We start from the raw sequence: 144,179 nt of genomic DNA on the forward strand, positions 1-144,179 counted from the left end.
AGACATAAGGCTGTATCTTCGCAACACTTTATCATATTCAGTCATGTCATCACAAGCATGACCTGAGGCAACATGCAATGTTTTGGCACAGTGCCACCTACTGGTCTGGAGATACAAATAATGGCTATTTTTGCTTATAACTTCTGAACTGTTTGTCCAAAAATCATAAATGTGGTCTCGTTACGAAATTCTGTATGGGTCATCAGCACGATGCCTTGAAGGAGCCTTAGAAGTTCCGGACCAGCGCCACCTAATGGAGAAAAATTATTTATATCATTATTATTATAACTTTGGATGTGGTTGACTTATTTTCACAGGAGTCATCTCCTTAGAGTCCTGAATCCTTGCCGAGTCCAGCAATACCAAACATGCCAAGTTTCGCCTTATGATTTGCACAGCATGGTGATTTAGTGCTTAAAAAAACTTTTGCTTATATCTTCGAAACCGTTAGTCCGATCAAGACGAAACCACCATAGTAAATTCGCAATCATAGTTTGTTAACTATATGCTGATGCCCAAATGTCAAAATTTTGATAGTAAGTGGCAAAAAAAATCCTATCGAAGTCATCCATTGGTCATTTTTTATGTTCTAATACATATAAATGTATTTAACTCCAAAACAAAATGAGATATTTTCACCAAATTTGACACACACGTATGGGCTCACTCTGAGGACACATTGTGCCTCTTGGTGGCGCTATTATTGAACAAAACATGAAATTGCATTAACTAAAATACAGTATTATCATAAAAAATGCTATATTTTATGAATGCATTGGTATACCATTACGAAACTCAGTATGTGCCATTGGCACCATGCTCTGAAGGTACTCAAAGGTTTCGAGACAGCGCCTCCTTGTGGTCAAATGTTAAAATTAAATTTTAAAAAATGCTGATAGCTTTTGACAAATATAACCTATTGTCATGACTCTGGTCTTAATAGATTCCTTGGGTCATGCCGAGAACATAGATAACAATGTTGCCATAGTTGTCCAAGCTTGCTGTCCGCCATTTTGATCTTCTTTAAAAACTACTTTGAAACTACTTTTTCAAAGTCCTCCTAGACTGTTAGTCCGATTTTCACCAAATTTGAGTCAGATCACCTTCAGACCACCTTCTGACCAAACCGATTTCATAAAGTGAGCAACAAATTTGAGGCATGTTGCCAAAATGACTCTGAAGCTGTATCTCTGCACTGCTTTGCCCTATTGACACCAAACTTTGCATGTTTCATTGTCACCTTAATCTGACCACACCACATCAGTTTGGTCAAACAGCGACAACAATTGGTTGACTGTGATAAACCTTTCAATCATATTTCTAATGACCATGTTTATGATTTTTCAGCCAATTTGCCTAAAATCATCTTAAATGTCATTACTTGCTTGTTGCAGCTGGTCTGACACTCGCAGCCATGTTGGCATGGCTTATCGTGCTCTTTGTATTATATTGTAGTTATATTATGTTATATATTATAGTTATAGTTAGAATTATAAATACATTTGTAAAGCACATTTTTTATTGCACTGAATTTATTCTGATTGACAAAAATATATTGTGTCCATACAGGATGATTTATATGACTGTATTAAAATGCTATTTAAAACAAAGGTTAGAAAACATTTTATTTTCATTTTCTATATGCAAAATATTTTAATTTTGTGGTGAAATATGATCTTGTATGATTCACTCATTTTTTTTATTTGATTCACTCATTTAGGCAAGGTTTTGTTTATTCTCTGTTTAATCATCAAAACTGTCTACTAATATCAGATTCACTTGTGTTTGTTATCTATACTGTATGCTATTTTGTTTTCAGTTGTATGTTCATGTTATGTGTGTGTGGATTTGTTACCTGTTCAAGGTTTTGTGTGTTTGCGTGTGCATATGTTTAGTTGAGATTATCTGTTTGAGGTATCTAAGGTGATGCCTGCTCTCCAGGTCCCGTCACCATGGCAACGGCTCAGATGAGTCCGGCCCAGACAGCGGATGGGGGTTAAGGATGTGCGTGTGTGTGTGTGTGTGTGTGTGTGTGTGTGTGTGTGTGTGTGTGTGCGCTGTTGATGGTTTGTACACGGAAGCAGGTTTAACGGTGATTGTGTGTTGTGTTGGTTTTGGTAAGATTGACCTTTATGTCATTGTGCTTGATGCCAGTTAAATTGAACACTGATGATATGAAAAGTGATTTTGTGAAGACAGATAATCAGGGAAAAAAAACCACAGTAACCTCAGGTTATGACAATGAAATTGTACTCAAGAAGTCACGCACTAGGATAATATATCGCTTGTTATTTCTCTCTGTCTCTGTTAATGCAGATGGAAACAGGTGTAGAGGCTTGGACTTGACCTCAGTCCCCCCACTGAGTCAGAGTAAACACCTTTTTACTCCAATTACAATCACGATTCACTGCTTGTGTGTCTTTGCTGTTTTCTTGCTAGGCAATTAGAATTAAAACGATGTAAACATTTTTTAACATGTGTTTTACATTAATCTAATTTAAATGTGAGCGTGTATATCATTAATTCGGTGTAGATAGAAAAATGGCTGATCATCTTCAAAACAGCATTCATAACACATTTCTTAGTATTAGCCAGTATTCTGATGGTGTGGTTGAAGCGCTTTGTTTTCTGTGAAATGTTTTTCATGTGGATATTTGTGTCATACCAGGAAAATGTGTGAGCGGTGTGACTTTAAACATTATATTTGATAAAATGCTGTTATATTATACTAGAAATGTGTCCTGAATGTGAGCAATAGAGCTTCTGTGAAAGCAGTTGTGTAAAAAAAAAAAAGGTAGTTGAGAAAAAAAAATATTTTTGTGACTGGTATCTAGGTGATGAATTCAGCACTTTCAGAACATTTTTCTTTTTTGAAACAGGCTCAAGTTCTATTTAATTGAAATGTCACCTGGATCACCAGGTCAATCATCTTAATTAGCAGATGGACCAGACGTCAGACGTGTGTGTGTTTGTGTGTGTGAGAGAGAGAGAGCGAGAGAGTACAGGTTTGGCTGTACTTGTAAGGGCCGTTTTTTAACTTATAAATTTCGTAAAACCTGTCAAACTTACCTGTGAGGACATTTGAAGGACATCCCCACTATTTGAAAGGCCTGTAGTTTGTTTTACTTTATAAGAATTTGACAGTCTAATAAATTTCACTTATTCTAACGTTATTTTAATTTTTATTGCATGACTTACTTCATAAGTAAAAGCAAATGGACTAAACATTCCTAACTTGACTCAATCTCAACTTCAACTTCAACTTCAAACCAACAACCTTAGCAGCCTTACCCTTAACCTGTGCTTTATTCCAGACTAACCACAGCCACAAAACCAGCGCCCCTCCTTAATCTTTACCTCAACATAAAACCTCCTTCATAACTTTAGTTTGAACCTCAAATTCGACCTTGTCTCAACCTGAACTATCACGTTACTGATTGTTGCTTGCTTATCATGCTGTTTACAAGAATATCTTTTTTAGCACAATCTGTCACTTTAATGTACTGTCACAGTGCTATTCTATACTGTACGTATGCTGTATATACAGTCAAACCAAAATGTATTCAGACACCTTGAACATTTCATTCATTAATACAGTTTATTCACTATAGTTTAAAAAAAATGTAAATAAAATATGACAAGATCTCAGAGTTAAACTGTGTCAGAAAAAATATAATCTCAATTATGTCAGATAACACTTAAGCAAAACATGGTCAGGTCAAAGTGTCTGAATAATTTTTGGTTCCAAATTTTTATCAGTTTTACTGGTAGTCCACTGTATGAAGAATTTTTGGGTATAATATATCACAGTTTACTTTATTTTGCTATCCTTACGTACAGTGGGTACGGAAAGTATTCAGACCCCCTTACATTTTTCACTCTTTGTTATATTGCAGCCATTTGCTAAAATCATTTAAGTTAATTTTTTACCTCATTAATGTACACACAGCACCCCATATTGACAGAAAAACACAGAATTGTTGACATTTTTGCAGATTTTTAAAAAAAGTAAAACTGAAATATCACATGGTCCTAAGTATTCAGACCCTTTGCTCAGTATTTAGTAGAAGCACCCTTTTGATCTAATACAGCCTTTTTGGGAAAGATGCAACAAGTTTTTCACACCTGGATTTGGGGATCCTCTGCTATTCCTCCTTGCAGATCCTCTCCACTTCTGTCAGGTTGGTTGGTAAACATTGGTGGACAGCCAGTTTTAGGTCTCTCCAGAGATGCTCAATTGGGTTTAAGTCGGGGCTCTGGCTGGGCCATTCAAGAACAGTCACGGAGTTGTTGTGAAGCCACTCCTTCGTTATTTTAGCTGTGTGCTTAGGGTCATTGTCTTGTTGGAAGGTAAACCTTCGGCCCAGTCTGAGGTCCTGAGCACTCTGGAGAAGGTTTTCGTCCAGGATATCCCTGTACTTGGCCGCATTCATCTTTCCCTCGATTGCAACCAGTCGTCCTGTCCCTGCAGCTGAAAAACACCCCCACAGCATGATGCTGCCACCACCATGCTTCACTGTTGGGACTGTATTGGACAGGTGATGAGCAGTGCCTGGTTTTCTCCACACATACCGCTTAGAATTAAGGTCAAAAAGTTCTATCTTGGTCTCATCAGATGAGAGAATATTATTTCTCACCATCTTGGCAAACTTCATGCAGGCTTTCATGTGTCTTGCACTGAGGAGAGGCTTCCGTCGGGCCACTCTGCCATAAAGTCCCGACTGGTGGAGGCCTGCAGTGATGGTTGACTTTCTACAGCTTTCTCCCATCTCCCGACTGCATCTCTGGAGCTCAGCCACAGTGATCTTTGGGTTCTTCTTCACCTCTCTCACCAAGGCTCTTCTCCCCCGATAGCTCAGATTGGCCGGACGGCCAGCTCTAGGAAGGGTTCTGGTCGTCCCAAACATCATCCATTTAAGGATTATGGAGGCCACTGTGCTCTTAGGAACCTTAAGTGCAGCAGAAATTTTTTTGTAACCTTGGCCAGATCTGTGCCTTGCCACAATTCTGTCTCTGAGCTCTTCAGGCAGTTCCTTTGACCACATGATTCTCATTTGCTCTAACATGCACTGTGAGCTGTAAGGTCTTATATAGACAGGTGTGTGGCTTTCCTAATCAAGTCCAATCAGTATAATCAAACACAGCTGGACTCAAATGAAGGTGTAGAACCATCTCAAGGATGATCAGAAGAAATGGACAGCACCTGAGTTAAATATATGAGTGTCACAGCAAATGGTCTGAATACTTAGGACCATGTGATATTTCAGTTTTTCTTTTTTAATAAATCTGCAAAAATGTCAACAATTCTGTGTTTTTCTGTCAATATGGGGTGCTGTGTGTACATTAATGAGGGAAAAAAAATGAACTTAAATGATTTTAGCAAATGGCTGCAATATAACAAAGAGTGAAAAATTTAAGGGGGTCTGAATACTTTCCGTACCCACTGTATATAAATGAACTATAGTGTCCTGCACACACTAGTAAAAATATATCAAAAATAGCAAAAATGTCTGAATATATATATATATATATAATGTACACACACTTTTTTTAAATAAAACTTTTATTCAGCAAAGACATATTCAACTAACCAAAAGACATTAAAGACATTTATAATGTTACAAAAGATTTCTATTTAAAAAAAAAAAAAAAAAAGGCTGTTTTTTCTAAATTTCTATTTATTAAAGAATCCTTAAATGTTTCCCGGTTTCCACAAAAATATTAAGCAGCACAACTTTTTTTTTTTTTAACATTGATGATAATTAATTTTTTTCTTGAGCAACAAATCGGCATATTAGAATGATTTCTGAAGGATCTTGTGACAAAATGAACATAAAAAAAACATTTTGCAATATATTCAAATAGAAAAAAACTTATTTTAAATTGTAAAATTAAATTGTATTTTACACTATTACTGATATAACTGTATTTTCAATTAAATAAATGGGTGAGCATGAGATACTTCTTTCAAAAACATTTAAAAAATCTTACCATCCAAAAATTTGTCTGTACTGCTGCTGTACTGCAGTCTGAGCCTTGTCACAAGCATTCAGTGCCCAGTGAACCCTGCATAAGCTGCGCAAATGACAAATAAAAATAAACTTGACTTGATTTAACTCAGCCTCAAAACAACCTTCAGCCTTAATTTAAACCTCAACCATAAATCATGTATAATAATAATGTCTGTATATACTTGTAATACTGTATAATAATGACTATATAATTATAATCATTAATCTTGATTAGATTTGACTCAGTTCAAAAAATAAAATGTGTTTACAAGTTCATGGAGCAAGCATCGTCCTGGTATAAATTTTAAAGCTACTCATTAATTGGAATGAAACACAAGCTGTTTGAATCACTTTCATGATCCTTTGTCCCCTCAATGTCCGTTTTCTTGTAATTGCATGGAAAAGAGAAACTAGTACATCATTCATAACTTCTCTTTTTGTGTTCCACGGAAGAAAGAAAGTCATACAGGTTTGGAACAACATGAGGGTGAGTAAATGATGAAAGATTTTTTTTAACTATCCCTTTAACATTGTGCAGCACTGCCCTCTTGTGATTATTTGAGTTGACAGGCTCTCTGATGGCATCGCTTGGTAGTCATCTAGTTTGTTGTATATTTTTGTGAGTTTAATGATATTACTATAATGATGTGATTTCTGATTATCACTGATACTATTGAAACATTTACCCCAAACGTTTTTAACCCCAGCTCAATCATGAAAGTTTGCAAAGTTGTTTTTGTGTGAGTGTAAGTGCCTAAACAGTGAACTTTCCTCAGGACCCCTAAGGTTCAAAAATCCCCCAGTCACTAAGACTTTGAACCACACTGAAATCCCTCTCACTCCTCAGGTGGTTTATCCCCGTTGTGTGTGACCGTGTGTATTTGTGTGTCTGTGTGTGTAAATGTGTTTTGGAGCCAGATGACAAAAGGAGAGTTTGAACGTGGCATGAAACCGGAAAGAGGTCCACAAAGAGCGAGTGACAGAGAGATGGGGACAAAACCTTCTGGAGGAGAGGGGAGGGGCTGAGCCTTTGATCTGTTTGCTTTCTGAAAGAGGAGGAACAGAATCACAGGAGCAAGACGAAAAGAAAGAGAAAGAGAATGCGAGAGAGAGAGAGAGAGAGAGAGAGAGACAGTGAGGGGTGAGGGAGATGGAGCGAAACAGGGAGAGAGACTGGAGCAGATTGTAATTCCTCCACTGGTGGAGCAGATGGGGGGGGGGTATATTCAGGAGCAAGAGAAGTGGCTGTAAATGCTGGAGGAGGAGGAGGAGGAGGAGGAGGAGGGGGAAGGTTGGAAAGAGAGAGAACTGGGAAAGTAGAGGTAGAAGGGTGAGGGTGGGAGAGAAAGGGGGAATCTGAGGAATTTCCAAATGAAAGGAGAAGGTTTTTCTTTTAATGCGATTAAAGTTTTCCATCTCACTGCATCTCCTGCAGACAGTTCGACTCCAGGAGCAACATCCCTCAAGAGTGTGAGACAGAGTTTGTGTGTGTTTCTGTGTGTTTGATTCTGTGAACTTGGTGGCTTTGGATGTGACAAATGTGGGTGGAGTTTGGAAAGTGTTTGCGAGTGAGCAAATGTACCACAAAATTAATTTCAACTTGTCCCTCCTTTTTTAGGTTACAGTGTGGCACTTCCAAAGGAAGGGAATGAGGCCAATCTGTAAATGTTAAGGTACTCACTTTTTTAGTATAGTCACAAGATGTAAAAAATATGTGTGTTAACATGATTATTTATTGTGGAAAAAATGCTTAATAACCCTTTCTGTGTAAAGTTATATCCAATTTTACAACTTTGTTGCCATGATAATACCATTAAAAAAAAAAAAAAACCCTAAACTGACTGTACAAATAATTAAAATAGTTTGTAACTATATTTGAAGGAGTCTCTTATGCACATCAAGGCTGCATTTATTTAATCAAAAAATACAGTAAAACAGTCAAATTGTTAAATACTATTACAATTTAAAATAACTGTTTTCTATTTTAATATATTTTAAAATGTAATTTATTCCTGTGATGGCAAAGCTGAATTTTCAGTCACATGAAATCATTCTAATGTGCAGTGTTGGGGAAAGTTACTTTTAAAAGTAATGCATTACAATATTGCGTTACTCCCTAAAAAAAAGTAACTAATTACGTTACTTATGATAAGTAATATGTTACATTACTTTTGTGTTACTTCTTCTCATCTGGGCTGGGATTGCTTGTTTGATTTTTAATAACAACAAAAAAAAAGTCTGTTTTTGGCAAGTGTTAAGTCCCTTTCACACCAAAAGTGAAATGAATGCATATTTACACCTGTACAGTAGAGGGCGCAGCTCAAACAAACCTTTCAGCTGTGCTGCCATTCTGGATTAAAGAAGAATAGGATACAGGAGAAGAAAGTTCAACACTCTTCTAAATATAATCTGAAGTAATTTGTGCTTATTAGTATGGTTGAATTAGATCACTGAAGATCAGCAGCAAAGATATTGGTTAATAAATGAGATTAAAAACATAAAGTATATTTTGGTAATTTAATATATTTAATTATTACAGGTTTTCATAAAATTCTGAGATTGCATTTCAAAGTTTTTATTCATTTTGAGGAATACTGAATGTTTTCATGCAATTTTATGCATGTTCACATTTAGTCTAGAACTACAATAACCGTCATGTTTAACCATCATCACAGCCCACACAACACCTCTGCACTTTATTTCTCTCAACATGGGACAGAACTGTCAGTCAATAAATGTGAAAAAGTAACTAAGATATTTTGTTGTAAATTGAAAAAGTAATGTGTTACTTCACTAGTTACTTAAAGTAATCTGATTACATAACTCAAGTTACTTGTAATGCGTTACCCCCAACACTGTTAATGTGCTGATTTGGTGCTTAAGAAACATTTCTTATCAATGTTGTCCTGCTTAATTTTTGTGGAAACCATGATATGATATACAGTACAGTCCAAATGTTTGGAACCACTAAGATTTTTAATGTTTTTAAAAGAAGTTTCGTCTGCTCACCAAGGCTACATTTATTACATTATACATTTACAATTAAAAATACAGTAAAAACAGTAATATTGTGAAATATTATTACAATTTAAAATAACTGTGTACTATTTAAATATATTTGACAAAGTAATTTATTCCTGTGATGCAAAGCTGAATTTTCAGCATCGTTACTCCAGTCTTCAGTGTCACATGATCCTTCAGAAATCATTCTAATATGCTGATTTGCTGCTCAATAAACATTTATGATTATTTTCAATGTTGAAAACAGTTGTGTACTTTTTTTTTTTCAGGATTCCTTGATGAATAGAAAGTTCAAAAGAACAGCATTTATCTGAAATACAAAGCTTCTGTAGCATTATACACTACCGTTCAAAAGTTTGGGGTCAGTAAGAATTTTTATTTTTATTTTTTTGAAAAGAAATTAAAGAAATTAATACTTTTATTCAGCAAGGATGCATTAAATCAATCAAAAGTGGCAGTAAAGACATTTATAATGTTACAAAAGATTAGATTTCAGATAAACACTATTCTTTTGAACTTTCTATTCATCAAATAATCCTGAAAAAAAATATTGTACACAAATATTTTGTACAATTGTACACATTAAATGTTTCTTGAGCAGCAGATCAGCATATTAGAATGATTTCTGAAGGATCATGTGACACTGAAGACTGGAGTAATGATGCTGAAAATTCAGCTTTGCCATCACAGGAATAAATTACTTTGTGAAATATATTCAAATAGAAAACAGTTATTTTAAATTGTAATAATTCACAATATTACTGTTTTTTACTGTATTTTTAATTAAATAAATGTAGCCTTGGTGAGCAGACGAAACTTCTTTTAAAAACATTAAAAATCTTAGTGGTTCCAAACTTTTGGACTGTACTGTATATGATATGAAATATGCATCCTTGATAAATAAAATAATTTTTTAAATAATTTCTTGAAAAAAAAAAAAAAAAAATCTTACTGACTCATTAAACATTTAAACTGCAGTGGATGCTTTTAAATACTCACAATAACCTCAATCCTCAAGAAAACGAGGGACAAATTGAAATTATATTTTGTTGTTATCAACATTATGCCACAAAAGCTGTTAAAGCCATTAAAGGAATGTTCCAGGTTCTAAGGGACGGAACAGAACAGCACACTTTATTCCACTCTGTTGAATTCTAAATGTACTAAATGTGTTCATCTGAACCAGCATTCTTCCATCCACAGATATCAAGAAACCTTCATCCGTGAATTCATCCATGTGTGCTGTCCTCTGTGACTCATGAACCTCAGTTTAGGTTTGTGTGGGTACAGAAATGGCCTTTCGATTTAAGGGTCTCTATATGTGTTCTCTACATTTGCGTCTGCTTTGTGGGAGTGTGTAGAGATTCTGGTCTCATTCAGGAAGATCAATTTGAGGATGTCCTTGTGTTTACTGGGGTCATGTAGGTGTTTGCCATATGTAGCAGGTTTTGGATTTAAACAGAAGATTTTGAGCTGTGATAAAGAGAATTTATGCGATTCCTCAAAAAGCACGGCTCCCATTTCATCGAACAAATTATTTCATCTTGCACCTCAAAAGAACTTCACAAAATGCCTCAACAATTACCTCACAGCCCCAAACTAATTTCTCCTCTTTGTTATGGCAACACGGGGGTTTTTCAGCTCTGAAGGGACCACTAAGAACGCTCTCTCTCTCTCTTTCAAACTCACTCACTTAAACACACACCCAGCAGGATTCTCCTCCCAGCATGCACTTCTGTGTGCAAACACATTCCCTTAGCCGCTGACCCCCGGCCCAGCTGTTACTATGGCAACCAGAGCCCCTCTCCATGACGACTGCTACCACCTCCCCATGGCTCAGCCCAGGCCAGGGATCTCCAGGTGACCAGTCCCGCTTTTTCTCTTTTTCTTTCCTTTTCATTTGTTTTCACTTTTTTGTTTTTTGTTCCGCTGTTTTTTCCCACTGGTCATCCGTCCCCTCACTTTTTTTCCGTCCTCGTTTCGTATGTTTCTCTCTTTCTTGCGCTTTCTTCTTGTCACGTTTAATTCAAATTTTTACAAGATTATGGTAGCACAATTTTAGGTAGTAACTGCTTTTGCCAACTTTTCAGATTAGAAGAATTAATTAGCAAAATATGTAAAGTATCCAGAAACAAACAGTGGTAAAACTCTCAGAGCGGTATATGAATTACACACTTGCATTTGTTTAATCAAAAATACAGTAAAAACAGTAATATTGTGAAATATTACAATTTAATATAACTGTTTCTATTTTAATGTTTTCAAATGTAATTTATTCCTGTGATGGCAAAGCTGAATTTTCAGCATCATTACTCCATTCTTCAGCGTCACATGATCCTTCAGAAATCGTTCTAATATGCTGATTTGCTGCTCAAGAAATATTTATTATTATTATCAATGTTAAAAACAGTTGTGCGGCTTAATATTTTTGTGTAAACAGTGATACATTTTCTTTTTCAGGATTCTTTAATGAATAGAAAGTTCAAAAGAACAGCATTTATTTGAAATATTTGAATCTTTTGTAACATTTTCAAGATCTGTACTGTCACTTTTGATCAAATGAATGCATGTTCTTTCAAAAAAAAAAAAATCGTACTGACCCCAAACTTTTAAACATGCGTGTATCATGCATGGTTGCATCATCACAGATGTTCTTAAAGGCAATTTTTGTATGTAGGAAGACAATAGCATAGAAAATTCAATAAGCAACTCATATATGATCAGCATAGGAATTGTCTTCTGCTCATTACACTGAATAGAATTAGCAAAGTCTCTAATATTGGTTGAGTGTCTTTAATTGGGTTGCAGAATTTCATAAACCTAATCATAAACTTCTCTGCTGATACTATAGTGGTAGATTTCAGCCCCTGAGCAGCTATTAGCGACTAATAACATGCACACACAGGCAAACACATCTGCTTAATTGTACACAACCTGCTAACATCACCACAATGGTTAGAAAGTACTTAACAGATGCGTTTCGTCCAATCAATAACTCTCTAGTGCCTGGACACCCGTAGCTGACCTTGAATACTTCACCTACGACTTGCAAGATTAACGCTGGTTTTATAGATTAGAAAAATGGTTGTTTTAGAGCAGGTTTGCAATTCCTTGCTTTTCTCAATGCACTATATTGTGTTGTTTTTAGTTTGGCATCATAATTTGATTTTTTTAATAAGCGCCTTAGGCTCCAACAGACTTGTTCCAGTAGTTCTTCCAGCGAGCATCAGAACTGGCTGAAGGTTAGGTGTTGAGGTTTATTATGTTCTCCTCAGCCCTCAGCCAAACTACAGTTTTCTGTTATTAAAATTTCAAGCTTCATTTAAGTTCCTCAAAGTTCAGTATTCGAATGAACATAAAGGAAAAAAAAAACAAAATTCAACGTAGACCACTGCCACACTTACTGCCTACTCCTCTCTGTCTTTTACTGTCTCCTGGCATGTTCTGACCTTTCTCCCAAAAGACCAACAGAATGAGTGTGTGTTTGAGTGTGGTTGATTGGGAAATAGAGATATTTACCGCATTCCATCTCCCTGCTGTAACCATGACAACCTCTCAGCGGGAAGAGCTGCCTGTCTCACGCAAAAACACACGCACATACTGGCTAACACACCCACATGCACACACACCGCTACCCGATAACCTGGACATAGAGAGTGGGAGAGAGATGTACATAGATGACAGTAGCCTAAGGCCTCGAAAGGTATTGATTACCTCTCACCGTTCAACTGTTATTTTTCCAGCAGTATAACTACCACTGTGTACTTATTGTTGCTTCATGCCCCTGTTAATGTTATTAACAGTTTCTGTGGACACTTTAACAGATTGCTGCTGCCGTCGTAAGCTTCGGCAACACTTTTTTCAGTAGGTGAATTGGCAATGAAGCTTCCTTTAATTGAAGAGTGAGACAGAAGGAGAGTGAGAGAAAGAAGGAAATTATCCTGGAGGGGACCGTTAAGGTATCCTAATGGAAGTCCAGAACGAAGAGTCTCCACAGAGACGTATCCTGACCATTTTCAGATCTCAAAGGGTGGGGATAATTTGCAATGCATTGTGTAGAAAGACGAGGCATGCATGAACCGACAGCGACAAACTTTAGTCGCAATTAGGGCTGCAACGATTAATCGCGATTAATCGTTTGCAAAATAAAAGTCTGTGTTTACGTAATATATATGTGTGTGTTCTGCGTATAATAATTATGTATATATAAATACACACACATACAGGTATAAAGTTTAGAAATATATGCATGTATTATAAATATATATATTTATATATTACATATAAACAAATATTTTATATATAAATATAACATTTTTCTTAAATATATACATGAATGTGTGTGTATTTATATATACATAATTATTATACACAGAACACACACATATATATTATGTAAACACAGACTTTTATTTTGCAAACGATTAATCGCGATTAATCGTTGCAGCCCTAGTCGCAATGAAACAAAAGTTGTGGCAGATTTGTTATGCTGTATTGCAATGAACATCCGATTTAAACGGTTTATTGAAAAAGTCGATTGTGGAGTGGTGGGGTTTATTTCATTCAGATGAGATAAATCTGTCATTTCACCAGAACATTGAGTTATGACATTTTGATTAAAAAGGCCAAAAAATTAACAGTACATATGCATGATTGATTTACAATAAGATCAATAAGACACATTTGCAAAATAGGGTTCATTTCATTTTCTTGCCAACTTTAAATGTTTCTCATTTTCAATTTCATTTTTTATCCAATTTCAAATGAGCTTAATTAGCATATATAAATAATTTAAATAATATGCACATGCATATAGGTCATATGTAGCACAGTAAATAAATCTCTCACGCATACATTTTTGATTAAGTTGTAAGCAAATAATTGTTAAAAATGAAGAGAGATTAAAAGTTATTTTTTTTATAAACAAGAAATAAGAAAAAGATTGTGACAATGTAAAACACAACAACTTTATACATACATTCAGACATGTTAAGAATATATCTGACTTTAGTTTTGTCCACTGGCTCTCTGTTGTTGTGATCAAGCTGGAATTTTCTCTCAAAATCTTAATTTTTCTGGATTTGGTAGTGCCATAAAATCTGGTGCTATTTGTTGAAATTTTGTGAAGTAGACAGGTTGAGTGCCCTGATATTGATCACAGTGCAGCAGGAAGTGTCCTTCTGTTTCCATCTTACTCTGAGAGCACATGAACACAGTCTAAGTTCTCATGTCTGTCTGTGCCGTCCTCTCTCTATAGCCAGACAGGGATTAATTACTCGGTCTGTATTTGGTTAGTGTCTTTCTCACTTTATGCTCTTTCACACAGCTCAGGTATTCTGCTGGTTTGTAATGTCTTTTCAGGTGTAAATAGAGTTCCATCTTCTGTTGTAATTTAGTGGCATCTTTCCAATAGGCAATGTAATTTTGTTTCGTAATTGTATAATTTGGTTGTGCCAGATTGTGCTGTGCTCGTTTGGATGTAGTTTCAGCAGCAGCTGTGAAAGAGCACTCCTGTGCATGTTCTGCTCCTGTCACTGCAGGGCTTGAGCCTGGTATGAGCTCGGATCACTTCATTTTAGGTGCTTATAGAATTTCAGAGCTCTTTTTTTTTTTTTTTTGAATACTGATTAATAAGCTATTGTCCTAATTCAGCTCTGCACGAGTTGTTTGGTGTTGCTCTGTTTACTTTTAGGATGCTTTTACAAATTTGGGTACGCAGTTTTGATTTCCTCTTTTTCTCGTTTAGAAAACTCTTGGGGTTTTAGGGGTCCATATCTCACTGCCATATAGTGCAATGGGCCAGGTTTGAACTGGAATTTCATATTGAATTGTATTTTTATTCATGTAAAGACTCTCATAGACTTCTGAAAATGATGTACTTTCTTATCTCATATAAGTGTACATCATTCCAAAATTTTTTAAAGGTGCCCAAGAATGCTTTTTCACAAGATGTAATATAAGTCTAAGGTGTCCCCTGAATGTGTCTGTGAAGTTTCAGCTCAAAATACCCCATAGATTTTTTTTAAATAAATTTTTTTAACTGCCTATTTTGGGGCATCATTTTTTCAGCGCGCCACCCCTTTAATTTGCGTGCTCCCTGCCACACGAGCTCTCGATTATATTACAGCACATTTACAAAGTTCACACAGCTAATATAACCCTCAAATGGATCTTTACAAGATGTTCATCATGCATGCTGTATGCATGCTTTGAATTATGTGAGTAAAGTATTTATTTGGATGTTTATATTTGATTCTCTATGAGTTTGAGGCTATATACTCTGTGGCTAACGGCTAATGCTACACTGTTGGAGAGATTTATATGAATGAGAATATGAGAATGAAGTTGTGTTTATGAATTATACAGACTGCAAGTGTTTAAAAATGAAAATAGCGACGGCTCTTGTCTCCGTGAATTCAGTAAGAAACGATGGTAACTTTAACCACATTTAACAGTACATTAGCAAAATGCTAACAAACCATTTAGAAAGACAATTTACAAATATCACTAAAAATATCATGTTATCATGGATCATGTCAGTTATTATTGCTCCATCTGCCATTTTCGCTGTTCTTGCTTGCTTACCTAGTCTGTTGATTCACCTGTGCAGATCCAGACGTTACTGGCTGCCCTTGTCTAATGCCTTTCATAATGTTGGGAACATGGGCTGGCATATGCAAATATTGGGGCGTACACCCCGACTGTTACATAACAGTCGGTGTTATGTTGAGATCCGCGTGTTTTCCGGAAGTCTTTTAAACAAATGAGATTTACATAAGAAAGAGAAAGCAATGGAGTTTGAAACTCACTGTATGTCATTTCCATGTACTGAACTCTTGTTATTCAACTATGCCAAGGTAAATTCAATTTTTGAACCTAGGGCACCTTTAACTTTAAGGAATAGTTTTTTAGTTTTAGTAAATTTGGAGGCAATCAGTTGACTCAATTTTTAAGTTAAGAAATTCAAAGTTTAAGTAAGCAGAACTGGCAGATTTTTATTTTAAAAATCTGCCTAATTTTTTTTTATCTTAACTTAAAATGTTTGAGTTATTCATAGATTTAACTTAAATTTTCCATGTAACTAACATTTTTATTAGTGTAAACTTATCTAGTTAATGTAAACAATAGCATGGTATAACACTTGCTGAATGAGTGCAGAAATATAAAGCATTTAACGTACCTCCTCTTAAACCAAGCCGCATACACCACTTGTCATCATGGTAACTCTCCAAAAACCCACATTAACAGAAACTCTTTAGTATAACAAAACATTAATCACTACTAAATCTTCCACTTAACATTAATCTTGCGCAAAAAACAAACAAAAAACATGATATAACACTCACTTAATTTTAGCATTTACTCTCCCTTTCGAGTGCCATGGGCAAAGCATGCTGGGACATAGAAATACCAGCCCGGTTTCAATTAAACTTAAGTTCATCTAAATTAAAAGAAATAAGTTAAAAAAACTCAAAACAATGAAACAGTTCAGTTTACTTGAAATATATCAGTTCTGTGAGCTTGAAAGAAAAAAAGTGCTAAATACTCATAAAAGTTAATTTGACTGAACTAATTTGTTTAATTTAAGTTTGTCCTACTCAAACCAATTAATTATTTTGAGCGTTAGGGTTTACAATGTTTTGTACAAATTAATATGAAATCAGCAACTCATAATCACCAACTTACAATAATGGTTGGTATGATTTAACAACCCTGTATACTGTTGCTGAAAAATCAAGATGTACCGAGAAATCATATTATACATGACATGCGGAAGAAAAAAAAATGGTATTGTGGCAACAAATTAAAAAAATTCTTTCCCACTACATTTCATGCCCATGTTTTAATAATTTTTTGCACGTTTTACTAATTCATTCCCTCATTTTAATTTTGTTAAATTGAGGCTGAGGGAACAGATTAGTACAATGTGGCCATGATTTAACTAAAACGATGGAATGAATTTTATGACGTCACAAATAAAAATAAAAATTTCTTTCGCATATCATATGTGGGGCTCCATACAAAACGATATATCTTGATTTTTCTGCAACAGTACATGATTGTTGGCCAAATCGCGTCGTCGATATCTTGTTCTTCCTTCCACATGTCAAGCTCAGGGCTCCGTACGTTTGCTATCGGATCGAATTCTAACCCTACTGAGCTCACCACAACCTTGAACAGGAATAGCAATGTCTATTGCTTCTATTGGTCCGAGTAGAGGAGACTACTTTCCCAACATTTCTGGATAAAAAGATAAGAAACAGAGATTTCACCCTTGAGTGAATGAGGGGATGGTCTTATGAACTCAACCCTGACAGAAAACCTCTGACAGAAATCTACAGCAGCCATTACTAACAGTCATGCTCCTCTCACTAAATAAACGCACAATGGTTACTTTCATCCATATAGAACTTTATGAGTGATTACTAAAACATAAAAAAGCTGATTTAAAATTGAAAGCACCGAAAATAGTGTTTAGATGTGTGCGTGTGTGTGTGTGTGTGTATGTGGGAGGGGTTGCAGAGCTCTGTCAGAAGCTCTCTTCCGCAGGCTGTCATGATCAAAGAGCAGTTGGACCCCCTATCAGACTCGCACCTCATGCTCACGCATACACACAAGCCACATCACACTGCACACACACACACATACTACCGTACACAATTTACCCATATCACAAGAGATCTACACTTAAAATTACGTAAATAAATCACATCACAGTCACTAATTAAAGTGTAAGTGTGAGTATGTTGTGTAGTCGTGTGCGGTTGTGCTCTCATTTACTACTGGCACTGGTCTAGCTGCTGATTCAGTGGTTCTAAAACTGTGAGTAGATGCTTATTTCAGCTGTGCGTGTGTTTGTGTGTTTGTGTTTGAGCGAGTGTGTTTCAGGTGCCATGCGTGTCTGTTCCCTAGTGTGTGCGTGCATGTGTGCCCATGTGTGGCGGTCTGTTCATTGTTAGGTAAATCCCAGTTGATTATGCAGTTCATTGTGTCGTTGTGCTGGTGCGGCGTCCAGAGAGCTGAGCGTGGAATTCTGACGGGGAGCCTCGCTGCAGACCAGATGACTCTCATGATTTTCCTGTCCCTCTTTTTGTTCCAACGGCCGACGCTGCTGTTCGCACAATCCCTCCGACTAATCGCACATGCAGGTGTGCCCAACTTTCCGCTGTGAAACTCAGGTAGTGTTATCCACAAGAGAAGTCACACTCCTCTGCTTGGTAAACCGACAGATACCAAATTACTGGTCAGCACTCTGTAAACACGGCTATTACTGAGCCTCGTCCGTCTTTCCACTCAATTGCTTCCACTTGCATTTCTTCAGGTTTGTTTGAACACTCACAAATGATTCAAACACCTGCATTCTTTGGCAGAATGAATTCAGGGTCTTTCAAGCATGAAACATCTTAAACTGTTCTCACTATTATCCTTAAAGAGATGCACAATTGTGTCTCGGCTCCTTTTATCCAAGTCTTTACAAGTGTGTCTTGGCTGGATCAGTGTGTGTGATATTTCACATAGATATCACAGAGATAACCTAAATAAATAAACAATATTATAGTATCTTATAATTGTGATTTTATATCTCACAATTTGACCTTACAATTTCAAATTTTAGACTTTAAAATTCACAATTACCTGTTTTATTTTTCATACTCGAGGCTGCTTTACCAAACTGAATGTTCATTAAAAGTTAGCACTTGCACAAATTACACATTTACTCCTAATCCAGGTGTTCTAACTTCTTCACAATTATCCTAAAGTATTAAGATTTGTTGTGCATTTTGGGATTATTATAAAAAGGAGTCATATTTATCCTCATTGCAGGGCTTTTTGAATTGCTGATAATGAAGAATGGCTTTGAATCTGTATAAAACATGTTTGAACAACAATATGTTGATCCAACTATAGCCTAACAGAGTTGTCTAAACAAAGAGTTTCATATTGGAGAATATTTCTGATTTGTTTAGTGTTTGTGAGCTCCTAGCATACATTGTGGTTTGAATAATTATGCAGTTAGTGTTAGAATTATTTTTCGCAGTTTCCAGACTTTATGCTGTTGTTGTTATTTTTGTTGCCATTGTTGCAGGGATAGTTCACCCCAAAATGAAAAATCTGTCATTTACCCACACTCATGTTGTTCCAAACATGCGACTTTTCATTCTTCTGGAGCATAAAAGATATTTAGACTTTTGAGAGATGTCTTTTTTCTGTCCGTACAGTGGAAGTCAATGGACACCAAAACTGTTTGGTTACCAACATTCTTCTTTTATCTTCAGTACACTTTACAATAAGGTCTCATTTGTGAACATTAGTTAATGTATTAACTAACATTACCTAACTATGAGCAATGCATTTGTAACAGCATTTATTATTGTTTGTTAACATTAGTCAAATACACACCTGTTCATAGTTCAAAGTATTAACTAATGTTAACAAATACAACTTTTGATTTTAATAATGTAGCTATAAGATTAATAAATGCAACTATTGTTCACTCTAATGTTAATAAATGAAACCTTATTGTAAAGTGTTCCCATATCATCTTATATCTTCTTTTGTGTTCTGCAGAAGAAAGAAACGGTGAGAATGACAGAATTTTCTTTCTTTTTTTTTGTTTTTGTTTGTTCATTACAAGATGTTTTCTTCATAGGCAAAGATTGTGGAGTTTACTTCATTCAAAACATATCTAATAATTATTACTAAAATATGTGGTGTTAATTGAGCATAATAAATTCAGTTAAATTTAGAAGTTAGTTCGTTAGGATTCCTAATAATAATTCTTTTTTCTTTCTTTTTTTTTAACAATCTGGCACTCAAGCGCAGATTTTGTATGCCCTCTAAGACCACAAGACCACTCACTTAAAAAAAAAAAAAAAAAAAAAAAACCTTCAGGTTTAGCCCAATTGGCAGTGGAAGTAAAGGCAGCCTCTTCCTGCCTCTGTGCCAACATAATTATTTTTTTACGGGCACAATGCAAAACAACAAAAACAACATGCAGCCGACGGAAGAAGAGTTACATCATTTGACATTTGCCTCGAATGGCTAATCTATCGCCTGAAGAAGAAAAACCCTCTGCCTCCAAAAAACGCCTTCGACCCCATCTTTCTCCCTCTCCGTTCCACCGTGATGTGCCCCGTTCGGCTCGGGGGGGACAGCAGTGGAGGGTCAAGGGGAGAGAGGGCGCGAGGAAACGCTGTGGAATGTGCTGGAGAAGAGAAGGGGGGCAGTGAACCCTCCAAATGGCTGTGGAAGGTTTTTTTTCTTCTTCTTCTCTCCGTAGACACTTGGAGCTGTCTTTTGTCTCAAGGGTCTGAGTCTACAGTGTGTTGTTAGGACAACCAACAGGAACGGACGCCCGACAAAGTATAAAAAGGGGAACCACACACACATAGATTGGAGAGAGAGTAAAGAGGGAGGGAGAAACACAGAGCAAGTGCAGGATGTCCTGGTGAGTTGTTCATTAGAATGAAGGAGCAAGATGAAGGAAGAGTAGCCACACACATATTTTACTGCTCTCCCACTCCAATGTCTCTCGTGTACTATTAGAGGCAGAAAGAAACTGCTTTTTTGGCGGTATTTGAAAAGAGGGTTAAAAAAGGCCCTATTCAGCGGCCGCAGCCCTTTATTAACACGCGCGCTTCTCTAACAGATGAGGGGGGAAAATCCCCCCGCGCGCACGGAGGTTGGTCTCGTGCTCAGGTATGATGTCCTTTCTGTTCTCGCTGCTCCACTGCCATTGGTCGTCCGGGCTACAGGGGAGGGGGCCTGTCCGCTCCCCCACCCCTCCTCGCGGCGGCCCCCTCGCCTCTGTCTGCGCGAGAGTGAATGGAGGGGCGCACAGCTGCACAACGCTGCTCAAACTCCGACCGGCTGGCTGACTGACTGACTGACTAACGCTGCTGTGCCCCGTGAAACCGGGACTCTGATTGGGCGAGGCGACATCCACCTGCTGGCTCACAGTCGCTAATACCGATACCTATTCATGATCATCCGAATGAGGCACTGGAGCTGGAAACACGGGCATTTGGGTCGGGATGACATGTTCCGATCCATGCTTTGGAATGAGGAATGCCGTTCCGCTAACTTTTCACCTTAGCCGCTGCTATATCGCAGACTTCTCTCCTCCGGAGTCTGGAGCAGCCGGACAGACTTTCGCCGTTCATCATCTCTCTCTCCTGTCAGACTGCTGCGCCATGGCTCCTCTCATCCGGTCACTGATATTATCGATCAAGGGCTTTTCTGTCTATCTCTGTCTGACTCACTTATCTCTTACAGGGCAAAACTCGTGTAAAATGAGGCTACGTCGAACTGTTAAAACAGAAAAGGAGGTATAGTATGGCACGCAAATTTAACATTTATGCCGTAAAAATAACTAGTAGCCTATTTTTTATTTTATTTAGCTTACTAGTTATCTATAATAGGCAGTACTGTCTTCTATTAAATATGACTAATTTCACTTTTCGTTAGATGGGCTACTAACCTACACATTCTGATAGTGACTAAATCTGTTAAATTAGTCTCTAGTAATTATTCCTTTGGTATTAGTCAACCCAAATAGTGCCAAGTACTATTCCATTGTCATTTTTAAGAAATTACACATTTTTTTTTTTTGTAGGTATTTGAAACCTATGAGGATCTGTTGTTCATATATTAACTATTCTTTTCCAACTAGTGTGTAATTCAATTGATGATGGTGCCTATTCCAGTTTTATAGTTTTACCTATTCGTTATGTTCTAGTAGTATTTTTAGTTACTACTATCCCTATCTAGTCCAGTTTTACAAAAACCTAAAATACTATTACCAATATCTATTCCAGTTATTACTAGCAGCATTTCAGTCTTACTAGTAATGTTTTATTAGCATTACATTTAAAGTCAATTAGTTTTATTAATAATATTTAGGCTAATTAGCCTAGGTAAAAATCAACTGTAACAAATTTTTTAAATCATGAATAAATGTTAATATGGCTTGCCATAGTAGCCTATCAGCCTATGTAGTGAACAGTAATGTTGCAAGAATGTCACACGGACGTTTCCAGTCATTTCATCATCATGCGTTGGTCATCCTAATGTCATGTATGACATGGTGACGATTTGCGCTGCTAGTTTTTACGCACCGAACCGCGCGTCAGATGCTGGAGAACATGGCTCGACCTTCACAAAGATTTATAGTTTTGCTTAACCTGTTATTTTACCAGTTTTTTTTTTCTATGCAGAGAGTCTGGTCGGTTTGTGCTCCTCCTGTTGCGCGTGCACGGATGGAGAGAAAATACTCGCCAGCGTTTTCACATTTTTACTCTCAGACATCGCAATGACTGGACAACAGGTGCATGTGCCGGCGATCCGTGTTATAGCTGCTTAAGGTGTGTATTGATGCCATCGACCTTAAAAGGCATCGATTTCGCTGCAATGAGGGAAATGTGAATTATTTCATTCACAAAAAAAAAAATAAAAAATGTGGTTTGTTCTCACACTTTAGCGTGGACATTTTAGCTCCAGCGGGTAAAATCTAGCGCTATTTTTTTAAAGTTTAGGGATATGACGTTATTTTTGTCAATGCTGTATCGGAAAGATTGTCCTGTAATGGTCACAACGGTAGTGGTGACGACTATTGCAGTGCGATTTAAGAGCAAACTTGTAATACCGGACACCTCCACTGGATGTCGCGCTTCAACATAAAACCAAGGAATCACGTTTTCTGTGTATTGGCATAAAAAATAGATGGAATTACTGTGTGTAAATGTCTGAAAGAGATATCTTTCGTTGCTCTTTGCCCCGTATGGCTTTTTATTCCTATCTGAGAATGCTCAGGACTCATATAGGGATGGAAGCCATGCAGGGCTGGGGGACTGTGTCGTCATTGAGTATTGGTGCCAAATACCACTCTTTCTATGCCAATCATGGGAGACATACACCTGTCCTGGCATCGGTCCGGGCACAGATGCCCATTGAGTCTGGCTGGCTGCAGGGAGAATATCTGATATCTGAAGTCCACAGACGGTTCTCTGAAGTCTCTCTCTCTCTCTCTCTCTCTCTCACACACACACACACACACACACACACACACACACACACACACACACACTGGCTGGACATCTGCTGCCAAGTGATGCTAAAACAGCTGTTCATTTGCATCAGCACCATCAGGTACATACACATAGACGTACACACACACACAAAGTCAGGCCCAAATGTTAATGAACTTGACTGAATGAGGTTAATGTCCTATATAATGCAAACAGCAGCAATTTTGAATTTAAATAAACAGAATTTTATATTATTAACACCTGTTTCTATGGCAAGCTATTATCACACCACATCATAAATATGATCATCTGTATGATTCCTGTGATTGAAACAGCACACACTGATTAGTTCATCACAGATCAAATCTTCCTAAGCTTAATGGAAAACGTTCAAATAATAAAATAATAACTGTACAGTTGTCTATGTGTTTTTATTTATTGATCAATAAAACGGGATTGTGGTTATTAAAAAACACTATCCTAGTGCTAAACACAGCGGTTACCCACCTAGACCATGAACAGGACCATATTGTCATCAAGCTAGAAAATATTAATGCTATGATGATTAAAGGGATAGTTAGCCCAAAAAAATGAAAAATTAGAATTGTTTCGAACCTGTATAAAATTCTTTCTTATGCTGAACACTTAAAAAAAAAAAAAAAATGGATGAAAAATAAAAATACTATGGATGTCAATGGGGTCCATCAACTGTTTGGTTACAGACGTTCTTCAAAATATCTTATTTTGTGTTCAGCAGAAGAAAGAAATTCATACAGGTTTGGAACAACTTGAGGGTTAATAAATGATGCCAAAATTTTATTTTTTTGGGTGAACTATCTCTTAAACACCTTGATAACGAAAAAAGAAGTTTGTGCAACATCCCCTCCTAGCGTTTAGATCACCACATTACAATGATACAACGTTAGTAGAGGCGGATGTGACGTATTTTCGGATCTCCTGCAAGCAAAGTGCATGCTTTCGGTGTTATGAAAGGTGGGAGGTGATTGTGTTGAGTAACAGTGGTCTTCAGGTTACATTACACAATTTGACGTGTAACGCAAGTCTGTCTCTCTTCCTCTGAATGCGTGTTTCATTTGTCCTGAAACAGTCCGCGAACAGCGACAGCAAATGGCAAAGAGAAAAGAGACACAGCAGAAAACGGACACAAAGAAACCGAAGCAGATTGCAAAGAACAAACCGGCATCCAAAACACAAAAAAACAAAGGTATCTGTATATAGAGATATATCTGCGCTTCATAAAAATGTACTTTGTCTCAAAACTATTCGCCGAGTAAGTTAGTTAAAAGGCAGCATTGCAGTTGCACAGTTAAATGAATGAACTGTGATAGTTGAATTTAGTGCACGGTTGATGCAGACAGCTGCAGTATGCAGGTGTACAGCCATTCTCGCTCGAGTTCTCTTGCGTTGCTTGTTTTTAACGGATGCATTTCAAATTAAGCCCTTCTTCTTGTCATTTGATTTAATGTGTCACCAATATATGAGTGTGGGCGTGTCCAATATACATATTTGGGATTATGTGTCTGTTTTGAGTGCTTTTTGGTATTTAGAAAGCAGAATGTGAGAGTAAAAATTTCCAATTTCTGTGTAAAACAACAACAAACAAAACAAAAAAACAGAACAGACTGAAATGTCAACCTGTCAATCAAGTACATCCAATATCCTGAATGATGATGATCTGCTTTCTGCTCTCTAATACATCTTTGTTCTGTTCTTGTCCTGTTTGTCTGTTTCAGAAAATGGTATGCTGGACGAAAAGAACCGCAAAAACTCTCGTGTGTCCAAAAAGGTCAAAGATGCCTCTGACGAGAGGACAAGCAAGTACTTCCAGGACAGTAAAGTTAAAACAGAAGAGCCAGAGGACATGAGTGACCACAGTGAGGAGATGAGCCCCATGTTTAAAGAGCACTCATCACCATCGAAACAAGTCAAAGAAGAAGAGGAAGAGAGTGAAGATGAGGAGGACTGGGAGGAAGTGGAAGGTACATAGTCTCATTTTGTGAATCACTTATGTTTATGTATTTCAGTATCAGTAAGTGTTCTAAGCTGGTGTGTTTTTCAGCATACCATGTTTTGAACTGTGTGCTTTATCAGAAATGGCAGAACCGCTGGGTCCTGTGGACACGGCAGAACTGGCAGTCGTGTCAAAGCCTGTGGAGATTGAGATCGAGACTCCAGACATGGCTCGCAAGAGGCAGAGGAAGTGAGTGTGTGAGAGATAGAGTTTAATAATTGGCAGATTGCTAAGTGATGAAATTCTTTTGTGTGGTAAATGTCTACAAGATAGTTGCAGTCACGTTCATAAAAGGAGCTGTGATGGTCAGAAAGATTAAAAGGAAAATCCTAAACACCATGACAACTGTTTCCAGGGAGAAAAGGAAAGAAGAGTTTGAAACGTATCTGCGTCGAATGATGAAACGATTTAACAAGGAATTGCTGGTGGATACCCACAAGGTATGTGTGTGTGTGTTTAGTCTTTTTTCCAACTAAATATACACGTACTATTTGAAAATCTTATGCACATCAAGGTCATGATTTATTTCAAATATTAAATTTTTTTTTTCTGTTTTAATATTTAAATGTAATATATTCCTGTGATGGCAAAGCTGAATTTTTAGCAGCCATTCCTCCAGTCTTCATTGTCACATGATGCTTAATATTTTGTGGAAACCGTGATTCTTTGATGAATAGAAAGTTTGAAAGGGCAGTATTTATTTGAAATAAATCTTTTGTAACATTATAAATGTCTTTATTTTGGATCCTTGCTGAATAAAGTATTTTCTTTCTGAAAAAATCTTACTGATCCCACTTTTTTGAATAATATATTAAATATAATGTAATATAATTAGGGCTGTCAAGCGATTTACATTTTTTTATAAAAATCAAATTAATCATAAATTAATCACATATCAAATTTGGCTCAGAAATTACCACAAAAAGATGATTTAAAGTCATTATTGTGTTAAATGAGAAAATCATCAAATAGACATTACAAAAAATAGTTTTAAAAATAAATATTTTATTTGATTCAACTTATAATTTATTACACAGAAGCTGCTTCTGAATTGGTATTTAGATAGATTTACAGACCAAAACAGTTTGGTTACCAACATTCTAAAAAATATCTTTTATGTTCTGTAAAAGAAAGTTACACATGTTTGAAACGACACAAGGGTGAGTAAACGTAAATAATAGAATTTAATGGGCAAACTCTTCCCGAAATATGAAATGATACTCTAAATAAGAAACTAAAACTTCCAGTAGGTGCAGTAAATGTCCAAATAAGTAAGTGATTGAGTCATTCATTCGATTCGTTCAAACAGCTGATTCATTCAGGAATGAAGTAAATAAGTGTGTTTGATCTGAGGCGCCGCTGCGCAGACCGATCGGTGTATGACGTCAAAGTACTGCAAGAGCGATTTGAAAGCATACAGAGCCATTTGCTCTCTAATCGCTCTCGCGGTACTTTGATGTCATACACTGAACGGTCTGCGCAGCGCCACTTCAAGTCGAACACACCTAATGGCTCTCTTTATGAATGGGCAATTGAATCAGTAGTTTACCCGATTGATTCCTTCAAAAGCGGATTAATTCAGAAACGAAACACTGCTGTGAGATGAACAAAAGTTTGCTCTGGCTTTATAGATAATGTTTTCTTTGGAAAAATTGACAATATTGTGTGTAAAATATATCACAACATTAACTTATTCATTAAACTGTTGTAAAAATCAATATCACATTTGCACTTGTGCTATTCGTGATTAAAAACTGCACTTGTGTGATATTGCGCTTGTTACTTGTGTGACATTGGTATTGCTTACCAACTAATTGCTAACTAATGCTATATCATATAGGCCTATATATGAGACAAAAATTCAGACAGGGGCACTTTTGCCCTGATATCTTGAATTGTAGGCCATTCTAACTGCATTCTATAGGCTACATCACCAATCAACTGTATGAAATGTAAGATGAACTACACGGGTCTGGGGCAGGGCGGGTGCGATAGATGCTTTAAATTATTTTAACACATTATTTTTCTATTACTGATTAATTAAAATAACATGTTAAATCGACAGCTCTAAACATAATATAATATAATAAAAGTTTATTGCAATAATATGTAGTAGTAATGTATAATATGAACTCACATTATTAGTTTTTTGGCTTTTTTAATTACTTGTATTGTACTGGTGTATGATTTCTTATTTACTCTGTCAAACAGGTTCATTTGCTTTGCTTATTGGCTGGCGGTTTGTTTCGAAACAGACTCGCCTGTGAGCCTGACCTGTTGGCTGTTGCCTTGTCAATACTGCCTGCACACTTTACTACAGTTGCTATAAAACGGATAAACACTGGCTTCCTGGAGGGGCTTCTCAAATGGTAAGCCTGATTTGCCTTCTTGGAGGGAGTATTACACTTAGTCATTTAAAGGTGCCCTAGAATCAAAAATTGAATTTATCTTGTCATAGTTAAATAACAAGAGTTCAGTACATGGAAAAGACATACGTTGAGTTTCAAACTCCATTGCTTCCTCCTTCTTATATAAATCTCATTTGTTTAAAAGACCTCCGGAAAACAGGCAAATCTCAACATAACACAGACTGTTACGTAACAGTCGGGATCATTAATATGTACACCTCCAATATTTGCATATGCCAGCTCATGTTCAAGGCATTAGACAAGGGCAGCCAGTATTAACGTCTGGATCTATGCACAGCTGAATCATCAGACTAGGTAAGCAAGCAAGGACAATAGCAAAATGGCAGATGGAGCAATAATAACTGACATGATCCATGATTACATGATATTTTTAGTGATATTTGTAAACTGTCTTTCTAAATGTTTCGTTAGCATGTTGCTAATGTACTGTTAAATGTGGTTAAAGTTACCATCGTTTATTACTGTATTTGTGGAGACAAGAGCCGTTGCTATTTTCCTTTTTAAACACTTGCAGTCTGTATAATGCATAAACACAACTTCATTCTTTGTAAATCTCTCCAACAGTGTAGCATTAGCCGTTAGCCACAGAGCATATAGCCTCAAACTCATTCAGAATCAAATGTAATACATCCAAATAAATACTATACTCACATGATCCGATGCATGCATGCAGTATACATGACAAACATCTTGTAAAGATCCATTTGAGGGTTATATTAGCTGTGTGAACTTTGTAAATGCACTGTATTATCGTTGAGAGTTCGGGGGGGCAGGGAGCGCGCGATTTAAAGGGGCCGCGCAGCCTGAATCGGTGCATAGTTAATGATGCCCCAAAATAGGCAGTTAAAAAAATTAATTTAAAAAAATCTATGGGGTATTTTGAGCTGAAACTTCACAGACACATTCAGGGGACACCTTAGACTTATATTACATCTTTTGAAAAGACGTTCTACAGCACCTTTAAAGGCATATTACACCCAAAAATCATTTACTTACCCTCATGTTATTCCAAACTTGTATGACTTTCTTTCTTTTGTTGAACATAAAAGAAGATATTTTGAGAAATGCCTCAGTATTTGTCCTTACAATGGAAGTCAGTAGGCTCAAATGTTGTTTGGTTTCCATCATTTTTAAAAATATCTTATTTTGTGTTCCAAAGAAGAAAAAGTCGTACAGGTTTGAACTATATGAGTGTGAGTGTAAACACAAACTTTTATGTTAGATGTGATTAATCACGATTAATCAATTTGACAGAACTACTATCCGATCATATAAAGACCAGGTCTAAATGCCCTCCGAAACGCTTTTTAGATAGATTTAAATCCGATCACTCAAACCACTTCAGGAGGTGGTCTGAAGCACATTCAAATCAAACTGGACAAGTGTAAATGCAACTGATTGTTGCAACCACATATGTAAATTTTACTCCTCCCAAAATGTTAAAAAATAAATGTGGTAGAGCGTTATAGGCTATGTGACATGTTATAGCCAGATATGACAACACGTATCGCTGCAGATGAGTTGCTGAGTATCTCTTCAGCAAGCCAAAGTGCAAACTGCTGCAAATGAAACTGAAAGTGAGTCGCAGATGCTCAACACACAATAATGTTCATTAAAAGTAGTGAGACTAAATTATCGTACCATTGCTGATGCTGCTCTTTCCTGTTGTGGTCTCTGATCTTGAAATTAGCAGATGATAAATAAAATGCAGCTCATATCTGTTGCTTTTGTTGACGTAAACTCTGGAATCGAAGATCGGATTTATATTCATTTTGCTGAGACACATTTATGTAGCCAAGCGTAAATGGAAACAAATCGGACAGATATCCAATCAGTAAAAACACATGAAGTGACCAGGTGTAAACAACAGGCCCTTAAAAAATCAGACTGCTATCTGATTTTATATACACAATTTACATTTAGCCACAAAAATGTGCCTCTGCAGAAGACGCAAATTTGATCAACTATTCCTGTGCTATATGCAAATGTTGTATCAATAATCTCTGACTGTGTTGTGTGTTGTAAACTAATCATTTTTGTTGTGTGACCCCCTCCCAGGTTTCAAGTGACATTCACATTAAACCCCACCTTACCTGAGGAGAAGGGAGTGGAGTTGAGGATGGTGCTGGAAAAACGAATTGGCTGTTTATCGGCAAGGGACCATGAGGAGATGACCTATGTGAGAGAGATCTTACTTACCTTGACCTCATAGCAGATTAATTATGCAAAAAACATGTATATAAGATACAAGGTACATTACTGTTCAAAAGTTTGGGGTTGGTAAGGTTTTTTTTTTTTTTTTTTTGAAAAAAGCCAGTTATGCTCACCAAGGCTGCATTTATTTGATTAAAATACAGTAAAAACAATAATATTGTTAAATATTATTACAATTTAAAATAAATTGCTTTCTATTTTAATTTGTTTCAAGATATCATTTAATCCTGTCATGGCCAGTCTTCAGTGTCACATGATCCTTCAGAAATCATTCTAATATGCTGATTTGGTGGTCAAGAAACATTTCTTATTATAATCAATGTTGAAAACAGTTGTGCTGCTTCATATTTTTGCTGAATAAAAGTTTTCATTTCCTTTAAAAGTCTTGCTGACCCCAAACTTTGAATGGTAGTGTTTTGGGGTTTAACTGAGTTTGGTTCTGATCTGTGATGTCACTTTCTGTAGCTGTTCTTATTGGTCCTGCGGTCATTGCGCCTCTACTGTCGTTTGGTGCTGTCCTTGCAACCTCTTCCTTTGAAGCCACCACCTGCTACCAAGGTGACATTTTTGGATTCTTATTTCTTTTGCTTGTTAAAATTCCCTCTTTGTTTTTTAATAGACTGAGCATTTTTTCTTGCTTTTAGAGCAAGACCACACCTACCAAGAGCTCTCCAGAGAAAGATCAATCAGAGAAACCCTCCCCAAATCTTAAGATATCCCCTGGATCCAAACGCCCATCATCAACTGCTGCAGTAAAAGAGCAAAGAGGTGGAAAGAGAAAGAAAAAGAAAGAGGAAGCAGTAGAGAAAGAGGCAGCAGGGGGCCTGAAACCCAAAAACAGCAGAAGAAGAAGTGTAGCTTCAAAAGTGTCATACAAAGAAGTCAGCAGTGAGGAGGAGGAGGAGGAGCAGCAGAGTGATGAGGAGTTTCAGCCACCCAATGAGGATGACAGTGAAGACTCCGACGTGCCCATGAAAGTATGCAGAAAGTTTAAAGGTGGGGCTTCTCGGAGGTCGAGCAAGGTCAAACAGGAGGAGAGAAGTGAAGAGGAGGAGGAGGAGGAGGAGGAAGAAGAAGAAGAAGAAGAGGAGGAAGAGAAAGAGGTGAAGAAACAAAGACGTAAAAGAAAAGAGGGAAAAGGGGCGGATGAGTGGTTGGAGGTTTATTTGGAAAGTATCGGGAGGTGGGTGTGTGTTGATGTGGACCAAGGAGTCGGCCAACTGCAGCTCTGCTCCGATCAGGCGACTCAACCGATCACTTACGTGGTGGGCGTGGATGACGAGGGATACCTGAAAGATCTTAGCAGCAGGTATGACCCCACGTGGCTGACGTCATCACGGCGGCGGCGCGTCGACTCTGAATGGTGGGAAGAGACTATGGAGATCTTCAAGTCTCCAGATACTGAACGAGGACAGAAGGAGGATCAGGAGGTACGTTTGCACTCTTACTTAGATTTGTGATCAAAAGTTTGTGGTCAGTATGTTGTTGTTTTTTTAATTCAGTAAGATTGCATTAAATTGAACAAAAGATTTCTATTTCAGATAAATTCTGTTCTTTTGAAATTTCTAATAAAAAAAATCCTAAAAAAAAAGGTGTATCAGTTTCCAAGAAAAAACAAAAAACAAAAAAAAAACTTTTTTTAACATCGATTATAATAAGAAATGTTTCTTGAGCACCAAATCAGCATATTAGAATAATTTCTGAAGGATCATGTGACACTGAAGACTGGAGTAATAAAACTGTTATTTTTAAATTGTCATACTATTTCATAATATTACTATTTTACTGTATTATTGATCAAATTAATGCAGCCTTGGTATGGAAGTAAAATAATGCCATATGTTTTTGAAACAAAAAGCACACCTTTTAGATTTTTTATATTTAATACAATAAACAAATAAAAAAATATTGCTAATTTTTAACTACTGCATGAGCTTATATTTATTTTAATATCAAATTATGTATAAATATTACTAACCCTAACTACAGTCAGCATGAGTTCACACATGCACAATTTACAGACTGTAATTCATTCTCTTCAAATACTAGAGCTTTAAATTATGGTATATTTTGTGTATGAGCATACAGTAGGCTAAGTGAAATATATAACGATATTTACATTTTATTCACTATCAAGAATCTATAAGGTGTGCATCAAACCTGAAACCTACATGAACACTGTAGTTGGTTTGCTATTGAAGTTAGAAATGTTATGTGTGACTTTACAGACGGTCCCTAAATTTGCGAATATCGACTGTCCAATGTTAAGACAACTTTATGCCAGTATTTCACTGGGAAACGATTAGCATCAAACTTTGTGCATTACGTCCATATTCTGAGTCAACCTGCTTGCCTGTAGCCTATATACTATAGTAGGCTATAGGTGCGAACGGTGGTCTTTTATATCACTGTATTTAGTATATAAAGATAAGTTAAGCGTTCCATATGTCCCGACGGCAGGAGAATCCTGGAGTATGACGTATTGAGGGAAACCCCAGTACTGCAGCACAGCCGCGATATAAAGTTAAGGAAAGTTATATGTCTACCTCAGATTTAACGTTTGAATTGTCCATCAGCATCGGAGAATAACGTTATAATCTTGTTCACTGTAGAGAAAGCTGCTTACATGTAGGCTACACAGGGAAAGTAACAGTGAAGACATTGAATTAAATGTAAACACAACTTTTGTGTCTTTATCAGCTTTTCTGCTTATATACTGTCCCTGATAATCATCACACATGCACTTACCGCTTGCTCCGTTAATGTAAATCCGTTTTAATGAATTAAATTAATGTCTTGCTCTAACTGTTGCTCTGCTCTTCATCGACACGCGCTTGCACCACCTGCTGGTGAGGTCGACTAACAGCAGATGGAGATTATGCTTGGTACTCTACTGCTTTTCCTGCAGTTCCCGGATGTGAAATGTTGAAATTTGAACCACTGAATTTGTGGACGCCAATTTGTGGACACTTTTTGTTTCAAAAACATATGTCATTATTTTACTTCCATACGTTGGTGAGCATGAGACTTCTTCAAAATCTTACCGCTCCCAAACTTTTGAATGGTAGTGTACGCTCTAACATGCCTACATCACATGTGACGTGCATTAAGACTCACCTGTGTTCCTCATCATCAGATGCAGGCAAAGTTACTGGACAAGCCATTGCCGACATCCATCTCAGAATATAAGAACCATCCACTGTACGCGCTAAAGAGGCACCTGCTTAAATACGAGGCCCTCTACCCCCCTACAGCCGCTGTCCTGGGGTACTGCAGAGGAGAACCAGTTTATTCACGGTAAACCCCATATATTTTGTATGCTACAAGTGAATGTAGGTATAACAACATTATAATGCACAACATTAATATTCCTTTTGTAAATCTGCTTTAGAAAAAAGCATACTATTTGAATTATTAAATATATTTATGCAGATAAACCACTGTTATGACCAATAACCAGTAAATGGCTGATATTAAACCAAAGACTTTAGATAGATATGCAAAGATGGTGCCCTCATATTACTTAATAAGTCCTGCCTTCTAAATAAATGAGCCAATTGGTAAAGTCATTGCATCACTGCAGCTGCCATTAGAAGCTCTGGGTGCTAGAACATGTGCATTGGCTGGTCTAGCCTGAAAAAAAAGCTCTTTTAACACTATTTGATCATAAGAAATAACATCTACTGTTCATGTCAGATTTTGTTGCTGATTTGAAATGTTATTTAAATGTAAGTTCAGCAAGCAGTTTTTGAGTTTTCAGGATTTCCCAATTCAAGTAGACAGGACTTGGGCTGCTTCCGAAATCGCATACTCTCTTAAATAGGTACTTATTTTGAGTAAGTAATTACTTCACGACTGCTAAAAAAGTATGTTCTGTATAGTATGAATGTGTGTAGTATGAATGTAATCCGGACGTGCTACTACATTCCCCATGTTGTCATCATCATGTGACCTACCAGCATCACTTGTGTCCCTTCACTGCCATATGCACACTTCAGAAGCTCGCTGGAAGTAGTAGGTCATCCAGTTATTTTTTGCTTACACTAATTTTTGCTTACTGTGAATTTAAACACATTTTTTTTTGCATAGTATATACTTTATAGTATGGAATAATGCGATTTCGGATACAGCCTTGATCTCGGATGCCCAAAATATCTGCCGGAGGTGTTGGCCACCGAGTGAAATGACTTTCCTTTATTTCAGATTTATTTTAATGACCAAATACTATTTATATAGTTTGTTTTAGTTAACAATAACACTTTAAGTGAACATCAGATGAGAGCAAAGGTGATCTAAGTCTATACACACATTCTTTTCTATTTTTGTTGCCATATTTCCTGTTTCCCCACATCTGAGACACTACAACAAATAGAAATTGATAATGGTGTTTATTTATTTTCAGAGACTGTGTGCAGACGCTCCATTCTAGAGATACCTGGCTAAAGGAAGCAAGAACAGTTCGACTAGGAGAAGAGCCATACAAGGTCTGTTCTGATCATGATTTAATATGTTCTTGTTTTTAAAGCTAATTTAATATTAAGTGCTTTCTGTCAGATGGTGGTTGGTTTTTCCAACCGTTCTCGTAAAGCCAGGATGATGTCCGAGCAGAAAGGTGTCAAAGATCTGGCTCTTTTTGGAGTCTGGCAAACTGAAGAGTACCAGCCTCCGATCGCCGTTGATGGCAAAGTGAGTTTGAATAATTTTTTTTTTATAAAGTTTAAGAACATAATTGCTTAAGATATACTGATCTGTTCTTTGCTGGAGATCTAATCTGAATTTGTGTGTTTCAGGTACCACGTAATGAGTTCGGGAATGTGTACATGTTTAAGTCGTGCATGTTACCAGTAGGATGTGTTCACGTGCATTTGCCAAATCTGCACAGAGTGGCTCGAAAACTGAACATAGACTGTGCTGCAGCAGTGACTGGTTTTGATTACCATTGTGGATTTGCACATGCAGTGTAAGTTTGTGTTTGTAACATGTCCCAACCAGGCGAAATATGATAAAAGCTGTCTCTCTTCCATGTAAATGTTTTGTCCTATCCAGCCACAGCTGAGCGACAGAACACTTGGACATTTTGTCACTCATTTGGTTTCTGTTTATGCTGAATATTGATTATCTTATCCTCTCTACTTAACCGTCAGTCTCACACATGTACTGTGTTTGCAATGAATTTGGGCAATATTAGAGTGTGCATGGATCTGCATTTAGATTATCTGGTTACCTTTGAGATACTCATTTCAATATGCTATGTTTTGGGACACGCAGTAGGCGAATTGTAATGCAGCGCTGATTAGCTGTGATTGTGTTTGTTTCACAGCAGTTTTGCATTCAATGTGGAAATGTTTCACATCTGGTTAGGACACATCTGTAAGAAATGGGCAGTTCTTGTTCCATTCATTTAATACATGGTAAAAGAATAAAAATATAATATGAATACATTTTGTGTCTGTCTGTATGATACATATAATACATATAAATGTATGCATGTATTTTTTGTACAATCTGATTTGATTGAATTAATGTGTTTCAGTAACGATGGCTATATTGTCTGTGAAGAACACCAAGAAATCCTGAAAGCAGCCTGGGAAAATGAGCAAGATATTCAGCAGAAGAAAGAACAAGAGGTATGTTGATCATAGATCTTGGTCTTTCACAACAGCATCCCCATCTAAAGCACTCGATTGATTTTGAGGTGAAAAAGTTGTGTTTTGTAAAAAATTATGCTGACATCACTGTTTGAATCTTTTAACAGAAACGTGAGAAGCGTGCAGTTGCTAACTGGACCCTGCTGGTCAAAGGCCTGTTGATAAAAGAGAGGCTAAAGCGTCGCTATGGGCAACAGGGGCTTGCATCAGGAATGGGGCTTAAGCAAGGGAAAGAAGGTGGGGCCGAAGGACTGTCCTCAGATGAGGAAGAGGGCGGGGCTCAGTCAGCCCCACCCTCTCTGGCTAGTTCATGGCCACAAAACAGGCAAGAGGAACAAGAAGAAAAGATTGTAAGGCGTGTAACTAAACGAGAGAAACGTGGAGAGCAGAAACACCTCTTCCCTTTTGAAAAAGTGTAACTTAATCGGCCCTTTATTACCTTTCTTGTCTTCCTTTTAAATGTTTTTTTTTCTGCATTTAAAAGCATATATCATCTCTAACTTTACTATCCCCAACCTTTTTATAATTACAGTAAGGTGGATATGCAGGGGGATTTTGAAGGTGTCAAGCATTTGTTTATGTTTAGTCATCTTTTCTGTCTCTGCATTTCTTTTTCTATCAAAATACATATTTTTATAGAACATGCTGTTAAAAAAAAACATGCAAATAAACATTGTTTGTTGCAGCTTTTTGTGTCTGTGAATGAGTTGCGAACAAGTCTGAGCATTGTGTAGAGTCTTTAACTCTTTGTAGGTGCCACCCGCTGAACTGGTTGTGCACAGAATAGTACTTTTGGCTGATAATTGGAAAAGCAAATTTCATTTGGAAGTATCTTTCCAACTGGTTATATGGTTAATTATATAATTAATGTTTTAGCAGCATATTATCATTTTTAAACTGTCTTGATCAAACTCATTTAGTGGATACTATTGAATATGCATGTTAACACAATTCTTAAAGACATCTTGAAATTGCAGGACTTTTCTTTCATGTGTTGATGTATTTCCAAGTGAAACAGGTTTGACTGAAATCAAATAGCATGCTACTATAATACTCATACTATTTCTGCCATATAAAGATATTGCAGTAATCAAGTGATATGGTAGTGTGCTATTCTGAATTCAGACTTTGAGCTGGACATGTCAAGTGTGTATCCCTTTTTTGTAATAAAAAAGCAATAAGGCATTAGTTACAGTACATCACAGCCATGAAACATCCCCAACTGTCTCTAAGAGTACCTTTTGGAAGCCAAGAGTATCCCATCATTCATCATGTTCAGGAACTTCAATGTAAGTTAAATTCATTAGATACATATTATTTAGTAGTAAATGTAAAGTGTTGCCCTTTTTTTCTCGGTGGAGAGATGAGTGTGTATTTTGTAAATGTTTGCAACTGCTGTTTACTACTAAAAAGACATTTAAATTGTTATTTTAAAGTGGAAAATACTGAAAATGTGTACAAAGATTGCAAGTGTGAGTACTGGGACAGACCCATTGACTTTAAATGCATATGTGCATATAAGTTTATTTTGTGAACTACAACCGTACACTAGGCATGTATTAAAACTGTTTTAGTGTATCTTTAATGTTAACAAAGCAGCTAGGCGCTTTTAATGAGGGCACATTTCTGTTCTCCTTTGTACTTACAAGCACGTTGCACGTTGTAAATCAGGTTTCTTGTTTTGTTGACCTACATTTGCATTAGCGCACGCGTGTGTGTTTGACTGCAAGTATGTATGTCAGTTTTTAGTACTTGAGCTCGTGTGTCTCGTGGCCCCTCCTCAGTAACAGTCTGTTCACTGTGGAAAACAGCCTCACTCTCACTCGGACACGGAAGTGACGACGCTCTAGAATCCCCCCGTACTTCCGATCTTCAGCTCTGCTGAGACTCATCTAAGCGAACGGATCGGCTCTCTGTCCCAAAATCTCTCTTCAGCCAGCATCGAGTCGCGACCCGACGCGGTCCGGCAGGTGAGTAAAGTCAGTATGTTGGGAACGACGGGGGTCTGTAACCGTTCAGAGCAGCGGCTTTATCGAGCGAACCAAAATGGCCTTGTTTACATACGAATCCCCGAGCTGGAGTGTGCGCTGGCGGATGATTGCGAATAAAGCCGTTAAAACGACATTAAACGATCCGTGCATTCGCCTATACGAGTTTAATGGGACTATATGCACTTTAAACTGCGGGATATGTGTATTGAAACAATAAATATTTAGAAGGATACTGCGGGAGAGAGGGACTCTGCGCATCGATCGCGCTGCTGTATATATGTGCATTGCTGATCTAGAGTAGCAACAGCTGGTGCGGCCCGATTCATATGGAGTAAACAAAGCAGATCCCGTACTGTCCGTACCGTGAGTTTGCAGTATTTGCTCATCCCCCACCCGACACCTACGCACTTAAACCATGATCCCTAACTCAGCTGAGTGTGATATTATACGTGCCATTCAGAGTCGCTCGCTATTTATAGCCCCGGGTGGAATGTGAAGGATAGACAGTGTCCGCGCGTGTGGGACCGGGCCAGGTCGTCCCATGACTGTGGGGTTCCAACCAATCCGGTACCGAACCGGACGGCTGCAGCCGCTCACCGACCCCGTGCTCACGTTGAGTTGAATGTGCAGATTGTTTATTCAGTTGGAATCGGTGACTGTCGTCACATCAGCAGGCGCGCGTACGCACGCAGAGCTCTGATCTCTGTGATCATCAGACGCGCGGGCACGCGGCCTCCCCTGCTCCTTCTGTCCGGTTGGACTGTCAGTACACCGTGTAATCCGTTAAAACGAAGCACTAAGCCGCTCTGCATGTGAGTTTATGATTGTCTTACGCTCAAAGAGATGCTTGGCGACTTTTAATACTGAGACAAACAAATATATACAACCTTCAGATATTTTCCAAGGTGTTCTGATCTGTAAATATTGGAGCAGCTCCTTGACCAGTGGTTCAAGCTTAGCGAGTGTCATTGAAGTTGAGTACACTAGCAAGGCCACTATCACCATTTAAATTTTGTCTGTGCTCTTGGAAATAAACTACTAATCCAATGTTTGGACACAACTACCCACTCATTTTAGTGTGCAACAGACTTGAAGTAAAAAAAAAAAATCCCATTTATTTTTTCTTGAGGGGAAATCATTTAAAATTATATCCTATTAATCGATAGTACATGCTTTTGTTAAAGCTGTTAGTATGCTTTATTTCAACTTATTTTATTTATAAATGTTTAACTGTGGAATTCCTGGTGAAAAACTACATTGCCCATGATTCTGCAGAGAAATATCCAGCAATCAGAGATTTGCAACAAGCACCAAAAGGACACTTTAGCACCCACCTACTCCTATAAAGCATTGCAAATGATGTAGAGTCCGTTTCTGCTTCCAAACTACTTTAATATGTGTATGCAAAATATGTATATCTTTAAATCAGAGTATTTTATATTTATGTATATCGTTTTTAATTTGATTGTCATTTGCAGTGCTTCATGGGATTGTAGTTCTTTTCTTCATTAAAGCCTTTTAAGTACACAGTCTTATACTTTTGTCTTTTTGTCCAATTTACTGCTTCAAAAAAAGTTTGTAATGTTGTTATTCACTTTGTAGCTGGTTTGTTTGATTCATAGCTTATAACTCTTTAACGAAGACTTTTTAAAAATCCCTATGGGAATAATGAATGGGAAAAACTTCTTGATCCAAGGCTGCTGAAAAAGTGGGCGGCCACTGCTGCACTCTATAGAGTGGTGGAACTATGACGTCACTTCGTAGGCCAGTCGGCAGTTTGCATCACGCTGGTTCCCTCAAAAAAAAAAAAAGATTTTCCCATAGGTTTTTGCATTATCACAAAAAATAAGTTCTGTGATCAACAAAAGTTTGATACTTACACTTTTGTCCATCAAGATAATTTTCACAGATTTATGAATTTTGAAGCCTAAATGCAGTCGCCAGAAGCAAAAAGCTAAAGGTAGGCTAAAGTCCGTAAAAGCAGACTGAGCTTTACTGTTTGGCGTGATGACATGTAATGTCCCAGACAGCCTTTGTAGTTCAATTTAGCCACTTGTTATCAACTTAAAAAATCAAGGGTAGGTTAATACTGCTGTATTTTATGTCATAGAATAAACCATGAAAGTATCTTTCTTGAGCTTGTGTTAACCATGGACCTTGTTTCAGCCATTTAGTCAAAAACCCATTCAAAAAACATACTGACTTTGGGACGATGGAACCGGAAGTACTAAAAGTGCATCATAGTTCCACCACTCTATAGACCTTATGCGCCAGAGAAACAAGCTTGCCGCCATCTTTATAATATTGTCTTTGAACTTCGGTTTTTGCGGTAGCTCTGTACATTTCTGTGGCATCGTTGTCAAAGAATAATTAGCTGGTGAAGTGGATTTACTTATTGTAGAGTTAACAAAAGTTATCATGAGCATTGCAATGTTCAAAGCAGATGTCCTAAAGGATTAGTCCACTTTCAAATAAAAATTTCCTGATAATTTACTCACCCCCATGTCATCCAAGATGTCCATGTCCTTCTTTCTTCAGTCGAAAAGAAATTAAGGTTTTTGATGAAAACATTCCAGGATTATTCTCCTTTTAATGGACTTCAATGGCCTCCAGACGGTTGAAGGTCAAAATTATAGTTTCAGTGCAGCTTCAAAGGGCTTTAAACGATAGGTTAGATGAGGAATGAGGAAGGGTCTTCTCTAGCGAAACGATCATTCATTTTCAAAATAAATAAAATAAAAATGTATATGCTTTATAAACACAAATGATCGCCTCGCAAGTGCTTCCGCCAGACCGCCTTTCGTATTCCTCAAAAAGCTTACGCTGTATGTCCTACGCCTTCCCTTATTTAAATTACGGAAAAAACGCCGCGTTCGTTCCGTAATTTGAATAGCAAAGGTGTATGACATATCAATAGTAGGACAATACCAGGATCCCCTGGGTGCTCTTTCTTCTCACTTAATGAAATAATTTAAACTCAAATCAATATTTTATGTCCATTTATTTATTTATTTTTGCAGCTGTTTATTAAATGGGGAAGGATAAGGTTCAGCCAGTCATTTTCATAAAATAAATACCTTTAGGTTGATGGCAGACTGTCTGATTAAAAGTAATAATTTAAAATAGAAAATAAAATGTATGGGTTTGTAAAGAAATTTGTAGACCATTAATGTTTATCCACAAAGCTTATTTTGATCATTTAAGCATAAGCTTTCAAATACTTAAGATTGTGAGAAATAAAATAGTTACCAAATAATGTGTTTTTGTTCTCTCTTTCAGTATTTTCTTTTCTCTGTGTGAGCTCATCCTTCGCTCCGGTTCCTCATGAGTGACGGGGAGTGTGATTTCTTCTGCTTTTTTCGGTGCTGCTAAAAGCCACAGGGCCCCCTGGGATTCGTGGTCCAGTCGGGGGCGTAGAGAAGCAGCTCAGAAGCTGCTGATTAGTGGAGAGCAGCTGTCAGTCAGGGAAAGGTCAGGCCCAGAGGGCTATGTCTGTGGATATGAGTAGCCAAGCCTCAGACAGTAACGAGGAATTCGAAGATGACGAAGACGTCGTAGAGGGTGACATCCCTGATTATTATGAAGACCTTGACGATGACGTGGCGGTAGAAGAACCGTTTGACCCGGAAAAGTACCAGTTCAATTGCTTGACGTACAGAGAGAGTCAGAAGGTACTATCTGAGGAAGTCAACAATGTAGCCAGTGCCCTGAAGGTAAGTGACAATGTTTAGTGGGTTTAGTGTTGTGACTAACAATATTTAGCTGTATATATGTGTCCAAACTATAAATAAAGACTGTTCACTAAGTTTAGTCTGTCAGTACAGTGCTGTTTTCTCTTCCTTTAGGTGTCACCAGCTGTAGCCAAACTGGTCCTTGTACATTTTCACTGGCAAGTGTCTCAAATACTCGAAAGGTAATTAAATACAACAGAGCACACTTGGGTAGTTGACATGAAAATGTAAATGGTGACAGTGGTGTGATATTCTATACTCCATCTAAAATTATTTAAACAAATGTTTTTCTAATCCTTGTATAATTACTCATGCTGTTTCATGACATCTGAGAGACTTAGTAAGGGCAGTAAGATTTTTTTTTTTTTGGAAGAAATTAATACTTTTAATCAGCAAGGACACATTCAAATTGAAAAGTGACAGTAAAGGCATTTACAGTGGGTACGGAAAGTATTCAGACCCCCTTAAATTTTTTACTCTTTGTTATATTGCAGCCATTTGCTAAAATCATTTAAGTTCTTTTTTTTTCCTCATTGCTGTACACACAGCACCCCATATTGACAGAATAACACAGAATTGTTGGCATTTTTGCAGATTTATTAAAAAAGAAAAACTAAAATATCACATGGCCTAAGTATTCAGACCCTTTGCTCAGTATTTAGTAGAAGCACCCTTTTGATCTAATACAGCCGTGAGTCTTTTTGGGAAAGATGCAACAGGTTTTTTACACCTGGATTTGGGGATCCTCTGCCATTCCTCCTTGCAGATCCTCTCCAGTTCTGTCAGGTTGGATGGTAAACGTTGGTGGACAGCCATTTTTATGTCTCTCCATTTTGTCCACTGCCATTCAAGAACAGTCACAGAGTTGTTGTGAAGCCACTCCTTCGTTATTTTAGCTGTATGCTTAGGGTCATTGTCTTGTTGGAAGGTAAACCTTTGGCCCAGTCTGAGGTCCTGAGCACTCTGGAGAAGGTTTTCGTCCAGGATATCCCTGTACTTGGCTGCATTCATCTTTCCCTCGATTGCAACCAGTCGTCCTGTCCCTGCAGCTGAAAAACACCCCCACAGCATGATGCTGCCACCACCATGCTTCACTGTTGGAACTGTATTGGACAGGTGATGAGCAGTGCCTGGTTTTCTTCACACATACCGCCTAGAATTAAGGCCAAAAAGTTCTATCTTGGTCTCATCAGACCAGAGAATCTTATTTCTCAGCATCTTGGAGTCCTTCAGGTGTTTTTTAGCAAACTCCATGCGGGCTTTCGTGTGTCTTGCACTGAGGAGAGGCTTCCGTCGGGCCACTCTGCCATAAAGCCCCGACTGGTGGAGGGCTGCAGTGAAGGTTGACTTTCTACAACTTTCTCCCATCTCCCGACTGCATCTCTGGAGCTCAGCCACAGTGATCTTTGGGTGCTTCTTTACCTCTCTCACCAAGGCTCTTCTCCCCCGATAGCTCAGTTTGGCCGGACGGCCAGCTCTAGGAAGGGTTCTGGTCGTCCCAAACGTCTTCCATTTAAGGATTATGGAGGCCACTGTGCTCTTAGGAACCTTAAGTGCAGCAGAAATTTTTTTGTAACCTTGTCCAGATCTGTGCCTTGCCACAATTCTGTCTCTGAGCTCTTCAGGCAGTTCCTTTGACCTCATGATTCTCATTTGCTCTGACATGCACTGTGAGCTGTAAGGTCTCATATAGACAGGTGTGTGGCTTTCCTAATCAAGTCCAATCATTATAATCAAACACAGCTGGACTCAAATGAAGGTGTAGAACCATCTCAAGGATGATCAGAAGAAATGGACAGCACCTGAGTTAAATATATAAGTGTCACAGCAAAGGGTCTGAATACTTAGGACCATGTGATATTTCAGTTTTTCTTTTTTTAATAAATCTGCAAAAATGTCAACAATTCTTTGTTTTTCTGTCAATATGGGGTGCTGTGTGTACATTAATGAGGAAAAAAAATGAACTTAAATGAATTTAGCAAATGGCTGCAATATAACAAAGAGTGAAAAATTAAGGGGGTCTGAATACTTTCCGTACCCACTGTATATGTTACAAATGATTTCTATTTTAAATAAATGCTGTTTTTTTTTTTTTTTTTTTTTTTTTTTTTTTAACCAAAGGATTCTGTAAAAAAAATGTTTTCCTCAAAAATATGAAGCAGTATAACTGATTTCAACTGTAACAATAATAAGAAATGTTTCTTGAGCACCAAATCAGCATATTAAAATGATTTCTGAACAATCATGTGACACTGAAGACTGGAGTAATGATGCTGAAAATTCAGCTTTAGGATCACAAGAATAAATTGCCTTTTGAAAATATTAAAACAGAAAACAACTGTTTTAAACTTTTGAATGTTATTGTAATTTGTCACCGCATCATTAGGTGAACAGGTAAACGGCAAAAAGACTACATGAAAATGAAATTGCAGCTAAATACTGCTAAAATAATCGCTATATTCAAATAATCTTTATCCTAAATTCTTAATATTCTTCTTTTTTTTTTTTTTAAGGTATAAGTCCAACTCTTCACAGTTGCTCTGTGAAGCCCACACCCAGCCCACAAGCACCTGCAGATCTCTCACTGTGAGTTCTCATAATGTGTGTGTGTTAGTCATGACAAGTGACATTTAAAGCTCTTTTTTTACATTGTTAACATTTGATTAAATATTGTTTTGGGGGTTTCTTTCAAACCCCCTTAAAATGCAATGTCGAGGCTATTAAAAACCTGAAACCTGTTCTTTGTCAAATTGCAGATAGAATTGAGTATGGTATATGTGCAGCGTACAGTCAGTAAAGGGGTTTATTTATTTATACTTGACATGTCTGTGTGTTTTCAGGCCGGGACGTCACTGCAGTGTGGGGTGTGTCTGCAGCTGGTCCGGAGAGACTCTCTCCTCTCTCTACCCTGTCAGCACTCCTTCTGCAAGGGATGCTGGGAGCAGCATTGCACTGTACTTGTCAAAGATGGTGTGGGAGTAGGTGAGTATACACGCGCACACACACATTGAGTACAGTATTGGGTATATATTGCTGATTAGAGCGATCTGGTTATCTGATCTCCTTTATGGATTGTGTTCGTCTATAGAGATCTCCTGCATGGCGCAGGAATGCTCTCTTCGCATGCCAGAGGATTTTGTTCTTCCTCTGCTGCCCAGCGAGGAACTGAAGGACAAATACAGACGCTACCTCTTCAGGGACTACGTGGAGGTGTGTCAGTTTAGGGACTGAATGTGTCTGTGCCATGTCTGTTATCTGCCAATTTTAGAGATTATTTTAATATTTAATTTTTCATGCTCATTTCACGTATTATTATACCTTGATTACTTTGCTTACATCTAACTTTAATTTTTAAAATTATTATATATTATATTATAGAATTAGTATCTACTACCATTTAAATGTTTAGAGTCAGTAGAGTTTTTTTTTTTTTTTTTTTTTTTGGAAAGAAATTAATACTTTTATTTAGCATGGATGAATTTAATTGGTCAAAAAGTGAAAGTAAAACTTCTACATTGATCTATTTCAAATAAATGCTGGTCTTTTGAACTATTCATCAAAGAATTGCAGCCAAGAATCATAAAAATATTAAGCAGCACAACTGTTTTCAACATTTATAACAATAATAAATGTATCTTAAGCACCAAATCAGCATATTAGAATGATTTCTGAAGGATCATGTGACACTGAAGACTGGAGTAATGACTGCTGGGGAAAAAAAAGAGAAAAAAAAGTTATTTTAAATAGTAAAAATATTTTAAATTGTAATATATTACAATTGTATGTAATATATTACAATAAATGCAGCCTTGGTGAGCATGAGACTTCTTTCAAAAACATAAAATATTACAGATCCCAAACTTTTGAATGGTAGTGTGTATTAAATTATAATATTATGATGAATATAAATTCACATAAAACATTTAATGTAAAACGATCGATTTTAGAGTATTATTATTATTATTATTATTATTATTATTATTTCAATATTGGCCAGAATTTTGATAAGTTTTATCACTTTCTAGTAAAGGTCAGTGATCACTCTTAACCTGCTCATGTTTGTGTGTGTCTGCAGAGTCATTTCCAGCTGCAGTTGTGTCCTGGTGCCGACTGTCCGATAGTCATACAGGTGCAGGAACCTCGAGCTCGTAGAGTCCAATGCAGCCGCTGCCAAGAAGTCTTCTGGTATTACACACTATTACACTTGCACACACTCCTCAATTCCTAGTGGTGTGAAAGAGTGCACGTGATTGCATGTGTGTTTGGATTGACTGTGTCCGTCTATCTTCAGTTTTAAGTGCAGACAGATGTATCACGCCCCCACAGACTGTGCTACCATCCGCAAATGGCTGACGAAATGTGCAGATGACTCTGAGACGGCCAACTACATCAGTGCACACACTAAAGACGTAAGGAAGCACACACCGATACATTTAGGATGGTCACATCAAGTATATACTGTCGAGGGTTAGTTAAGTTTGATAGTTATGCTATAATTTTCCTTTTATCCTTATGTTTGGATTTTGTCCACAGTGCCCTAAGTGCAATATCTGCATTGAGAAGAACGGAGGCTGCAACCACATGGTGAGTAGTGTATGCATTCTTTTTCATTACCTGCACACTTTATAGTGGACTTAATAAAACACCCAGCATTTCAGAGTGAGAGTACTGTTTCATGAGTTTGTCACCTTCATTAGATCTTTAATGTTTTTGAAAGAAGTCTCTTATGCTCACCAAGGCTGCATTTATTTTAGATCAAATAAACAGTAAAATTGTGAAATATTATTACAATTTTAACCACAATTAAATTACAGAAAGTTGGTATTACTGTTATATATTTCATTACCATTAAAACTGTATTTGATTACCGTGATTTGAAAAACTCACTGTAAATACTGTCCAGCATGCAGCATAGGTTTTGTTTTGTGAATACTTCCATTTATAGTGGAAATTTACATTTACCAAAGAAACTGCTCTATTTATGTTGTTCCAGTGGCGCCACTTACTGGCAGAGTGTGGATTTACATTTTGATTCAGCCTGTCTGCCCTTTTTATTTAGACCAATGTGAAAATATGTCCTAATTTTATATGCAGTTTTGTATATTTTAACTTGTTGATGGATTAATAAGCTAGTGTGCATTCTAAAAATCTCAACAATTCAGATAAGGTATTTTGAATTATTCATGGAGCAGATAAAATGCCTACAATCATATAATCAATATAATCTATATAAAATAATGTATCATTTTGACTCATTCGTTTTCTTAAAAATGGTTTAAAGGCTGAAATGTGTGGTTTATCATTTTATAAAGCTTTATTTGAACATGTAAAGATAGTAAATAACATGTTATTTTGTAAGTCACCCAACCAACATTTTTTTTTTATTTAAAATACGGCCAATGTTAATGTCTATGGAAATAAAAAGTGCATAGTGCACACCACTGGTTTAGAATGAGGATGGTAATAAAAATGAGTCATGTTTTTACTTGACATGTCTTTTTCTCTCTCTTTCTCTTTGCAGCAATGCTCAAAGTGTAAACATGGTATGTTTATTCCCAAGGATTTTTAGTTTCTTGAAATCCCTTTGAGTGGTAAAGTGGTCTTGATTGTAATTGTGGATTGTGGTGTTGATTGTTGTTATGGCTGTGTGTAGATTTCTGCTGGATGTGTCTGGGTGATTGGAAGACTCATGGCAGTGAGTACTACGAGTGCAGTCGCTACAAAGAGAACCCAGACATAGTGAATCAGAGCCAGCAGGCCCAGGCCAGAGAGGCCCTCAAAAAATACCTGTTCTACTTTGAGAGGGTAAGACAAAAATGATAAATCAATAATAAATGAATCTCTTTTGAAAAAAGGATAAAGACCAAAGACCACAACACATATAGTGTAGACAGACATGGTGTGTACTGCTAAACATTATCTATGTTCCAAAACCTAGCGAGCTCTTTAGTAGAGATCCTGACACAAGAGGTTGTTCCAAAAAGTAGGCAGCAACATTATAGTTCACTCATTACACTAAGGTATCAATAAAATGTTATCATTCTAAATCCTAATTTGAAATTTATAGTTTACCCAATATATGTGTGCTATCTTATTTTGTTAAGAGTAGCATGCTGTTAGCTTAGCAACATGCTAACGCTGTTGGAAAAAAGTGAGTCAAGTCCATTTTGTGTAGTGCACATATAGTTGCTGCCTATATAGTGTTCTCTATAGGTTGCTGGCTGTGTGGGGAAACAAGATAGCTCACTAGATTTTGGAACTGAGCTGTTATCTCATTGTTGCAGAAGGCAATTTTTCATCTTGACTGTATTTACAGTTAATTGCTTTAAATGTTGTTATGTAAGCATTAATCCTGACATTATCTTTGTGTGTTCAGTGGGAGAACCACAATAAGAGCTTGCAGCTGGAGGCACAGACATACCAGCGGATCCAGGAGAAGATTCAGGAGCGAGTCATGAATAATCTGGGTACCTGGATCGACTGGCAGTACCTTCAGAATGCTGCCAAGCTACTGGCCAAGGTACATACTGAATCCAGCTGTATTGCACACTAGGGCTGGGCATGCACTAGGGCACACATGCATACTTGGCAATGTAAATTTTACTTACATTGCTAAGTAAAATTGCAGTTGAGACTTAAAGGGTTAATTAAACATTCGTACAAACAAGCACAGCAAACCTGAAGTTTTGTTTTTTTTAAAACTGCACTTTAAAGCGATAGTTTGCCCAAAAATGAAAATTCTGTCATTAATTACTCACCCTCATGTTGTTCCAAACTCGTAAGACCTTCCTTCATCTTCAGAACACAAATTAAGATATTTTTGATGAAATCCGAAAACTTTCTGGCCTCCAATAGACTGCAACGTTATTACCACTTTCAAGACCCAAAAAGGTTCCATGTCAGGTTCTTCCATGTCAGTCTCCTACACTGTTCACATAGTGTAAACCTTCCAGGTTCTATGTCAGAACGCTGGCTCATTATTGGCCGGCTCCTGTGTCTGCATCACAGCGTGCTGCTCTCGTGAACAACGTCTGCCAATACTGAGCCGGCGTTCTGACATAGAACCCAGAACTGTGTTTACTGCGTGAACAGCGTAGGAGACTGACATAGAAGAGAAGAAATTGTTGAATGAAGTTATTTTTGTTTTGCTCACAAAAAGTATTCTTGTCACTTCATAATATTAAGGCTAGAACCACTGTAGTCACATGGACTATTTTAACAATGTCTTTACTACCTTTTTGGGCCTTGAAAGTGGTAATAACGTTGCAGTCTATGGGATGCGAGAATGCTCAAGCATTTCATCAAAAATATATTAATTTGTGTTCAAAAGATGAACAAAGGTTTTACGGGTTTGGAATGACATGAGGGTGAGTAATTAATGACAGAATTCTCATTTTTGAGTGAACTAACCCTTTAAAAGTGCAGGTTAAAAAAAAAATAAAGCTTCAGGTTTGCTGTGCTTGTTTGTAAGGCTGCGAGTGTACAATTACTGCTCTAATTCTTGGACTAATACTTATTGGCTGTCTAAATTTCTTCATTTTCAAAAGTTAAACCATTATGCTTTTATTTCACGTTATAAGCGACCCAAACTTACTGTGATCCGAACTGAAAACACAGATCATGAGCTTGCTCTCATGTAAAAGAACACAGTGCCACTCTTCCCTCTGAAACACTCGGCACATACATTTATTTGTTTAATTTTTAACCTGCAAGTTATATTGTGATTTTGGGTTTATTTTAATTAATCTTGCATCCCTATTCTGCAGACACAAGTGTTCATGCATAAAGGTCCATGTTTCCACACACTCACACTGTCTTTGCTCTCTCAATAGTGTCGTTATACACTGCAGTACACTTATCCTTATGCCTACTACATGGAGTCTGGACCCCTCAAAAAACTGGTAAGCAATGGTTAAATGTGTGAATCTCTCATTGAAGATCAAAGATCTCTTTAAGATCTGTCTTTGATAATGGGAAATCTCATTTTTATTTCCTGTAGTTTGAGTATCAGCAGGCACAGCTGGAGGCAGAGATCGAGAACCTTTCATGGAAAGTGGAGAGAGCAGACACTTATGAGAGAGGAGAGCCGAGCGCTAACGATAGAGGGGTGAGGGATGGAACAAAGACTAGAGGAAGTTGTAAAAAGGAACACTGGAATAAAAAAAAAGCATAAGTTCATTTCTTTCTTTCTCTCTCTCCCTGCAGGATCTAGAGAATCAGATGCACATTGCTGAGCAGAAGAGACGGACGCTTTTGAAGGATTTCCACGACACCTGAACATCCGTCCATCGAGTCCACGTCAAATTCGCTCTCCTCTCGACTGTCTTGCCCCCTTCTCTCCAAAGATACCCCTCCACTTTTTTGTCAAAACTCTACACTGCATCGCAAAACGTTTTGTCCATCTGTTTTTCTCATTTATAGCATCTCTTTTCAAAGCTGTATTTTTTTCCCCCTTTTTGTTCATTCTTTCCTTCATCAGTGCCCGTTTTTTTTGCTTTCTAATCTTTACTCGGCTGCAGGGTTTGAGAATAGCACGATTGTATCCTAGCATTCGCATACACAAACATTGCATTCTCACATCCCCATGTCAGCTGACATTACACACACGCGCGCACCCACACACACTCAAAACACTCCACCGAAAACAACTTCCCTTGCTCCTGCCATAACTTCTGCCTTCCTTTCTTCTCTTTCTTGCTTTCTTCTCATGTTTTTTTTTCTTCTCTGGAAATGGCTGTTGATAGTTAGATCATTTAAAAAAAACTGAAAATTTAAAAAAAGAAAAACAAATGATGCTGTAATTTTCAACGGTTGTACATTAATACAGAAATAGTTACTGAGAGAAAGTTTTTAAACCAGACACTGACTCTGAGTGTTTTCTTGTGTACACACACTTTAAAGATGTATTTGCACCACACTACAGTTTTTGAAAGAACAAAAAAATTCCACCAAGGGTACATTTGATTACAAATACAGTAAAAATGGTATTATTGTGATAGTATGACATTTTAAAATAACTGTTTTCTATTTTAATATTTTAAAATAATTTATTTTAATATATTTTAAAGTAGTTTATTCATGTAATGGCAAAGCTGAATTTTCAGCAGCAGTCTTCAGTGTCACGTGATCCTTTAGAAATCATTCTAATATGCTGATTTGGTACCCAAGATTTTTATTATTAAATTATTTCATTATTTTATTCAATCTTATCACAGCTGAAATGGTTGTGCTGCTAAATGTATTGTGGAAACTGATAGAATATCTGATATCTAATATCTTTTTTTTTTCAGGATTTTTTTAATAGAGTTAAACATTTATTTGAAATAGAAATCTTTTGTAACATTAAATGCATTTCTGATCAATTTAATGAATCTTTGCTGAATTAAAGTGATAAAAAAACAAAAACAAAAAAAACATCAGAGTGATCCCAAACTTTTTAACGGTATACATATGCCATTTGAAATAGCATGCATGTACCACACAGACATTTTCAACCAGAGCTGCCATATTTTAGGAGAGGCTGCTCGCTGCAGAGCCATGGGTGGAGCGTGAAGTCCAGCTCCCCCTCTGGATGAAATTTTGGGCATAATGGGTAAGCTAGAAGGTCCAAACACACTCTAGCCGTACCCATAACTCTATCCCTCCATCCATCAGATCCACAGAGGTGGAGCTGGACTATGTCAAACTCAACCCATGACATTTAGAGAGGTGGAGCTGGATGTCATTTGGCTATGCAATGAGCAGCACTTGTATTTTTAGTCTTTTATTTTGTTATTATATGCTATTTTTACACACGATTGGAGGTGGCACAAACTGAATACTTGCACTGTTCTTACATGATAATTATTACTATAGGCAATCCATGAAATACAATTATAGAAGTAAATAAACACAGTATACAGTGTTTTATGAACCACTTCAAGATTTAAGTAATCTCTGGGCACATTATTTTATAAAAAAATTGTATCAAAAGCCAAACACACAACAAGGATTAGATGCAAAATCAAAATTTCTGCTGGAGAAAAATCCATTACAATACAAAAAAATATGAGTGTTAAAACACAAGGAGAATAAAAGGACAAGGTCAGCAATTTATATTAAATGTTTAATTTTACTGACAAGCAGTGAACATTGACTGTTCATTACTTAAATGTCAAACTGATTTTATTGCGGACCCAATGAGTGAATATAACTAAATGCTAAAAAAAAAAGTAAGTTTCACAGTAAAAAATAACCTTCAAATGTTCTTTGCGTGCACTAGACTCGAGGGGCATTAGGTGTCCTCGCGCGCTCCCGAGCCTGCATACATATTTAGGTCAGTTCACACGAGCCAAATAAAGGCAGCAACAGAGTACGCGAGATAAAATTAAATCGAAGAAGTCCCCCTCGTGCTGTGCACATATGCGCCTAGATAACGAGAGCCCACCCTTTCACTACACCCCAGTGAATAGATGATCCTCCTCAGTCTCAAACAGTGAATAAACGCCACCCAGCTACAGCCCGGAAGTGACGTTCGAAGAAACCTTATTTATATCTGCGGAAGACGAAGACGTCCTCCACACAGACACGTGTGATGCTTGTGTGCACCACGGAGCAGCGTCAGTCCCAAAAACAAGAGCACGTTGGGTTTTATTTGATTCAGACCTGTCTCTTTATATAAACTTGAGCTTTTTGCGACATTTAATGACATTAGGCGCTTTGAAGACTGTGTCGGGTTGAAGCTCAGAGAGGAGCAGAACTCACCGGCTCACTGTCTTGAAAAACTCTAGCGAGAATTTGGACTTTGACGCTTTTCATGCACTATGGCGGACTATTTAATCAGCGGACAGACGTGCTATGTGCCTGACGACGGTCTAACTGGACAGCAGCTCTTCAACTGCGGAGACGGCCTTACTTACAAGTAAATACCCCTCAAGTCGTGCCTCATACTCACTTGTGCGTTCTCCATGTGCTTGCTATTTATTAAACATTAAACAGGCTTGCCAGTCAGCACTGCAGATGTGCTCTCACAGCAGCTTCCTTTAAGACGGCTAATATTGAGCTGGACGGCATGTAGGTGTCGTTGTCGGTCCGTGTTTATCTGGTTTAGCGTCCAGCATGTCGTATATGACAGCACACTGTCATTCATCTATTATGCGATTCGAATTCACGTGGGTCAGAACTGCATAAACGGATCACTGTGGAAAGCACGTGTCAGTGTGGTGTCATCTTTGCAGTGTCGATTCACAAAAGGTTAAAGGATTAGTTCACTTTCAAATTAAAATTTCCTGATAATTTACTCACCCCCATGTCATCCAAGATGTTCGTCTTTCTTTCTTCAGTCGAAAAGAAATTAAGGTTTTTGATGAAAACATTCCAGGATTTTTCTCCATATAGTGGACTTCAATGGAGCCCAAACAGTTGAAGGTCAAAATTACAGTTTCATTGAAGCTTCAAAGCGCTCTACGCGATCCCAGACGAGAAATAAGGGTCTTATTTAGAGAAACCATCACTCATTTTCTAAAAAAAAAAAAAATTATATAAGTTTTAACCATAAATGCTCATCTTGAACTAGCTCTCTTCTTCTCTATTAGAATTCCAGCAGTGTAGACGCTGCTAAGTGTATTACTGCCCTCCACAGGTCAAAGTTTGAACTAATTGTTATATATTTGCACTAGCATATTGAATATGACAATTTTGACCTGAGGAGGGCAGTAATACACTTAGCAGCGTCTACACTGCTGAAATTCTAATAGAGAAGAAGAGAGCTAGTTCAAGATGAGCATTTCTGGTTAAAACGTATAAAATTTTAATTTTTTTTTTTTTTTTTTTTTTTAGAAAATGAGCGATGGTTTCTCTAGATAAGACCCTTATTTCTCGTCTGGGATCGCTGTAAACTGTAATTTTGACCTTCAACCATTTGGGCTCCATTGAAGTCCACTATATGGAGAAAAATCCTGGAATGTTTTCATCAAAAACCTTAATTTATTTTCAACTGAAGAGAGAAAGACGAACATCTTGGATGACATGGGGGTTAGTAAATTATCAGGAAATTTTAATTAGAAAGTGAACTAATCCTTTAAGTCTGTTCGGAAGGACATCTTGAAATTACTGATGAACTGTGGATGATTCAGCACTGAGATCATCTGCAGCCATTCCATTATGCCAAATTCAGACAAGCAGAGTCACTACATTTGTATTCTTGAACCACTGACAACCCAATCAGCTTTTCCTGTACCAAAACTTATCACTGACACCCATGCCAGGTCTTTCAAATGTGCTATAAATAGGCTGAACTTTGTGAAGTATGTTGTGGTTGTTTTCTCTACAAATTCTCTGGTGCCATGTAAAGCATTTAACGTCTCCGAGTGAAAGCCTATCCGTGGCAGGTGCGAGCCTGGATGGTGCAGGTCAGACTTCTTTTTTTTTTTTTTTTCTTTTCCAGAAACGTCTTTCTGTTTACCATCTAACATAAGAATTGTACACCAAGGGACTGTGTTTACATTGGACGTAAGGTTGCAGCATTGACGTACACTTGTTTTATCATTAAAAAATGGGGCGTTGCTTGACACACCAGTAAACAACATGATGTGAGACATGGATAAAGAGACTCTCTTTGGAACATAATCAACTTGTTGTGTATGTATCAGTGCATATGAGATAAGAGCGTTGAAAGAGTTGAATGTTGGTAAATAGGACCTAATTGGTTAGAGTGGTTGTTCTTGAGTCAACAAATCCTGGATCATTATTAAACTCCAAACAGCGATTTCTGCATAATTGCAAGAGTAAACTGTTTCAAATATATAATGTTAATGTTTCTTTAATAATAAATACATTGTTTCCAAATAGGTTCCCCAAACAATCCCCTGTGCCTTTGGTCAAATAGTTTTCTGATTGGCTAGAACAGGAGTCAGATGCAGGAATGTCACAGAGACACCTGTTAATTCTCAGGATACTTTGTTTTCCGGTTATATCTATTAATAAATAGTGATGCATTATGTGTTCAAAATCACAAAGCTTCAAATTAATTAATCACCATGGCATCACTCACATTTTCACACCCTTATGTCCCTTTTCTCTGTTCTCTTTTCAGTGACTTCCTGATTCTGCCAGGGTACATTGACTTCACAGCTGACCAGGTGGTAAGTAAAATAATCTCATTTGCTGACAGTATGTATATGTGTGTGTGTATATAGACACCTTGAACATTTCATTCATTAATACAGTTTATTCACTATAGTTTGAAAAAGGTAATAAAATATGACAACATCTCAGAGTTAAACTGTGTCAGAAAAAAATAATCTTAATTATGTCAGATAACACTTAAGCAAAACATGGCCAGGTCAAAGAGTCTGAATAATTTTTGATTCCAAATTTTTGTCAATTTTACTGGCAGTCCACTGTATGAAGAATTTTTGCATATAATATGTCAGTTTACTTTATTTTGCTATCCTTACTTGCATAAATGAACTATAGTGTCCTGCACACACTGGTAAAAATATATCAAAAACATCGAAAATGTATGAAAATATATATATATATATATATATATATATATATATATATATATATATATATATATATATATATATATATATATATGTATGTGTATATATATATATATATATATATATATATATATATATATATATATATATATATATATATATATATATATATATATATATATATATATATATATATATATATATATATATATATATATATATATATATATATATATATATAATATGTGTGTGTGTATATATATATTTATTTATTTATTTATTTATTTATTTATTTATTTACTCGCTTGGATGGATGATGTGGTTTAATTTGATTGGCTCTCTTTGTAGGACCTGACATCAGCGCTGACCAAACAGATTACAATGAAAACCCCACTGGTCTCTTCGCCTATGGACACCGTCACAGAGTGTGGCATGGCCATCGCTATGGCGGTAAGAGGATGATTGACAGAATTCACCACAGAAAGTGGTCTTACTGTCAAAAAGATTTGAATAAGCACAGTAAATGTCTATATGTATGTACATACCATTACAAAAGAATCTGAACAGTTCATTTCCAAACACACTGCCTCATATTTTGACATCCATAAAATCTATAAAAGCCCCATGAATTAAGACAGGAGTTTTGTGTCTTGTAAATCTATATCTGTTAGTTTTTAAACAAAAATTAGATTTTAATGACAAAAACATTTTATCAGCCATTAACATTTTACAGTCTTTCTCTTCTCATAAACACGCTATTGACTATTTTAAAAAATAAATAAAAATTAGACCCTTTGATATATATCATTCCTCAATAGGGAATTCATCGACATGGTCTTCAAACCTAAATGTACAAAGATTGCTCTTTTATGCGTGTAGCATTATGTTCTAAAGCCTAATGTAATGTTGTGTTGTCACAGCTGACTGGTGGGATTGGCTTCATTCATCATAACTGCACTCCAGAGTTCCAGGCTAATGAAGTCCGCAAGGTCAAGGTGAGTCTCTTTTAGGGCTGCCCCCTAATAGTCGACTAACCACTGGTTGACGAAAAGAAGCTTAGTCGACCAAAATTTTATTAGTCGCTTAGTCGCTGAAGAAAAAGTCTACAGGAAGTGGCGAAGTCACGCAGTCTGTGACGGACCGATCGTTAACAGCTGATCTATGTGGTAATTACAGTACATCGGGCAGGACATCCAAACACTCACCTATCATTCATCGACCTCAAATATGGCTTATCATCTCGAACATGTAAGTAGTAGCAGCTTTACATGGCTGCTCGCTTTAACATTAACCTAGAAAAATGTGGGCTATTCAAGTGTTTGTGTGGAGTGTGAAAGCTGAATAATAATGCGCTTACTGCATAACAGCTAACATGGAGTCGCCGTTGCGATCTCTTGCACTTAAAATACTCTGTCATTTTTGGACATACAGATAAGAGGAATACATCTTTTCAGCCTTTATTTGTCTGCACTAACAATAACAACAAAACGCTGTGCTTTTGTAAAATAATGAAAGCAAATGGTGCGCTTTCTGCCGTCTCTCTGTGAACTTGAGCGAAAGAAAAGAACCAAATCTCCCATGTAAACTTGCCTCACAGACATGAAAAATATAGCTATAGAAAGCGAATGTCTACTTGTAAATGAACCAATTCAAATGGAAATCAAATATTCTCAGGTTTTGTAATTCGTATGAAACGTGCATAGGCGCATCCACTACTGCAGAGATGAGGAGTCAGCATCGTCAACTTCATCACTGCAGCCGAAAATGCAGGAAACACTAGTTTATATTAAAATGTTAATATTCACATTCATAATCATTACTTCTGCCGGTGTGCTGTGGCAAGCTTTATGCGTGCGATGGAGTGCTGATTACGCTATGTAGGCATTAAAGGCTCTTTATTATGATATGGTTTATGAATAAACATGCGATTAGTCTACTAATCGCTTAAAATGAACGACCACTAGTCGACCAAAAAAAGGGCAGCCCTTTTACATCTCTCTCTGTCTTTGGCTCTTATCTTTTTATGTTTGTGTACCATTTTTCTCTTCTCTATACTCATTCGTAATATATGTTTTTGTTCTGACCCCTTCCCTGTAGTTGCAACAATGTCCTTCTGAATAAGAAATTCACACCTCAGTCTGTATTATGACCCAAGTAGAAATGCCAAATAGAACATCCTTTTTTTTTTACTCGTCCACTCGACTTTTCTCCCTTCCTTTCCCTCTATTTTTGATTCGTTCCCGCTTAGAGGTACGAACAGGGTTTCATTACAGACCCAGTGGTGATGAGTCCTAATGAGCGGGTAAGAGACGTCTTTCAGGCTAAAGCTCGGCACGGATTCTGTGGGATTCCAATCACTGACAATGGACAGATGGGCGGACGTCTGGTCGGCATCATTTCATCACGAGATATCGACTTCCTCAAAGAGTCGGAACATGATCTGCCCCTCAGTGAGGTGGGTGGGACTTTACACAGAGGACAAGGGCTAAGCAGTTTTACTGACTCAACTCAACTCACCTTATGTTTCTGTCACTTAGGTGATGACTAAGCGGGAGGATCTGGTTGTAGCTCCAGCAGGAGTGACACTAAAAGAGGCCAATGAAATTCTCCAGAGGAGCAAGAAAGGTGGGGTAGACTTTAAGTGTTTATGAGAGCTCCTTACCCTTTTTTCTTTCTTCACCCTGTCATTGCTGAAGGACAGTTTTGGAGTAATCCTTGAACCAAATAAAACTTTAACTATTCATTAACCTATATAGCACTGTTTCATGCACCACTTCTCAGCAGTGGTGTGCCACAAAATAAATGCAAGACAGTAATTTTGCGTTGTTTTTGCAGTTAGGTTAGGAATGGTAAATTTTTTTTAAAATTCATTTATTTTTTTTAAATAAGTTGTCACTTGTATCAGCCTGCATTTGCATTTAGGCATTTATTTGATAAAAAAAGGTAAAAATGGATCATGGATAATATTGTGAAAAATTATTACAAATTAGAGTAACTGTTTAATATTTAATTAATTTTTAAAATGTAGTTTATTCCTGTGGCAAAAGCTGAATTTTCAGCGTCATTAGTCCAGTCTTCACTGTCACATGATCTTTCAGAAATCATTTTAATATGCCGATTTGGTGCTCAAGAAACATTTTTTATTACTGTCAATTTTGAGAATAGTTGTGCTGATTAATATGTTGAAACCATGATAATTTTTTCAGGATTCTTTTGTGGAAGAAAGTCCAAAAACAGCATTTATGTAAAATAAAAATCTTTTATAACATTATAAATGTCCTTACTGTCGTTTTACTGAATATATTAATTTAATGAAAAAAAAAAAAGGATTAATTTAGTAACATGTCAACAGGAAAGCTTCTAGTATTTTTTTTCTCAAGTGCACTTAAAATATCTTTTAAAAATAAAAAATAATAAATTTGACCTCTCTGTAATTTTTTACCCCCGTTTATCCAACCATTATCTAATTTTAAAGGTTTATTAATTTATTTACCCAATTTTTAAAATGATTTTAGCTATGAAAATACTCAACTGCAAGTTTTAAAATGAAGTCGGAATGCTGCAAGATAATTTTCCTATGTGAAATTCTCACACTCAGTGTTTGTTTTCTACAGGCAAGCTTCCTATAGTAAATGAAGAGGCTGTTTGGTGGCCATTATCGCTCGGACGGACCTGAAGAAGAACAGAGATTTCCCGCTGGCCTCGAAGGATTCTCGTAAACAGCTGCTTTGTGGTGCTGCTATCGGAACACACAATGACGACAAATACAGACTCGACCTGCTAGTTCAGGCTGGCGTAGATGTGGTCGTCCTGGTGAGGCTTGTTTTGGGCTTAAATCTCTTGAGTGAATAAAGATGATTTATTTTGTCCTATTTGGTTACATTTTGTCTCTCTCCTCGCTTTAGGACTCTTCCCAAGGAAATTCCATCTTTCAGATTAATATGATTAAGTACATAAAAGAGAAATATCCCAGCCTACAAGTCATTGGAGGCAATGGTTAGTTTTAAACACACAGTTTTTGAACATAACATCTACAAACACACAGTTAACATACTGAGTTGTCTCTCTGTTGTAGTGGTGACTGCGGCTCAGGCGAAGAACTTGATTGACGCTGGAGCGGATGCTCTGAGAGTGGGAATGGGCAGCGGCTCCATCTGCATCACACAAGAAGGTCAGTCCACCAATCCCACGCCAGACTACCAGCCCCTCAGCCAATCACAGGCTGTGTTTCCATATTCAGTTTCTCCAGAGTGAGCACCTAATGTCCAGTGCCTCCTCTGGTCCTCTTTTAACATTGTTAGAGCAGTCCATTTCCCAAATATCCCTGCAGTTGGCTTGGTCTGTAAGATTGAGCAGATTTATTGGCAGACAATCTGCACTGCCCCTATTTGCCCTCTTTTCCTTTTTTTTTTAATGGGGTTTTAGAATCTGTGGAGAGAAATACTAAGTGCAAGTATTATTCCATATTCTTTTTTTTTTTTTTTTTTTTTCTTAGAAAAAATATGTGTGTCTATGTAAATGTATGTCTGTCCATTTACTGTTTGTTTGTGACAAATGTCTTTCTCTGTCATTCTGAATGATGGAGGTTTGGTAGTAAAGGCTCTTCTTTGATTTTCTTTGTCTTTCCTATCAGTTTACCCTTTTTTCCCCCTCAGTTTTTCCACTGTCTCTATGGCATATTTGCTTTCTTCGTTCTGACCGTTTGTCTGTTACTTGCATCTGTCCCCTTTTTTATCAGCTCTGTTCCAAAACCTAGCAAAGACTGTTCTAGAAGGTAGGGTGTATAATTATACTGCCTTCTGAGTACACTACTGTTTAAAATTTTAGAGTCAATAAGGTTTTTTCTTTTTGAAAGAAATTAATACTTTTATTCAGCAAGGATGCATTATCAAACGTGACTGACTGTAAAGTCAGTATTACAAAAGATTTCTTTTTTCAAATAAAGGCTGTTTTTTAAACATTCTGTTTATCAAAGAATCCTGAAAAAATGATCATGGTTTCCACAAAAAATATTAAGCAGCACAACTGTTTTCAACATGAATACAAATGAGAAATGTTTCTTGAGCACCAAATGAGATCAAAATTATTCCCGAAGGATCATGTGACACTGAAGTAATGACTGCTGAAAATTCAGCTTTGAATCAATAACATTTTAAAATAGAAAATTTATAATATATTATTTCACAATATTTTATTTAAATCAATAAATATAGCCTTGGTGAGCATAGGTAACTTCAATTAAAAATATTTTAAAAATCTTACCAACCCCAAACTTTTGAACAGTGGTGTACTTTATTTTAGCAAAATGGTAAGGCAGCATTGCATGTGTCCTTTGTGGATATTGCAGCTCCATAATGCATTGCAAATAAATCCAAGATGGCTGACAAAGAAAGAGACAAGTTGATTATAAATAAACTTATTTTATTCATTACTGTTTAATACTTTAAAACAGGTTCAGAGTAATTTGAATATATTATTACCCAACATTTGTAAGTGTAACTTTTTTTATACTACATTTTTTTTATATTTTATTGTATCATGTTATTATCTTAGCAACATGCTAATATCAAACTCTATTGAAATCAATTGCTAGTCAAGTCTCCTGTGAAGCACTCTAGCTGTGTGGCATGAAGAGTTTGCTGCCTTTGTAGTGCATTCCAAATCAATCCCTTATGAGGTTCCATAACAATTAGTTAGAATGGTTCCTTAGAAGGAAGCTGCCTATGTAGGCATTGAAGCGCTCACTAGGTTTTAAAACAGAGCTACAGTGTGCTTTCTTTCTCAGTCTCTATCTCCCTTTCTATAATTGTGTCTTTCTAGCTCCTCTCAGTATTCCTCCTGGTTTAAAGCTCCACAGCCCCAAAACCCCAACTACTGTTACGGGATACTCCAGTAAGTCCCTCCCCTTGATCCCCATACAGAGATCCCATTGGCTCACTATCTCACTCTGCCTGCCCCCTCCTACAGCCTGCTGCATTGATTGGTTAAATGCTCTGCATTATTAGAAGTAGTTGCTGGTTTTTGGGGTTTTGGATGCTTGTCATTGTCTGACTAACCTGTCAGTAATGGCGTTTGGCACTTCCTCTGATCTAAGTCTGTTACCCAGAATACCTCACTAACATACGTGAACTAGCTTGTGCTGTAGCCCCAAAAAGTATTTGGACATGGAAGTCACACTTAAACATGAGTGTCAGCATATAATAAAATATAATATAATTACTTTAAAAAAAAAAACACATATATGCTGTTAAAAAATGACAATAATGAACATTTTGTCATTTTCTTCAAACATCAGTGTATCATCTTCATAGTTAATGTGGTTAATTTGATGGGAGCTGACTTCATACATCTGCTAAAAATCCCTTTTGGGACCCGCTTATTAAAAGCCATTGCCAATTTGACACAAAAAGTGAAATTAGTTCTGAGAAAAGCCATAGCATTGTTTGTTTTTATATGTCACTTGCTTCGACATTTTATCTGTACAATAAAAATGCTAGAAGTATGGCTTAAGTGTCCGAATACTTTTTTTGAGCTTTTTTTGAGCACTGGAGCGTATAAAGTGCACTTGTTAACAAAGCTGAGGGTTTCACAGTCATCGGTATCAATGCAGAAGATCTGTTTTACCGTATAGTTTGTGCTATTTTCAGACACCCCTTTTTTTTCATTTTACATTATGCAGTGTAGATGGTGTGACTTTAGAAATGATAGAAAGGGGGTTATGGGTAAATCACTCATTTCTCAATGCTGCTCCCTCCCTTCATTTCTTGTGTCCTCTCATACTGTTTAAAATAAAACGGCAACATTTTCATAAACTCCCATGGCAACAGGGCATCAATTCTAGGTCTCTGTTTACACCTAGTATTAAGATACATTTTGTCAATCCGATCATAAGTGGACGACGCTAAATACAGGTGTAAACAAGGTCTAAGATGTTTTGAGCTTGTCCACTTTCGACCACTTCCAGAGGTCGGATTGCTTTTGTAGTGTAAACGCTCATGTGGTCAAATGTGTTCAAACAGCCTCTAAAGCCACTCTCTGCATACTGACCTAATGCGGAAACATTATGAGAAGCGCATTAGCCAGTGAGATTTCAACTTTGATGGCTGAAGACCAAAGTTGAAAAACATACCAAACACAATGTTCTCTTACCATTCCTGATTTCTAACACGCACTCGCAGTGTTCGCTGTCAGTTCTAGATGTTGCTGATGATTGGAGGAGGAGAGCATGGATCTCCATGCATCTCGCATGCAACTCTTCACTCATTGTTATGCTAATTAATATAACGTTTAATGAGTAAAGTTGCATTAATCAAGATATTAGCGTTTGCACTAGTGGTCTCAGACTTTTGGACCTCACTCTGTCAACAATGATAATATGTGGGTTTGACAGGTGTGTGTGCATATAACACTCTCAACACTGCCGTTTTATCGGTTTTGTTGTGCTTTTGCACAAGATCGCACTTACAGATGGTAGTGGAGCAAAACATTTAGTGGATTTTAGAGAACGACTCAAATCATTTTCCTTTGGTTTGTCCTTTTCCCTTTTTTCTCCTCTCTTGTCATCTCATAATTGATTGAAAATCTCACATCTGAAATTCCACTTTTATAAATCCACATTTCATATAACGTTAACCTTTTGTCTTTGAACTCAGTGAAGTTCAAAGAAGTGCTATAATTCATAATTATTTTTTCATTCGTTTTGCTTTGGCCTAATTGCAAATTTACATGTAATACTGTCTTTGTAACGTTTAGTGAGTGGTTGATTGACACTGACTGAAGTCACATGACTGCACGAGTAAAGAATACACTGATAGTGACAGTCTGTCTGTATCACCGTGCGTGTGTGAGAGAGAGAGAGTATGGATGTCTTAGTGAAGAGTAATTGTTCATTATTAAAGCATATGATTGTCCTCATCTGCACACTTAGTATTTGTAGAATATGCAAGTTTACAGGAAGTTGATAGTAATGGTAATTTGCAAGTAAGGGTCATTTATAACCAGGTCTCTGTTTCTCATTGTCCTCACAGTGCTGGCATGCGGGAGGCCACAGGCAACAGCCGTGTATAAGGTATCGGAATATGCTCGGCGGTTTGGTGTGCCCGTCATTGCTGATGGAGGGATTCAGACAGTCGGTCACATTGCTAAAGCACTTGCATTAGGAGCATCTACAGGTGAGATATGGGTTAGATATAGATTCACTTGCAATCACTACAGTAGATAATTAGACCGTTTATTCTTTAAAATATAATTATAGTAATGACAATAATGGTGTTTATTTTTATTTATATACAATTATTAGTATTTTAACATTTTGAATTAGCTTTAATTTTTTATTTTCAGTTTAGGTAATTATTCAAACTTGTCATTTTTATTCATTTTTGTTTCGTATTTCTATTTAGATTTATTTTAGTAATTTCAGCACTTCAGTTAGTTAAGGCAAGATTTCTCATTTTCTAGCTTCAAAGTTTTTCATCTAATACTTCATCTAATTTTTTTTTAATAGTTTTTGTCAACAATAAGAACACATAATAATAATAATAATAATAATAATAATAATAATCATCACCATTATTATTATTATTATTTATAATTGTTGTTTATAGAATGATAATTATATCTTATTAAGTCTTAAGACTAATATTATAATTTAAACTAAATTCTCTTCTGCTTTTGGTTTCTCTCTCTCAGTAATGATGGGGTCATTGCTCGCTGCCACCTCTGAAGCTCCTGGTGAATATTTCTTCTCGGATGGGATCCGTCTGAAGAAGTACAGAGGGATGGGCTCACTGGATGCCATGGACAAGAACCTGGGCTCACAGAGCAGATACTTCAGGTAGCACATATAAATATATTGTTTCCCAAACACAATACTGTGCGTTTACTGTGCTTAATTCCTGCTACGGTTTAACCGCCAATTATAGTTTACCCCATGTTTTTTGAAACCACTTCGCTGCATGCTAACTAGTTTCACAACTGCTTACATGTTGATAACTGGACTTGACTTGATGTTTTGATAAAACAGAATATTTAACACTTATAAAAGCCAAGTAAAACAACTATTCTGCAGAAGAAGAACGTAAATAAACCAAGTTAACTCTCTCAACCCCTCTGTCTTCTTTCTCTCTGTCTCTCTTTCAGTGAGAGTGATAAGATTAAAGTAGCTCAGGGAGTTTCAGGGGCAGTTCAGGATAAAGGCACCATCCATAAGTTTGTTCCATATCTCCTCGTTGGCATACAGCATTCCTGCCAAGACATCGGTGCAAAGAGCCTCACACAGCTGAGGTACATGCAAATGCTCTAATTTACTCACATACCTGCAATTTGTATGCACTTATAGGCGCAGTGTATCGTTTCTGTGCCACTAGTGATGCCAAACAAAAATGTAAAAAGTGTGATTGTTTCCAATCAATCATTTCTTACTTTTGCAATTCTGTTTGATGGAACTAGTGGCACAGAAATTATACACTGCACTTTAAACACTATAATGCAGTGCTCAAATAGAGTTCAGTTACAGATAATTTTTCATTGTCTCTTTGCCTCCTTTCTCTCTTTCTTTCTACATCTGTCTCAGGGCAATGATGTATTCTGGTGAACTAAGGTTTGAAAAGAGGACAATGTCTGCTCAAATGGAGGGTGGGGTGCACAGCCTACACAGGTAGATGAACATTCATACACTTAGTCTGAAGATATTGTACACTACTGTTCAAAACCTTTAATTTACACAAATGATAAATATTTCATATATTTGCTGCTCTTTTGAACTTTTAATTAATCAAAGAATCCTGAATGAAGGTGTATCAAGGTATACACAAATATTAAAAACTATTTTCAACATGAATAAAAATAATACATGTTTCTTAAGCAGCAAATCAGCATAAGGATCATGTGACACTGAAGACTGGAGTATTGATGCTGAAAATCCAGCTTTGCCATCACAGGAATAAATTTCTTTTTAAAATATAATAAAATAGAAAAGTATTTTTTAATTGCAGTAACATTTCGCAATATTGTCTTATATTTTTGATCAAATAAATGCATTTTTGGTGAGAATAAGAGACTTCTTTCAAAAACATTGAAAAAATCTCTCCCAACCCCTGACTTTTGAACGATATAGTGTACATTTTAAATTTTTGAATAAAAAACAACTAAATGAATTGACATTTTGTTTTGTTCTTTCAGCTATGAGAAGCGCCTGTTTTAAAGACACTACAGATGCCAGTACATGCACAGCCAAATGCACATAAACCCCCATAAATGGACTTCCACACGTGCCTTTGCACATTCAGGCACCCAAACACACTGAGAACCTCAGCTTCCTCTTTCTCGTCTTCCCAGCCGCCTTTCCTCTTAGCGAGGAGAGAACCCTTGTGTGAATGTCTGCGAGCATACGCCAGTGTGCGTGAACGTGTGGTAATGGGGAGCTCATGCCATCTGTTGTATGTATCAGATGCCTTACATGTCAAAAATTGTTTTTGATTTTTGATCATTTGACAAGTTTTGTTTAAAAAAAAATACATTTTTTGCCACAGATATTTGTCTTGACTCTTGTCTTGTTCCATAAAATACAAACATACCCACGTATGCATCATTATAAGCAATAAAGTCAACATTTTCAGTCCTGAGAAGAAAACAGGATGACTGAGTGCAGTTAAGTCTGTGTGAAACAGGAAGTGTTATATTTTAATGGGATTTCTGTCAAGTTTGTTATAAAAAGAGAACTGACAGTTAAAGTTAGGTGTGTGCATGTGAGTACCTTCATAAAAATCTGCCTGGGTCATGTAAATTATAATAGTTTTGACTTGCATGTGTGTGTTTTTTTTTTAATAATAAATTGATTTTCAAATCCTGAATCTGTGGGCGTGTGGGTAAGCGGCTGCTAGACACTGACATTGGTACACTATTCCTCATTTTGCAAGCGTGTCTCAAGGGAACCAGCCTTCACCTCCAAAACTACCGGACTTTCCAAACAAGCGTTCACACATGCTCACTAATGGACCCACACCTGGACAGGTTGGGGTGAGAGCACCAGGTGGCTCCTCATAAATGAAATATGATATTGGCCCGTTAGTAAGCTCAACCCAGCTGAGCCCAGATCTCATAACGCTTTTATACACAGCAAAAATGACTGACAGATATATATTAATGTGTGCAGCAGTATTGTCTTTCTTGCTTTCTGAGAAAATGAAAAAAAAAAAAATGTTGAAAAAAATTAAAAAAATGCACATATATATATATAATTCTCTTTTAGATTTAAAAAATATATATATATTTAGAAGTATATGTGTGTGTGTATATATATACACACACACACACACACACACACATATATATATATATATATATATATACATATACATATATATATATATATATATATACACAGTTTTTTAAAGAGAAAAATATCAGTTAAAAGAGAGATGACAGGAATTATGAGAAGAATTATAAAAAAGAGAAGGGAAAGACATTGAGATGTTTGGAGGGGGAGGTTGTGGGCAGCCTAGTGAAGAAGTGAAAGTGAAAATGTTCCTCAGATTTCTGAGGAGGAAGTCAGGAGGCATAAATACGCAAACACTCTTTGACAAACTCGCACAAGCCAGGAAGCAGAGAGAGGGAGTGAGCGCAAGAAAGAGGAGGAATGACAGGAGCAGGTAACACAGAATTATTCATCTCATCTCTTTCATACCTGCCTGTTTTTATCTTTTATGCTCAATGTGTCTTCCTCTTGTTGTTCATCACAGTGACAAGTGGTTTTCTTTCATTTCTCTTCACCTTTCCACCACTTGTTTCTTTCATTTGCTAACTTATCTTCTCTTATGCAAGGTGAATTGCACTGAAATGGAGAAATGAGCATGTAAACGTACATTAATACAAACTGTCTCATTCATTTGTTTCATTTTTTCCCCTCACTCATTTCACTCTTTGGGAAATATGAGGAAATCTTCACATAAAAGAAGGAAAGACAGTGAGAGAAGAGATCACTTCAACTAGACTACAACATTTGTTTAATGTGCCATCAAGGTTGTTGTTTCTAAAATGAAGCTTCATGTTTCATGCTAGTTCCTCCTTATATTTGACTTCATGTGACTTTAGTTAATTTTATATCCTGTTTAATCTCTCTTTTCATTTCATCTTCATTTAACTTGCATAACCCCCCCCCTTCTCCTTCTCTCTCCCTCCCTCTCTCTGCCCACTCTTCTCTGATAGGGAACAGGTTTTTCAAGACACAAGTCTACTGATGAAGCAAGATAAATAAACAAGTTTAATTCTTTTGAGGAAACAGAAAACTTGTTTGTGGTAAAAGCTGTTTGAATGTTTCATTTTCAATTACTTAATGAAGTCTTGATGAATGTAATTAGGTTGAAATTTCCATATGGAATAATGTTGATTGGCAAAGTGTTGCTGGATGTGTTTATTCATAGTGTGTCAGTGAAAATGGCCACAGCAGTTTGGATGGTAACGGAACCCATAATGCAGCTGTTCGGTTGATTGACAGCTGGCTATGGATTCTGTGCCCCTCCGTTCTTGCAGGAGCTTAAATTTGAAAACGGTGTTTTCTGATATTGTACTTTTGTATTACTCTTGAAATGTCTTTGAATATAACTATGTTCAATATTAAGTTAATAGTTGATTAATGTTAAGGAAAAAGCTTATTCAGAAATGTGTATGTGAGTTCTGATGTTGCTCTGGAATGACACGTTTTCTCCCGGATCGCCAGCAATATGTTTCGCCACCGGGAACTTCGTGTCAGCCAAGATTGACATCAATTCCTGACAATCAAAAATCTTCAGAATTTATCAATATTCAGTGTTCAGTAAATCACATAATCTTTTTCAGACATTTTAATTTTGTCTCTGTAATTCTTCAATAAATTATGAACATTTGTTATAACATCTCTTGATGACTTTTTCACTTTTAGGCCTAAATAATTCTTTAGATTTACATGATGTTACAGAGATGAATGACAGGTTTGTGTTTTCAAAAGCTGACTGATCTGGAGCAAGTTTTGGATGATTTGGTTTGTGGATCTGGCCAGAGGATACAAAGTGAAATATATGAGCCAATGTTGCTGTTTTAGTTGATCTGGGACCATATCCAAATCTTGTAAAGCAACAAGTCACATGTAATTTGGCTCAAGTTCAGCCCTTACTGGCAACTGTTACCTGCATCAAACAAAAGCGGAAGTATACTCAAATAAACATCCAAACAACCAGCATTCAAATATGCCTCGGTATGAAGTGTGATCAGATCTTATTTTGATATATTTTTCTAAAGATTCCTATAAACCCTTTACAAATATGGTTTTACTACCCTTACATAAGGAAATATTGAAGTATTCCAACAGTAGTCAATTGTTAAAATGTGTTAATGCTAAAACTGTTTATCCTGGAAACAATATTCCGCATACAGCCTATTTAAACATTTGGTAACATAAAGGTTTGCTTATATTGTTAGAGAAGAATACTTCACTGTCCCAAAAACTAGAATATTCTGTTATCATTTCCTCACCTTCAAGTTTTTTAAGTCAGAAAAGGAGAAATTTATATAGAATGTTCAAGCTACTGTTTTCCATAAAATGAATGTAAATGGTGACCATATATCAGCATAAAGCGAGATTTGTAGTGAATACCGAAAGCTATCAAATGTCTTGTAGTGCAATAAATGAAGTCATGTGAGTTTAAAAGCAGAGAGTGAAAAATGATGATATAATTTGTATTTTTGGGTGAAGTATACTTAAAATTTTGAAGTAGTTTACATTATTCAAAAAATAATGTTGTTTACATTATTCAAAATAAAACGGAAATTTATGAAAAAAAACGCATTTTATCAGAAGAACACTTTTACTTTCTTTTCTGTCACTGACAGATCAGATTTTGCCACACCCAAAATGGCGTCTTTCAAGAGGTCGCAACCGGGAAGTAGTGTTGCATGAAAATATGTCCCCCTCTGACCAGTGACAATTCTTAACGTTCCGGTCATCGTACATCTGTTTTTATTGGTGATCAATCCGAGCAGAGCACCGCAGTGCTGCTACAGTCAACCTCAGTAACAGTCCTCGAGTTCAGGCACTAATGACAGTGTCAACATACTGAGCCTAATCATGGAGGAAGCAGTGCCTTTTAGCATCGTGTCCACCGTCAAAGCGCTGAGCGGTGCGTTGCGGGGAGACGCTGAAAATGAAGCCGAAATCAGCCGCGAGCGAGAGAAGCTCTGGTTCAAGGAGAGCAGCGCCAAAAACCTGAGAAATCGCGACTTTTTGTCACCTAACACGGTTCTGACGACGTTGTACGCGGGTGGAGAGGTCAGTCTGAAATATGTATTTATATGTGAATTTTTATTTTCTATGTTATGAGGTCTTCTGGCCTGCATCAGTGACAGATGCTCTTCTCCGCATGGGGATTTTACGCATGGCTTGAGGCGACGTTTTGGATATTTAAAGCTTTTGCTTGGAGTGGTTATGCATCAGATAGAGTCACTGACACAGAATTGTCAGAATATAAGCCCGAGCTCTGCACAGACACGCAGGGCGCCAGCTAGACTGTTGACATTGGTCGCATCGACCAAACATTTGAACCCTGCGGCAGAAATGATTAACTCCTCACTGCCCGTGAGATCTGGGTCAGAATTTGCCAATATTGAAAATAGCACTCATTAGGAGGACCACAAAGTCATAATGACTTCCTGATTCATTAGGTGTCAAGAAACCTTATTTTGTTTTTGTAGTGCGAATCGTTCAATGACTTTGAGGTGGTCAAAATTTCAGAAATTTCTGTCTGTCTGTATTTTGGGCCGCAGTTTATTAAGGTTCTTTTTGCACAACTGAATTGCCTTTTGACACCCCTAGAAATTATATGTGTAAATGACCTTTTAAACAAAACGTTTTGCACTAAACGTGATATATATACATATATAAAATGTTTTAATAATAATAATATTGATAATAATAAAAATAATAATAATAAGTACAATATGTATTACAGGGTTAGTTAACCCAAAAATGAAAATTCTGTCGTTAATTACTCACCCTCATGCCGTTCCACACCCGTAAGACTTTCGTTCATCTTCGGAACACAAATGAAGATCTTTTTGATGAAATCTGAGAGATTTCTGTCCCTTCATAGACTGCCTTTGCAACTTGATCTTTTACGCTTCAAAAAGTTCATAAAGAGATTGAACTAATCCATATGAATCGAGCGGTTTAGTCCAAATTTTCTGAAGAGACTCTATCACTTTATATGATGAACAGATTTAATTTAGGCTTTTACTCGCATATAAACCTTGATCAGCGAACCTAAACAGAAGCTCAACCGAACTTGAATGATGCACAAGTTTATATGTGAGTAAAAGCCTAAATTCAATCTGTTCATCATTAAAAGCGATCATCTCTTTAAAAAATTTGGACTAAACTACTCAATTCTTATGGATTAGTTTTATGATCTCTTTATGAACTTTTTGAATCGTCAACGTTTCAATTGCATAGGCTGATTATGGAGGGACAGAAAGCTCTCAGATTTCATCAAAAAGATCTTTATTTGTGTTCTGAAGATGAACAAAAGTCTTACAGGTTTGGAACGGAATGAGGTTGAGTGAATGATAACAGAATTTTCATTTTTGGGTGAACTAACCCTTTAAGTTGGCATTAAAAACAGAAATTGTGATCACCTTTTCTCCCCTATTGTGACGTATGTCCGAGTGAAACAGCTTCTCAAACTAGACAAATTGTAGGGACTTGATTTTGTCCATCGGGAATTGATTGGATCATTGGATTATTGTAAATTGCTAATTGCTGTGATCTCATCTGAGTGACAGGTTGCTGGAAAGGAGGGTTTATAGTCCCACCCTCAAACACCGGTGCACATTATCAGAGAAAAGATGATGATATGGGGGAGAGGGGACATTAATGTTTCTGACTAAAGATCACAGATATTATTTTAAAAAAATAATGACGTGCACAGATAAATCATTTATAATAAACCATTACAAAAAAAAAATGAGAATTGTCCATTTTGATTTCATGGTGATTTAGTAATCTTTGCATTCATGTTGGTTTTTGTGCATTTTTCAAATCACTTTATAACATTTTCAACAAAAGTTTTGATTTACTGTCTAGGTCCCCTCTGATGTTGTCAGTGGTATTCGCTCTCTTCGTGGCAGCGGTGTTTTGCCGATAGGAGCAACTGAGGTGACAGCAGAAGGGCTGCGCGTGTGTGTGGATCGCTGCACAGCATTCAGACATGTTTTATGTGAAATACAGCCATATCTGAGACCTGCTGCTCAGAGACAGGGCTGTGTCCTCATCAACTGCCCTGCCCTCCACACCAAACAAGCCGTGCCGTCTCCCGATACACTAGCTCTGGGGCAGCTACGAACCATTCTCATTGCTGACCACCTCGGGGCACAGCTCAGAAGACAAGGGTCTGTGCTTTGACTTTTATGAACTTGCCATACATTTTGTGACCAAAAGAGGAGCATAATCAACTCTTTCTTTATTCCAATATTTAGGTACACTGTGTCCTTTTGTCCAGCCTTGCCGCAGGAGAGTGACATTGTCAACTTCCTGAAAACACTAGGCATTGATTGGCCGACAGTCCCTGTCAGCTGGACCAATGAGGACAGGGAGGAGAAGATGAAAAAAGCTTTAGAGAACTCAACCTACAGAGACAGAGAAATGGAGAGGGGAAAGAGGAGAAGCAGAGGAGAGGAAATAGAGGGAGAGAAAAGAGGGATAAAAGAGGAAGTTAGGATAAACCTTAAACAAGTGGTACAGGACGAGAACCTTCAGGGTTATGATCCCAGTCTTGGCACTTGCACAGGTGAGCTGTAGTACCTGAGAGTGTGTGTTTATTAGAGATATAATGGGTTATATACAAGATCTGAGTCTGTTTGGTCAATAAATGTCATTATTAAGGATGCATGAGTAGGATATTTGATGTTGAGATTATAATTGTATTTTTTTGTGTGTGTGTGTATATATATATATATATATATATATCAGTACAGTCCAAAAGTTTGGAACCACTAAGATTTTTAATGTTTTTAAAAGAAGTTTCGTCTGCTCACCAAAGCTACATTTATTTAATTAAAAATACAGTAAAAAACAGTAATATTGTGAAATATTATTACAATTTAAAATAACTGTGTACTATTTAAATATATTTGACAAAGTAATATAACATAACATAACATAATATAATATAATATAATATAACATAATATAATATAATATAATATAACATAATATAATATAATATAATATACCCTGTTCTTGGCCAGTACAGTTCCAGTTGCTACTATATATATATATATATATATATATATAAATTAATTAATTAATTAATTAATTAATTAATTAAAGAGATATTTGCCATTTTATTTTTCTTTTACAAGCCTTAAGCAAATTGGTTGGTTGTCATCGGATATTTAAGATTTTTCCTTTTCAAATTTATCACCATTAGTGGATATTTAATTATGCATGATTATTTCTTCCAATTTTACCTTTAGATTATCATTGCAATCATCTTAACACATCTTAACACATCTTAAAGTTCATTTAATAACACTGGGAAATGTAGTCTTTAGTAAATCTCAAAATCAGTATAAATTTTTTTAATTGAAAAGTATATGCTGTGATGCATAAATTCACATTTAAAATGATATGGAGATTTTAGCTTGTACTTTATTTTTTATTTAATAGACGTCATTTATCAGCCATAACATGAAAATAATCTTATCTTATGATTAGTAATGATTTTAATATAAGTGAATCTTTAAATTTAATGACAATAAATGACATGCAAAATGTGAACACTTAAAATATATAGAAATTGCGAAATAATTTCTAGTTATTGGATTTTAAAATTGTTTTCTCACATACTGGCGTTGTGATGAGTGAAATGTGAAAGAGAGAAATTTATGTTTTTCTTTTTAATGTTTTACAATTTTTAGTTATATCTTCAAACTAATTGCATCAAGATGAGATGTACTTGGCCATTCCTAGTGTTTAAGTGAATAAACTGCTGAATAGCCTCAGTTTTCCTCTGTATTATACATAAGTCAGTGATTTCTCTCTTTTCAGTGCAGAAAGAAGCTTTGTGTCATCTGGCCCAGTTGGACAGCGCAACCGCAGATTTCCCTGTGAGTTAAAAGGACCCTCTGTCTGGAGGTTAGCATGTTTTAGATGGACACTTGTAATGGATTTCTCTACTTCAGGTCTGTACGGCAATAGCCCTGCATGTCACTTCCTGTCAGGATGAGTTTCGTCAGCAGCAAACAGCCATGCTGTGGAGAGCAACGGGTGCAACGGCAGTGCAGGTTTCACACCCTCTGCACCCACAGTCACATTTGCCTATCAGCATGTTTTACATGCTAAACACTTGTTTTCTGTTTTGTATATTCTGTCATGTAACAGGAAGATTGGGTGGGACATATCGAAAGACTTCTTTTCATTCATTTTTTTTTTTTTTTTTTTTAATAGCCAATAGGTTTTAGGCCGGAGCCCCGCACATGATGTGGGAAAAAATATATATTGGCCACGAATTAAGAATTCATTCCCTCATTTTATTAATTTGTTCCCTCGTTTTAGTAAATCATGTCCACAAATTACTAAACCGTTTCCTCGTTTTTGGTTAAATCATGGCCACAAATTAAGAATTTGTTCCCTCATTTACTATGTTGTAATAATTTGTTCCCTTGTTGTAGTTAAATCAAAATGAGGGAACGAATTAATTACTAAATTTACTAAAAGGCGGGAACGAATTCTTAATTCATGGGAATTAATTCTTAGTTTGTGGCCACTATATATATATATAAATAATATATATAAATACATTTTCTCCACATTTTCTCTATTTGTCATGTGTGATGCTCTGTATTTTAGTTGCATCACTACTTATTTGGTAGCATTTGGACTTGGGCGAGGATCATGCACATTTACAGAGCAATTGAATATAACAGTCTGATCAATATTTATGCTCCATTTCCTTGAAGAGAAAGACTGTAAATTTTAAGTATGTATAATTGTTTAAAGTGAATTTCATCAGTTTATAGTGTACACTAGCATATTGATGGTATCAAAGCTAAAAGAATAATAAAACCCATAAGTCTTTACAACAAGATCCATTCATTGTAATGTTCCCAAATGGATGAATGCACAATTTCTAGCTCAAATGGTGCACAGCTGGATGTGACTACAAGACAATCTCTGCTGGAAAATGATTTAATGAATGATTGCTCTCTCCCTCTCTATTAGAGATTAGTGATTTGTGGTCCTGTTAAAACTCCTGGCGTTCAAATGAATGCAGCTCAGTATCTTCAGTAAGGCAGAACTTTAGAACATTAACTCGATCACAGCTCTTTGTAATTCTATATTAAAAAGAATACTGTCTGTACGTCTGATGATTGCATGCTTGTTTGTGTACTGCTGTAGGTTAAGAAAAGCTCAGATGAAAGAGGCCTCAGAAATGAAGTATGGAGACCAAGTTGAAGGTGTGTTTATCTGTGCTACTTTACTGCATGTATTATGGACATTTGTGATGCATATTAATTCCAGATTTCTCTCTTACTTTTTCCTTAAACTATTTTAGGTCAGACATGGGATGACATCATTAGAGTCATGACCTCGGCCACCGTGAGGTTTGAACTGCTGTCCACGGTGCACACAAGTCCGGTGAGTGTGTTTGCATGTGCATTTGTGGAATATATTGTCCCGCAGCGGCATCAGAGATGATTGACAGCTCTCTTTCAGGTGACCTTAGATGTGCAGCGGGACAGTGGTGTGTCCACAAAGGGCCCCAGGGGTGGAGTCTTTGTCATGTATAACTGCGCTCGTCTTCACACACTCTTCAGCAGCTACGAGAAAGGGGTGGAGCAAGGTAACGCACACACTGTAGTGTTTTGACATGATTCATGATCAAGTAATAATGTCAAGATAGTGAACTTCGAGAGGTTGTTGCGAGCGCATGCAGTATGACTACACCCAGATCTTAACAATTTCCTGTTGTATACATGTTTAAAGTCCAAACTTTATTAGGCAAATGCTGTTTTTCATTGCTAGTTACTGTTCTAAAACTAAGTTAAGAGAAAATCCATGAAAGACAATACATGTGCTCTATAACAATAGAAAAAATTTTGAGAAAATATACAGAATTTAACAACAATAGCCAATATAGTCTATGCAACAGAGATGCAGTATTCTTATTGGTTGTGATGTTTCAGTGTAAACTTTGCGATTGGTTGAAGTAGAGAATCCATTCTTATCTTTCTCCATTGGGCCTTTTGATTAATTGCACATTAAGGCCCAATCCCAATTCTATTTTATACCCCTTCCCCTTACCCCTACGCCTACCCCTTCCCCTTGCCCCTTGAAACAGAGTGTCAAGGGGTAGGGCTGAAAATTTTCCCCTAAGAAATGGGAGACACCACTACTAGACCGTTACACGTCATCATAAGTCGTCGCTAGCTCCTACGTCATAGATGCGCCGATGTTTATCACACACTTCTAAGATGCCATCGATAGCTGTAGTGATCTCTGTTGCTTGGGCGACAGCTACATACAATACTGATGAATAAGCACGCAAACCGAATGCACTTTTTGTTTATATCATGTAACGTACACGTATTTATGGACGTAACCACAACAAAACAATACATTAATCAGGCATGCGGCAAAAAGACAAGTTAGCTGCCACCGGATTTGAATTGATGTTGTCAAATCAACGCGGGTTTCAGTAAAATATAAAAAAATATGTTGTGGAACTATCATAAAGTAAAAAACATTAGCGAACTTTTTTCATAGCGATTTTAACAAATCTTTTTTCGGAGAACATAACCATATACATGAACACAAGATTAAAGGCAACATAAAACAAGTGATTATTTATTACTAAAATACTGTTTACCGTAAAAAAAACAACTTACATTTATGGGTCTCTCTGCTCGCTCGGTCGGCCATGTTGGAAATTTATCATACCCCTTCGTCTGAAGTGTGGTCCCGAAAAATCTTCGTTTGAAGGGCTACCTGGCCCTTCCCACTACCCCTTCCCCTCCAACCAAATGAGAATTGGGACACCCCTACCCCTTCACGTGAACGCGCGAAACAAAGGGGAAGGGGAAAGGGGAAGGGACAAGGGGTAGAATTGGGATTGGGCCTAAGTAGTAATGTGATGGATAATATTGTGTCTGTTTGTGAAATAATATCCATGTTTATTTTGAAATATGTAGGTCTTTATCCAGAAATCCCTGGAGGCACAGAGCTGGACTTTACTGCCCTGAAAGAGGAGGTAAAGCAATATGTAACTAACATTCTGTACAAGCACATTCAAACATTGTCCTATTTTTTTTTTTGGGTTTTTTTGCATTCTTTTCATGTATTCAAGTTGCTCTGTATAAAGGCATATGCTAAATGTATTCGAACAAGCTCTGTTTTTGTGTTTCTATGATCTGGGGCTTGTTTCAGAAAGGAGGTTCAACCAACTCAGAGTTGACTTACTCTGAGATGGGAAACTCTTGAGTTTTCTGTTTCAGAACAGTTGAATTGAGTCGACTCTAAGTAGGTTGATTCTGAGTTAAGCGTGTACACCACAACTATGAAAAGACATCATCAATGGAGCTCCGATATTACGATTCACCACGGCAACAGCACGTGACAACATGACGTCCGCATACTTCTGGGTCAATGCAAGTTTAATTCTTATCATTGTTATAATATCAAAGGTGAAAACTGTAAGTTATTGAACTAATATTAATTTCCATGGTATCCCACATGCAAAAAAAGGAGAAAATAATAATAATTTAACAGGATGCAATAATAAGAGTGTAAATTATTTTATTATTATTAAACACTCGTTAGGCAATTTACTTCCACTTTTAGAACATTTTCTTCATTTTTATTGAAATAAATGCCTTTCTGATGTGATATGTGATGGGGAAAAAGGAGAATAGCAAGCTTGGCAGAAGGCGGATTCGAACCCAGTCAATTGCATCACAAATTAATTCTCCGCACCCAACACACTACTGCCTACACCACTGCAGCCACAGGAACGTGTGCCAATTTTAACCTGGTCTGACATTGGTGGGTGGAACTACTGTAAATTTGTACTTAGTAATAGACACTCCGAATAATCTTGTTTTCTGTTTACTTTAAGATTATTTTTAGAGTTTCCCTCATTTCAGGGTTAACATACTCAGAGTTTTCACTTAACCTCCTTTCTGAAACGGGCCCCTGGTGGCATAGAACGTTGTTTATTTGATGGTAATGTTGCCATTTCATCATTAGGGGGAGTGGCTTCTTCTCTTCAATTACCTCATTCCATTCTCTGAGCTGCTTGACCAATCAGGACAGATCCTGGAGCATGAAGGGGGTGGAGCCAGAGTTAATTTAAGAACAGAACAGGTACTTTTTTTATAAATGTTTCATTGCTCGGATCTTTTTGTAATGTAAATTTATGTAATTTATTAGTAATAATTTAGTCTAATCTCAACCAGTCATATTTCTTATTCTATCTGCTGTCTTGTCTTCATTAATACAGCCTTTTATAATTGTTTTGTTTGTCTGTCAGGTGTGCAGATTCTTGGTGTCTCTCAGTAAAGATTTTAGTTCCTACTACAACAGAGTTCACGTACTTGGGGTAAGACATTCTGGGTCTGTGTGGTTGTTTGTGAATCAGTTTATCAATTTCAATCAGTATCTGTATATATATAAGGATAATTCAGATTCTGTTACACACTTAGAACACTTCTTAAGTCCTGTTCACACCAAGGACAATAACTAACAATAAAGTTATAATTTACAAATCGTTCTAAATAAAAGAAATTAAAGAATAGCAGAGTCCTATTGTTCCTATAATGAAAACGAGACTGAACAATGTAGTTAAAATCACTTTCAGAATGATTTTTTTTCCAGCTAATGAACGATAAAAAACATTTACAGCTAATCAGAATCCATCCTGCTTTGAAGTGCTCAAGCATTTAAAGTGACAGAGGACAAAACTGCACAGCGTGATTTAGGGCTGGACAATAATTCAATATCAATATATATCGCGATATAATTTTTTTCGATAACGGTGATATGATTTTTAAACACATTTCCGGTATTTCGATATTACAGCATTTCTCACGACTTGAGGCGCAGCGGTTAGAAAGAGCAGAACGCGATCTGCTCTAATGTCCAGTCATTTACGCCGTCATCACCCGGGTGTTGATAGCGCGCGAGCGCAGGTGAGACCTGAACAGCACACGTTGCTATCTGTGTTTAAACTAAACTCATTAAAGCCTTGCTGATTTAAACTTTCAAGAACAACACGCGAAAGAGAACAAGACGCGAAAGAGAACAAGACGCGAAAGAGAACAAGACGCGAAAGAGAACAAGACGCGAAAGAGAACTCGCATGCGCTGTGAGAAGATTTGTGTGTGCTCATCCGAGGCGCGCACACGCTTATTTCAGTCAGCGCGCAAATACTGAGTTCTCTTTCAAATCTTGCGCTTCGGCGGACAAATTCATACAAAAATTATGTCAACATGCCCGTCTTGTCGAGTATCCTAGCAAACATAGTCAGTTATGTCTTAAGTGAACGTATAACAGTCGAGAAAGACAGCGCATGTGTAACAGTATGTACTGGATCGTGCATGTCTTAAAGGGAAAACAAATATTCCTGCTGCCTGTTTTTAATGTTAAATCAAACAACAAATAACAAAGAAATCACTCACTGCTCTTGACTGAATAGTTTTTGTAACTTCAATAATGATTCATCTTTATTTATTTTATACAGTAAAGATAATATGCAGTGTTATTTTATATTTGATTACTTTATCCATTTTCTGTACCTGAAAACTACTGTTAGATACCTGAAAAACCTGAAAAGCACTGTTTATTTTATTTGAATATTTGCTTTATTGTACTTATTTGTGATGTTGCTTGGAATGTTTGTTCTTATTTTCTTTATTTTTATTTGACAGTAGTCCTATTTTTAGGGTTACGGTTTCGGTACGGTTCAGTATGTGCTAATAGCACGTACCAAAACCGTGACCCTAAAACCGTGATACGAACCGAACCGTGAGCAATTTGAACCGTTGCACCCCTAGTGTCATCAACACTCAACAACGTCCCTGCCCCAGCAATGTGTTTTTTGTTGTTTCTCACTGTTTTTTTCTGTTTTTACTGTTCACAATCTTTATCTTGGCTGAAGCACTTTTGTTTTAATCTATATTAAGGATAATAAAATCAGCCTACATTATAGTTTAATGTTAAAGATATTAATATTACTAAAGTGATTGAGTCTTATGTTTATTTTTTATGTTTGTATGAAGGCTAAATACAAATAAAAGCTGAACATAAATTTATTTGTACTGTTTTTTTTCTAAAATATTATATAGTTTTATAGGAAGAGATTTCATAGATTTGGCAAATTCTTTTTTCAGACATTTGTAGGTACAGACATCCATTGTGGCCGTTCTTGGCAGTTTTTCTGAGGCTATTATATAGTTCATATCGATATCGGAATTATATCGTATCGACCGAAATTAAGAATTATATCGTGATATAAATTTTGGCCATATCGTCCAGCCCTAGCGTGATTGTAATAAACAGAATGATGTGTGTTGGTGTGGACCAGGACCGTGATCATTATAGACATTGAGAGGGTCCCACCCAATATTTAATATTATTGATGCTGTACTCCATTATGCACCGCTCTGTTTTTTATTAGGAGGATGACAAAGTTTTAAAAGTTACATTTTTAGGCTGGTCTGCCTCAGTGGTCTAACAGCGCTCATCACTGTCAGAATGAGTGAGCCGGCCAATCAAATCAAAGAAGGCAGGGCTTACCGTTCACAGAAGACGAGTGCGAATTCAAATGTGATGCATTTGTTTTAGCAGTGAAAGAGTACGTGGCGAGTAAGTAGCTAAACATTTAATATTTGACGATGGTTTTATGATCAAAATATTCTGTGGCTGAAAGTAATATTCAGTGATGCAAACTACTCAACATTTTTATGAAATTTTGCCATTTTGCATTGAAAACATGCTATTATTTGGTTAATATGATTAATGTAATTCATAACTGAATGTGACAGGACATTAAACATTTTGCGTTTTTGACATATTAGACGTGCAAATGAGAATGAATATATTTTTTACAAAAATTTTATTTTCAAATAGTTTAAATTGATTACTTACTAACTATAACAGACCTGGAACTTTTTAGCATTTTTTCTTTTTTGTTATTCCCTTAAAGGTGCTAAAGAGGATGTTTTGTTTTATACATTTTTGCAATATTACTTGAAACTGTCTTTACTAACTGATAAAAGACTATTTATTAGGTGCACTGAAAGGAATAATATTAATATACATCATCTGTGCACGAGGTAGGGCCTTAAAAACATCAGCCAATCGTTTACGCGATCATCGCGTAAACGATTGGCCCTCTGGCTTGTCAATCACTGCCGTGACGTTCCTTGTGAGAGACGTGCGCGGCTGCACGCTCCAGTAACTTTCCACACTCCACAGGCGCCGCATGCAATGTTTTTGTCAGGAGACAGGAGTAACAACTGCAGATTATGAGTTACCTGCGGTGAGTCCGACATAATGAATCCACTAACACGACACAGCGAATGCCGGTGGTAAACACTCGTGTTCCAATACTCGTGCACGAGTTTTGGGAGGCGTTTCTTTGAAATGAGCTGTGAAGGAGGGGGGTTGTTCTTACGCATGCGCTCATTTCAAAAACTCAGTAACGGTCTTTGGTTTCTCAGTCGACGAAAAGATCCTCTTTAGCACCTTTAAATACCCCCCAGTGAGACCCCCCCCCCCCCACACACACACACACATTGTTAAAGACATGGTTACGGCCTTGGTGTGGACGCTAAAATAGTTATATTTTATAGTTTTAGTTTTTGGTGTGAACGGGCCTTTAGTGTGTATTTTGCATATTTGTGTGTGTATCATCATTTACCATTGATTAATGTGAATAAACAAGTTGACATAAAGTTCAGGACCATTAACTTTCCACTCCTCCTCTTTCTCTTTCTCCCTTTCTCTTTAGGAGCCCCTGCCTCATCTTTTTAATCAGATGTTTTGTCGTTTATTGTTGCTGAGAGCATTAAGAGAACTTTACCACAGCGCTCTGGACTCCCTTAACTTGCCCCCCAATCCCCCAACTATAGCATCTCCACCGCAGACATTATACTCAAATAGTCACAAACTCTCTCCCTTAACAGCCAGCACTCTTCCATTTTTCTTGGTTATTACACTTTAGATGCCTTCCTCATACCCATAATTGCCTGGCCACCTTGTCCAAATAGTTCAATATTCCTCCTGCTCTCCAAAAAAGACTGTTTTAAATAGGGGTGGGACAAAATATCGATATGGCGATATATCGTCATCCTTCTCTGTGCGATACGAGAATCGAATCGCTGCGCCAAATATCGATATTTTAATTAAAAAAAATAAAGCGCTATATATAGATTTCTTTGCTCAAAGCGTCCTACTTCAAGGCGGTGCTCGACACATGAATGAGGGAAACGTGAACTTAAGTTAACTAGCCTAAGAAAAAGAGGTTATTAACAGGATGGCGGACAGCAGTGTGAGTAAAATAGATGCCCCAGCCACGTTTAAGTTCAAAGTCTTGACGCACTTTTATACCATTGATGTGACAGTCGTAGACATCTTTGACGTTCTTCACCGAGCGCTTAGATATACACGGGAGCATTTGAAAGCATATATTAGGGATCCTCTGATAGACGCCTGCTTTCGAACGCTCCCGTGTATATCTAAGCGCTTGAAGAACGTCAAAGGGTCTGTTTGCACCTGGTGACTTCATGCATTTTCTCTGATCGGATAGCTATCCGATCGTGAAAAGACCAGGTCTAAATGCCTAAATGCCTAAATACGCATTTGAGACGGATTTAAATCCGATCGCTCAAACCACTTCAGGAGATGGTCTGGGACGCATTCCAGTCAAAACTGTCTATGCTCAGTCTAAATGCATCTGGTTGTTGAAACTATAAATTTTACTTCTCCCCAAAATACTAAAACTGAAACATGTGAGAGTCAGATATGACAACGCTACTGCATCACACATCGCCGCAGATCTCTTCAGCAAGCTGACGCGCAAACTGCCGCATATGAAAGTGAAAGTAAGTCGCAGACGCATAACACACAATTATCTTCATTAAAAGTAATGAGACCTTATACCAGTGCTGTTGCCGCTCTCTCCTATTGCAGTCTTTGATTTTGAAATTAACTGATGGTCAATAAAATGCACCTCATATTTCTTGCTTTCGGTGACGTGAATTCTATTAAATGTACATATAAGATCGGATTTATCCGTTAACCTGCACTTAACCTTTTCACGTGCATTTTGTTTTCATATTAAGACCAATATCGCGATGTATCATTATAGGATTGTCTAGCGATATATCGATTATCGCAGAATCGCTGACTCGCGATATTATCGTTATCGTGAGCCATTTATCGTGATCGTATCGTATCGTGAGGTACCCTCCGATTCCCACCCCTAGTTTTAAATGCCCTAAACACAAGGCAGGATAGACCCCACTAAATCTGTTATACTTCATCCTTTTATCCAAAAAATTATTTTACCCAATTTGAAAAATCGCCCCTACAAATATCAACAAGGAAGATGCTTTCATTCACAGTGAATATGAATTCTCCTGTACCATATTCATAGACTCCTGCATGACAATGTATTCTATGTAATGGTCTTTAATGAGTGTAAGCTCTATTTGTTCGACTATGAACACATATTGACAGTGTAGCACAGATGTTCTCACAGTCTGATAGATGCACACACAGTAAAGTATCTGTTGCCACTGTTTCTGATTAGGAAACATGTCAACAGGGTTGGCTCTTTCATACAGTCATTTTGGTATTCTTGAAATGTCATGATCTGGGATACCACTTCCTTTTAATTTAAATATAGTCTTGTCTGTACCACATATAAAGTGTCCCTCACTGTTTGTGCCACTGTAAGTGTACAGATGTACTACTGAGAATCCTTGTGTGCCATACAGAGTTCAGATGTGTCTGAACTCTCACTTTGTCTGGAGTTTTCACAGATCTGTGCCATACGTCACACAGTATTCAAAACCCTGAGAGTACTTAAACACATTTAGAGTGACTGTGTAACTTTCTCTCACTACAAAGTTTTTGTTAGTGGTGATCTCACTCAATGTATTTAAAAAAACAAACCCACAAAGACTCAATAATTAAATGAGTGTCTGCCTCAACTTCTGAACTGATTGTCTTTCAATTGTGCAAATGTTTGACTATACCTCTACACAAGCCTTGTAATTATTTTAATGGTATGACTTTACAATGAGTTTAATGAATTTAATTGGTTAATTGGTTTAATTAGGAAACTAACAATGAACAATATTATTTGACATCATTTATTAATCCGGATGATTATTTGTTGTTTGTTTATTCATGTTTGTTCATAATACTTCAGCTAATGTTAATTTATACAGTACAGTCCAAAAGTTTGGAACCACTAAGATTTTTAATGTTTTTAAAAGAAGTTTCGTCTGCTCACCAAGGCTACATTTATTTAATTAAAAATACAGTAAAAAACAGTAATATTGTGAAATATTATTACAATTTAAAATAACTGTGTACTATTTAAATATATTTGACAAAGTAATTTATTCCTGTGATGCAAAGCTGAATTTTCAGCATCGTTACTCCAGTCTTCAGTGTCACATGATCCTTCAGAAATCATTCTAATATGCTGATTTGCTGCTCAATAAACATTTATGATTATTTTCAATGTTGAACAACAGTTGTGTACTTTTTTTTTTCAGGATTCCTTGATGAATAGAAAGTTCAAAAGAACAGCATTTATCTGAAATACAAAGCTTCTGTAGCATTATACACTACCGTTCAAAAGTTTGGGGTCAGTAAGAATTTTTATTTTTATTTTTTTGAAAAGAAATTGAAAGAAATGAATACTTTTATTCAGCAAGGATGCATTAAATCAATCAAAAGTGGCAGTAAAGACATTTATAATGTTACAAAAGATTAGATTTCAGATAAACACTGTTCTTTTGAACTTTCTATTCATCAAATAATCCTTAAAAAAAATATTGTACACAAATATTTTGTACATTTGTACACATTAAATGTTTCTTGAGCAGCAGATCAGCATATTAGAATGATTTCTGAAGGATCATGTGACACTGAAGACTGGAGTAATGATGCTGAAAATTCAGCTTTGCCATCACAGGAATAAATTACTTTGTCAAATATATTCAAATAGAAAACAGTTATTTTAAATTGTAATAATATTTCACAATATTACTGTTTTTTACTGTATTTTTAATTAAATAAATGTAGCCTTGGTGAGCAGACGAAACTTCTTTTAAAAACATTAAAAATCTTAGTGGTTCCAAACTTTTGGACTGTACTGTATATGTTTTTTGTTTTGTAATTTGTAATGAACATTTACCTAGATTAGTATATGCTGTAAAAGTATTGTTAATTTGTATTTTTTACACAATTGAATGAACTAATATTAATGTATAATATTAACAAAAATATTAAGCAGCATAACTGTTTTCATCATTGATAATGATAAGAAACTTTTTTTGAGCACCAAATCAGCATATTAGAATGATTTCAGATTCAGCTTTGCCATCACAGGAATAAATTACGTTATTAAAATATATTAAAATCGAAAATACTATTTCACACATTTAAAGTTTAAACAAATTTTTCTCACCACAGGTTAATATCTGGTTGATTTCTGATACTAATACTGAGCATCAGTGCATTGTGTGATTTAAATATTAATTAAATTTGAGGGGGAGCCAGAATTATGACCCATGACTAAACATCCCATAATAACTTTGAGTGGGGTGACAGTAGCTCATCTTTGTAATGGATTATGTGTTAAATATGCAGCTTGAGTTTGTAATATAGTGCTCAACTGCTGGACTGAACATTAATAAAAGCCACATTGCCAGAAAATGGCGCTAGTCTTCAGTGCTGTGAGTATATGACAGTTGCTGGTTCAAACTCTAAAATACTGCCAGCCATGCTGGCCAACTGAAGTAACCACAGATGTCTGCATACTGACAATGCATATGTATGTGTGCATTACAGGGTTAGGAAGGTGTAATATCATAGTTCGACCACAAGAGAGCAATCTCGATTCTAAGCTAAATCTTTCTGCTAAATCTTGTTCGCTGTCTCTCCCTCTTGTGTGGCTTAGGGCTTGTTAGGCTGTCAGTCATCACTTCTGGGCATCTCTTCCTTGAAGACAAAAGAGGGAGGAGAGATGAAAAAGGGCAGAGAGAGAAGAAAAGGAGACTAGTACGTGAAAGGAGTTCAAAGGATGAAGGAGAGTACGCAGTGTAATCGCTACAAGCAAAACTGCTGTTTTTTCAAGAGGTGTGTGTGAGAGCGAGATGAATGAATGAGGTCAGAAGTGCCCATGGGAATTGAATGATTTTTGTAGTTGTCAAGGATAGGAGGAGAGAGAGGGAGAAAAAGGTGGGTGGAGGAGGGGTGGAGATGATAGAGGAGAATGATATTGATGTATGTTGTTCTTGTTGACTGGTGTGGAGCCCTAGACAGGAAATAACAGTGTGAAGTGGGTGTGGTTTGTGGAGTGCTGGGAAATGACACATGGAGATAGATTGTTACTATATCTGTGAGTGTCGCTCTAGTAGAGAAAATTCTTTTGTAACAGTGGCCCCTTATTTGCAGCTTTAGCTAGACTGGGTTTTGTTTTTTACTTCGAGCAAATGCAGGGTCCAAAATGAACACTCAACAAGCACCAGATAGAAGTAAAAATGGGCTTTTGTGAGTATCTAAAATAGAGGATCTCGCCAGTTGGCTAGTAACTTTATTATTAGTTCCTAATCCATTTTAATCCCTGTTCTCTTTCAGTCTGAGCTCAACTAACAGGCTTCCAGGAAATCTGAATTCAGTTCAAACATTCTGTTCACACCCGAACAGGATTAGGTCTGATTTATTTCAGGGTCGAGTCGATTCATGCCCTTCAGCTGCTGACTGAAGCGTGTTCAAAACGGCTTACATTGAATTCTACTAATTATTCTCTGAACCTTGCTGATGTAAACTCAAATCAAAGACTCACATGTCTTTAAATGACTTTTACCTCAATGGAAAATTTAACTGAGAGACAATGACCCTCTTGTCTTGTATATGATACAGCAAGTGACACAGTGACCTGCACTAAATGATTCCACTGTAATACAGTACAATATGCACTAGAAATTCCATTTCAAATAAATGCTGTTCTTTTTAACTTTCTTTTCATCAAATTATCCTGAAAAAAGTATCACAATTTCCACAAAATAAAAAACAAAACTGTTTTCAACATTGAAAATATTATGAAATGTTTTTTTGAGCATCAAATCAAAATATATATCTATATTTATAAAACGGTTAGTTCCTGTCCTTGATTCTGATTGGTCAATAGCTGTGTTTTATTCACGATAAAACACAGCTATGATCGCTTCACCCAACGGTTCTGTGTATCAATACACACCCTTAGCAACCACTCTTAGGAACGTAACTGTATGTTCTCAATTGATATTGTTCATTGAAGCTTACTGTATTATGTAGAAGAGTACTGTGAGGAAAAAAATGGAGTGAGCGAGTTTATTACCTGCATTCAGATTGATCATTTTTCTTCAGGTCAGTCATATTTATGAAAGAATCTCTTTAAATGTCTGATGTATTATCTTGTCCTTTTAACATTTTAAGGGGTTTTCCCATGACTGACAGCACTAGTCAAAGCATTTGTCAGTTGCGTCTTGTTCTGTGTTCACAGCAATTCAGACTTTTCAGTGTAAAAGTCTTCGCTACTGACAGACACACTCATAAAGACAATCTTTGCCGCCATCTAATGGCATAATAACTTAACTTCTGTTGCTGTTCACGGTCAGGGACTATTTTTTCCGGCGGAAGGAAAGCTTTTAGTGAAAGTTTACTTCATGAAAGTTGCACTGATACATATTTTTGGCTTTAAAGGTCCCGTTTTTCGTGGTTTTTTGAAGCTTTGATTGTGTTTATAGTGTGCAATATAACATGTGTTCATGTTTCGCATGTAAAAAAACACAGTATTTTTCACATAATTTACTTACTGTATACCGCTGTTTCCACTGTCATAAAAACGGGCTGATGACTTCCTTGTTCTATGAAGTCCCTCCTTCAGAAATACGTAACGAGTTCTGATTGTGCCAGCGGTTCCTGTGTTGTGATTCGACAGCTCTGAGCACACTGTGCCCGGAAAGGTCACGCCTCTTACCATAACGTGGAGGTGCATGCGCTCAGTTTTATTGTAAACATGTCTTTAATTTTACCCTATCAATTTGAGCCGGAATCAGACCCGGTGATTGGATTACGGGATGAAAATAACAGCGTTTCGACGACATGGCGACAAACGCAACTCTTGTGTATTCCTGTGGGCGGAGGTTTTAGTGACGTCATTAAAGAAGGAAGTAGAGGGATGTAGTCCAAACTGGCCGTTCGATGTAGGCGACTTCTGTTAAATAAAATATCTCGCTTGGCATTGAACTTTGAGCTTTAAAATTTTACAGATTTTATTTATACTCTAACAACAACATTACACACTAACTAAAGTTTGAAACATGGGATCACGAAGAACGGAACCTTTAATATTTGTATTGTGTGGTAACCGTTTTATAAAAGCAATAAGGTACTCGAGGCTAGTGCTGTATCGTGAATAAGTCACGACTGAAGGGGGTTGCAGTCACTCCGCTTCGCATCGTGCCTAACAATGCCCTCCAGCCGTGACTTATTCACGATACATCACAGCCTTATTGCTTACACACACACACACACACACACACACACACACACACACACATATATATACATATATATATATATATATATATATATATATATATATATATATATATATATATATATATATATATATATATATATAATATGCTGTGCTATTCTGTTCTGCTGTGTAAATATAGTCTTTAACAGTAACCTGTGTCATGTGGATCATTTATAACGCACTATAGGTTACAATGTGTTATTGCCGATTACATTTTCTCAAAATACTGGCTGGTATTATATAGTATAGTATTATTATTATTATTATTATTATTATTATTATTATTATTCTTAGTATATGATTTCTGACATTTATTGCCTTGGCACACAGTTCAATGCAATGGTGACAAATTACATCACCAATTTCACACTTCATTTTTTTTATATCCCTTCTTTAATCCCATCAAATATCAGCCGAGACTGCAGTGCCAGAACAGTGTGCCTCACCGCATCATCTAATTAAAACAAAACTGGAGTGTGTCAAGCTTCTAGTGGTTCCAAGTGAAGCCTTCTATGTGTGTGTGTGCGCGTTTTCCGACAACATTCTGAAAAAAAAAAATCTTTCTCAAAGCCTTTGGATTTCCTCTATCAAACACTGAAGCTTTGAGATTGCGGCAACGTATTTGATGTAGATCTCTCATCTGAAACTTTTGATAGTTTGACAAATTTAGACTAGAGCTGAAATCATTCTTGATGCGTTGAGATCTTTGAGACTGCACAAATCTGTCATTTAAAACTCTGTCAGAACAACCTCATGTGATCTTTCTTTAACCACCAAAAAAAGTAGTAGGTTGTTTATAGAAAAATTGTCTACTTTATGAATCTGTGTCATACTTTGAATGTGTTACTTTGGCATAGTATTATGAACAGAGTTGCTTAAAATTACTTTTAGATTGAGAGCAAGTTCTGCCGAGGAAATACAGATGCCAGCACAGTCAGTAGTGTATTTCACACCCATCCAGGCGTGTGTATGTGTGCGTTAACAGATAAGGACCTTGTGCAACAGCTTCCTCTCTCTCCTTCTGTTTCTCCTCTCTAACTTTTTCTGCTTCTCTGCTATTAAAAAGGGGTTCGAATTACCTACTAACCATTTCCTGCCTCTTAGTTAGATATGTCAAGTTCACAGATCTTCCTTCAGAGAGAAGATCTCCCTGGTCTTCTGAAGATAAGTCTTAAAATATGAGTTCTGTCCCCACAAGACTCAGAAAATGTAAAAGAGTTTGCCAGCTATGTGAAAAATGAGCAACAGGTGTTCTTCTGACTACCGTGATATGCTTGTTGATGGTCATTTGATTGTTTGAGGACTTGGGAATTCATGGTTCACTGTCACAGAGGGGAAAACAAAAATTGATTACATTTTATTTTATTTCACACTAAAGTTTAAAAGTTTGGGGTCTGTAAGATGTTTTTGAAAGAAGTCTCCTATGCTCACCAAGGCATTTATTTGATCAAAAATATTGTAAAACCATAATTGTGACGAGCAGGGCGGGCGAGAGCCGTGAGGGAACGGCGTTCTTGGTCGGTGCGCAGGTCCAGCAGGGCCTGATGTTGCTCCTGATGCAGGACCGCGAGGGACGCGATGACTTCCGCAAATGTCGATGGGGAGGACGAAGATTGCATGGCAGCGGCGACCCAGCTTCCTTCCCGGGTTTCGGCACCAGTGTAGTACAAATAATGTTCTTAAGTCTAGGAAGGAGGCGGGAACCGGCGAACATTCAACGTAACTTTAATGTAAAATAAACAAAGAACAAAACGAAAGTAATGCCGGCAGACCCTCACGGACGTCTGCCGGCCACACAAACATAATAAAACATAACGTAAAGTCCAGGCCTGGTCCTCTCTCGTCCTTCACTGATGTCGCTCCTCCTTTTATGCCTCCGGAGCTCCTCCGTGAGAGACTCGAGGCCGGCACGCCTCGCAGGTGACGCTCATTATCACTCGCGTCACCGGCCTCGCGCCGTTCCCTCACGGCTCTCGCCCGCCCTGCTCGTCACAATAATGTTGTGAAACTATTTTATTTTAATACTTTTTATTTTTTATTTAGCTCCATTGTAATATATCAATAATGCTATACAGTACTCTCTCTCTCTGCGTCTTATTTAGGTCTGAGTCTGTCAGGCTTCAGATCCAGCAGCTGGGTGAGAAACTAGCTGGATTGGAGTTTAAGCAGGTCTAAATCCTGAGTAAGACAGCTAGATACCCCTCTCATCTGTTGCTAATCCACTTTAATCCCAGTTCACTTTCACTCTGAGCACAACTAGAGCGCCTTCCAGTCGATCTGAATTCAGTCCAAACATTCTATTCACACTCAAACAGGATTAGTTCTGATTCATATCGGGGAAGACTCAGTCGCTGACAGATGCCTATGACTGAAGTGTGTTTAAAACCTAGCTGCTCTATAAAGGCAATTATATCCCATGCTGGAGCAAATTAATGTGCTCCTCCTCTTTACATGTAATAGGATCCAGTAAGATTTGTTCTCATTAATATAATATGGTATAATCTTTAGGGTCCTATTAAAGGCACATAGTCAATTCCTTTTCATTAAATGTACTCCCCTTTTTGTCATAAATGAGGCTCTTTTTCAGTTTTCAGATGTTTTAATATATGTATACTCTTATTAATGTTTTATATCTTACTGGTGTTATTGGTATGATTTTGAATTATATATTTATGTATGAATATTAATATGTTTTGGCATTTTTCTTTGATTTAAGCACAGATTTATGCTTTTATGTTTTATGTCTTTTAATCTCTGGATTTTTTTTCCATTTTGGTTCTCTGTGTTAGTTTAGCATGAGAAGTGTTATTTCATATATATTGGTATCTATCTACACAGAATCTGCTGTGTCGGTGCTGTGACAGTTGTGTCTTTGAATGTTGGAGGAAGGTGATAAGCAAGAAAATATTTATAGCTGCATTATAATAACTATTTTTTTTATGGCTTTTTTTTAAATGTCACCTCTCTCTCTCTCTCTTCTCTCTCTCTCTCTCTCTCTCTTTCTCTCTCTCGATTTTTCCTCTTACTTTCACACTGTAACTTGCTTTCTCATTCCCCGGCCTTTTTCTCTTTCCCTCTCTCATTCCCTCTGTTTTTTTTATTTGATGATTTGGGTCACTGGCTGACTAAGAGACAACTCACAGCTGGCCTATAAACAACCTTCCCCCTTTCAGCAGCATTAGCTGCACACACACACACACACACACACACACACACACACACACACACACACACACACGCACACACACAATCTCTCACTTCAGCACTCAGCAGCACAATCTCTCACACATTCTCACATGGCATTATTTGTTTACTAGGTCTTTTAAAATGAGCTTTATGGACCACTCTCTTATCCTTTGTATGTTTATTTCAAGAAATATTTGACCATTTATCTGCTGTTTAACTAGAGTATTAACAAGAACCTGAAAAAAATCATAACCGATCTGCCACAGACACCTTAACCCATTTAAATTTGATTGGATTTAAAAGCTCAGTAAGTCAGTAAATATCAATGATCACCAGTCAAGGAAAAGTGTTTTACAGCTTACATTCTCTGTCTGTATATTTAAAATGTCCATAACATTTTGTTTTAGGTGTACAATAGTTAATATTGTTTATTATAGTTTATTTTATTGCATGTTTTATTTTGAAATAAAATTAAAACATTTGACTATTTGATAAAATCCTTTAGTAAATCCTTATTTTTCCAGTTGATCTTACATTCAGTTATGACCCTCCCTTGCATTTTCAAAAATATAGTAAAATGTTCTAATTTATCATTATAAGTTGTGATGTTATCATTACTATTATAAATAGTCTTTATCATCCAGCTGTGTTCATTTTTCAGCCCTCTGCACTTATATTTCTTTGCTATGAATCACCATTATGTCGGAATAGACTGCGAACAGCAGACTGCTGTGTTTGTTTATGAAATGGGAGTGATGCGTCAGTAATGCGATGATAACACGTTTTGAAGGGTGCGCGACTGCGCGTGTGGGCACGGATGGACTAATTCCAACTTTTCACCTAAACGAACGAGGGAGAGAGCGCACGGCCTGCTTTAAGAGTCATTCAGAAGTTAAATTACGAGAGCTCCATGTCGAAATCCAATAACCATGCGGCAGATAACGAACATACAGTGTTCGTAATCCCATAATCCTCTAAAATTGCTAATGACATCACTATATGCTCCCGGGCAACAGCGGCGCGAAGCGCTTATGCACGAGCCGGGGACGGGTCCTGTGGTGGGGGCGTGTGCTGAGTTTACTTGGCCTTAATGAATTCTGGGTGTGAGTGGAGCCACATTGAATATTCAGGTTCAGCTCACGTGCGCATCATTTTAATTAATTCGCGCTCACCAGGCACAGATTTTATGTGGTAACAGTCTCGCAATGCTCAGCACACTCCACCCAATTGACACCATATGCCTTCAGCCGTATCTCAAGGGCTCTGTGTGTCTTGAAGAGGCGGTTGTATTTTGAGAGACAGATTAGGGTGTGTGTGTAGGTGTCAGAAAAAAAAATGCTTGAGATTTGTAAATACAAAGTGCATTATTTAAATCTCACTTTCTGCATTTTGCCTACATGCACCCGTGCTTATATAACTGTATATAGGCTAGCAAATAAAAAAAAAAAGGCCATCGCAGTATGTCTGCTATTATCTGGCCGTCTCTCTCTCTCTCTTGTGAATATGTATTATAGCCGCCTGCCCGTTCAGGCCCAGCCGTGACAGATGCTCACTGGATGCTCACTGGCCACCTGCTGCTCTGGCCACAGGGGAGGGGTTTGCGGGGTGAACAGAGAGGACAGGGTTGTGTGTGTGGGGGTCTGCCGGATGCGAACATTTACAGATCAACAGTGCTGGTGAGACACAATCACAAACCCCTCTTCTTGATGGAACGTACCCCCTACTCTTGCCGTTCCCATGGTAACTCATAGAATAGGTACGGCCTTGCAGCTGACAGCTTACCTGAATGTGTTTTAGTGTATGTGTGTGCATGTGAGTTAAAGGACCTCAGGTGTGCTCTGTGAAGTGTGCACCCCTGTAATCCGCAGGCTGGATTTTTGGGGATTACAAATCAGCCTATTAGAGCTCTCACTCTCTCTTCTCTCTTCTCATCTCTTAACCCGCACACACAAAAGCCGTATAGAATAGACTGTCTTTTTTAGTCTCATGCAGCTAGGAGTCTTATTAATAATTTTGTGCAATGCTATGTTTAGTGCAAAGTTGATGCAGGCATGAATATAACAAGACTGTGCTTGATATTGAAGCCCTTTAAAATTGAACATGGTTCTTGTGGTTTTGGACCCACAGAAATACATGAGACTGCCTTTTTTTCTTTCTTTTTTTTTACTCACTTTGAATTCCAACTTCAAAATCCACAGAAACTAATGCCTGTGAGACATAAGCTGTGGATCTCAGCAGTCAGCAGGACACCAACTGAGCCCAGGACATGAGGGCATTTTTTTTTAACATTTTAAAATTTTTTTGTTTGTTTTTTTGTCTTCACGTTGCATTTACATTTGATCCAAGATATTCATCAGATTAGATTTAGTAGCCTATACTAATTTGTTACTGATGTAGGCCTAGAGATTTTTTTTTTATTGTTTTACCAGTTGTAATTTCATTGTTTTTTGTTCACATTTGGTTTATAGATATACATCAGATCACTCACTGTAAAATTTACGATAAAAAAACAGCAGCTGTGGTTGCCAGAACTTTACCATAAAAAAAACACGGTAGCAACATAGAAAATATTCTGTTAAATTTACGGTAAAAAACTGTATTCCATTATCTGATATAATGTACATTTTTTCCAACCTAATGAAGTACTAATATCTCTTTTGTACCTTTGTAATACACTGACAACCACCAAACACAGTGGTGATAAGTCACATGATAAATCAAAGTTCATCACAAGCAGCTTTTCCACAAGCTGAGAAGGACAATATAATATATAGAAGGTTCACAGTGTCATTCACACAAACACTAAACACCATCATGGTAACACATGAAATTTTAAAAATGCAATAAACATTAATTTAACAACATTAGATATAACATAAAACCCAAATGTACATAACTGATTAGAAAAAACTAAGAAGAAACAGTTATTTCAATGAAAATACATCAAATGTGAAGTGTCACGCAGGGAATTCTGGGAATGTTAATTTATGTTTTTTCACTGTAAATGATACAATTTATTTTTTCACTTCCAAAAACTGTAAATTAAACAGTATTTTACCGTAAAATTACATTAAATGCACCGCTAGATCTATTACAGTTATTCACCATATATATAGTACGGAAACTTTCTGTGAACCAATGAACAGTTATTCACTGTAGCATTTTTACAGTTTTTTTTACCATTAAAACCATTTTTACCTTGGGAAATTTAATGGATTTTTGCATCATTGGTTCCAACATATACATGAAAACAGGTATAATACACTTATACACACTTTTTATATGTTTAGCTTGGGGTAATTTTATGAATCTTGACTTCACATTTGATCATACAACATATATGATTGGTTTAGAGATTGTTTTTAAATGTTTTCCTGGAGTAATTTTAGTATCTTTGTTGCACTCACATAAAATCCATTTACATTTATGCATTTGGCAGATGCTTAAATGTGACTTGCAGTCCATTCGTTTCAAGTGACTTCCATGCAGGGAATCAAACCCATGACAAGCACCATACTGTGAATGCTCTCTAACATATAAATCCTTATAAAATTACTAGTGAATAAAAAGTTTTATCATCATCCACCAGTGTGGACATTGAGAAATGAGCTTAAAAGACATATGTATTTTCATGACGTGCAAGAATTTGAATTATGGGGGAATGATGAGTAACACTAAATATGATTGCACACATCCCAGAGGGTGTTTGGCGATCCGCTGAATTGCAGGCGTGTTACCCATCAGTCTATCAGTCAGGTTTCACAGAGGAAGCTCTCAGTTATGGGAATCCCTCTCCTCTTCACTTAATGTGATTTAGGGCTGCCGTGACTGTGTGATATAATACCATCAAGCGTCTAGACATAGACACAGGCGCACCCGCAGAAAGACTAGACATGAATCTCATCCTCCACAGTCAACGAGGAAAATTCGCAAATCATTTATTTCTGCTTCAGACATCACTGGTTACTGCACACAGAAAGCACAAGTCCTTTACCACAGTCATCTCTGCTCAGACTACAGCATGAGAACAGTGGGGAACGAGCGAGGGCAGCTTATCGAGGGAGAGAGAGGGCGTTCGCGCGCGCACAGTATAATTGAGCCGTATGAATTTTTCAACATTCGTGGATTCGTTCCAACCGTGTCAGTGGCAGGCAGACTGCGAGACACAGATTGGTTTTTGTACCGCGCAAGTCTATTTCTGACTAAGCGTGGATTTCACATCCGCCATGCAGGGCTGTGACACGCGCCTCTGAATTCACCCACATGCGGTGTGATTTAAAACAGGAAAGAAAAAAATTATATAAAAAATGTCTCCATGTCAAACAATACATTTAAAATGAGACCGTGTCTACTGGGTAGGAGGTAGAGCTGTCAAAAAAAGAAAGAAAATGTGATATTAATGCAATACACTGAAAAAATACGCCTCGGGAAATCGAAGAGTGAATAAGACATGACGTCACAGGTGGACACCAACTGATTGTTACAAACACAAAACCCCCATCCGCTCCCAAACCCCCCATTGACGTTAAAGGATTAGTTCACTTTTAAATAAACTTTTCCTGATAATTAACTCACCCCCATGTCATCCAAGATGTTCATGTCTTTCTTTCGTCAGTCGAAAAGAAATTAAGGTGTTTGAGGAAAACATTCCAGGATTATTCTCCTTATAGTGGACTTCAACGGCTACCAACAGGTTGAAGGTCCAAATTACAGTTTCAGTGCTGCTTCAAAGGGCTTTAAACGATACCAGACGAGGAATAAGGGTCTTATCTAGCGAAACGATCAGTCATTTTCGGAAAAAAAAAATACAACCGTTTATGCTTTATAAACACAAAATATCGCCTTGAACGTACTTCCCGTTTTCGCATTCTTCAAAACGCTTACGCTGAAAATCCTACGCCTTCCCTATTCTACTTACGTTTTGAAGAATGCGAAAACGGGAAGTACGTTCAAGGCGATATTTTGTGTTTATAAAGCATAAACGTATATTTATGAATATATTTATAAAATATTATTTTTCGAAAATGACCGATCGATTCGCTAGATAAGACCCTTATTCCTCGTCTAGTATCGTTTAAAGCCATTTGAAGCTGCACTGAAACTGCAATTTGGACTTTTAAAAGTTTATTTAAAAGTGGACTAATCCTTTAATATACAGTTTTGTTTCCACACACTAAATACAAAGAATATGCTTGACATTTTGCTGATTAAACATTTTATGTAGGATATAGTTCATCATATATATTTAGAGCACAATAAAATACACGGCAAAGAAAAAACAAAAACAGATGAGCCTAACAGATTTAGTTTTAAAATTCATTTTACTGTAAAAGACTTAAAAATTGTAACTTTTATAAATTGGTATATGGTAAAATTGTATTATATTCATATTACATTTTTTTTTTTTTTTTTTTTTTTAGTTCTTTTTTACATTATATGGTGTCTTATCTATTTTTGCCATTGATCAGGGCTTATCCACTTTGAGACATCATCATGTGGCTTTCTGTTACAGGTGTTATTATGGAAGAAATCAGTAGGCTTGCCTATATTTTAGGATACAGAGGGTGGAATTAACATTATATAATTTGAATGTTTTTATTGAAAAATAAACATTCTGATCCATTTTCACGTGTTAACGCGACTAATTAATGATATTGTTTTCATTTTGTTATTGATTGGTTGTCAAGTTTGTAGTAGGCTACCTCTCCAGCGGTGGACATGGCGTCATCTGAGTGAGGAAACAGCCTTGCGCACACTGGAACGAACCATTCCCGTATGAGAGAACGAGAAAGAGAGCGAGAGCGAGAGAGAGAGGAGGAGAGAAAGAAAGAAACGAGAGGGGGAGGAGTGAGGGTAGCACCGGGTTCGCTGTGAGCCATGTTGGATGTGAATGAGAGATGCTGCGCTCGTGTCGCTGCTAGCCGGAGCTCTACCAAACACCGAGAGTAGATGCGAGCTTCCCGGGATCACCGAGCGACCGGGGAGCACGGCGGAAGGAGTCGGGCGGTGGTGGATGAGCTGGCCACTTAGCCGGCGTTTGGAGAGAGAAAGAGAGACACTTCGGTTCAGAGAGAGGGGAGAAAGGGGGGAGAGAGAGAAAGGATTTCACCAGACTAATGGCTGCACTGCTACTGGACTTGGGCTCGCTTTCGCCGCTTCTGTTTCTCCTTCTCCTCAGCTCTTTGTTCACTGTTTTCCCGGGGAGTGCAGCAGGGCCGTGCTGCCGCTTTCTGTGCACCCACCCAGCCCCCGGAGACGCTCAAATCGCCAGCCTGCCCGACGGAACGGTAACGGGGGCTTTGGCTGGGGGCTATTGGAAGATCCACCCTGCACGGACGGTACGGTCGCGTGGACAGGAATTGCAATGCTTACGGTCTAGTACAGTGGGAACCTCCTCAGGTCCGTTGAGTACGAATTCTAATACATGGGTATCAGAACCAGCGGCGCACACCGGACGCTGTCATCACCAGCCTTTTTGGAATAACGGTGGCAGCGGAGAGAAGGGCGTTGTTTCTCGTGTTCTCTCCTCTCCGGTTCAGTATGGCAAAAAGAGGACTATACAAAGGACTAGAACGCGCTCGCGGCCACAGACGCGCCTCGGCACGGACAGGGTCGTTGCACAAAGCGTGTTGGATAACTCTGGACCCGCAGATAACAAATCCAGGCCTAAACACTGCCCATGTCACCCCAAACGGGTGTTTTCCATTGCCAAGACACCAACTCGGTCGTTATTAAAAGCCCATTCTCATTCTAATGTGGTTTCGGACGCCAATAAATTGCACAAAGCGACAGCGGACCGTCCCCTTTCAGGTACCCTGAATGTTATCGATCTCACCAGAGAGGGCTGGAACGGGTCAGGCTTTGGGTATACCCGCGGGTGCTCGGAACCGTGCGCGCGGCAGCTCTCCCTAAGGCTTGGAAGCGAAGCAAGCAGATGTCTCGAGTCACACCGGATCACAGGTTGTTCTGAAAGGCATCCAGCCTGGCACAGCAGTAACTGGCACCGGTTCAACATTTCTCTGAGGCGCTACGCTGTTTGTGGAAGGCAAGCAATAGAAAATACAAACACCACATCTTCAAATAACAACTCAAAAGTACAATTTGTGCATGCAAAGTCTGATAGTTCACGGAAGTATTCTAAACGGACTGATGCTCTGGATTTAATGACACAGGCTGACTGGGTCAGAACTGGGACTTGCTTTGATGACAGAAAAGCTCATTACAATAGATCAATTGGAATCAGCGCTGCTCCTTCGTATACCGGTGATGTACACAACTCTGACTCATCTGCTACTGGCACTCCCAGGGGTCATAATGCATCACATATCTACCTCCTAATAGAGCTAAACTTTCCTAAACGTTTTCGTGACTCACACATTCACACGCGAGGCAATCGCACAGAGCGCGCGAGAGAATATTCAGCACCCGCTCAGTGGACAGCGCCAGTCTCCGTGCACGAGCTCGCTTACTCGAGTGACTTTGCTGAAAGTTTGTTGCTGAGGAATTGGAACAGTAACAATAACAACAACTACGCCAAAAATCGTAATGATAACCACACCAACAACAACAACAACAGTCCTGGCGATCAAAATACAAATGAAACTCAAAATGTTTCTGGCAGTGAAGAGCGCGACTTTGTAAGAGGGGAAAGCGCACGTTCCCCTTGCTCCGGTGCGCGTGCAGAGTGTGGTGACTACGGCGCCGACGACAGCTTAACCGCCGATGGGGGAGCCACGCAGCCGCAATTAAAGTCCGGTAAACGGGTGTCATTACAAGCTGAGGGTGTCAGTCAGCAAGAGGAGCAGCTGGAAGCCGCGGATGAGTGCGGTAGGAGGGAGGGACAGATAGAGGGCGGGGTGAAAGGGGAGGGAAGGGGGGAGGGTGACAGACAGCCTGTAGAGGGAGAAAGGGAGGAAAGCATAGAGTGGGTGATTGCAGAAGACACAAAGGAAGAGGCAGTGTTAGAAGAGACAGATTTACTGAGAAGAAAAGAAAAAGGTCAAGGCAATGGCACCTCTCAGTCGGAAAGAGACAGTGATGAAAACAAAGAGGGAATGTGGACTGAACAAAATGAGCTTAAATATAGTGTAGATGAAGTGGGAAACACACAAAAAGATCAGTACAGTGAGAAACTAAAAGTAGTAGAGAGTGATGAAGTGCAGAGAGGAGAGGAGCAAGAGTACAACGAAGAGCATACAGGTATCCCTCCTGTTGGGCGCTCCCGTAGAGCTGCTAATCGCCATCCCCATTTCCCCCAATATAACTACCAGGTTCAGGTAGCTGAGAACCAGCCTCCTGGTACCTCAGTCATAACTATGACAGCTGAGGACCCTGATGCTGGTGAGGCAGGCAGACTCAGTTACAGCATGGCCCCTTTAATGAACAGCAGGTCCATGGATTACTTCCAAATTGACCCAATTACTGGCCTTCTCACCACCACACACATTCTGGATCGTGAACACATGGACTTGCACTACTTCAGAATTACTGCCACAGACCATGGCTCACCACGCCTGTCTGGAACAACTATGGTGACCATCACCGTGGCTGACCGTAATGATCACTCTCCCGTGTTTGAGCAAACAGAGTACCGTGAGACCATTCGAGAGAATGTGGAAGAGGGTTATCCTATCCTGCAGCTACGAGCAACAGATCTTGACTCGCCGACAAATGCTAATATACGCTACAGGTTTATTGGAGAAAGTGCACCTGTTGCACGCTCTGCTTTTGAGATCGATCCACGATCAGGCTTGATCACGACACGAGGTATTGTTGACAGAGAAGCAAATGAGCGTTATACATTGCTGGTGGAAGCAAGCGACCAGGGGAGAGAGCCAGGCCCACGGTCAGCCACTGTTAGCGTCCATATCACTGTGTTAGATGAGAATGACAATGTTCCACAGTTCAGTCAAAAGCGCTACGTGGTCGCAGTTAGGGAGGATGTTCGACCACATTCCGAAATCCTCAGAGTCAGCGCTTCGGACCAGGATAAAGATGGGAATGCTGCTGTGCACTACAACATAATCAGTGGGAACAGCCGAGGACAGTTTGCTATTGACAGTGTTACTGGAGAAATCCAGGTGGTCGCGCCACTGGATTTTGAGACAGAACGTGAGTACACGCTACGACTGCGGGCTCAGGACAATGGCCGCCCCCCTCTTTCCAACAACACCGGAATTGTGAGTGTGCAAGTCACCGATGTCAACGATAATCCACCCATCTTTGTATCAACACCTTTCCAGGCTACAGTGCTGGAGAGCGCTCCTATTGGTCACTCTATTCTCCACATACAAGCTATTGATACAGATAATGGTGACAACGCACGCCTGGAATACCGTTTGACGGGGACTGGCACAGATACACCATTTGTTATCAACGGTGCCACTGGTTGGGTAACAGTGAGCTCAGAGCTTGACCGTGAATCGGTAGAGCACTACTTCTTTGGTGTTGAGGCTCGAGATTATGGCGCCCCACCTCTTTCCGCCACAGCTAGTGTTACGATCACAGTAATGGATGTTAACGATAACCGACCAGAATTTCTACAAAAAGAGTATTATGTCAGACTAAATGAAGACGCAGCTGTTGGAACAAGTGTGGTCAGCGTAACCGCAGTTGACCGTGATGTGAATAGCGCCGTCACATATCAAATCACCGGTGGAAACACACGTAATCGCTTTGCCATTAGCACAGCAAGTGGTGGAGGACTTGTCTCCCTAGCACTGCCTTTGGACTACAAACAGGAACGTCGCTATGTGCTAACAGTCACTGCTTCTGACAGAACTCTCCACGACACCTGTCAGGTGCACATCAACATCACAGATGCCAATACACACCGGCCCGTATTCCAGAGCGCTCATTATTCAGTAAGTGTGAATGAGGACCGGCCTCCTGGCAGCACCGTGGTGGTCATAAGTGCTACAGATGATGATGTTGGAGAAAATGCACGTATCACTTACTACCTGGAAGACAATATTCCACAGTTTCGTATCGATGCTGCATCTGGAGCGATCACACTTCAAGCTGAACTAGACTATGAAGACCAGATGACTTACACTCTTGCCATCACTGCTCGTGACAATGGAATCCCACAGAAATCTGACACCACATATGTGGAGGTCAACGTTAATGATGTAAATGACAACGCACCTCAGTTCCTGAGCCCCAGGTATCAGGGTGGAGTCAGTGAGGATGCTCCACCTTTCACTAGTGTCCTACAAATCTCTGCTACTGACCGTGATGCTCATGCCAATGGCCGTGTCCAGTATACGTTCCAAAATGGAGAGGATGGTGATGGTGATTTCACTATTGAACCAACCTCTGGAATAGTCCGAACCGTCAGGAGACTTGACCGTGAAAGTGTTCCCTTCTACGAGCTGACTGCATTTGCAGTGGATCGCGGTGTTCCACCTCAGCGTACACCTGTACACATTCAAGTCAGTGTTATGGATGTCAATGACAATGCTCCAGTGTTCCCTGCTGACGATTTTGAGGTTCTAGTCAAGGAGAATAGCGCCGTTGGGTCCGTCGTGGCTCAAATTACAGCAACCGATCCAGATGAGGGCCCAAACGCTCAGATTATGTATCAAATTGTGGAAGGCAATATTCCAGAAATCTTCCAGATGGACATTTTTTCAGGTGAACTCACCTCTCTAATTGACCTTGACTATGAAACACGGAACGAGTATGTAATTGTCGTCCAGGCCACGTCAGCGCCGCTAGTCAGCCGTGCCACTGTGCGCATTCGACTGGTTGACCAGAATGATAATGTGCCCCAAATGCAAGACTTTCAAATCATCTTTAACAACTTTGTATCCAATCGATCCAACACCTTCCCAAGTGGGGTCATTGGGCGAGTTCCAGCCCATGACCCAGATGTTTCGGATCGTCTCTACTACACTATAGATCGTGGAAATGAGCTGCACCTGCTGCTGTTGAACCACACAAGTGGGGAGATTCGCCTCAGTCGGAAACTGGACAACAACCGTCCATTGGTGGCCCCGATGCTCATCACCGTCACTGGTAAGACCAAAAGAGGAGGAAAAGATGTGAGGGAGAGGGGGAGGGAAAAAGAAAAGAAAGAAATGGGGAAATGAGGCAAGGGCTATTAAGGTCATGAGGATGAAATCAAATCAGGTCAAATTGGTTTTGCTAACTCTTTTCTTCAGAGCTCTATTATGAAATATTGCTGAAGGCAATGTGTCAGTGTGTAGAGATGCTGTTAGTGGAAAAAATGGAAAGAATAGAAGATATCTTTGAAGAGAGCTGACCCTTGACTTGCATTTTTCCATCTATAGACATTTAGCGATCAATGTAAATTACTTTATGCTGGAATGATTTCTTACTGATATTAGCAGGTAACCATACCCTCCAGGAGTCTCAGTGGTAACATGAGAGAGTGTAAGTGCTGAGGAGAGCATTGCTTGGCCACAACGGCTGATGTTGTTGATAGCATTGCTGGGAAGTGTAGATAATTGTGGCTTTTGAAAGGTTATACATGGTGAGTTGTTATTTACAGACATTGTGACTAAATGATAAATGTATCAAGATGTGTGGTTTTTTGTGGCTGTTTTGTGTTTATTTATCAGTTAGAAAAAATATTGCTGATGTTGTTCCTTTTTTTTTAAAAAACCTTATCTGGCAGTTTGTGTTTGTAAGGCATATAGGTTGGGGAGTTTGTAAGACTGCAGTGTTAGACGGCTCAGTTACCCTCTGGTAAAATTCTCTCTCTTTCCTCTGAGGGAAGCACACTTCTGTTTCCATCCCCCTCTTGCTCTTCATTCATCATTCATTTTTTTTTTGCCTCATTGCTGTCTATCCCTTTCTCTCCTTTTTTTTTTTTTTTTTTTTACAGAAAATCTTTTTCTGTTGGGTTGAATAGTCTAAATATGTGTTTCTAAATAAGCAGAGCGGCTTATGCATTGTGCGACTTTATCAGAGTTTTGATATCCCAAGGGAAATGGAAGGTTAATTTGAAGGGATTTCCTATTAAGTAATTCCTTTGTATTTCAATTCACCCAGAGAAACAGCAGCTCCTTGTCTGTAAGATGAGATGACATAGTTTGAAGCTCAATGTCGCTTTTATCTTGTTATTCTCCAAGCAAGGCAGATGTGCTTATATGGATGATTAGTTGTAGTGTTTATTTTGCTATGCACTTAATGACGTGATGTACAAAATGCACATTTGAGGTGTAGCTATATCATATTGTTCTCATAGATAATGCATGTATGCCAAAATAAATGTATATGTACATACTAGTAAATGTAGTTTAATAGAGGATTACAGACAGCCCTCTTATCTTGCATGCGCTCTCTCTCTCTCTCTCTCTGTTCTACTTTACTTTGAGTGTAATAGGACGTCCTTAGGGGAAGCCTGGCTTTGGAAACAAACGGAGCACAGTAATCAGCTGTCAAACTAGTGCCCAAGATTTTGTGTGTGTGTGCATGTTTGTGTAATCAGATGGTTTAATATTCGTTCATGCAGCCATCTACATTGTTTATGCCTACATCTGGGTTTGTTTGAGCATATATTAAGTTTGTGTGTTTATACACGTGTGTTTGTGTGTGTGTGTAAGTGTCTGTAGTTGAGTTTTTGGCTGATGGGGATAGAAATATATTTCCAGGTGACTAATTCCAACTATGAAGGGCAAATATATCTAAGCATTTCACTATTGTTTTGCACAAACACACACACACATGAGACTTGGGGCCTGTTTTTAGTCATGCTAGGTTTGTAATTTCAATGTTTAGAAGCGTGTCAAATGTGAGAGCTGCTGTTGTGAGAATTTGTCAGCATGTGCGTGTATCAGGTTTGTCGTGTCAGGCAGTGAAACCTGGATAACCTTTACTGTAGGGACCTACAAAACCTGTGTTTATTTCATGTTTTTGTAAGCTGGTAAAAGGTATTTGCGTGTTTTCCTTTGGCCCCAGCAAAAACACACACACAGTTATTTCTAACAATCCCTTGTGCAAAACAAGCCTAAAATAAAGTTCACTTAGGCTGAGTAAGTGAACTAGATTATAAAAGATTAAAAGGGTCTGAGAGAAAAATAGAGAGAAATACAATGTAGAAAGGAGAAATGATGAGTTTAGGGAATTTTCTGAGGAAGAAGAAGAAAACAGACTGAGGAAGAGAAGGTAACAAAACACTGAAGTGTGGAATAGAGACTTGGGAAATGGAGGGAGGTGAATGACTGACGAGTGATTGAACAGAAGGAATAGAAAGAGGAAAGGCTCACTGAGTTCAGGTCTATGCTTTGAACAGCTGAGAGGAAAATTATTTCAGATGAAAGAAATGGAAAATTGCCCTCTTTGAAACCTACCATACAGCTCTAAATATGCTTTATATTGAATAGCTGTGTACGTGAGTACATGTATGCAATGGTTCTGTTTGCATTTGTGCCTACACTTACAAATCATCTTCATGACCAGTATTTTGATCTGGTTTAAACAGTAAAATATTGAAAAATCACTTTAAAGTTAAAAAATTAAAATCTAAATGTATGATATAATAAGATTTGTTAGATAAATATTAACCCAATGACAATTTTTTTTTTCTTACTTTAAGCATACATTTCACAATTTTTTTTTAAAGATTTGATAGATAAAACAAACAAACAAACAAACACAAACAATTTGTCAATGGGGTTAAAACACTTTATTCAATATATACTTTCTCTAATAGAAGTCTTAATATATTAGCTTATCAAATAAATGCATCTAATTTTAAGGGTAAGTAACCATTTTATTAATGATATAAACAAGATGAAATACTCTACTATTCAAAAATAGATGGTAAGATTTTTACAATTATTTGAAAGAAGCCCCTTAGGTTCACCAAGGCTACATTTGTTTGATCAAATAGATTAAAAACAATATATTGTGTTTTATGTTTTTTTTTGTTTTTTACAATTTAAAATAAATTAAAGTTTTCTATTTTATATATTTCAAAAAGTAGTTTATTCGTGATGGCAAAGCTGAATTTTCAGCATCATTACTCCAATCTTCAGTGTCACATGATCCTTCAGAAATCATTCTAATATGCTGATTTGCTGCTCAAGAAACATTTATTATTATTATCAGTGTTGAAACAGTTGTGCTGCTTAATATTTTTGTGGAAACCGTGATATATTTTTTTCAGTATTCTTTGATGAATCGAAAGTTCAAAAGAGCAATTATATTAAATAGAAATCTTTTATAAAATTATGCATGTCTTTAATGTCAGTTTTGATTAATAAAAAAAATCTCACTGACCCCAAACTTGTGAATAGTGTACAATATAGAGAAATTGTTTAGGAGTTATAATCAGATGCTGAATAGAGTATCCATTAAAAGTTCTTTCAGGCAACGGTCCAAAGCGGACTCAATGACACCACATTTCTTTCTTTCTTTTTTTTTTTTTTAATGTTAACTGTAGCAATGAACCTGAGTGTAAATCAATTGATTGAGTCAGTAAGTGCAATATGTTCCTGGATCAACATCTTTGTTGATCCTGGGACAAAATTCCAATTAATCAATTAGATTTGAGGGGCAAGTTTACAGTTTATGTCAAGTTTAGGCTTACAGCCAGGGTTAGGTGCTTCTATATCAGTGTTATTTACCTCTCATTTCCCTCTGATTTTAATGAGAAGTTATAGGTAGGGTTAGGTTTAGGGCTAGGGATAGGCTTAGCACAAAATTTTCGGAAAGGAATGTTGTTCCAAAATCGTGCTGACCTTCCTCTGTCTGTTAATGTCAGATGCCATAGACACATATTAAACAAAAGAGCAAGGAAACACACACAAAGACATGCTGGTGATTTGACTTATCCTCTGTGGGAGCTCGAATGTGTTGATTTTAATCAGCATGACTAATAATATTTTCCTGCTGTAAGCTTCATTAATCATTTAAATAAATGATTTGTTTAGTTTTATTTAGATGTTGAGTAACCTGTGTGTTACACCTGAACATGTTGTGTCCGTTTATAGTAATTAAGATTATTTACTTGTCAATTTTCCATAATTGGTATTATTTGTTTGACCTCAGTGCTTATTGGAATATGACAGAAAAATGATAGACAAGAAATTGCAGATTTGCTTCTGCTGTGTTTTGCGCCATGTGCTTTTATAGTGCTTTAGTTTAATGGCTGCATGGTGTGTTAAAAAGAGAGATGGGGACTGATTTCAGGAGGTCAGTAGGGAGTCACTGCCTTACAATCCCTTAATCAAACCAGCTGCCTCCTCGCACCCTTCCCCCTACCTCTCCTGTACCTTGTTCTCTCCCCCTACACCTTCTTTTTATCCGTCTTTTCCTCATCTCAGTCTCCCTCAAACGCACTTTCCCGGATCTCTTGTCTGCTTGATATTGCCTTCATCTTTCTGACGTCTATGTAAACACTCCTGCTCCCCTGCCTCTATCCTTCCTCCTCTAACCCCTTTCGCTCTCTCTCTCTCTCTTTCTCTCTCACACACACACACACACACACACACAGGGTGGCATTTCATCAAAGGAGGATATAATCTCCTTAGACACTGAGACATCCAGTGACATTAAAAACTTCAAGCCACGGCTGTCGTCCTCTTGTAGACGCTCACGCGTTGCACTTGACAAACAAGAATTTATTTCTCCAGCCATTACAGCACTTCATTCATACACTTCATCACTGTGGAAAAACTGTACAAATATTTTGAGCTAAACTGTAATTTACAAACCGTACTTGCAAACAGGGTTTGGTGTGGTGAGCCAAGCAGGATTATTGGATCTTTGAAGTGCCCCAATTATGCTTTTTCGAATGTTACCTTATATGCAGTGTGTAATATAGCTGTTTGTGAATGCAAAAGGTCTGCAAAGTTTTAAAGATCAAAGTGCATGACAAATAAAGTTATTGTCTCCCAAAAGAATTCTAAACTGCCGAAACGAGTTGTCAACAATTCCAGTCTCGCATCTCACACCCGTGCTCATACACAGTAGTTGTAGCTGAGGCCTGGAAGAGTTTGGTTTGTGTTGTCGACATGTCGAAAAGAAGCTATTTTTAGTGCTGCAAATCTACTTTGCATGCCCTTCAAAAGGATGAGGACTTGTGCTGGAATTGATACGAAAAACCAATGCCATCGTTACTGTTCATATCACTGTGTGTGTATGCAAGTGTTGAGGAAGCCTCCAGAGCTGAAATTCAGATATGGTAATAGACTTTTTGTTTCCATCAAACGCTGTAAGCAGTAGACCAATCACAACAGACTGGGCCGTCTGACCAATCAGAGCAGAGTATGCTCGTGGAAAAAAGGGGTTTAGAGAGATTGAATCTTTGAACGAACTGTTTTCAGACACTTTGAGAAAAGAGGTGATGTGCGCAACACATCACATATGATTATATGAAAAGTTTAGATGCAAAAGCCACTAAATGCCACTTTTGTCAAAAATGAGATAATATTGAGTGAATGCTCTCCGCACATAGTACACGATCATCAAATACTTTTGCTTCAAATCTGCTAAATCCCAGCATCAGCCCATTCAGAAATACTGGTTCATTGGCAGAAACCGCTAAATGCCACTTCTCTTTGCAGCAAAAGTCTCTAAGTTCACAGAAGAACCAATCGGAAGACACAAATCGAATCACAAGATGAATGACGTGTGCGTATGAGCTGGATTTCAATTGCCGAGCTGCAAGTTTTTATCATGTTTTGTCCATCGTTACAGTGGCAATGACAGGATTTCACAAGTAGAAAGGAAACGCAACAGTGTTCCTTTTGCTGCTGTAAAACTGACAGAAACTGATGTTTTACTTTGTCTTGTTGTCCAAAGAGTTTTGGAACACATGGAAGTTATGGAAAATTTGTTAAATACCAATGAATTTTTGAAAATAAGGCATTTTAATAACTGACTAATAACCTTTTTTATTGCCATTAAAGTGAAATTACTGAACCTAAACATAGGAGCTTGGTAAAAAATACTCATCAGAAAACATGTCAGATGGACTTTGGTCAGGTTTTTGCATCTGAACTCTTTGTTATTTGAATAGATTTGTTTCTTCTCATTTTTGTTATCTGTAGTATACATTAGAGTGTTTTCAATTTGATGTTATTTAATTAATGCACTTTAGTGTTGTGTGTTCACCAGATGGTGTTTTGACCTTGTGCACCGTCTATACACGGGTATTGTCTGTGTTCTATAGACAAGACACTTACGATGAAATTACGGTGGTTTTCCATTTTACCACCTGTATTATTAAGGTGCAGATTTTGGGGAAAAAAGCAGATTTTGGTAGCTCAATTAGATGAGTATAAATAATATATCATGAAAATATGTAGTTATAAGTTGTAAAATATACAGGCACTAATATGCCATCCCATAATACCTGAAACATTGTCACTGTAATTTTTACAGTGATTTTCAGCCAACCACAGCTATCGGTTTTGTACCCTAAATTTAACATGATATTTTTTACAGTGTAGTATAGAGGCTCTGAAATTGCACACTTTACCTTTTAAGAATGCAAATTTGTTATAAATTTGGGATATGGATTAAAATGGGAGGTGTGGTTGAGTAGAAAGCACTTTTTGTTTCTGTCTGTTTGTTTGAGAGAGAGAAGTGGGGGATGGAAGATGTATTTTATGAGAAATGCTTATCAGCATGAAAGGTATATGACTTTTAAGTGGATGACATTATGATCTAACGTCTCTCTTTCACCCCTCCCCCATTCATTGTATCTTCTGTGCTTTTATTCTTTCCCATCCCTGACTCCTCCTTACCAGCCTCCAGCAGCCTCACCCCTCACCCCAAGCTCTCTCTCTCTCTCTCTCTCTCCCCCGCTCACTCTCTGCTGAATCATTTCCTCTTCTCTGAGTAATTTTCTTTCACTCAATTTAAATCGACTTTAGAGTGACTTGCTGCCAAGACCATATTCATGCACTTTATTGCAAAAGCATTTTTAATGTATTCAGAGGAAAAAATCATTTAGAAAATGGAAAAGCAACTGTGAAAATGTCATCAATGTTGTACAAACCGCATGGACATACTGAATAACACGATTCAGAATTGCTTGAACTGGCAGGGTGTTAGTGGTACTGGAGTATCAAAGTCCTTCAGACACAAACAGCTCTCCCTCATGCTTCGCTGGACACTATAATGATAATAGTGCAATGAGGTGTGTATTGTCAAACTCACAGCCCAAAAATTGGTGCATGGTCCAAAATTAAAGCCAGTGGCTGTAATATTTAAACCCAAACAAATATGGATGTATAAAGCTTAATGTCAGAAGACTTGCCGAGAACTTATTTTAGCCCCCAAAGGAAATATTTTCCCCTTTCAAAAGAAAAGCAAGCCCAAATTGTTTTTATATACATTATTTTCATGATAATTAAACACATTTCCCCCAACTCTCATCACTGTTATGCAGAACAACAGCAAAGTTGATTTTGAGAAAAATGAAGTTAGAGGGATAGTTCACCCAAAAAATGAAAATTCTGTCATCATTTACTCGCCCTCAAGTAGTTCCAAACCTGTATGAATTTCTTTGTTCTGCTGAACACAAAGGAAGATATTTGGAAGAATGTAAGTAACCAAACAGATCTCGCCCCTCATTGACTATGTTGCATCTTTTCCTCCAGTTCTTTTCTTAAAGGTGCCCTAGAATCAAAAATTGAATTTACCTTGGCATAGTTGAATAACAAGAGTTTATTACATGGAAATGACATACAGTGAGTCTCAAACACAATTGTTTCCTCCTTCTTGTGTAAATCTCATTTGTTTAAAAGACCTCTGAAGAACAGGCGAATCTCAACATAACACCGACTGTTACGTAACAGTCAGGATCATTAATATGTACGCCCTCAATATTTGCATATACCAGCACATGATGGAGGCATTACACAAGAGCAGCCAGTGTTAATGTCTGGATCTGTGCAGAGCTGAATCAGCAGACTAGGTAAGCAAACAAGAACAATAGCGAAAAATGGCAGATGGAGCGATAATAACTGACATGATCCATGATATCATGATATTTTTAGTGATATTTGTAAATTGTCTTTATAAATGTTTCGTTAGCATGTTGCTAATGTACTTTTAAATGTGGTTAAAGTTACCATCGTTTCTTACTGTATTCACTGAGACATGAGAGTCGTCGCTATTTTCATTTTTAAACACTTGCAGTCTGTATAATTCATAAACACAACTTCATTCTTTATAAATCTCTCCAACAGTGTGTAATGTTAGCTTTAGCCACGAAGCACTATCAAACTCATTCAGAATCAAATGTAAACATCCAAATAAATACTATACTCACATGATCCTACGCATGCATGCAGTATGCATGACGAACATCTTGTAAAGATCCATTTGAGGGTTATATTAGCTGTGTGAACTTTGTAAATGCACTGTATTATAGTCGAGAGCTCGGGGGCGGGGAGCATGAGGATTTAAAGGGGCCGCAGCCTGAATTGGTGCATAGTTAATGATGCCCCAAAATAGGCAGTTAAAAAAATTTATAAAAAAAAAACTATGGGGTATTTTGAGCTGAAACTTCACAGACACATTCAGGGGACACCTTAGAGTTATATTACATCTTGTAAAAACTGGTTCTAGGGCACCTTTAATAATAATTACTATATTAATAATCACAATATGGCTATTTTTATTTTATTTTGTTTTTAAAAATAAGAACAAAGGTGCAAATGAACAGTAGTGCAGTCAAGAGCGGCAAGCGAGTCCGTCTTTTCTTTTATTGTTTGATTAACATTGACAGACCTAAGACCTACTGGAGGCCTAATGCACAGATCTAATATAACGTTACACATCAGATTCCCCACCCCCACCCCTACCCCCAACTGTTAACCAAACGTTAATTTAAGACATAAATAATTATGTTTGCATAATTCACACCAAGACAGCTATTTTGCAATATCTTAATTCTGTGTATGTGGAGATTGCGCGCTCTCGGAGAGACGCGTCTTATGTGCACGCTTTGGATAAGTCAGTCAGCGCGATAGTTTTGTTTTCATCAGCATGGGTTTGAAATCACATTCACTGGTTCGGACTCATCAAGAATTCTGGATTGCTGCGCTTTAGGCCTACAACATGTGGTAAGAAGGAGCAGTCGTCCAGAGGCGAGCAGAGAAAAAGTAGCCTACTCCTCTCAGAAAACGTACAAGTAAAGATAATTTTAGATGTTTTATTACTATTTTGAGCATTGGGATCGCTAGACAAGGACTTAATGAAGTCATTTTTGTGAAAACCTCAAATTCGACCAAAATTTAGATTGTTTTACTTTTTTTTTTTTTTTTACCTGTAGCTCAAAATTATCATCCGACTCATTTTGCCAGCACGGGTCACATAATAAGGCGTGGCCACAAAATTTTGCCTACAAAAATGTCCATTGTCCACTGCCAATAGTGTAGTTTTGCACAAAGCACCGCTCACACAGAAGTCACGTTCAAACCAAGTAACTGTCGGTTGGTCAATGCTACAAATTGTGGAAATAATGAAAAATTTGCACAGGGAAATGTTTTGCTCTTATGCGAAATTTTCGATCATGTGGATTCCGATTGAAATGACCGATTGAAATGACGATGCTGAGCGCCGGTGCATAAATGCACCTTAAGCATCTTATGAGAATTACAAAAAAAAAAATGTGCTTGCTCACAACATGAAAATAATAACATTGAATGAAAGACAGCAATAAATAAACAAAAATAATACTTCTAAAAATCAACTACAATTTCTAAATTCTAAAACAAAACATAATGACTGAAATGTAATCTGGACATGTTAGCATTGTGTTCACCCACACACTTTCTGATCAGTCACAGAAAACCTTGAATCTCTTTATTTTTCTCTTTTTATCTTTCCAGTTTGCTTTTCAATTCTAAACTTTGTGTATATTCGAAGTTGTATGCACTGTATGTGCATTTGTGTGTATGAGCATAAAGTGTGTGTGCATTTGATGGACACACATGATTCACTCCGCAGCATGTTGCTAATTTCACAGTCAGTGAGCTGTAGATGATGCTTTACTGACATCGACCGACTCAGTTCTGCATGTTGAGATGGACCTGTGAAGTAGTACAACTCTCACAGCGGCATTAAAATGTTTCACATTACAGTAGAGTAAAACATAGATTGTGTGACTATCAGAGAAACTGAAGTGATGTCTTGATTGAGCTGTCAGACATGTTCTTATCACTTACAAACTAAAGTGATTTGACATACTGCTCTTACTCATACTGTGATACAGGGCAAACTTGTCATTTTTTTTTAACTTATTATCTCTCCTTAACTTCATCTTTCTTTGTTTCATTTTCTCAGATGGCATTCACAGCGTCAGCGCTCAGTGTGTGTTGCGGGTTCTCATCATTACGGAGGAGATGCTCAGCAGTAGCATCACTGTGCGACTCCAGAACATGTCCCAGGAGCACTTCCTGTCCCCGCTGCTCACTCACTTCCTGGAAGGGGTGTCAGCAGTGCTTTCAGTCTCTCCTGATGATGTGTTTGTGTTTAACGTGCAGCCGGATGCCGATGCAGGAAAGGTGCTCAACGTTAGTTTTTCTGCAGCATTGCCGGGAGGGCAGTTTTTCCCATCGGAGGCTCTGGAGGAGCAGCTGTATCTCAACAGGCCTAGACTCAACACCCTCGCACATATGGAGGTAAAACACATACACACACTCATAGTCCTCATAAAGTATTTAGACATTTAAACAACATTTAACGTATGAATTTCATTGTATTAGATAAGTTAATACAAATCGTTCTTTAAAATAAATGTCATATATCTATAATTTGGTTATGTCTTTGTTAAGGCTTCATTTATATAAAATAAAGGATACAGTAAAAATAAGTACAAAAAAATTGTGAAATATTATTACAATTTAAAATAATTGTTTTAAATTGTAATAATAGACAGTCGTCAGTGTCACATGATCTTTCAGAAATCATTCTAATATGCTGATTTGCTGCTTAAGAAACATATCTTATTATCAATGTTGAAAACAGTTGTGTAACTTAATATGTTTATGGAAACCGTAATACATTTTTTAGTATTCTTTGATGAATCGAAAATTCAATACAGCATTGATTTGAAATAGAAATCTTTATTCTTTTCAAATTCACACAAACACTTACAAGCACCCTTTATTGTGTATTACGGCAGGTTCTCCCGTTTGATGATAACGTGTGCTTGCGTGAGCCATGTCAGAACTACATGAAGTGCATCAGCGTGCTCCGCTTCAACAGCTCCGCTCCCTTTATCGCCTCCCCATCCACGCTTTTCCGGCCCATCCATCCCATCACAGGCTTGCGCTGCCGCTGCCCAGCCGGATTTACTGGAGATTACTGCGAGATTGAAATTAACCTGTGTTACTCAAACCCCTGCATGAACGGAGGAGTGTGTGCTCGCAGGGAGGGAGGCTACACCTGCATCTGCCGAGAGGATTACACAGGTGAGAGCTGGATTGTGTGTTTCAGTAAGGGATGTATTATTGTGTCTTTCTAGATGCTGGGGAGTCTTGCAAATGCTTGCAAGAATAACGCACTTTGCAGTTTATTCTGGCCAAGAATCGCCCACTTATGGCTGGTTCACACTGCCAAAACAAACAGCATCATGTCAAATGTGCGCTAAAGTTGGCTATTGGATGTACAGTAGAATGATGAAAATCACAACTGTCATGTTCATACTGCCCAATAGACAGCAACTGATCCAACAAACCCAACAACCTTTGGCATTTGATGTGTCTTGGTTAGACAGGAAAGGACAAAATAGATTTTTTGATGCTATGAGTAGTACTGGGTATAGATACAGATTTTCCATATAATATATATACCTTCTTGGTACATTACATAAATACTAATTTAATTAATAATTTAAAAACAAGGTACTGACTGAAGTGAACTTTAAATTGCATTACTTATGTAAGACAATTTTTATAACAATGTGTAAAATTATTTTAAGAAATTATTATTTGATTAAAATGAATAAAGAAAAGCATTTAACAAAACAAGAAAAGCAATTGAAAAATGGACAAAGAAAACGAACTGGCCATAAATAAATATGTCCATTTATTTTTCAAATTAAAAAGGATTTATTCATTTATTATTTTGACTACATTTTAAAACATGAATTAAACAGTTTTAAATATATATATTTTTTGTCCATTTAAAAAGTGTTGTTTTTTTTCTATTTTTATGATTTAATTATTAATTTGATAACTTATTTCTTCATCTTATTTTTAAGTACCACTAGTCCTCTATCCACCTTGTTTTTCTAATGCAGAAGTAAGCTGTTTTCTGTGAATGTGTGAGACTTCCTATTCATTATCCGCTATAGGGGAAATAATGAGAAGAATATCAAAATGCAGTAAATGGTAAAAGCGCAACAAACCGGTGTGTTTATAATTAAGACTATACATTAAAATAATGGTAATACCAGTTTGCATCGGTAATTTACAAATGGCCGTGCCTGCTCTTATGTGAAAATAAGGTGGATACATACTGGTAATATAAGAAAGAAATAGACTTCAGTCAGTCTTGGAATTTTAAGAATCAGTATTGAGATTGTTCAAATGAATATCACACTTAATGGGAAAATCAATATTTTAACCCAGCCCTGGCCATGTGCATCTCCAACATTTCCAAATCCAGCTACTAGTTTTTCCAAAGAGGCACTCGAAAATTGTGCAGCAGCCTGCCAATTAAGCATTGCCAGTTTTCCATGCAGTATGCATCAGATGGCCAGTGAAGGGGTTGTGAGCGGTCCGTGGGCGCACCATCTGATGCTGAGACTAGACGCTGGGGCCTGGTGGTGGTACAGCACAACCGCTAACCAGTTTTTTTTTTTTTTTTTTCAGTGTATGTGTGTGGCCAGTGGGGTTAAACAGACCTAAACTCTGAGCAGTGAAGTCAGTCTGAAGTTAAATGAGCAACTCTCAGTAATACAAATGCTGCAGCATGAGAGAAAGTGAAAGAGAGAAAAAGAAATCCAACGGAAGGATGAAAGCAGGGGCAGATGCACGATCCCCCGAGGGCCGTACCATGTGTGTGGGGGTTGGGTAGAGAGGGTGGTTTAGCCCAAGAGAAGAAGAATAGCTTTGATGAATTAAACATCATTTGAACGAAGGGGAGAGAATACATTACCAAATATTCTAGATAGGTACAGGGGAGTGGAGCGAAGCAGAAAGAGAGAGGAAGAAAGAGGGTGAAGTGCTCTTAATAGTAAGGCAGGAAGTGAACAGCTGGAGAAAAGAGAGAGAGAGAGAGCACCAGACGCAAATATAAAAGGACAAAAGTATCTAGAGACTAAAGATAGAGAGACTAAAGATGGAGAGATATTTGCAAAGAGGGTTTTAGAGCCTTTCCTTGCTGGTTTTTAAGTGATTTAGAGTCAGCTGAGAATCAATGGAGATTTGTTTAAGTGTGCTGGTGTGTGTGAGAGCATGTGTGTGTACTTAAAAGCTCACGTTTTGTCCATGTCTAGATAACTGCACTTGAATGCTCTATGCGTTTATGTAGGTGAATATCTCTTTGTGCTGTCATTTGTATATGTTGTGGATATGTAAAGACAATTCTGTTTTTCTTTGTTTTTGGACTTTAAGATGAACTTTTATACCTCATTGTAAACTGTGAGAATGTGTTTGTATTTCTGAGTTTGAACATGTACATGTTGTTTGTTGTGTGTGTGTGTGTGTGTATGTGTGTGTGTTTCTGTCAGTTCTGGTTGAGGAGTTTAAAGAAATTGCTGTTGGTCTGTGTGTCAGTAAGTGCTCTGAGAGCAGGAGCAGTCAGTGTGAAATGCGTTCTCAGAATTGCTTGTTTTCATGTCAGTCCATATGGTTTAACTAGAGTCAGGGGTGTAGAAACACTGCGAAAAGGGAATTGGGGAACATGTTAAATAATAATAAAACATTCTAAAAGCAATTTAATTAAATTCTTATGATATATCTTACAATATTGGAACACTTTATTATACATTCAATGTAACAACATCTGCAAAGTTACAATGCTCAAAATCAATGGAAAGGGAAATATTTTCTTTTAAAGAAATCGCTTTTTAAGGACTACAACAAACAGCTGGTAGGGAGTTGAATCAACTCCACAGCAACTACATAAATTTATCCACTAACCATTCAGAAACGTCCAGATGCATTCTAAAAGTTGTAACTTCTTCCTGAGTCTCTCCATCAGCGTCCGACTCCGGTTTGAACAATGTAAGGCTGAACACTGTTACTGACAATCATCATTTTTGCTGCGTGAGATTCTCCAGCTTTGTTGTTGTTGAGCAACCAAAGCGCAAGCTGTTAAAGCTCCGCCCTCTTCTGGAAAGGGGGCCAGGAGCAGCAGCTCATTTGCATTTAAAGGAACACACACAAAAACGGCATGTTTTGCTCACACCGAAATAGAGGCAAATTTGACAAGCTATAATAAATGATCTGTGGGGTATTTTGAACTGAAACTTCACAGACACATTCTGGGACACCAGAGACTTATATTAGATTTTGTAAAAGGGGCATAATTGGTGCCCTTTAAAGGTAAAACCTATGCAGTCTCTCATACAGACAGATAGATAAATGGATAGATTATTATGTAAGGGTGACTGTGTGGTTGTGATGGCATTTTTAGGCAGTTGCTAGGGCAGGAGTCTCAAACTCAAATTGGCGGGGGGCCATTTCTGTGATTGACACCTCATAGGAGGGCCATATTAACATTCAAGCGCAAGAAAGCGCAAAATTTCAGAAAATTTACTTTCCTTTGCATTATTTCTCATTTACTTCAAATTTCATTAGGCCCACTAAAAAATATTATACCTATACTATAAATATTTTATTTACCATACTAAATGTAAACAGCAGTGTCTCTCTCATTGTTACAGAGTGTAATATAATTATATAATACTATTACTAATATAATACTACTTATGATACTACTAATATACTAATATAATGCTACTAATATACTAATATAATACTAGGCCTACAAATATAATACTATTAATTGCAATAGTCTGGTGCAACTTCTCACATCCAACAAGGTGCATGGAATAAAAAAATTAGTAATTAGGAACAAAACCAGCAACACTTGTGGCGTGGAGGGGTCAGAAATAAACAAAAAACTGGAGCTATCAACTTTATTTTGCCAAAAAATAAAAATCTCTCATTGTTACATACATTATTAGTTTTTAACATTTACACAGCTGAGACACAATTGTCCAAGATGCCGTTTGAGCATCGGTAACGTTTAATGGCTGCATCGGACGTGTTTCGGTGGTTTAAATCGACGCTCGTGATTTAAAGTCGAGTGCTTTTACTGTAATTTAGGCAAGCGCGCTCATAATAGAAGCGACGCGGTTGAGAGCGCGGCTCATGGTTGCATAGCAACGACAGACGCCACTGGAGCGAAAGCGCTTTGGAAAGAAGGAGAATGCGGCGCGGCCGCTTATGTGACGCGATATGTGAATGCCCTCATAGAACGGCGACTTTTTCTTTGCATATCAGACCGGTAGCAACTAGTGAATAATAATAATAATAATAATTTAGCGGGCCGGATTATGTTTTATTTTTGAGATCAGTTGCGGGCCGGGTAGAGGGGGAGGGCGGGTCGTAAATGGCCCGCGGGCCGGCAGTTTGAGACCACTGTGCTAGGGCATTTTGGATGATTGCTAGGGAGTTGCTATGCACTTGCTAGAGTGTTTTGGTTGCTACTGTAGGTAAAAGCTGTCATTTCTAGGGTGTTGCTAGGCAGTTCCTACAGGGTATTTTGGTGGTGAGAAGAGTGCAGACATTTTAGTTGTTGACTAGCAAATTATTAAAATTCATTTACTTACTAATATTTATATAGGCCATAGCAACAACTTATATTACTTGATTTAATGTTAAATACTGAATATACGGTTTCCTCTTTTATAAAATATATTTATCATAAAATATAAAATATATATATTTTTAAGTTTAGTTTGTGGAAAAAATTCAGTTTAGTTGGTGTTCAGAGGCCTGTGGCCCTCTTATATATTTTTATTCTGGGCATTGTGACTTATTTTATATTGGCTTTTGAAAATTCAGTACCTTCAAGAGGAATGTGTGCTCAAATCCTTTTCCCTTTGCAGGCGATATGTTTGTAAGCTATGATGAATATGCTAATTCCTCTTGTTGAATATGCAGAGAACTCTAAGTAGCCAGTAGGATAAAGTCTGGACTGAGCTTACTTAAATCTGCAAGTCTTGTGGGTTTTGGTGTTTTTTGTTTTTTTAATGTGTGTGTGTGTGTGGCTGGTTTTTATTCATAGTGAGCATTTACTATAGTGTAAACATTAATGTTTTGTTTGGATGTGGTGTGTGGTGTCTGTCCATATGTGTGTCCTAAGGCATTTTGTATGTGTGTGTATTTCTGTGGTGGGTCAAAGTTTGAAGTGCTTTTAAAGGCAGTATTTTCATACTCCCACTAAAGGGAGACTGAGATGTCTACATGTGTGTCTGTGCCAGAGGTTTGGACACGCATGCACATTAATGTGCTTTATTTAACAAGTGCCAAAGGCTCACCAACACAATGCTGGAATATCACAGTGCCAGAATCTGGCTCACATTTGGCTCAGAATCATAAAGCCTAAGGGCATCTGCTGATGTTTCAAAACCCAAACAACAAGCTGCTTTATTTAGGAGTGTGTGTGTGTGTGTGTGTTTGTCTGTTATTGGTCCATTGGGGCTTTCCTGTCTACAGGTTTTTACAGAGTTTCTACACGTGTATGTGTGTGTGCGCGTAAACTAGACCCCTGCTGATGCAGTGATGGTACAATTGATTAATTATCAAATGTTTCTTACAGACTGATTAAAATACAGTGACTTTAATGTTCAGCTTTTCATATTCTACATAAAGCTGTGAGAAATGATTCTTGGATCAAGTAAAAATCGATCTCTGAAAAAAATGTTAATGTGGTTTAGTCCCATTCACTCCCTATTCCCAACATGCACTAGGCCATTAATAATTATTAGGGTTTCATTTTGGAGTGTTTGCCAGTTTTATTTACATTTTGTTGTCACATTTGGTGTCATTTTGTTCCACCTGTAAAATCAGATCTGAATGTGAGGGGCGGGTTTTAACCCGACAAAATGATCGAAGAAGTCCGTCATCAAGCTATGACTTTTTTGAGATTTATTTTTGGTGTTTTTACCCTTTTACGAGCTCAAAAAATGTAACAATAAACAAAATAATAAAATCATTCACAACAAGATATAACAAATGTATGTTACACAATAATATAGATTTAGAAAAAAGATTCCATAGAATCTTTATTTAACTTAATAAATAATTTAAAATTTCATCAAAATAGGTGATTGTTAAAAAATGACAACATGACATTTTAGGTTTAGTCAAAGTATTTACTCAAAAATAAGGATGCCTGTTATTAAAATTCTGGCCAGTACCAATAAGCCATTAATTATTTGTATGCTACGGCCAATAACTGATACATGTAAATGGACAAAACTAAAATTTTAAAGTATTTTCTGTAAATACAAAAACGGTAAAAACTAAAATCAATAATTTTAAATGCTACAAGTGAATATACATTATAATGTACAAAAAATTGATATTTCTTGAGATTTACTTAAGATTACATTTAACAGTGTTATTAAATTATTAGGTTTTTTAAAATTCTTTAAAATATCAGCATCTAATTTCAAAGACCAGCACCTAAAGATCAGTCAAATTTAATTGAATAAGTATCAATGTGTGCATGTGTATATTTCATGTGTTTTAAATTTCTCGTTTTCTCTGTCTGTCGTCTCAGGCGAGCGTTGTGAGTTTGACCGGCGCGGTGGCCGGTGTGTTGCAGGCGTTTGTCGTAACGGTGGTACATGCCGTGAGCTCTCCGGAGGGGGATTCAGGTGTGAGTGTCCTGCAGGAGGTTATGAGAAGCCCTACTGCTCTGTCACCACCAGATCCTTCCCGCCAAAATCATTCATGATGTTCAGGGGACTCCGTCAACGATTCCACCTCTCCATCTCTCTCTCGTGAGTACATACATGGACACACCTGTTACGTAATGTCCAAAACTATGACAGAAATAACCAAAATTTCTCTTTTGGAGTAGTATAATTTTTTTCTGAGATAGGAGAAATTATTTTAAAATAGTAAAAATGTAAAATATTACACACTCCACTTTGAAATATTATACAGTATTAATTTATCATAAATCTTATTTTCCTTCCTGTAATCTGTTTCTTTCATTCTCTCCTCTCTCTTTCATGCTCTGTTCATGAGAAAAGCTCCTTAGCACTCTTCTTTCATCCTGTTTTTTCTTTTTTTTTCTGCTTTCCCTTGTGAGTGTTATTTTCTGGTCATGTGTTTGATGTGATTGGTCAGGGTTTGGTTGCTGTGGCACAGAGGTAATATAATGGTTGTTTGTTATAATCTCCAGGGTGACTAAAACAGAGCTATTTTATTCATTAACATGGTCAAATATCAACACATCCAGAAAGGGCACAACCTTCTCTCATCTCCCTAGACACGCCAGAATATTAAATCCTTCTCATTTTATCTCCCTCTCGGTTAAAGTCTTGCCTCTCTGCACTGAAAGATAACCATTGTGTTACAGTGTGCAGTTTACCAACTGGCCATGTCCTATAAAAACTCTTTTAAATCTAAAAGTCTTTGCTCAGGAGAGCGTAAACAGGGTCCATCTCTCTCACAACTCAGGCCCTTTGTCAGCATTTTGTCTGGACCAAACTAGTGCATTTGTGAATCTTTTTGCTTTCCAGAGAGGACATCCAGATGCGTGTCAGCTAGAAATGTATGTACCAAAAAGAGAGATTATTATTTTGGCTTTCATTTGGCAATTTAGTAGCAATAAAATTGCAAATTCAAATAATAATTTATCATTTTATTTATTTATCAGTCAGAGAGTTTTACCTTATCATTAATTAATTTTATTTATTTATTGTTAAAAGTTTTTTTTATTAATAATTAATAATTTTATTTTATTTATTAATATTTTGCATCAGTTTTGTTTTAGTTAAAATTTTTGTCATTTTTAATACTTTTTAAAATTATGTCTATATCATTTTTATTACTTTTTTATTCCAGTTTTAGTTATTTTAGTTCATCAGTTTAAACAAAATGAAAATGAAAAATGTTGCTTTGGCAACTAGCCGAAATAAAATAACTTTAAGTAAAATAACTTTTTATTTCAAGTAATGGAAAAGTTTTTTTTATGGTTTTAGTTAAAGGTGCCATCGAACGTTTTTTTTAAAAGATGTAATATAAGTCTAAGGTGTCCCCTGAATGTGTCTGTGAAGTTGCAGCTCAAAATACCCCATAGATTTTTTTAATAATTTTTTTTAACTGCCTATTTTGAGGCATAATTAGAAATGCGCTGATTCAGGCTGCGGCCCCTTTAATTGCTCGCGCTCTCCACCCCCTCCCGACCTCTCGATTCTATCATTGCATAAACAAAGTTCACACAGCTAATATAACCCTCAAAATGGATCTTTACAAAGTGTTCGTCATGCAGCATGTCTAATCACGCGAGTATGTTATTTATTTGGATGTTTACATTTGATTCTGAATGAGTTTGAGGCTGTGCTCCGTGGCTAATGGCTAACATTACACACTGTTGGAGAGATTTATAAAGAATGAAGTTGTGTTTATGAATTATACAGACTGCAAGTGTTTAAAAAATGAAAATAATGACAGTCTTGTCTCTGTGAATACAGTACGAAACAATGGTAACTTTAACCACATTTAACAGTACATTAGCAACATGCTAAAGAAACATTTAGAAAGACAATTTACAAATATCACTAAAAATATCATGTTATCATGGATCATGTCAGTTATTATTGCTCCATCTGCCATTTTTCGCTATTGTCCTTGCTTGCTTACCTAGTCTGATGATTCAGCTGTGCACAGATCCAGACGTTAATACTGGCTGCCCTTGTGTAATGCCTTGAACATGAGCTGGCATATGCAAATATTGGGGGCGTACACCCCGACTGTTACGTAACAGTCGGTGTTATGTTGAGATTCGCCTGTTCTTCAGAGGTCTTTTAAACAAATGAAATTTATATAAGAAGGAGGAAACAATGGAGTTTGAGACTCACTGTATGTCATTTCCATGTACTGAACTCTTGTTATTTAACTATGCCGAGGTAAATTCAATTTTCAGTTCGATGGCACCTTTAACTATAATAACCCTGGTTCAGAGTGCATAATGTAATAAAAAAAATACATGAGTAATAGCTTTCTCTACAGAAATGCGATGTAAACTTGTAATAACCTTTCAACATTGCTCTAAATGTGCACACTTTTTGGCTTTGAAAGTTCTAATAGATATTGTTTGCTGATCCCCCTGCCATGAAAACTTCCCATGTTGACCAGAAATTGAGTTAAATTCATTTAGAGATCACATTCTGCTGAGTGTACTTTTAAGACAATTTGTGGGCATTACATTATTACACTCTAAATGGACCAGTGCTGAGTCATCCCAGATCTTTGATGAGCTTTAAATGTGTTTTGTAGGTTTGCTTCATTGGAAAGTAATGGTTTGCTCTTCTACAATGGCCGGTTTAATGAGAAGCACGACTTCCTTGCTTTGGAGATACTGGACGGACAAATGGTTCTTAAATACTCCACAGGTAAAGAAGAGTGAATGTGTGTGTTCAGAGTTTTATATACTCATCTATGGTCCTAATTTTGGATTACAATGAAACACGAAAGGGTTAATATAATTCTGTTTTATGTTGTGGTGTGAATTTTGTCAGTTTGTCTCTGTAACATCTACTTCTGATCTCTGTGTGACCTTTGCCACAGGTGAGTCATCTACTCAGGTGAGTCCATACCTGCCTGGTGGAGTGAGTGATGGCAACTGGCACACTGTTCACATCCATTACTACAACAAGGTGAGAAAGTGCTCCGAAGAAGCAGAATTTTCATTTTTGGGTGGACTGTTCCTTTAAATAATAATTATTCTTCTGTTACTATGGACTTTTTTTTACTATGAAACTTTTAGCATTTTCTGTGTATTTGGAATGAAGTTGTGTGCTTGGTGTTACTATAACATTTGTGTGTGTATCCAGCCAAAGCGAAGTGTGAGCGGTGAGGTTCAGGGTCCATCCGATGAGAAGGTCGCTGTCTTGAGTGTAGATGACTGTGATACGGCCGTTTCTCTGAGGTTTGGCGCTCAGCTCGGCAACTACAGCTGTGCTGCACAGGGGAGACAGACCAGCAGCAAGAAGTGAGCATGCACAAACTCACATACACATTTATATGTACATGTTGGTTTTGCTCAGGAAAACACATTTAGCATCTCTCTCATTCTCATTCTCTTTTCTCACAGGTCTTTGGATCTGACTGGCCCGTTGTTTTTGGGTGGAGTTCCTAACCTGCCTGAGAATTTCCCATTTGGTACAAGAGAATTTATTGGCTGCATGAAAGATCTGCACATTGATAACAGACCAGTGGACATGGCAGGATTCATTGCTAATAATGGCACTTTACCTGGTGCGTGTGCGTTACAATGTGATGATAGTGATGTTCTGTATCTCTGTAATGACATCAACATACACTACTGTTCAAATGTTTGGGGATAGTATAAGAACTTTGAATTTGAAAGAAATTAATACTTTAATTCTGCAGTTATGCATTAAATTGATCAAAAATGACAGTAAAGAAAAAAAAAACATATATATTTAAAATAAATGATGTTCTTTTGATCTTTCTATTTGAAGAAACCTGAAAAAAACAATTCTTAAGGTTTCCACAAAAGTATTAAGCAGCACAACTGTTATTACCATTCATAATAATAAGAAATTTTTCTTGAGCAGCAAATCAGCATATTAGAATGATTTCTGAAGGATCATGTGACACTGAAGACTGGAGTAATGATGCTGAAAATTTGGCTTTGCCATCACAGGAATAAATTACATCTTAAAAATCTTAAAATAGAAATGTTATTTTGAAATTGTAATAATATTTCATAATGTTACTGTTTTAACTGTATTTTTGATCAAATAAATGCAGCCTTGGTGAGCATAAGAGACTTCTTTCAAAAACATTAACAATCTCACCATCCCCAAACCTTTGTACGGTAGTGTATACTTCCTCTTGTGGTTATTTTTGGCCTGTTATTGTCTGCTGTCATGGTGATTGTGCTGTAACTGTCTTTTTCATGGTGATTGTGCTGTAACTGTCTTTTTCTGTGATTGGCTGCAGCATTTGTGGTGTAATGCTCTGTCTTTATTAGGTTGCAGCGCCAAACTGCCTTTCTGCAAATCAAACCCATGCCAGAATGGCGGCACTTGTCGGGTGAGCTGGGAGACCTTCTCCTGTGACTGCCCTGTTGGATTTGGAGGGAAAGACTGCAGCTTAGGTGAGACCTACATAATTGTACAAAAACAAGAATAAAATATTGCTCTATTGATCTTTAAGTTAATCTTAAACCAGGATGCCAGTATCAAACAGGAACTATTACTAAATGTTAATGTCATTGCTGATGATGGTATTGTTGGAATGATTCTTCCACAGTGATGTCCCATCCCCATCGTTTCCTTGGAAACAGTGCGCTGTGGTGGGACCTTAAGAATGAAGTCACCATCAACACACCCTGGTACATGGGGTTAGTGTTCCGCACCAGATCAAAAGAGGGGGTTCTCCTGCAGGCTCAAGCTGGACAGTACACCAACTTGATCTTTCAGGTATACTCACTTATAGAAATGCTTGCAGAATTGCACTGAATTTTTTTCCCCAGCAGCCAATAAAGTGATATGTTTGGCCACCAAACATGTTTTAATTTTGATATTAAATTCATTTTTAAGTTTACATTTACGTATTTAAATTTTATTTTGTTTTTATTTAAATTTTAATAAAATTTAATATCAAATTTTACTGAAATAACCCAACTGTCGTAACTGGTATTTTAACAGAAATGTTGTAGATTCACATTAAATAATCTAATTGGCCCTCTTTATTTTATTACAATTGTAGCAGTAGTTTCTTAATGTGTTTAGCTACTATTTTTCATAAGAATTTCATTTTAATTTAAATAAAACAATGGAAGAAATATTCATTAAAGGCAAGTACTAAGTAAAATCAAAGGACTGAATCCTCCATGAATTATGAACCAAGCTTTTCCTCCTGTGTAAAAGCTGTAGTATTGTGATGCTTTCTGGCAATAAGGAAAAATCTGGCTTTGTTTGTCTTATTCCAAGAAATGTAAATATTCATTAAGAGCCTGATGAAAGGAAAACATTATCTGTTTTGGGGTAGGAAACAAACATTTCCACTAGAAGCGCAGAGTTAATTAAATAAAATTAGCTTGACTTCCCATAGCACTTTGAAGTAGACAATTCTGCGTCAAACTCCAAAGGCTCCAGATGCTTAGCTGATCAAATATAACTCTCATATCCTATGCAATCAATAAATTAAATTGAGAAATTGAGTATGTGTCTGATTCCAGGTGGTTTCTGGTCAATTGGTGTTTTCGGTGGCACGGGGTTCGACTCGGCCGGTCAGATTGAGACTGGATCAGGTTCAGGTGTGTGATGGACACTGGCATGACCTACAGCTCGAGCTCCGTGATGTCAGGAGCGGGAGAGAGACTCGATATATTGCAACAGTACGACTGGACTTTGGACTGTATCAGGTACACACACTCACACACAAACACATACACCCACACATAAGTGGTCCTCTAACCTCTATTATGTCGCTGACTCATTGTTATAATCCCATGTTGTAATCCATAATCTGGAATTCTGGAATATCAGATCCTAATCTTTGTGGATTAAACTACAAATCAGACACAGGTCACTGGTCTAGTGATTAAACACTGAAATACATGCAGTATAACTTAAATGGACTAATTTAATCTCACTTTCTTTCCATCTCTTCAAATCTCTCTCTGTCTCAGGGAACAGTCATTGTTGGGAATGAGATTAATGGTGTAAAGGTGAAGCACCTGCATGTGGGTGGAGTTTTAGGGTCAGGAGAGGTGCAAAATGGGATACGTGGCTGTATTCAGGTTGGTTTTTGTAACTTTCAGTGATTTTTGCAGTCTGTTGTTTCTGTAATAAACTGATACTTAGGCTTACTTTGTGGGTGATACTGGTGGGACATGTCCCCACCACTTTTTTGCCAGGGTCGATATTGTCCTCACCACTTTTTGAAACATCTTGCAGTACAGATGTATCTAATATCTGTTTTTAATGAGAAAAGAAAACTATATGAAGGCGAATGAGAACCCAGAACCTCTGGCACGCTTAACAAAAGTTCTACCACCAGACCATTAGAACTCACAATCACTAATGGCAGATCTATGCATTTATTCTCTAACGTGGAGAATCTCGAGACTAACAACATATTATTAATATAGTTGATAAAATGAGTTCTATGTCATTAAATTAACCTCAATGTACTATTGAAATTGATTTCTGGACATCATAATGTTGTTTTTTGGACACACACACACACATTCCTGTCCCACCCACTTTTAAAAACAAAGTTATGCCACTAACTTGATATAACCTAAACTGTGCTCACCGCACTTCTACTTCTGCAGCTTTCTTTAATGTATGAATTATTGGTGGTTATCAATTCCTAATGGGGCATTCATTTTTAACAAGCTGACAATTAGTTGAATAATTAATGAGAACTTAGAGAACAGAGATAATATAAAAGTTCCTTCAGATGTGCAGTCAGCAAATCATTTACCAAGTAGATTCACATTTATAGTCGTTATTATAATTATTGTTATTTTATTGGAAACTAAGGACATTTTATTAATTAATTTTATTAATTTTATTAATTGATTATTTATTTAGCTAATGTCAAAGGTGAAGTGTGTAACACTACCTGTGATCTATTTGATCAAAAATGCAGTAAAATCTCTAGAATTGTGAAATATTATTACATTTTATTATATATCTGTGATATAAAATATGAATTTTCAGCAGTCATTACTTCAATCTTCAGTTTTACATGATCGCTCAGAAATTTTTCTAATATGCTGATCTTATTATCAATGTTGTAAACAGTATTTTTTGTGGAAAATCATTATATGTTTTTTTTTTCCCGGCATCTTTGATGAATAGAAAGTTCAAAAGAACAGCATTTATTTGAAATAAAAATCTTTTGTTAAAATTATAAAGGTCTTTACTTTTGCTTTTGATCAATCAGGGGGTGCGGTTGGGGGTGCGTCCTGATTCCCCTGCATTGCCCCGCCCTTCCAGAACCATCAAAGTGGAGACTGGCTGTAATGTTGGCAACCCGTGTAACTCCTCCCCTTGTCCCGCCCACAGCCAATGCGCCGATGAATGGGATCGACACACCTGTGTTTGTGAACCAGGTATGATATGAGATATAATCGTTGGATGCAAAACATACAGAATGAAAATGTTTTGTTAATTAATTTTTTCATTACAATTTATATACCCAGCATTAGAATTTGATCTTAAATTTACAGAATTGTACTTTTTTGTTTTAAATCAATCATTTTATTTCCAGGTTTAAGTTTTTGAATCCCAGATTTTCAATGCGGTGTTAGACGCCTGCATATATGTACTGTACTAGTAATACATTGAGCATGTCAGTAGTTTCAAAGCTAACAGTCTGATAGTTCACCCACACAGAGTAAAAGACACATTTACAAATTCTGCCTGTGTTTGTATGAGCTCCCATCATGTCTAAATGAAGATACAGACTCGTTCACTTCATTACCATGCCGTTAGAGTTGCATCAGCCCAGTGTTATTAATAGTGCTGTGCAGAAAGAGAAATCAAAGACTCCCCTCATAAACTCTGAATTAATTTTTCAGACCCCCTCCTGGTAGAGTAAACCCACACACACACACACACACATGCACAGACATAAACAGTGCATAAGAGACGAGTGCCTAAATTTAAGAACAGCAATATCTCTCTCCTTCTTGCCCTGTTGTTTGTTAGATTCCCATACATAATTTTACATTTTTAATACGTCTCTACTGCAGCGTGCTAGTTGAATGAATGTTAAATAAAGTCACTTTTTCTCAGGGCTTTATTGAAATCCTGTACTGACTTCCATATCATTCAAAGCAGTGGAAAGCTTTACCAGAAGAGCATATGGTTACATTACTGCATTCCATTTCTGATTAGTGAGCTTCATTTGTCTTAATAGGGTTTGCGCACACTTCTATAGAGTAGTCCAAACATCTCTCTGCTTAAAGAAAGAGAGAGAAAGGGGGTTATTGTGTCTTTTGATCACTTGTCGTGCAGATGGAGGCTTTTCTATATGACTCTGATGAAGATGAGATCAAGGCTGTGCTGTTTTATGTGTTGTTTTGAGTCGAGATTGAAATACTTTCTGTTCATTCCGTTCCTGTATGTTTTATGCTGTAAATTCAATAACTATGTATGTGAAGGTTTTTTTCCTCATATATATTTAGTTTTTATGGATTTCATTGGGGCATATGTATCATTTTCTTAACTATCTAGGATGGATTTCATAATGTTTATTGCATTTTTCTTCCCCTGATATTCACTTATAATGTTAGTCATGTTTTATTTAAATTTTTGAATTTTTAAACAGGCGTTTTTTGCAGATGTGCCTTTAAGCCACGTAAAATGAGTAACAGCATAAGCTGAGGGTTTGCTGTCGGATCCAATATATTTGGCACTGCCTCATCCTGCATTACGTTGTTGTATGTTCAAAAAACACTTCACTCTGAAGCATGTTGCTCATACTGTCAAGGTTGAGTTGATGTGATCAGTCATAAAGTTGTGCAACGAGTAATTCTTTTGCAGTTTACTTTCAATGAATGATCTTCTGAGCTCTTGACAGTATGTTTTCATTTTTTTATCTCAAAAGGTCAAACAGAAAATTTGTTATGATATAATGACACATTTTAAAGACATTCTGGTATACAAACACCGAAACAGTCTCTCCATCTGCATTAACTGGTCAAACAGATAGTCCCACCCCAAACTCACGCCATTGGTTGATCCAACTGATAGCAGTCCCAGCTATCATACTTTACAGTGAAAGAAATATATGAATAGCTTACTTACAGTGTCTCTGCATATTAATCTGAGAAAGTACTTTAACAAAAAAAAATATTGCACTCTTAATCTTTAAATATCAGTGTATATACTTGAGGATTGCGTTGTAACAGTTTACTATTATCAAATACAGGATTCTATGGTAAAAGCTGTATGGATGCATGTCAGCTTAACCCATGCGAGAATCAAGCAAAGTGCCACAGGAAGCCCAGCTCCTCTCATGGCTATATCTGTGACTGTGAGGACAGTCACTACGGACAGTACTGCCAACACAGGTACATTTTCATACACACCACAATCATGCGCAATTACACGAGTACAAATACACGCTACATTGTTCATTACATGCACTTAAAAAAAATGTAATTTTTTTCTTAAACATTGTTTTTGTCCTGTTTCCCAGTAACAATATCCAAACATACTCAAAACAAGATAAATATAGTCAAAAAGAAATTTTAGTGCTGTTTATACTGCAAAAAATGCCAATAGGCTAATAAAAATAAATTTACTTCAAGATATATTTTCTGAAAACTAATCTTTTATCTTAACAGTTTTGCTTTTCAAGAAAATGTAACTTTATTATAAGGCTGATTTTGATGGGAAACGAGAAAAATACTGAAAAAGGATTTCTGCTGTGTACTGTACCTCCTCTGTCCTATAGCCCAGTTAGTCTAATAAATATCTCTAATAAATTGACAAGCAAATGTACCAGTAAGATAATCAGCGATATATGGGCAAAGACTTTATTGATGCATTCAGGTTTATGGCTGAATTTGTGTGTGTGTGTGAGTTTTTTTTTTTTTTTTTTTTTTGTCACACTAATCCAGCGTTCAAGCTTATCCAAAAGGCTGGATGTGTATGGCGGGTAGGTTTGTGTTCATGTTAATGATGCATTAGTTCTGCTTAGCCACATGTGTGCGTGTGTGCTTAAGGTTTGCTGCCTTTGAACGGATGAAAGTAGACTTAAGTTTGCCGACAGACTGTGACTCATGTGACCCTAAATCAACCCCTACCTCAAACACACGCACACGCTCAGCCAAATCCTTCAAAACAGCGGCAATCTCATCTGCTCTCTTTTATCTGTCGGCTCCATCTCTCTCTCTCTCTCTCTCTCTATCATGCTGGCTCACTCTCTGTGTCAGATCTGCCCTAGATACATAGGTATTTGATCAAATCTAACTGCATCTGTTTGTAGGATCGAGCAGCAATGTCCTCGCGGGTGGTGGGGCAGCCCGACATGTGGACCCTGCCACTGTGAAGCAAGTAAAGGCTTTGACACAGACTGCAATAAGACCACTGGACACTGCCACTGCAAGGTATACACAACTGAATAGTTTACCTAAAAAATAGGTAGTCTTGTACCTGTGTGTGCAGACGCAGCAGCACACACACCACTAATGGATTCATCTCCCTAAACCAAAGACCTTTAATCCAGATTTTTGGCCCTAATTTGTAATCTTAGATTCTGACTGTTTTCTAACCTGTTTGGTGTGAACTACAGCAATAATTTAAGAAAATATGTCTACTAGCTTAGATTCCTAAACCCTTTTAGAGTTTCTATAACCTGAGACCAGGCATGCACAAGACTACTCTCTATACAGTATCTCACAGAAGTGAGTACACCCCTCACAGTTTTGTAAATATTTTATTATATATTTTCATGTGACAACACTGACGAAATGACACTTTGCTACAATGTAAAGTAGTGAGTGTACAGCTTGTATAACAGTGTAAATTTTTCTCTCCCTGGTGTCATGTGACTCGCTAGTGTTACAAGGTCTCAGGTGTGAATGGGGAGCAGGTGTGTTAAATTTGGTGTTATCACTCTCACTCTCTCATAATGGTCACTGGAAGTTCAACATGGCACCTCATGGCAAAGAACTCTCTGAGGATCTGAAAAAAAGAATTGTTGCTCTACATAAAGATGTCGTAGGCTATAAGAAGTTTGAAAACTGAAACTGAGCTGCAGCCTGGTGGCCATGACCATACAGCGGTTTAACAGGACAGGTTCCACTCAGAACAGGCCTCGCCATGGTCGACCAAAGAACTTGAGTGCACATGCTCAGCGTCATATCCAGAGGTTGTGTTTGGGAAATAGACGTATGAGTGCTGCCAGCATTGCTGCAGAGGTTGAAGGGGTGGGGGGGTCAGCCTGTCAGTGCTCAGACCATACGCCGGACACTGCATCAAATTGGTCTGCATGGCTGTCATCCCAGAAGGAAGCCTCTTCTAAAGATGATGCACAAGAAAGCCCGCAAACAGGTTGCTGAAGACAAGCAAACTAAGGTCATGGATTAGGAGTACAAAGACAAGTGTGTCTTGCCTACAGTCAAGCATGGTGGTGGGAGTGTCATGGTCTGGGGCTGCATGAGTGCTGCCGGCACTGGGGAGCTACAATTGATTGAGGGAACCATGAATACCAACATGTACTGTGACATACTGAAGCAGAGCATGATCCCCTCCCTTCAGAGACTGGGACGCAGGGCAGTATTACAACATGATAACGACCCCAAACACACCTCCAAGACGACCACTGCCCTACTAAAGAAGCTGAGGGTACCTAAACCCTATTGAGTCAAGTCAAGTCACCTTTATTTATATAGCGCTTTTTACAATGCAGATTGTATCAAAGCAGCTTTACATTGATAACCGGTACATAATTTTTGCTGCACAGCAGCTCTTCAAGAATAGTGTCAATGCAGGCAGACCAAAGCACTGTTGAATAAATGTCAAGAATACTGTTGAATATCAAATGTCAAGTCAAATGTCAAGTGTCCCCAACTAAGCAAGCCAAAGGTGACAGCAGCAAGGAACCCAAACTCCAACGGGTGATATCAGGTGGCAAACAAGTGGCAAATAGGTGTTAAAATAGAGGAAAAACAACCTTGGGAGAAACCAGGCTTAGTCGGGGGGCCAGTTCTCCTCTGGGCATCTGTGGGGCATCCTCAAATGGAAGGTGGAGGAGCGCAAGGTCTCTAACATCCACCAACTCTGTGATGTCATCATGGAGGAGTGGAAGAGGACTCCAGTGGGAACCTGTGAAGCTCTGGTGAACTCCATGCCCAAGAGGGTTAAGGCAGTGCTGGAAAATAATGGTGGCCATACAAAATATTGACACTTTGGGCCCAATTTGGACATTTTCACTTAGGGGTGTACTCACTTTTGTGGCCAGCGGTTTAGACATTAATGGCTGTGTGTTGAGTTATTTTGAGGGGACAGCAACTTTACACTGTTATACAAGCTGTACACTCACTACTTTACATTGTAGCAAAGTGTCATTTCTTCAGTGATGTCACATGAAAAGATATAATAAAATATTTACAAAAATGTGAGGGGTTTACTCACTTCTGTGAGATACTGTACATGCCATAAGAACTCAATGCTATACTTTCTCAGGATCAGCTGTCACTGACGTGAAAACCGTTCCAACAACCAGCAGCTTCATAAACATGCTGAGCGTTATGCTCCTCTGAGAACACTTGTTCCTGTCCTTCTCAGTGTTTCAGGGGAGTGAAAACAGACTTTCTCAGGATCAGCCTGTGGTGAACCTACAATGTATATTTTTGCAGTTAAAAACACAGTTTACAGTTTTTACAATTGTTTTTTTTTTTTTTTTTCGCAATTTGCAATTTGCATTACAAAATAATAGGGAAATAACTGGGAATTAAAAATATTGCAATGCAGATGCAATATTGCAGATCTTCAGTTGCCTGCACAAGCGCCACAGCTTTAAATTGCAGTCATAATTTGGATGTCTACAGCTATAGAAATGGCCTGTGTTAGGTTACTTCCTCTCACTAGCTGCATGTTCTTATGTACAGTATATACAGTTAAAACCTTACAGTTTTATTCTCTTAATAGGACCACTGGTTATAGTCAAAAACAAACATGTATTTTAAACACATACAGTACTTTTGAGTTGGTACTATTTTTAGGAGTAAATGCCTACTATATACAGTATAGCTGGTCAGGGAAGTGTTAATTAGTTTGTGTGTGCGTTTAAGTGTAATTAAGAGATTAGAGATGTGTGTTCTTCACTCTGGGGTGCTATAATAAAGCATTACTTACCCTCACACTGTACTGCATCAGGCTTTTCATTATCCGTATATTACACTCCAATCCCAAAGGAAAACATGAACACACACAATCATATAAGGCTTTGGAAATATACAGTTAAATGGTTTGTTTTATTATTATTCTAGCTATTATGATTAAAACATGTCAATATGTTTTATTATGTTATAATTACTAGGCTTTGTGATTAAAAAAAATTCTAATAAAAAATTAGTTTGTATTGTTTAAATGCATGCATTCATATGGATGTTTTGTGTGTATCAGGAGTTTCATTACCGACAGCGGGGCAGTGACGTCTGCCTGCCATGTGACTGCTACCCAGTGGGCTCCTTTTCAAGGTCATGTGACCCTGAGAGCGGCCAGTGCCAGTGCCGACCCGGCGTGATTGGCCGACAGTGCAACATGTGTGATAATCCGTTTGCTGAGGTCACACAGACAGGCTGTGAAGGTACATACACATCCATCCAACCAGTAATCCCTCCATGTTACCAATATTTGTTAATTATTTCCTCACCCACTTTTCTTAGTGATCTATGATGGTTGTCCGAAGACCATAACATCAGCAATCTGGTGGCCCAGAACAAAGTTCAACCTGCCTGCTGCTGTCCCTTGTCCCAAAGGATCAGTGGGTGAGTGTGTAGATTATTATCTTTGACTTTTATGTCTTTTTTTTTTAAAGTCCAACTAATCCATCAGTCCATCTCTTTTTTTTAAAGGAACTGCGATTCGACACTGTGATGGAGAGAGAGGGTGGCTGGATCCTGATCTGTATAACTGCACCTCTCCTCCTTTTGTAGAGCTGAACACAGCCGTGAGAAGCTATAATTTCACATTTATCATCCATTTATTATAATAAGGGCTGTTTCACAAAGTTTTTTTTTTTTTTTTTTGTAGAAAATAAAGGTTTTTTTTAGTTATAACACTGGAAATTTTGTTGGGATGCATGGATATAAAAATTCTATATTATTGCCAATAATTATTTTCATGTTAGTGCTCATAACCAATAAATGGCTGATATTAAAATTCTACGCTATTTTGTCATTTTAAAATGAATTTAGGCAGCACAAAATTATAATGTGCTGTGTGAAAAATGCACACTCATTTTAAATTAGATTTTCTAAAGATTGCTTTTAACAGTCTTAATAAATTATGTTTTTTAAAAGATTTATTTTACTTGAGTGCAAAATAAATATAATATAATTATAATATATATATATGATAAATGAGCTTGCACAATTTTTAATGTCCATTGTCCAATATCGACCGATAGATTAACAAATATTTCCTTATATGGAACCAATATATTATGCATCCCTAATAGAATTGAGAATATTTACAAACACATGCATATTTATATTACATCCTCAAATCATTCATCTACACAAAACTGAACCAAGTGTTGCAAACTGCTCATTCATCATAAATGAATAGAATACCCATAGCTCGTGCAGACACCGGATGTGTGAAACAGAGCTAAGGCCCATAACTTTCACATGGTCATGCGTACAGTATTGGAGCCGATTGTCTACATTACGTAACCATCTTTTCAATGTGTGTGTGTGTGTGTGTAGCTGGAGGCTGTAGAGAGAAATGAGACAGAACTCAGCACCATCATTGAGAAAAAACTGGCCCATCAGCTTCGTGATGTCACAGAGGCAACAACCCGTCTCTATGGCAATGACCTTCAGATAGCCGAGCGGCTGCTGTCTCGCCTCTTGACCTTTGAGAGCCTCCAGTCAGGCTTTGGGTTGACAGCCACTCAGGATGCACATTTCAATGAGGTGTGAATTTCCTTAGGGAACCGATGAATAGCTGGAAATTTGAGATTCAAATTTTATTGAGTTTGATAAGACTAGTTGATAAACGTCTCATTCTGTTCTGTCTCTCGCACTGTGTCTCTATCTGCAGAATGTGTTACGAGGCTGCAGTGTTTTGTTGGGTCCGGGCAGTGCTGCGTTGTGGAGGGGTCAAAGTTCAGGTCAGAACGGAGCGGCGGGATTGGCCGATCTGTTGGAGCAGTACGCCCGCATACTCGCCCAGAACATGAAACAGACCTACCTCAATCCTGTTGCACTCGTCGCCCCAAACATCGGTCAGCATTAATACACAACAAACACAAACACTAACATACAAAAGTTTGGGGTCAATACGTTTTTTTTTTGTTTTTGTTTTTTTTAAAGAAATGAATACTTTTATTCAGCAAGGACACATTAAATTGATCAAAAGTGACAGTGAAAACATTTATAATTAGGGTTTGACATTAACACCCACCAACCCACCAAATGCGGACGGATTTTAGCAGTGGCGTGTAACGCAGTCACTCCTACTAGCCACTTTGGCGGGTTGAATTGTATATATAATATATACATTTTTTGAATTGTAGTCTTTTAAAAAGGCATCTGAAATAATAAACTAAGTGCAATGTAGTGTTGTCAAAAATATAGATTTTTTTTTTCGATACTGAAATATCTGAAACGCTTCCAATACTTATTTTCCGCAGAATAGATACACAATACCAGCTGTGCTTTCTCACGCTCTCACCTCTCCGACACACAAACCCGCCTCCCCTCACTCACTCATTTCATTTGCTCCGGATGAATAATGTTGGTGTTGCAGGGCTTGAATTTCGGCGTGGGATTGCGTGTATTGCGCATAGTTTTACCCATTCTCGCAGATTCTGTGCTCACACCCAAAGTGCGTGCACATAAAGCTGCCTCTCAGTATTTTTCAGTGCTTAAACAGTCAAATACACACAAAATAATGTCAAAATGCCGGTCTTGGCGAGTATTCAGGTAAACACAGTCAGTTATGTTGTAAGTGAACGTAAACAATTGAGAAAGAAAATGCATGTGTAACAGTATAATGGATCTGTGTGTCAGGTCTTAAAGTGACAGCAGCCTAATATACCTGCTGCCAAATTATGAGATAATATTAAAATATCTGTATGGCAGTTTTTCCCCATGGTATCGATGTCAAAATTGTGGCCAGTGAAAATGCTGAATGGCTTGTAACTTTGGAAAAGCACTAGCCACAGTGGCTGGTGAACAAGCCCTGATTTATATTTCAAATAAATGCTCAAAGAATTTTCAAAGAATCCTGAAAGACTGTGATAATAATAGTTAGTGTTACTTGAGCACCCAATCAGCATGTTAGAATTATTTCAGATGGGTTTTGAGGGAGTGAAAAGATCTGGGTCAGTTTAAAATTCTCGAGTTTCTCTCTGAAAATTGTTTTCAGATATTTTTTTTTTTTTTTGCTTGAAATACACAAAAAATATTTGTCATTACATTTGAAATCTTTAAAGCAGTTCTGTTGATTTGTTTATTTTTTATTTGTGAAGAAACCTTTCAATTTTGAAAGTTTTAAGACCAGCAATTTATAAATATATTAGTAACGATAGAGCAGACTACATATATAAAAACAGGTATTAAATATAAATCCCCACTTTTAATATATCCAGGTAAAATTATATTTTTAATAAATGTAATTAAATCATTAAATGTTTTGTTGATCATTTTACGCGAATGAACAAAATACTTGAAATGGTGTTCAATTTTGTACGTGACAAGCAAAGCAATTCAATTCTAGAGGACAGAGAGGTTTAGTCAGCTGATGGTGAGAAAAAGTAAATATTGGAAATATTCTGTCATGTGCAGTGTGAGATAAAGCTGAGAAAGATCAATGTGAGACTAACACCTGCAATGTGCACCTATGGTATGATCTTCAGAAACTGCAACTGCAGCACTACAGAGAGCAGATCTATTAAACGAATCCTGTAGTTCACACAGTGTGTTTGTTTGTGTGTTGCAGTCATGACTCTGGATCGCGTTGACAACCACACACATGTCCGGCGACGGTTTCCACGGTACCACAGTACTCTGTTCCGAGGTCAAGCGCTTTGGGATGCTCACACACATGTTGTGCTGCCCCCTACTGCACTAGTCCCACAGCGCAACATCTGTAAGTCACATACACACTCTTAAGTCCACTTAAAATGCTTAAAAGCGCTGAGCAAGACTTTGTGTTTAGTTTCAGCTCCATCTCCTGCTGGCCCTGTGAACCTGTTGGCCAATCAGACGCCAGAAGCAACTGCAGCGCGACGTTCTTTGTCGCTGCAAGAGGCGCCTGTCTCCATTGTCATCCTCTTCATCTATCGAAGCTTGGGGGCCGCACTTCCTCCTAAATACCACACAGACCGTCGTGGGGTCAGGTTAGAAAGGGTCTAAACTAAAGATAAACAAAACACAGATCAGTTGTGATCATCTTTCTAACCATGTGTGTGTATCTCTGCAGGTTACCCAGACACCCTGTGTTGAACTCGCCTGTGGTGAGTGTGTCTGTGTATAATAATCAGACATTTGTGGAGGGTTTTCTGGACACACCAGTTTTGCTGGAGTTTCGTCTTTTGGAGACCAGCAACCGCAGCAAACCGCTGTGTGTGCAGTGGAATCACAGCAGCCCGTGAGTCTGTGTTTGCAGTCCTTATTTAGTCTTTATATAGTCTCAAGAACAAATAAAACTACTATTAAAGGGTTAGTTCACACAAAAATGAAAATTCTGTTATTAATTACTCACCCTCATGTCATTCCAAATCCTTAAGACCTTTGTTCGTCTTTGGAACACAAATTAAGATATTTTTGATGAAATATTTTTGATGAATTTTTTGATGAATTTTTGATGAAATTCCGAGAGGTATCTGACTCATCCATAGTCAGCCATTTAAATACCACTTGTCATTCTCTTAACACTCTTTACGTGCAGCACTTCAAGGTTATACGTCATAACGCCGACTCAGTATTGGCCGACGCTGTTCACGTGAGCAGCATGACGCATACGTGTGATGCTGACGCAGAAGCCAGCCAATAATGAGTCGGCATTCTGATGCAGAACCTGGAAGCACTGAATGTAAACAGCGTAAGAGAATGACACAGAAGAGAAGATATTGTTGAATAGAGTCATTATTTTTGTTTTGATTTTGATTTCGCTTTTAAAATTAAGGTTGAACCACTGTAGTCACATTGACTATTTTAACTATGTCTTTAGTACCTTTCTGGACTTTGAAAGTGGTGTATAAATTGCTGTCTGTGGAGGAGTCGTATACCTCTTGGATTTCATCAAAAATATCTTAATTCATGTTCCGAAGATGAACGAAAGTCTTATGGGAGTAATTAATGACAGAATTTTCATTTTTGGGTGAACTAACCCTTTAAAGCACTATCGGGAGTCTTTCATTCAAACGGAATAATTACATTTTTTAGGAATTATTCTAATATGCTGATTTTATGTTCCAATATTAACATTATCAATTTTGAAAACAGTTCATAAAACTGCTTAATATTTCTGTGGAAACCGTGATGCATTTTTTTCAGTATTCTTTGATGAATAGAAAGAATCAAAAGAACAGCATTTCATTGAAATAGAAATCTTTGTAACATTATAAATGTCACTTTTGCTCAATTTAATGGGTACTTATTTTTTCTTTCTTATCCCAAATTTTGAATGGTCATGGTTTCCACAAAAATATGAAGCAGCAAAAACTGTTTTAAACATTTATAATTATAATAAATGTTTCTTGAGCAGAAAATCTGCATATTAGAATGATTTCTGTAGGATCATGTGACACTATAGAGTGGAGTAAAATTCAGCTTTGCCATCACAGGAATAAATTGCATTTAAAAATGTATTAAAATATAAAACAGTCATTTAAAATTGTAATAATATTTCACAATATTTCTGATTGTACTGTATTTTTGATCAAATAAATGGTGGTGAGCATAACAGACTTTCAACAACATTAAAAAATCTTACCAACCCAAATTTTGAACGGTAGTGTATATTGTTATTGTAAGAAGTAAAGTGTAAATACTATGAACGTGTGTGTTCAGTATATCAGCAGGTGGCTGCTGGACTGTGAGGGACTGTAGTGTGGTCTATAGGAACATGTCACATGTTCGCTGTCAGTGCCACAGACTGGGAACATTTGGAGTCCTTATGGACAGCTCACAGAGAGAGGTATAGTACACAAAAAAGTCAAGGCTGCATAACTACTAAACAGCTATTCTTTTAAAAAGGATTCACATTTTCCATGTTTTTCAAAAATACAATTCTACATAGCAACATGATGTTCCATTGTGACATCTCCTTCAGCATAATCATCACTGCTGATATCTTTTTTTCTTTTTCTCTCTCTCTTTTTGCTAAGCAGCAGTTAGAGGGTGACCTGGAGACCCTCGCCATAGTAACGTACTCCTCGCTCTCAGTTTCCATGGCGGCGTTGTTGCTAACAGTGGTGGTTTTATCGTGCCTGAGGGGACTGAAATCAAACACACGCAGCATTCATTCCAACATGGCTGCCGCTACTCTACTCTCCCACCTCACATACCTGCTGGGCATCAACCAGACGGAACAACAGGTCAGAGAAGAGAGATGTCTGTGTGTGTGTGAATCTAAATGTGGGTTAGTGAGACAGACAAAGAAAGTTTGGGTGGGCTCGAACACAAAAATAGTCAAAAAACACAGTCTGTGTAGTCTCCTTTGTGCTGAACGTACATTGTTTTTTGTAGATGGAATCAATCAATCAATCTATCTATCATTAAAAAAATATTTCATCATATGATTTTTTTTTTTTATTTATCATTTGTCTTTGTTTTAAAATACCAAGATCCTAAAACTTGACGTCACAGATTTTCAGTGTGGTCTTAAATGTTTGTTGCCCACTTTACATTTTACAGCTTTTATAAGCCAAGTGTAACAGCAGGTTTTAAAGATCATGAATAGTTCAGTAGAAAGCAAGCTGATTGTCAGGATAAAGCACTAGGCTGCTTGAATATGATTTGTCAATCAGAAACCGACATTACAGCCATTAGCGCAATATGGTCCAAAAACCACTTACACCACACAGTGAGTTGGGAAACCAATGTTATTAAACACTTTTCTGACACAGACGCTCTTTCTGTGTCTCTACCGTCCTCAGACAGACACTCACTCACACATTCTTTCTCTTTCTAAAGCAGGTTAACACCATTTTTAACAGACATTATTCTCTGGAGTGCAAACCACTCACACTAAAAGCCTGTTACTGCTGAGTTCATTAATTTCAACTGCTGGGCTGGGATGTGGGTGTGTGTTTGTGATAGAGTATGTGTTCATTCATAATTCATCTTTTCCCTCAGACATTGACTTTGCTTGTGTGTATTGATTTTAGACCTTATATTCTCTTTTTTTTTTTTGGACAAGTACAGCAGAGAGTATTCAGTAAATGATGGGAATGGGATCAGGAACTGTTTTGAGCTGGATGTGAACTCACAACACCTGACTAAGCACCTCAGCTTAATAAGTGAGAACACATGTACCAAGCAGTAGGCCAGGGGTTTTCAAACCTGTCGTGGAGGACCCCCAACACTGCACATTTTGTATGTCTCCTTTATCTGACATTGCCTTATCAGGTGTGTTAGATGAGAAAAATCGGGACACTGCACTAGTCCACTCAATGATCATTTCCTCAGTGCTGTACTCTTACTATAAATTAAATGATCTGTATGTACAACTCCATGTTTTCAGAATAGCCAACATTTATCAGGCCAAGGACCCCTTCATTCATGAGAGTGCAGAAATCGAGTGCTTAGCAGACAACCGTTATTGGCTACAATGCTCAGCACTGAAACATTTTATGCAATGGGAGTAAATCTAAATATAATGCTGTAATCAACACTTTTCATGATAAGTTAATCTCGACAGCTGTAACTTGTAAATACAGTTTTTCAAAAGAGTTGTTCCTCATGTAATACTTAATATGCAAAGATGTTTGCCACAATCACAGCAGTATATGATATATTGAAGTCTTAAAGGAGATATGCCCATTTAACCCTTTAAAGTCAACAGGTTGCGATAGTCTTTTCTATATATGAGTGCAATGGCTTCTTGAACAAGAAAAATGTGGGATTTTGTCCATGAGGAATTGATTAGATAGTTGGATCATTGTAGTTTGCTATTGATCAATCTCATTTGAGTGACAGGTTGTCCCACCCTCATGCCAGTAAACACTTTATTAGAGAAGAGATGTTGCTGCAAGAAGGAGGGGAAGTTGTTTTGATTTAAGAGTTATGTGGGCACATGGATTAAAAAAAAATAATGATGTGCGCAGATAAATCATTTATAATAAATACTGAAATATTCCATAAAAAACAAGAATTGTCAATGTTGATTTCATGGTGACTTTAAATCAGAGGGCTAAAATCAGTGTAGAAAATGTCCTTTTATTTCTAGATTATGACAGTTTTTGATGTAAAAATCCTAACATTTATAAGCACACCTCAGGAAATTAATTTAAATGAATATTATTTAAATTTTTAAAGGTGCCCTAGAACTTTAAAAAAAAAGATGTAATATAAGTCTAAGGTGTCCCCTGAATGTGTCTGTGAAGTTTCAGCTCAAAATACCCCATAGATTTTTTTTTTATTCATTTTTTTAACTGCCTATTTTGGGGCATCATTATAAATGAGCCGATTCAGGGCTACTGGCCCTTTAATTCTCGTGCTCCACGCCCACAGAGCTCGTGCTTGCCTTGAACAGTGCATAAACAAAGTTTACACAGCTAATATAACCCTCAAATGGATCTTTACAAAGTGTTCGTCATGTATGCCGCATGCATGCGTCGGATTATGTGAGTATTGTATACTGTTATATTGTTTACATTTGATTCTGAATGAATTTGAGGCTATGCTCTGTGGCTAACGGCTAATGCTACACTGTTGGAGAGATTTATAAAGAATGAAGTTGTGTTTATGCATTATACAGACTGCAAGTGTTTAATAATGAAAATAGCGACGGCTCTTGTCTCTGTGAATACAGTAAGAAACGATGGTAACTTTAACCACATTTAACAGTACATTAGCAACATGCTAACGAAACATTTAGAAAGACAGTTTACAAATATCACTAAAAATATCATGATATCATGGATCATGTCAGTTATTATTGCTCCATCTACCATTTTTCGCTATTGTTCTTGCTTGCTTACCTAGTCTGATGATTCACCTGTGCACATCCAGACGTTAATACTGGCTGCCCTTGTCTAATGCCTTTCATAATGTTGGGAACATGGGCTGGCATATGCAAATATTGGGGGCGTACACCCCGACTGTTACGTAACAGTCGGTGTTATGTTGAGATTCGCCTGTTCTTCGGAGGTCTTTTAAACAAATGAGATTTATATAAGGAGGAAACAATGGAGTTTGAGACTCACTGTATGTCATTTCCATGTACTGAACTCTTGTTATTTAACTATGCCAAGATAAATTCAATTTTTCATTCGAGGGCACCTTTAATGCATATATTTAAATTTTTGAAGCCATTTATTGAGTATATATATACATCCAGTATGCTTTTTTATACTCTCTTTTTACTAAATGGTTTATTGTCTCTGGTTGGTGCAGTTCCTGTGCACGGTGGTTGCAATTCTGCTCCATTACTTCTTCATGTCGGCATTTGCGTGGCTGTTTGTGGAAGCTCTGCATATTTACCGCATGCAGACAGAAGTGAGAAATATCAACTATGGAGCCATGAGATTCTACTATGCTATTGGCTGGGGAGTCCCTGCTATCATTACAGGTAGGTAGTAGGTACACACACACACAAATGTATGTTTTAATATAGATATGCTCTTTGACATGTATGTGTGCTGCAGGGCTGGCAGTCGGGTTGGATCCAGAGGGGTACGGCAATCCAGATTTCTGCTGGATCTCCATGTACGATAAGCTCATGTGGAGCTTTGCGGGACCAGTTAGCGTCGTCATACTGGTATTGTGCTCTTCCGTGTGTTGTAAAGGATCTTTATGTCTTTGAATTTCTTTCTCTGTGTTTTGGATGTATGTAGTACAGCAATGATACTCTAAATTGACAACTCTCTCTCTGTTTTACAGATGAATGGTGGGATGTTTTTAATGGTCCTACGTATGCTGTGCAACCCCACTCAAAAGGAGATAAAAAAGCTGCCCGTGATGTAAGTACATGCATGTATTCGGGAACATTCAGTATGGAAAGTGGGACAGTGGACATTATAAAACTTATCTTCATGAATATTAATTAGCTGACTTAATATTCGTCCAACTGATTTGATTGAGAGGAAAATATTATTATAATATTTTATTGATCATATTTTATTTTACTGAATTTTCCTGTTTATTTTCCTGAAATTGTAATGTTATAATTATAATTGTTATAATGGTAGTTTCTTTCTTGCATTTCATGAGAGTCAAACCTGTTTTCAGTACAGAATTAATGCCTTTTCATCTCTTTATTCTATATTAATTCCTTTTATTCTATTTCTCTCTCTGTCTCTCTCAGTTCTACTATCCGCAGTGCCTTCCTCCTGTTATTGTTGAGTTCTTGTGTTTGGTTGTTTGGTCTTATGGCTGTTAATAACAGTGTCCTGGCGTTCCACTACCTGTTCATTGTCCTCTGTTGCGTACAGGTAAGTGTGTACTGGCTCTTACACATCTTTTTCTTTTGTGTGTGTGCTTGAGTTTGTCATTTAGTTGAAAACTTTGATAATTGTGTCCTATGTAATGTATTATAATGTTATTCTACTTACTTGTCTCAGGGTTTGGCTGTGCTGTTGGTTTTTACTCTCCTGAACTCAGAGGTGCAGGAGGCCTGGAAACTGGCCTGTCTGGGCAAGAAAAGCCCCAGTGAAGAACCTCCCAGAGCTCCACAGATTACTGTTAGTGAACATAAACACACATATTAACATATGATCCCCACTCCATGCACAGTTATGCACACACAAACACATATTTAAACCCATGGAGTGAAAATAAGCATGTATATTTGTAACCTGCTCTATATGTGCAGGGCCAAAACCCATACAACAGCGCCTCCCTGCTGGAACAGAGCGGATTACACCGGATCACACTCGGAACTTCAACTATCTCATCAGTCAGCAGTGCAAGGTCTGTCAACACATCAATTTATGATTCAATATTCTTAAAATAACTTAAAAAACCATATAGATTTTGGGTGAATTTCAGGTCTGCATGTAGAGAGAAGAGATCGGAGAAGAGGGGGTGAAGGAAAGGAAATGTAGATTAAGGCAATGCTGAGGTGTGATTGACTCAGTGTGACTGCGTCTCGGATGGGGATGCTAATTTTGCAAGAGAGAGTTCAAATGTATTTCCTTTGTTTTTTCAAAGAGTAGCCCTCTCTTGGTCCAGACAGTCCAGTCTTACAGTCTCATTAACTATGTTAACTGTTGAATGTTAATGTAATAAAGTTATATGTTAGTTCATTGTTAATTCATATAATTCATGTAATTTGAATTCATGTAAAGTTGTGTAGCTGTGAACTGTTCACTGATAATATACACTATTCAAGTCTGGGGTCAGTTTCATACATACATACATACATGTATGTATGTGTGTGTGTATATACATATATATGTATGTATGTATGAAACCGACTCCAGACTTGAACAATAGTGTATATATACACTATATGGGCAATATGAC

General features: G+C 37.4%; 5 protein-coding genes across 11 annotated transcripts in view; all 5 read left to right on the forward strand.

Annotated features, from left to right (window-relative positions):
• Positions 1–23,939: 23,939 nt before the first annotated feature.
• xpc (xeroderma pigmentosum, complementation group C) lies at positions 23,940–36,067 on the forward strand. Of its 3 annotated transcripts, none has more exons than XR_007187459.1 (16): positions 23,940–24,052; positions 24,168–24,284; positions 24,814–25,059; positions 25,172–25,280; positions 25,447–25,531; positions 27,303–27,460; positions 29,579–29,699; positions 30,200–30,292; positions 30,379–31,164; positions 32,871–33,031; positions 34,137–34,218; positions 34,289–34,420; positions 34,525–34,694; positions 35,055–35,145; positions 35,268–35,361; positions 35,490–35,525. XR_007187459.1 is itself a non-coding variant. In XM_048209980.1 (15 exons), exons 1-15 carry the CDS (start codon positions 24,046–24,048, stop codon positions 35,799–35,801), a joined length of 2,673 nt encoding a protein of 890 aa, XP_048065937.1. In that variant the 5' UTR covers positions 23,941–24,045; the 3' UTR covers positions 35,802–36,067. The 3 variants fall into 3 exon arrangements, 1 of the variants encoding a protein (XP_048065937.1); XR_007187460.1 differs by having other exon boundaries at positions 35,058–35,145; XM_048209980.1 differs by lacking the exon at positions 35,055–35,145 and having other exon boundaries at positions 23,941–24,052; positions 35,490–36,067.
• Positions 36,068–37,166: 1,099 nt separating this feature from the next.
• arih2 (ariadne homolog 2 (Drosophila)) lies at positions 37,167–49,964 on the forward strand. The gene is made up of 15 exons (XM_048209982.1): positions 37,167–37,352; positions 40,653–41,086; positions 41,219–41,286; positions 43,618–43,690; positions 43,945–44,086; positions 44,193–44,314; positions 45,180–45,289; positions 45,396–45,513; positions 45,638–45,688; positions 46,626–46,647; positions 46,758–46,909; positions 47,481–47,624; positions 48,937–49,005; positions 49,104–49,211; positions 49,310–49,964. Exons 2-15 carry the CDS (start codon positions 40,862–40,864, stop codon positions 49,379–49,381), a joined length of 1,476 nt encoding a protein of 491 aa, XP_048065939.1. The 5' UTR covers positions 37,167–37,352; positions 40,653–40,861; the 3' UTR covers positions 49,382–49,964.
• A 1,668-nt stretch (positions 49,965–51,632) lies between these two features.
• On the forward strand, positions 51,633–65,121 carry impdh2 (IMP (inosine 5'-monophosphate) dehydrogenase 2). The gene is given in 16 exon segments (XM_048209981.1): positions 51,633–52,004; positions 54,177–54,225; positions 54,940–55,041; positions 55,512–55,586; positions 55,768–55,839; positions 56,840–57,046; positions 57,129–57,216; positions 58,206–58,228; positions 58,231–58,404; positions 58,497–58,587; positions 58,667–58,762; positions 62,619–62,762; positions 63,280–63,424; positions 63,730–63,873; positions 64,163–64,246; positions 64,771–65,121. Coding segments are annotated over 16 exon segments (1,614 nt in total). The 5' UTR covers positions 51,633–51,906; the 3' UTR covers positions 64,793–65,121.
• A 3,250-nt stretch (positions 65,122–68,371) lies between these two features.
• Positions 68,372–85,914, forward strand: dalrd3 (DALR anticodon binding domain containing 3). Of its 3 annotated transcripts, XM_048209988.1 has the most exons (14): positions 68,524–68,890; positions 70,700–71,004; positions 71,092–71,402; positions 72,665–72,723; positions 72,799–72,900; positions 73,838–73,902; positions 74,015–74,073; positions 74,172–74,254; positions 74,333–74,459; positions 75,808–75,866; positions 76,862–76,978; positions 77,145–77,213; positions 80,625–80,922; positions 82,108–82,830. In XM_048209988.1, the coding sequence occupies exons 1-13, from the start codon at positions 68,690–68,692 to the stop codon at positions 80,835–80,837; spliced, it is 1,770 nt and encodes a 589-aa protein (XP_048065945.1). In that variant the 5' UTR covers positions 68,524–68,689; the 3' UTR covers positions 80,838–80,922; positions 82,108–82,830. The 3 variants fall into 3 exon arrangements, with proteins under 3 accessions (XP_048065946.1, XP_048065947.1, XP_048065945.1); XM_048209989.1 differs by lacking the exons at positions 80,625–80,922; positions 82,108–82,830 and adding an exon at positions 84,813–85,914 and having other exon boundaries at positions 68,372–68,890; XM_048209990.1 differs by lacking the exons at positions 80,625–80,922; positions 82,108–82,830 and adding an exon at positions 78,541–78,915 and having other exon boundaries at positions 68,378–68,890.
• A 10,295-nt stretch (positions 85,915–96,209) lies between these two features.
• Positions 96,210–144,179, forward strand: part of celsr3 (cadherin, EGF LAG seven-pass G-type receptor 3) — a 53,089-nt gene continuing 5,119 nt past the window's right edge. The window contains exons 1-31 of one of the 3 annotated variants that reach the window (XM_048209986.1): positions 96,210–101,645; positions 111,900–112,237; positions 112,741–113,029; positions 119,361–119,583; positions 122,090–122,205; positions 122,381–122,469; positions 122,647–122,804; positions 122,907–123,070; positions 123,813–123,938; positions 124,094–124,263; positions 125,025–125,210; positions 125,478–125,588; positions 126,743–126,911; positions 128,735–128,876; positions 129,797–129,917; positions 132,940–133,123; positions 133,203–133,304; positions 133,392–133,486; positions 134,247–134,456; positions 134,584–134,767; positions 136,486–136,635; positions 136,705–136,885; positions 136,969–137,136; positions 138,561–138,687; positions 138,881–139,087; positions 142,110–142,284; positions 142,361–142,473; positions 142,596–142,675; positions 143,020–143,146; positions 143,276–143,395; positions 143,527–143,624. In XM_048209986.1, the coding sequence (XP_048065943.1) occupies positions 96,743–101,645; positions 111,900–112,237; positions 112,741–113,029; positions 119,361–119,583; positions 122,090–122,205; positions 122,381–122,469; positions 122,647–122,804; positions 122,907–123,070; positions 123,813–123,938; positions 124,094–124,263; positions 125,025–125,210; positions 125,478–125,588; positions 126,743–126,911; positions 128,735–128,876; positions 129,797–129,917; positions 132,940–133,123; positions 133,203–133,304; positions 133,392–133,486; positions 134,247–134,456; positions 134,584–134,767; positions 136,486–136,635; positions 136,705–136,885; positions 136,969–137,136; positions 138,561–138,687; positions 138,881–139,087; positions 142,110–142,284; positions 142,361–142,473; positions 142,596–142,675; positions 143,020–143,146; positions 143,276–143,395; positions 143,527–143,624 (9,626 nt within the window). In that variant the 5' untranslated portion in view covers positions 96,210–96,742. The remainder of the gene's footprint in view (positions 101,646–111,899; positions 112,238–112,740; positions 113,030–119,360; positions 119,584–122,089; positions 122,206–122,380; positions 122,470–122,646; positions 122,805–122,906; positions 123,071–123,812; positions 123,939–124,093; positions 124,264–125,024; positions 125,211–125,477; positions 125,589–126,742; positions 126,912–128,734; positions 128,877–129,796; positions 129,918–132,939; positions 133,124–133,202; positions 133,305–133,391; positions 133,487–134,246; positions 134,457–134,583; positions 134,768–136,485; positions 136,636–136,704; positions 136,886–136,968; positions 137,137–138,560; positions 138,688–138,880; positions 139,088–142,109; positions 142,285–142,360; positions 142,474–142,595; positions 142,676–143,019; positions 143,147–143,275; positions 143,396–143,526; positions 143,625–144,179) is intronic. The other 2 variants (XM_048209985.1, XM_048209984.1) reach the window with 2 other exon arrangements.

The sequence above is a fragment of the Megalobrama amblycephala genome, linkage group LG12 (assembly GCF_018812025.1).
Source record: "Megalobrama amblycephala isolate DHTTF-2021 linkage group LG12, ASM1881202v1, whole genome shotgun sequence".
In the NCBI taxonomy this organism is placed as follows: Eukaryota; Metazoa; Chordata; class Actinopteri; order Cypriniformes; family Xenocyprididae; genus Megalobrama; species Megalobrama amblycephala.

Excerpts from the sequence above, each read along its gene's own strand:
- xpc (XM_048209980.1), top strand. Across the intron at positions 24,285-24,813 it reads CAAAACACAAAAAAACAAAG|AAAATGGTATGCTGGACGAA; the intron begins GTATCTGTATAT and ends TGTCTGTTTCAG. Across the intron at positions 33,032-34,136 it reads GGAGAACCAGTTTATTCACG|AGACTGTGTGCAGACGCTCC; the intron begins GTAAACCCCATA and ends ATTTATTTTCAG.
- arih2 (XM_048209982.1), top strand. The coding sequence starts at position 40,862 with ATGTCTGTGGATATGAGTAGCCAAGCCTCAGACAGTAACGAGGAATTC. Across the intron at positions 43,691-43,944 it reads GCACCTGCAGATCTCTCACT|GCCGGGACGTCACTGCAGTG; the intron begins GTGAGTTCTCAT and ends GTGTGTTTTCAG. Across the intron at positions 49,006-49,103 it reads CTGGACCCCTCAAAAAACTG|TTTGAGTATCAGCAGGCACA; the intron begins GTAAGCAATGGT and ends TATTTCCTGTAG.
- dalrd3 (XM_048209988.1), top strand. The coding sequence starts at position 68,690 with ATGGAGGAAGCAGTGCCTTTTAGCATCGTGTCCACCGTCAAAGCGCTG. Across the intron at positions 68,891-70,699 it reads CGTTGTACGCGGGTGGAGAG|GTCCCCTCTGATGTTGTCAG; the intron begins GTCAGTCTGAAA and ends TTTACTGTCTAG. Across the intron at positions 73,903-74,014 it reads AATGCAGCTCAGTATCTTCA|GTTAAGAAAAGCTCAGATGA; the intron begins GTAAGGCAGAAC and ends GTACTGCTGTAG.